The sequence below is a fragment of the Scyliorhinus canicula genome, chromosome 15 (assembly GCF_902713615.1).
Source record: "Scyliorhinus canicula chromosome 15, sScyCan1.1, whole genome shotgun sequence".
NCBI lineage: Eukaryota > Metazoa > Chordata > Chondrichthyes > Carcharhiniformes > Scyliorhinidae > Scyliorhinus > Scyliorhinus canicula.
In genome coordinates, this window is record NC_052160.1 from 112,508,026 (window position 1) to 112,652,204 (window position 144,179).

Here is a 144,179-nt window from a genome sequence, read left to right on the forward strand (position 1 = left end):
GACACAGGCAGAAAATTGCTGCCTCTGTCTCTGAAAGTTGCTTGACAGGTGGCAATCACTTACCATTTTAAAAGGCTTGATTAGATTCCCACTCAACCCTCTGAACCACGATAAAAATAAACCAGATTGAAGCAAACATTTCTCACAATTTAACCCTTTAAGCTCTGGTACAATTCTGGTGAATCTGTGCTCCAGCCCCTTAAAGGCTGATATAACTTTCCTTGGGGGAAGTTTTGCTGGATTTGTACGTAAGGGACTCATAACATTCCCCAGTTTTCACTGCTTTCCTGCCTGTCCCTGACCTGTCCACAAATCTTTGGGAGAACAGATGAGGCCTAGGGAAGCCCACCTACCATCACCCCAGTTGAAGCTCTTAAGTGTCCATATAATGGATGGCTAAAACATTTTTGTTGGTAGGAGGCCTTCATGGATGAGTTGTGGGAGGGGGTCATTCCATCAGGTTACCTTGCTTGGCTTCCGGCAGGGCGGGGATGGTGGTGCCAATAGTATACAAGCCCTCTTTACAATAAGGTGCTTTCACCACAAGGTATGGGTCTTCAAATCCCACCTGCCCTCCAAATCATGAGCCTGTCCCTTTAACTCCTGGATCTCACCTCCCATCCCAACCTTGCCAACCCTTACCTGCATTCTGGCTCCAGCCTGCTGACAAACGGTGATGGCGCGGGGACTGTAGAGCAGCCAACCAGATTCCATGGAGCTCTAAATGGCTGTAGGGTAGTAGTGGACTGCAGGAATGAGACCTGCACCAACATCTCCCATAATGGGATGTGAAACTGCCATCGGAAATTTTTTTCCCTGAGGTTCAGTGTGCAAAAATACATCTAATGGGATGGGATATGACCAAGACTCTGTACATTACATTCTCATGTTTGTATTACAGCTCTTGTGCGATAATGGCCAACTTCCCATTAGCCTTTCTTGATTACCTTTTGATCATGTGCACTAGCTTTGAATGGATTTGTGTGCATAGGAGCCTAAATTCCTTAGCACCTAGACAGCTCCTAGTCTCATTATTAAGAAGCCATTTTGATTTGTCTTTATCCTATCCAAAGTGTATGATCTCATTCTTAGTAATGTTGAATTCCATCTATTAAAGTTTTGATTGCATACTTCGCCTGCCTATGTCCTTTTGTAACTTTCTGCCTCCGTATACACAACTTACTGTACTTTGTGATTTATCGTAATCTGTAAACCTAGTTTATGCAACTTGGCGTTCTTTTATTCAAGTCATTTGTATATCTAGTGAAAAGTGAGGTTCCAGGACAGATCCTTGGACGCCAGTTGTCACATTCCATCAATCAAAGACGGTTTCCTTTATTCACGACGCCCTGCCTTTTATGTTCCAACCAATTACCAACTAGTGTCAATTCTGCTTTCCCAATGTTGCTGTTCTGTGGAGCTTCATGGAGAGATACTTCCTGGTCTCCAGCATAATTTTTATGGGACTGACTCTGCTCCTTGTTCTTACAAATAACACGTTTCCGTGTGTAAGGCAGACTTAGTTACTTACATATATTATAATATGAAATCCAGTGATAAACTTTGCTGAACTGTGGTTTATTTTTACATTTTTTTTTAATAAATGTTTTTTATTGGGTTTTTGAACAAAGTATATTTACCGTTATGTACACAGGATAAGAGAAATATATATATGTGAACACGTATATAGAAGAGAAGGGCACACCCAAACATACCAAAGAAAATAAAATAGTAAATAATTTTTAAAAATACAATAAAAAATAAAATAGAATAACTGGTAGGGTATTGTGCACCAGCTGAACAGCAGCAACTCTATACACCTGGCCAAATTATTTACAACACATAAGTGGGCGACTGTTTGTGGGGGGGGGGGAGACTGGGGAGGTAAATATACATTTGGGTGCCGGAGAAACAATTACTGTGGGCAATACTCGAATGGGTTTGGTGTTGGTGTTGTTGCTTGCTTCTCCCGGACGGATCTCGCTGCCGTCTCGCGCTCACCTCTGCTTCTGCCGTTCCTCCCATCTTTCGTCTTTATTCTCCTCCTTCCCTGCTCCTGGAGATGCCATGTTCGTTATTGTATCCCGTGCCTTCCTTCCGGCACTCATTTCCCTGCCTCCCCCCCAACTCCCTGGTTCTCCTCTCTTGTTCCCTGTCTCTTCCCTCTCTCCCCCTCCTCCTGTCTTTCAAACTGTGATTTATTAAAAAGCGCTGTATAATAACACCAGATCTAGAAACCACACTGAAAAGTGGACCTGTAGTTCTTTGGATGTAAATAGTTGGCATTCCCTTATTAAAAAGATGAATTATATTGATGTATAATAATACAAAAGAGTGTTACTATGACCAGTAGAGAAGTTTACTTGTATATTAGCAGAAACATGTCTATTGGAGCCAGCTGAACCACATTTCATATGAAATTATTTCCATATTTTAAAACATTTTCGTACAAACGCAATACAACTCTTACTTTGTTAGCATTTAAAATAAATCTGAAATATTTAATGTTGCATATACAATATTAAAAATTAATTTGTAAAATTAATGTAATGCAACAATGTAATTCATACACTGCTGTCACACACATTTTTGTGTTGGAGCCTCAGTCTCAGCTGCATTTACACAGGATTGTGGCAAAGAGTAACTTATTACTACTTAAAATCTCAAATCCCACCCACAGATGATTTCCAGCAGATTTACAAATGCCTGTTTAATCTATTTGAAACTCAAATTGTTAAAAAGACATTTAAATAGGTGTTTCCTGTCAGTTCTTTCAGGAAAATTGGCGTGATCACTATTAAGACAGCCCACAGTTTAAAGGGTCAGGTTAACTTGCCTGGTGATGTTACTCAAAATGGTGATGGCTTCATTATTTTCGCTAGATTTTTCTTTGGACAGTCAAGCAGTTCCTGGGCTTGAGCATTTTATTTTTCCTGCTGTACCAGAATATAAAACTTTTCTCCCTTATCGCTGGTTGCACGTGGGAAGCTCGCATCAATGGATAAAATTGGATGCAGAATGGGTGAAGGGAGTGGGACGATTGGGGTATGAATTACCAGCCATGTCGCACCTGACTTGGTGTCATGATGAGGTCGTTGAATCTCGCGAGAAGCCTCTTGTGAGATTCTTGATGCTCGAGAAGTTTTGCGTGATTTGACCAAACCAACGTCGCAATCTGGATCTTACCCATGCTGTGTGAGATCCAGATCAGCATATTTAAATGAGCCATTAGGTTCATTTAAATATGCGCCTCCTGGTGCCCAGATTCACCAGGCATGCTTTGGGACCTTGTTAGGACGCCGTTTAGTACTAGTCCACACAAACGTAGACCAGTTGTAATGGCATCTGGGGGAGAAGGTCTTCCAGGCCATTGGAAACCCCCGGACCGTGAGGGACAGGGTGGCACCCTGGCATTCCCATTGGTACATGGGCACCTTGGCACTGCCAGGCTGGCAGGGGCACTGTCATGATGCCAGCTTGGCAGTGACAAGGTGTCGGGTGCCAGTTTGGCCATGCCAGGAGTCAGGCCCTGGAGTGCCTTACCCATAAAAGGTGGGGTGAGGGAGGGCTTGAGGATGCCAGAAGAGGTAAGGTGGGTGAAGTGGGCTGGGGGGAATGGGGGCTCCGGAGACCCCAGTGGGGTCACTGAAAGGTCGAAAGATCATTAAAAATGGTGCCTGATTCTGATTCCTGCACATGAAATGACTAAAGTGCGACCTTGACGGCAAATTCCTCGCTGAAAAAACCTGGCAAAGTGCTGTTGAATAGCTGGGTTGTTCTCGGCACTGCAGGCCCTGAGAACCACCCTGCTAAACGTGCCCAAAGACGGACATGGAAATCTTTCCATTGAATCCGCACCCTTGGCCTCTCTTCTGATTTTCGTTCTTTAAGTATTTGTGAAAAGACTGCCACCTTAGTCAGGCAATCATTAATTTTCCCTTTTTAAGAAAAGGATCCTGCAATCGTTTGCTAACTTATAGGGAATGGAGGAGAGCTACACACAAGTATCAGGTTCAATTTAATTGGTGTCAGCTGACACACCACGACCAGACCTGGTATCCTCAAACCCGGGGGGAAAAATTGGTAGTGTTCCTCCTCCAGAGCACTGGTGGGATCCGTTGGAAAATAGACATTGTTTGCAGTTGGGATAGGACCAGCAGTAATGGTAAAAACCCAATTAACACAGTGAAAAGCAGTTATTTTGATACAGTTCAGGAAAGGTCTGCAATGGCCTGTGATGCCGTGCCCCAGTCGGTTGCAGTTCAGGAGAGAAGGTGCGAGGTGAGAAAATTCAAAGATACGATAAAAATCCTCTCGGCCGGAGTTCTGTTTTAAACAAAGCCTCTGGTCCTGCGTTCCAAGCAGGCAGTACAAAAATTATTTCAGCTGTTACTTGTTGGGCCCCATTTACCACTGGAATAAACATTCAACTCATTCATCACCAAGAGCAACAGTAGCTAGAAACGTCACCCTGCGGACAATGACATAATTTAATTTGTTAGCTGAAAACAGTCATGGGAACCCATAAAAGCACAAGACAGAGAACAGGGTCACAGCTCATAGAATAGTTACACCTCCAAAGGTGGTCATTCAGCCCATAGTATCTGTGCTGGCTGTCCAGAGGAGCAAACCACCTTCTGCCTCTTACTGCCACCATCAAAGGTAAGCCTAGGCCAATGTTTTTGCTATTTGGCACCTGGTCTTTATAACTGTGGAAAACATTGTGAAATTATGGCAGTTGCCTATGTCATTTCCCCATCATCAATTTCAGAATTCTCTTGTTTAAATCCTTCAATGACATCACACTTCCCTATCTCTGTGACCTCTTCCATCCATCTCAATAACCTGCCCCAAACTCTCCATTCCTCCGTATACTTCCAATCCCATCTCAATCTCCTCGCTCATTGACTCATCATGCTTTCAAACAACTAGGCATCATACTTTGGAAATCAGCCCCCACCGTCCTCCCATTTACATTTCAATGTCTCGTTGGCTTTAAATTCTCCTGGAAGCCCACTGCTATGACAAAGCTTTAAGACAACCTTCCTAATATTTCCATCTTCGACATGATGCCCATTTTAAAAACTATTTCACTATGAAGCACTATGGGTTTGATTGCTCCATTTTGGCGTGCTTTTACTTTTTATTACTGTCAACATAATGGGACAATCAGTCTGACCCTCAGCTTCACAACAAGAACAACTTTCATCAAGTGAAAAGATTTTGAATGTAGGGAGACTGAATATCCATTGTGGGTTTAATGGCAGTTCTCAATCGAAAATACTTATTCTTTGGCAATATCTTAATCCGATGATCAGGACTCAGACCCTTGGATGGAATATTATTTCTGAACTGATACATCCATTTATTTTTTATTTTATTTTTTGAATAAATTTAGAGCATCCAATTTTTTTTCCCAATTAAGGGGCAGTTTAGCGTGGCCAATTCACCTACCCTGCACATCTTGTTAGGTTGTAGGGCTGAGACCCATGCAGACAAACTCCACACAGACAGTGACCCAGGGCCGGGTCGAACCCAGGTCCTCAGTGTCGTGCTAACCACTGTGCACTGTGCCGCCCTGATACATCCATTTATAATAATATATGTAGGTCCAGCATTGTAGGTCTATTGATAATATTTTATTGGTCAGCTTACTATTGTTAAACCGGTCTGCATCACTCTCAGTAAAACATATCACTTTTTAATATATTTGGCTCTTTTCCCGTAACATGACTAGTAACTTTATGAAAATACTGTGACATTAATTAGGCTTTGTACTTTTATAAATAGGATCTTTAAAAAAGAAAATATAAATAAGAATAATTGTTAAGAAGCAACAATAAGTACTGAGTCTGAATTACAGAAGGTGTGTAGATGGCCAATAGGTGCCACCCTTTACTTGTTGAGTATACCAGAGCTCTGTACAGTATTTAGCACCATGAGTACAGGAGGATTAACATAAACAGTCCAATGGATGGGAAAAAGAGCCCATTCAACAACAAAAAATGAATATTAATATTTAGCGTATATTTCAGTTACGATCTTCAGTTTTATTCCAGAAACCCAAAGTAAACATATCTCTGGGAATGGAAATAGGTAAGCATTGAAAGTTTGGACGAATTTTGCTGTGTGCCTTTTCCTCCCCAATGTGTACGATTGCTCCAGTAATTGTTGTAGATCAGTCAGCTCATTCAGATGATCAGGAATTTTCACTTGCAGAAATGAGTCCTTAAAACTGGCTTGCAACTTCTGACTCTTCTGACATGTACCATTGGTTTTGAGGACATTCTTTGACCCAATGCGGCATGTGTCTCTGTTGAATCAAGAAAAAAATGATAAATGCATGACATTTCCCATGGAACCTTGGACCCTCCCCATGGCGCGTTTGGTGGCAGGGGCCATATATCAAAAGGGAGGAGGGTGAGTGGGGAATTATTGATACTTAAATAAAACGGTTTATCTCTATTTTCACACCAATTGTGCATTGAACAAGCCTGTTTTGATTGGGTAATCATCTTCCAAAGAAAAGTGAAGTGGCACCAAACACATGTGCAATAAGATCCAAGGATTTAAAAGCGAGAAACACTTGACCTTCAGTCATGTTAACATCTGTGAAGCCGCTTTATAAGATGAAGTAAGTTTGGTGTGTATATATATCTTAGGCATGGGACATGAAACAAGGGTAGTTAAAACAAGGTAAAAACTTTATGGGAAATATAATAGCCCTCACTGGGCGGGAGTGATTATCTTCTCCGTGGTCCTTGCAGAGTGTCACCTCCCTTGCTAGGGGAGGGGAATCGCCATGAAAGCTCAGCCAATAATGCACTGATCAGTAACAGGAACACAGTAGGGGTTTACTGGGCAGTGTGTATATCATGTTGTAAATAAAACTACATTTCTTTATTTTACTCAGTGTGAAGTCCCTGTGTCCTTATTAAATGGGGAAAATGCAATAGGAAAGCATGCATAGGTCCAAGAAAAGATTATTTTCGGAGACTTTTGGAAGCAGCTGCTGACGGATCTATGGAGGAAGTTCTGGAGTGATCGGACATTGTTCTGAAAGAACAATCATCAGAGTTGGACAATAAGGAGCAATCTGCTGTCAATGAAGCCAAGGTTGCATGCAGGGACATACCTGGAGCAGATCACTAAGGCAGGTTGTAGAGGGATTTTAAAGCAAAAAAAAATTGGAAATGAAAACAGAACAACATCAGGGTAGTGTTCAGCCTTAGCTGCATGCCTGAACAATATGGAATTACAAAGTAAAGATGAACTCAGATGACCCTTGAAATGGAATGTGACCTTTGGACTGGTATAGCTATAGACATTTGCATGCACATTTAACCCTTTATTTTACATAGTTTCCTTTATCTGGAGTAAATAGCATGCCATTTTGTGTATTAGCAGAATGTATTATTATTTATCAAAGCTTTTGTTCTTTCAACTCTGAACCTTTTTCTTTTGAAGTCAGTATGTTTTACTCCCTCCTTCTGAAGCCTTGTTCGACTACGGCTTCACTTGAATCCAGCAACCCCCCCTCCAGTACCTTATACGTGGGACCATTTCTCATGTGTCTGCCTGGCCATTGTGTGTTGCTAGGCCATGCAAACAACTGGTTTCTCATGCTTTCAACTGATTCTCACTACCAATTGTAGCTGCCTACCTTCTTTCCCACCAATCATCTCCTTCAGCTTTTTGTCCAAAGGCAGCTCTGACCCACTGCGCCAAAATCTCCACCGTGAGTTAGGCAAGGAGGCATGTTCCAAATCCACTTCAACCAGAACGGGATCGAACCCTGTGCTGTTGCCACCAATCTGATCCACACTGGCTGTCCAGCCGTGAGCCAACTGGCTCCCCAAGGAGCCATTGCAACATGCAGTTTTACATGCATGTTGCAGTCTTGGAACTACAAATAGTGATCTTTTCATTACATGGCTGGCCAGGAATCTCTCCCACTCTTGCTGCCCGTCATTGCCATGTTTTGAATGGATTTACAAGCTGACACTCAACCTGTTTGGTTGCTTAATGAACCTGCCTTCTTTGGCCAGTGGGATTTGAACCCAGAGTTTGTAACTCAGTGGCTGAGGTGCTATCCAGAGCTCCCCAATACCTCCTTTGCCCCAGAAACATTTCTTACAATTCCAGTCAAAACTTGCTTGTTGTTATTAATCTTTTGACAACTGCACATGAATTTATACAATTGGGGCGGGATTTACCGGTTGTTCACGCCAGCGGGTTTCCCAGCGAGAGGTCCAGTCAACGGAAAATCCTGTTGACAACGACGGGACAGTAAATCCTGCTGACAGGCTGCCTCCGCCACTGAGAAACACGCAACAGATTGGTTGGTAAATCCCGCCCTTGGTTTCTGCCATGCTATGCAGGCTGGAAACTTTTATGTTTGGATGCGGTTTTATGCATCGAAGAACGATCTGCTCAAAATGATGGGAAGTAATATGACAGCCGCAGAAAGTTCCAGCACCCAGAAAGATCGCTTTTAATTTCCATAGGACTGCTATTTGTTCTAACTTGCTTTGTATGCTACCAGTAGAGGTTGCTAAGTAACACTACAACCTTTAAGCATGCATTAAAACCCACATCAGTTGAGAAGGGGTGATAAACTTGCCTGAACACAAGTCTACTTTGAACTAAATTGAATTGCTCAATTAAAACGTTTGAAGCTGGAAACTGTAGCGCTAAGAAAAATTCTGAAAATAAACCGTAAAATTGTATAGTAAGTAGATTGATAAACTTTGATACGCGGCATGATTTTGCTTGCGATTTTGATTGCAAGTAATCATTTTTTTGCTTGCGTTTACGTTCAACTCAGTCCTTGGATCGACTCGTTAAACTGAGTGGTTTATCTTATTCCCTTTTAAACAAAATTGTGTTGTGATTTACTGATAAGATCAATGGTTATGGTTTAACCAGGTTGCGGTCATTTATGTTCACAGACCAAAAAGACAGATAAGGAGTTAGGAATGAACAGGACTTTGTGGAAAAAAAGCAGAATGCTCAGCCACAATAAAAGAAAAGCAGATTGCATTAAGATGAAACACTTCACCGTTTTCTCAAATAAAGTAACTATTGCTTTTTGTTTTAAGGAGTTCAGGTTATTTCTGCTGGTTGGTTTGCTTTAACAAACATTCATTTTATGCTTGTTATTAATCTCCTTTTATTTTTTCTTTCAGCATGCACATTATAATTTTCAGCACAGTGGTTAGCACTGCTGACTCACAGAGCCAGGGACCTGGGTTCAATTCTGGCCTCGGGTGACTGTCTGTGTGGAGTTTGCACTTTCTCCCCGTGTCTGCCTATGTTTTCTCCCAGTCTTCCGGTTTCCTCCCACAGTCGAAAGATGTGCAGGTTAAGTGGATTGGCCATGTAAAATTGCGCCTTAGTGTTCAAAGATGTGCAGGTTAGGTGGGGTTATGGCATTACGGGGGTAGGGCGGAGCAGTGGGCTGTGGGAGGATGCTCTTTCAGAGGGTCAATGCAAACTCAATGGGCCGAAGGGCCTCCTTCTGCACTGTACGAATTCTATGGTTCTATAAGCCCGGAATTTTGCGGCTGTTCACGCCGGAGGGATCTTCCTGCCGACGGTGCACACCCACCATGGGTTTCACAGTGGTGAGGGGTTCATTCAGTGAGAAATCTCATTGACGACAGTGGGGCCAGAAGATCCCACCACTGTCTAATGGTGGGCTGCCTTCACTGCCACGTGTTGTGTAGAAATTCCTGTCCATGGGTTCTGAATTGGGGTCGGCATGGTGGCACAGTGGTTAGCACTGCTGCTTCACAGTGTCAAGGACCCAGGTTCAATTGTGACCTTTTGTGACTGTCTGTGGGGAGTTTGTACTTTCTCCCCGTGTCTGCATGGGATTCCTCTGGCTGCTCCGATTTCCTCCCACAGTCCAAAAGTTGTGCAGGTTAGGTGGATTGCCCGTGCAGGAATTGTCCTTTAGTGTCCAAAGATGTGTGGATTAAGTCTGACTACGGGGATAGGGTGGGTGATTGGGCCTAGGTAGGGTGCTCTTTCAAAGGGTCGGTGCAGACTCGATGGGCTGCATGGCTTCCTTCTGTACTATAGGGATTCTATGGATTTTAATAGGATAAGACAGGATCTGGCCAAAGTGGACTAGGAGCAGCTACTTGTAGGAAGAGCAACATCAAAGCAGTGGGAATCATTCAAAAAGGAAAGAGAGAGAGTAGAAAGCCAACATGTTTCTGGGAAGGTAAAAGGGTAGGACCAAAAAGTCCAGATGTCAAGGGTAAAACAGAATTGGATAAGGGATAAAAAGGGAGGATTATAGCAGATATAGGGGGTTCAAAACAGTGGATGCTGTAGAGGAGTCTAGAAAGTGCAGTGGGGTAGTTAAAAAGAAATTAGGAGATCATAGAGGGTGCATGAAAAAACACTGGAGGGCAAAATAAGGGAAAATTCCAAGGTGTTTTATAAGTATATTAAGGGCAAGAGTCTGACCGATTAGGGACCAAAGTGGCAACCCGTGTGTGAATCCAGAAAACATAGGCGAGGTATTAGAGGAATATTTTGCATCTGTGTTCATTATGGAGCAGGATGATGTTGATATAGAAAGCAGGGAGAGGAACTGTGATATCACTGAACAGATTAGCATTGAAAGGGAGGAGATGTTAACGTTTTTAGTGGTCTTAAAAGTGGATAAATCCCCAGGCCCAGGTGAGATGTATTCTTGACTGCTGTATAAGGCAAGGGAGGAGATTGCAGGGGATCGGACGCTAATTTTCAAATCCTCGTTTGAAGAGGTGCCAGGGTTCTGGAGGACAGCTAACGTGGTACCATTATTCAAAGAGGGAAGTAGGGAAAATGCGGTAAGTGAGTCTAACATCAGAGGTAGGAATGTTCTGAGGGACAGAATGGATCTCAACTTGAAGAGGCAAGAATTAATCAAGGATATCAACATGGCTTTATCAGAGGGAGATCAAGTCACAAATTTGATTAAATTTTGCAAGGAGGTGACTAATCTATGAAGAGAGGCTGGTTAGGCTGGAGTTGTTTTCCTTAGAGAGAAGGCTGAGTGGGGACCTGATTGAGGTGTACAAAATTATGAGGGACATGGATAGAGTAGATAGGAAGAAACATTTCCACTTAGTAGAGGGATCAATAACCAGGGAGCATATATTTAAGAAAAAAGAACGAAGGACAAAGAAATGTACAGCACAGGAACAGGCCCTTTGGCCCTCCAAGCCTGCGCCAACCATGCCGCCCATCTAACCTAAAACCTTCTACACTTCTAGGGCCCATAACCTTCCATTCAAGTATGTGTCAAGAGGGCAGCACGGTGGCGCAGTGGTTAGTGCTGCTGCCTCACAGTGCCGAGGTCCCAGGTTTGATCCCGGCTCTGGGTCACTGTCCGTGTGGAGTTTGCACATTCTCCCCGTGTTTGCATGGGATTCGCCCTCACAACCCAAAAGATGTGCAGGGTAGGTGAATTGGCCACATTAAATTGCCCCTTAATTTAAAAAAAAATGAATTGGGTACTCGAAATTTATAAAAAACAAAAGTATGTGTCAAGATGCCCTTAAATGTCACTATCGTATCTGTTTCCAACACCTCCTCCGGCAGTAAGTTCTAGGCACCAACTAACAGCACTCTGGGTGTACCTATATCACATAGATGGCAGCAGTTCAAGAATGCAGTTCCTCCCACCTGCTCAAGGGAACTTAGGGATGGGCAGTGAATGCTGGCCCAACCAGCAAAACCCCATTTTTTGAATGAATGAAAATAAGTAATTTAAGGCCATTGGGGTATGAAGCAAACTTTCTACAGACACCCCCTCTTCCCCCCCCCCCCCCCCCCCCCCCCAATCCCAGGAGGCCTCATGTTCCAGCAGCAACACCAGCTACAGCCACCAGCAAGTAGCACCCAGTGGCGATCATTGATGGAGCTGGATGCAAATGTAAGCTGGAGGGGGATATCACCAGGATTAGGCAGTCAGATTTGGTGAAAGGACCAAGAAGAGTGGGGTGCTGAGGTGCTGAGATGGACAGGGTGGCGTGGAGAGGAAATGGTATTGGTGGGAATACATGGCGGGGGCCTCCAATGAGCTCAGGGTTCCATAATGGAGGTACCCCCCCCCCCTCCTCCTCCCATCCCCCTGACCTGGCCACCAGTCCAGGCAGTGAAAGCTTCTGGGCTTTGCTCTTGACACTAGTTTCCACCCAACATGGGTCAAACCCCAGGAGCAAGTGTGAGGTTATCTATCTTGGACCAAAAAAGGATAGAGCAGTATACTTTCTAAATGGGAAGAGGTTAAGTACAGGAGATATCCAAAGAGACTTTGGGGTTCAGGTGCATAGATCTTTGAAATTCCATGAACAAGTGCAGAAAATAATTTAAAAGGCTAATGGACAGGCAGCACGGCGGTGTAGTGGTTAGCACTGCTGCGTATGGCACTGAAGACCCAGGTTCGATCCCAGCCCTGGGTCACTGTGTGGAGTTTGCATATTCTCCCTGTGTCTGCGTGGGTTTTACCCCCACAACCAAAGATGTGCAGTTAGGTGGATTGGCCATCCTAAATTGGCTCTGGAATGGAAAAAACATAATTGGGTGCTCTAAATCTAAATAAAAGCCTAATGGGATGCTAGCCTTTATATCTAGAGGATTGGAGTATAAAGACACAAGAGGTTATGCTGCAGCTATACAAAACCCTGGTAAGACCCCACATGGAATACTGTGAGCAGTTCTGGGCACCACACCTTAGGAAGGATGTTTTGGCTTTGGAGGAAGTGCAACGTAAATTTACAAAAATGATACCTGGATTACAGGGGTTGAGTTACGAGGGGAGAGTACACATAATCGGCATGTTTTTGCTAGAATTTAGCAGGTTAAGGGATGATCTGATCAAAGTCTTCAGATATTAACAGGAAAAGACAGTGTAGATAAAGATGAACTATTTCCACTGGTTGGAGATTCTAAAACTAGGGAGCATAGTCTAAGATTAGAGCCAGACCGTTCAGCAGAGATGTTAGAAAACACTTCTTCACGCAAAGGTTTGAAACCCTCTCCCACAAGCAGCAGTTGAAGCTAAAACAGTTGTTAATTTTAAATCTGAGACAGACAGATTTTTGTTAAGATATTAAGGGATATGGGCCAAATGCAGGTATATGGAGTTAGGCCATGATCTCATTAAATGGTGAGTCAGGCTCGAGGGGCTGAACGACCTACTCCTGTTCCTATGTTTCTATGAGGAGGGCCTTTGGCAACTTGATAGCCTCAGTGGTGGTTAGGATAGCCAGTGTCTCCCGACTGCAGGTAATATTGTGGCAAGGGCAGATAGGTAGGTGCTTAGAATGGTGCTCATGGCGTGGTGCCCAATTTTACACCCACTGCTCTACCCCCTCCCTCTCCCAACCTGCGCCACACCTGGGCCGGTGGTGGTGGGGGGAGGGGGCCAGAGGGTGGGGAGGGGGAGGTGGGTGAGGAGTAACATTTCATCAATAATCTCACACTGTTCAGCATTTGTCAGTTTGCTCAAACTGTTCAATTGGGTCCAGTTTCACGTGCACCACTTTAGAGATTACCCTAAACACCTCCTTCCAGTAATCCTCCACCTGGATTTATTTTAATGGGGCAAATGCTGAACAGTTTGAGGTGCAGTTTTGGATTCTGTGGCTCTATGCAAAGATGAAGAGATAAGTTCTCCTGGTCTCCTGGCCAATATGTATCCTTCAACCAACATTACCAAAGTGGATTATCTAGTTTTTAACTCATTTGAGTTTGTGGTATGTTACTGTGGCTGCCATCTTCTCCTCCAATACTATAGTGCCAACACTTCAAAAGCGCTTTATTGTCTGTGCATTGCTTTGGAGCATTTGGAGATTACGAAAGGCTCTAAAGCAGTGTTTCCCTTTCATAACACAAAGCTCTGTACAGGGGGCATTACATTATAATATTTATCTATCTTTCAGAAGAGGAGGAAAAGATTAGGAGATAGAGAAAAATAATATGTAAATACTAATCAGCCATAAGGGATTTCTCTGACAGGATACAATCTGTGAGATGTGATAAGAATTCATAATTTAAAACAGAAAACTCTAAACCTGTAACAATAGTCAGTCATTGCATTTTTAGGCATTATGGGGAGTCCAGACCTCTTTTTATTTTCAGTTCCTCGCCCTCATACTTCTTTTTGCTGTGTGCCATTCTTAATTAATACAGCGTGTATATTCGGAAAAGAATTATTCATGAGTAAAATAGTTCAAATGGCTGGATTTTTCATTTCCTCCATGTGTTGCCTCAAATTGTCTCAAAATCCTTTTAGATTCACAGCCATTAAAATAAGTCCAGATGGAGGATTTCTGGAAGGAGGTGTCTAGGGTAATTTCTAAATTGGATCACATCGAGCATTAGGGGGCTTGGGGGCTAGGAGGGTTGGGGGAAGGGGGGGAACTGTATGTGTTAATGGTGACTATGGGTGATTCCTGATTCCTCTTTGTCATTTGTTTATGTTAACATGCGGGCTAATGTTTGGGGGTTTGGTGGGAGGATGGGATCGTTGTTATTGACATGGGGATTGACATTACATTCATTACTGATTATTGTTTATTGTTGGGTGTACATTTGGGAGAAAATGTGATCTATAGTTCTGCCCAGTTCATTACAGGTATGAAATATTTGTTTTGTATAGGAACAGGAGGTGGCCATTCAGCCCGTCGAGCCTGTTCTGTTATTCAATACTATCATGGCTGATTTTAATGCCTTTTGCACTATCCCCATAACCCTTTTCGTATTGTTAATCAGAAATCTGTCAATGTCTGCTTTAAATATACTCAATGACTGAGCTTCCACTGCCCTCTGGGGTAGAGAATTCCAAACATTTACAATCCCCTTTGTAAGGACATTTCTTCTCATCTCTATCCTAAGTCGAATCTCCTTTATTTTGAAATTGTGCTCCCTGGTTCTAGACTCCCAACCAAGGGAAACATCTTAGCTGCATCTACCCTGTCTATTACTTTAAATATTTTTAAATTTCAATTAGATCACCTCTCATTCTTGGAAACTCGAGTGAATACAGGCACAGTTTGCCCAATCTCTCTTCATAAGACAGTCCCGCCAACCCCGGAATAAATCCAGTGAATTTTTGTTGCCCTTCCTCTATGCCAATAATATCCTTTAAGAGATAAGGGGACCAAAACTGCAGACAGTCGCCCAGCTGAGGTCTAACCAAGTTCTTATATAACTGAAGCAAAACTTCTCGACTCCTGTAGTCAAATCCTCTTCCGATGAAGACTAACATTCCATTAGTGTTCCTAATAGCTTGCTGTACCTGCATGCTAGACCCATAGACAAGGACACCCAGGTCCATTTGTACATCGACACTTTCTAATTTCTAACTATTTAGGAAATACTCTGCACGTCTGTTTTTCCCACCAAAATGGATGACCTCACATTTTTCCACATTATATTCCTGATGTGCCATCAATTGTACGCGAGGCGAGTGATTTACCAAAGTCTGGCTTTAATTGACTAGAAAACAGCTCTGCGATCGTCTACAATGGAAAGGGACGATCGTCAGGCGTCTGACCATTTATACCTCGTTAATAGAGGCGTGGTTAACTCAGCCTCTCGGCCAATCGGTCGAGAGGCACATGACCGACCAGGGCCAATGGTAAGCTGACGTTCTGGCCCAATGGCAGACGAGTATGCAGATCATATCACCACAATTCCATTTGCCATGTCTGTCAAAATCCACCTGTAGCCACTTTACATCTTCCTCACAAGACACATCCCCGCCCAGCTTTGTATCATCCTCGAACTTGTAAATATTACATTTGGTCCCCACCTCCAAATTAGCATGCACAAAATGATAAGCTATTTCCACATGCAATCAGGAATAGCGCAAGCTTAAAATTCTACTTTATCGGAGCTTATTACTTAGTTTCACTTAGATTATATCCAACTATATCTATTTATTTTAGCTCATTTACCTGATCCACTCAATCTTCTAGAAATCTCTCCCTTTTTCATAGTCTCACCTGACCAGCGTAAGTTGGCCGACGCATGTACTGCTCTCGACCTCTGCCCTGTGTACGTGGACCACGAATGGCGCCCTGTCTGTCCAATGAGTGAGGACGCCCGTTCCTCTGCCTGCTTCGTTCATGCCATGACTGCAGCTCCTCTGATACAACTTCCCTTAGCAAACCCCTGTTCGGGTATTCTTTTAGAGAGGGAGTCCGTACGATCCTGCAGTGGGACGGTGTAATTCGCTGCACAGTCAGTGAATTCTTCTCATCAGTGAAATGGCACTCGCGGTACAGTGAAGGGTTTAAGTGTTGCACAGTGGTATATTGTCGATTTGGATCATTTTCCCACAGGTGGCCCGCTGTGTTTCCCTCCGTGCGCTCAACTGCTCTATAGTGGGAGAAAGAGTGGCTTGGATTATAGTGATAAAATCCACTGCCATGTAGCATGGGTGCTTCCATGGTTACAGGTGAGTTGTACATTTGCCAGTGCCTGGGTGCTGCTGCATTATGTTCATGTGATATTGGCATATATGTTGGAGTAGAGGTCCCGGAGCTATTAGACTCTGAGCTGGGGTATCCACTCAAAGAATATGGCGTTGTATGTAAATGATCACTGCTCTTACTCCCCACGGCACGATAATCCGGCACAATAACAGTATAATTTGTCGGTCTTCTCTGGGGGAGCAGGCTACGGCCTCTTTGATCAGGAGGTGCTGAGAAAGGGTTCACATCCAAGTATCTGTTTGGCATCAAAAAAGGTTGAATAAGTTAAATATAACTTTATATTGACTTTAATGAAATGCTCTAGTCATTTGTCCATTTATCTACAAACACAAAACAATTGACTCCAGTTTAAGGTCTCCATTGGAGTAAATAGTTAGTTCATACTTGGCTATTCCTGTGTTCTAATGCTGTAGCCCAGGGCTACTGTATATTCAAGATAATATCTATAACTCATGGTGATAATTCACTTTTTAGTCAAAACACAAGATCATTTTTATATTTAAACATAAACAACCTTAGAGCTTCATGGTGATGAATCCTCAGGTCATGCATTTACTCTATATTTAATTTTATGAGTGAAATGTTATTGCATAATTTCTTGGGGAAAATCGCTGGAGATTTTTGAAGAGGAAACAGAGAGGGTTGATGAGTGTAATGCTGTTGGTGTGGTATACATGGACTAGTACCAGATGACCATAGGCTGCTTTCCCCTTTGAGGAGAGCTGACTGGTGTTGGTTTAACTTGAGGGTCAACACACCTCAGGCGAGGGCAAGGTTGAGAAGGCGTGAACTTCATGAATAACCTCAGCTGGTAGGGGAATTGAACCCACGCTGTTGGCCTTTATGGCTACTTTGCATTTCCATGGGCTTTCAAAAGGCATTTGATACAGTGCCATACAACAGACTTGTGAGAAAAGTTCCAGTTTATGGAATAAAAGGGACAGGAGGACATTGATGTAGAATTGGCTGCGTAATAGGACCAGAGAGTAATGGTTATTTTTCAGTCTGGAGGAAGGGCCGGGATTCTCCGAGCCCACGCCAGCTCAGAGAATCGGAGATGACGCTGAGATGACCCGCAATGCCGATCCGACGGCGGGACTCGATTCTTCGGCGACCAGAGAATTGCCACCAGCCGCGTGCGCGCAGTCGATGCGGTGCCGTTTCTTCGGCCCCCGTGGCGATTCTCCGCAGTTGACCAGCCAAGTTCCCGCTGGCATGGTTCTAACATGATTCCACCCGGCGGGAGCTTGGACCTGCGGCCGCCGTGGCCGTCCTGGTGGGGGATCAGACCTCGCCGGGGGGGGGGGGGTCGCCACGACGATTAGGCCCGTGATCGGGGGCCACCGATCGGTGGCCGTGCACGATCCGGGGGGCCTACCTTCTTCCACGCCGGCCCGCTGTGTGGCTCCGCCATGTTGCGCGCCGCTGGCGAGCAAGCGGCCAGCACACGCATGCGCAGACCCGCGGCGAGCAGTGCAGGTCCACGTACAGCAGCGCAGAGCACTCGAGCGCTGTGCTGGTCCCCCTGTGGGCAACAGAATCGCTTTGCCAAGAGGCCTGTTGACGCCAGCGCGAAACAATCCGGTGTTTACGCCGGCGTCAACACGTGGCCACGTTTTCAGAGAATCCAAGCCAAGGTTTTCAGTGGAGCTTCTCATTGGGGCCTTTCCTTTTCCTGATATATGTTAATATTATCAACCTTAGTGTGCAGGGTGCAATTTTTGTTAATTTGTCAGTTTGCCAATGAGACAAAACACAAAAGCATTGTAAACGATGAGGAGAATAATGCAGTACTTCAAAAGGACATAGACCAAAAATGTACGGTGCTCGGGAGGGTGTGGAGCCACCCTGGATGCACATGAAATGGTGCAAGAAGTCGTCGGGCATGCGTATTATTTTGATAGAGGTTTCAAAATCATGAGGGGGCTGGTCAGAATACATAGGGAGAAACTTGCCGCTTGTAAAAGGATCAGAAATGAGAGGGCACAGATTTAAAGTGATTTGTAAAAGAAGCAAATGTGATGTGAGGAAAAAACTTTTCCACACGGGACTGGGATGTGCTGTCTGGAAGTGTAATGGAGGCAGGTTCAATTGAGGCATTTTAGAGGACATTCAATTGGCACGGTGTCACAGTGGTTAGCACTGGTGGCTCATAACGCCAGGGGCCCAGGTTCAATTCTAGCCTCGAGTGACTGTGTGGAGCTTGTACTTTCTCCCCGTGTCTGCGTGAGTTTCCTATGGGTGCTCCAGTTAGGTGGATTGGCCATGCTAAATTGCCCCTTAGTTTCCAAAGGTTGGTAGGGTTGCTGGGTATCCGAGCTTAGGGTGGGGTGTGGGCCATTGTAGGGTGCTCTTTCAGAGGTTCCGTGCAGATTTGATGGGCTGAACAGCCACCTTCTGTACTGTAGGGATTCTATGATTCGACGATTATTTGAATTGAGACAATATGCAGGGGGTACGGAGAAAAGGCAGGAGAATGGCACTGAGTGATAAAGCTCACTTGGAGGACAGGATGGGCTAAATGGTCTTTTTCTGCACCATAACACTTGTGATTCTGTCAAATTTTGATGCCACACTTTAAAAATAAAATAGAAAATTAACCATTTGATGGCCCAAAAGCTGTAGGCTCCTCTCAAATAGTCCAGGTGCTTTTCGCTTGCTAAGCTGTTGCCCTAGGTGTGACAGAGTTTAATAGTGCAATATTTTTATCCCTCTGCAAAGCTAAATCTTACATGTATATTAAAGTGTTGTGCCCATCATACTGCCATGGGGAAGAACCATGACCAACAAGCAACTTTGAAATGATTCATCACTGTCTAATTCTGGGAAGGAATAGTTACCACACCTTTCAGCTTTAAAATGTACAAAGCTGCACCATTAGCAGTAGGCTATTACATTAGGTTTTGCATAGTACATTGCTCTGATCTTTGTAAAACTGTTCAGCCACCTTGAACACCGTAAGAGCTTCACTAGTGTGTGTATGAGCGACATCAACTAACTATCAATCTGTCCTGTAAATATCACTGATTTAATAGCTATTTTCCTAAATTTATTTAAAGAAATCCATCATCCATTTTGTGCATTTTTAGCGTCCCTTCTCGACTGTGATATCAATTTTCCCACACACTTCCTATTGAGTGCAGACCAGCAGCTCTGAACAGGTTATAACTTGCACAAGTTAGCAATCCTATTCAGACATGACATAAGAATGGCTGACATAGAAAATTGGAAAAATAAAGGGGGCGATTCTCCAATGGAGCCCAAGTGTTCGCGCCATCATGAACGGCATCGCGTTTCATGACGGCGCGAACCGGGCCCAGGTATGACCGATTTTGGCCCCCATAGGGGGCCAGCACGGCGCTGGAGCGGTTCTTGCCGCTCCAACCACCTTTCGCGGCGCCAACCTGTGCATGCGCGGGGGATTTCTTTAGCGCGTCGGCCCCAACTCAACATGGCGTTGGTGTTCAGTGGCCGGCCGTGCCAGAAAGTAGGCCCCGGGGGGGGGGGGGGAAGGCTGGCCTGCCGATTGGTGGGCCCCGATCGTGGGCCAGACCCCATCGGAGGCACCCCGGGGACGGAGCCCCCCTCCCCCCACAGGCCAGACCCCACCCCTTCGCGCTGTGTTCCCGCCGACAGCGGGGTGAACGGTGCCAGCGGGACTCTGTCGTGTCAGAGCGGCCGCTCGGCCCATCCAGGCCGGAGAATCGGCGGCCCCGCCGATTTCAGCAGCCCACGACCGGCGCTGTGCCAAGCGCGCCGGAGCAAATGGCGCCGATTCTCCGCACCTCGGAGAATTTCACGCCAGCGTTAGGGCGTCGTGGTGCGGTTGCGCCAATTCTCCAGCTCGGCACAGGGCTCGGAGAATCGCCCCCAAAGTCACACCAACGAGTTGGGGGGAACATAATAGAGTATGCATGATTTTCATTTTGCTGCATTATGTCTGACCTGGAAGTATTTGATGACAAAGATGCTCGGGCTGCTTATGTGATGTCAGCAGCAACTCAAAGTATTTGCATTTCATTTTTGGCCAAGTCTTTATTCAGCATTTCTAACACCTGGACTTAGGAATATAGTTGAAGTCTGTTGCTTTGGAACATTTTATTTTTGATAGACAAAGAAGACAGATTTGCATCTACATAGCACCTTTTATGGCCCCAGGATGTCCCAAATTGCTTTACACACATTGAATTATTATTTCAAGTGGTAGGAAACATGGCAGTAAATTTGCACGCAGCCAACTCCCACAGACAGCAATCTGATAATGACTTTTTGTTTAGTTATAAAAGCAAGTTACTGTGGATGCTGGAATCTGAAACCAAAGAGAAAATGCTGAAAATCTCAGCAGGTCTGGCAGCATCTGTAGGGAGAGAAAAGAGCTCAGAGTCCAGATGACCCTTTGTCAAAGAGTCTGGACCTGTATCGTTAGCTCTTTTCTCTCCCTCCAGATGCTGTCAGACCTTCTGAGATTTTCCAGCATTTTCTCTTTGGTTTCAGATTCCAGCATCCACAGTAATTTGCTTTTATAACTATTTGTTGGGACACTGCGGATAAGCTATGCCCACCCCCACCCCACCCCCTACCTCCACACACACCACACACTCTTAAAAATATTTCCATGTTTTATTAGCTACCTAAGAGGAAGCAGCACTTTGTTTCACTGTTTCATCTGCAGGACTGTACATCCGGCATTGCAACCCTCCCTCAGCTCAGGGGCCAGAGTGCTACTAGCTGAACCACTGCTGACTCTGACCACTGCTGACTCTGTTTTGAGTATTTATCAATACTTGATGAACATGCTTTAAATTAGGGCCGGCGCAGTGGTTAGCACTGCCGCCTCACGGCGCTGAGGACCTGGGTTCGATCACGGCCCTGGGTCACTGTCCGTGTGGAGTTTGCTCATTCTCCCCCTGTCCGCGTGGGTCTCAGCCCCACAACCCAAGGATGTGCAGGGTAGGTTGATTGGCAATGCTCAATTGCCTCTTAATTGGAAAAAATGTAAAAAAAAAGAAAATTGAGAAAAAAAAAAAATGTTTTAAATTAATCCCCTAATTTACAGGTGATGGTGATTGATCCATTTTAAGGTTTGCTTGACGTTCTTTTGTATATTAATCTTTTGTTGTGGTGCAACTTGGAAGCCTAAGTCTGGTTAGTTTGATATTGCATATCTAAGGTAATGTGTAGGTACTCAGGGCATGTTAACAAGTTTCACACATAAACATTCAACATAACAGGACTTCAATACACACACAAGTGGAAATATATGGAGGGATTTGCTGGCAGATTATCTAATGTTTACCCCACAGACAAGCTAAATGGCTCTTTCATAGAGTTTTAGAATATACTTGCATCTAGTGCTGCGCTGGTTAAAACAGATTCCTGTTACGAGATCAATTATTTATCTTATTCCTTCTTACCTCATTTGATGGTGGATACGCCCTCGCAGTTCTGGGGTTGCTGGTGCACTTACTGAGTTTTGATTCTGATACAGATTGTTCCTCATTTCAAAATGTTGAATAGTTAAGAGATCACCCAGTACAGAATCTGATGGAGTCACCGCTGGACTGCTGAAAATTTTTAAAAGGAAAAAATGTCAATGTAAATACACAGGTATCACAAAAAGTATAATTATATGACTTGTTCCTCAGGTTTTGGTGAATTGTTTGTCAATGGACCAGCATGGGAACAAAGGGGAAAATATTCAATCATGCACAGCATCTGAATTATGAAAACTTCCACAAGTTTAGTAATACACTTAGCTTTTAAGGTAATGCTAAACACAGAGTACTATGTTTCACCAATAATATTTTTCTGCAAATAAAAACTGGAGTTTATTGTGCTAATATCATTTTTGAAGTTATTGCTAAGTTATATAAATATCACACATGTAACCCACGTAGATTCCAGACTGACAGCAAAATGGTTAACTCTCAGTTGGACTCTGAAATAGCCCAGCAATTCCCTTAGTCATCTCAAAATTGTTCCAAAAATCTATAATAATAACATCAGGCAGACCACCTTGGCACCAGGTTTGGACGCAGCAAAGACACATCCTGCCTAGTTAGCCCGGCAAAGTTCTCCTCACTAACATTTGGCGATTTTTGCCTAAACTGGGAGAGCTGTCCCACCCATAGACTAGTCAAATAAATGTCTGGCATAGTCATACTCACAAAATCATATATTTTAGTTAATGTCCCAGACTCCTCAATCACCAAATGGTATGTCCTGTCTCACTGGCAAATGAACCCACGAGAGGTGGTGGCACAGTGGAATACAGTCGGAATGGGCATCTTCAATATTTAATGGACTCCATGAGGTCTCAAGCATCAGGTCCAAAATGAGAAAGGAAATCACTTACTAAATACCACTTATTGTTCTTCCTCAGCTGACAAATTAGTCCTTCTCCAAATTGCTTGGAAGAAGCAAAGATGCGAGTAGGGGCACGGAATGTACAATAGGTGGGGAAATTCAATGTACATCACCCAGTGAGTCAGTAGCACTCATTATTATTGACCAAGCTAGCTGAGTCCTGAAGGGGTATCTGTCAAACTGGCCTGTGGTAGGTGCTGAGAAAAGATAAGGAGCTGAATGGCCTACTTCTGCTCTTATTTTGTTTGTTTGTATGTATTTGACCTTGTCCTCACCAAACTGAAAATGAAAATCGCTTATTGTCACAAGTAGGCTTCAAATGAAGTTACTGTGGAAAGTCCGTAGTCGCCACATTCCGACGCCTGTTCAGGGAGGCTGGTATGGGAATTGAACTGTGCTGCTGGCCTGCCTTGGTCTGCTTTAAAAGCCAGTGATTTAGCCCAGTGTGCTAAACCAGCCCCTGTCATAGATACATCTGTCAATGACAGTATTGGTAGAAGTCACCACAGCAGAGCCCTTCTGTGAAGGAAGTCCTGTCCTGTCCCTACTGGACATACTTTCGATCATGATTGTGAGACACTACCGCAATGCTAAAACTAGACATCAATGAGGTGTTGTGGGACATCAGCAGCAAAAAAATTGTTTTCCCCCACATTCCATAGCCTCATATTCCTCATTTTACCATTATCATCAAGCCAAGGGACCAATTGTGGTTCAGTGAGGACGAGTGTAGGAGACCAGGTTGGAACATCACCAAGCATACCTACAAATGAAATGCCAACTTGGTAAAGGACTACATGCATGCTAAACAGCAGAAGCAGCATGCAATATACAGAGCTATGCAAATCCACAATCAGTGATTAGAGAAATCTCTGCAACCTGCCACAACCAGTCATGAATTGTGGCGGACAATTGAAAAACTTATTGAAGGAAGAGGTTCCACAAATAACATCTTCAATTGGTGAAGGTCAGCATATATGTACAAAAGGCAAAGCTGAAGTGTTTCCAAACATGTAGAGTGAACGATCCAACTTGGCCTCCTGCTGAGATCCCCACTATCATAGAAACTAGTGGTCAGTCAATGCAGTTCACTCCATGTGATATCAGAAAATAGCTGATTGCATTCACAAAGCAAAGTCTGTGAGCCATGACAAATATCCCTGCTGTAGTGCTTGTTATGGGTCAGGGTTTAGAGAACCCCAAAGTGTATCATGGAGTTCATCTGACCCACAACTTTTACTAGATTGTGGTATGGGGTGCACACGGCCCACTCTACAGGTGTGGTAGAGCAGAAATGGAAAAGTATTGATTAAAGCAAAACAATGTTTATTCTATGAATTCAAGTTAACCTTTTTGAAACATACAGTGAACATCTTAGCAACCATCAATTCAAATACAACCCACAAACTATACAACACCAAGTAATCCTTAATAAATTCCCAAACAACATGCAGAAGACAAAATAAACACCTTTTACCAGAAGCACATCAGGTTTACATTCACTACTGAAAACATTTGTAATTCTGAATTCACCAAATGATCAAGAGATAGTATTTTCATGGCAGAGAGAACAACAGTACATCTGCTTTGTCTGGCTTCAGCTCCAACACTGAAAATGAAACTAAAACACACCCTGCAGCAAACAGCTGAAAATGAAAGTAAAAAGCTGACAGACAGCCCAGCTCCACCCACTCTCTGACATCACTGCAGTAATAAACACCCATTCCTTAAAGGTACTCTCACTACAGATACTTATATACACACCCATTTATAAACACCCATTTCTTAAAGGTACTCTCACATGACATGCTAAAGACCTGTGCCCCTAGCCACCTGTTCGAGTATAGCTGTAACACAAAGTTGCAAATTGCCCATATACATCCTGTCCATAAAAAGCAGGACAAATCCAATCCAGCTAAGTACTGCTTCATTAGTCTAGTCACCAGTCAAGTGATGGAAGATGTCTTTGACAGTCCTATCAAGTGACAGCTACTCATAGCTGGCTTACCTGGCACTCAGTTTGGATTCTGCCAGGATCACTCAGCTCCAATGTTCACCTTCGCCTTGATCCAAATGTGGGCGAAGGAGTTGAACTCAAGAGGTGAGGTGACAATAGTGACTGCCCTTGACACCAAGGCAGCATTTCACCAAGTGTGGCATCAAGGATCCCGTTATAACGAAGTCAATGGGTATTGGAAGGGAAACTCTCCAGTGGTTGAAAGCATACCAATCACATAGGTTGTGGTTGCTGGAGATCAATCGTTTCAACCCCAGGACATCACTATAGAAGTTTCACACGGCAGTATCCTCGGCCCAATCAGCTTCCGCTGCTTCATGATGACCTTCCTTCTGTGCTGATCAGATTAATTTCATTTCCTGTTTATTCCCTTATTTCCTCTTTCTTTTATTTGGCCGTTATTATTTTTGATCCTTGGGTGATTAATGGACATGTACCTTTAGGGCAAGCAGCAGAATTCAGCAGTTACAGGACAGAACACTCTGCTAGCCTTCGCTGGTTTAAACAGGAGCTGCAGACTTCTCAGCAACAGAGGGAGAGATCGGGTGGGACTTGGTTTGATTGATTGGCTGGGGGCCAATGAAGTGACTCAAAAGGCCATACTCTGCCCGGTTACAGGATGTGATTTTGTCCTAACCCAGTGGAATGATTTTTGGAGTCCCAAGGTGTTTCAGTTTGACTCATGGCAGCACAAAGACCTTCTCTCTCTTTCTCCAGAAAGGCTATATTTCTAGGCTGCAGGGACCTGAATGAAGGAATCTACAGGAAAAACATTACAGGCTGCAAAAAAAGACAAGACCCTGCTCTCTCTCTGTCCAGAAAGGCTGCTGGGTGCTGTATTTCTAAAACTACAGAGACTTGAATGAACCTACAATAAAGCCCACAAACTGAAAGCAAGGTTTGAAAAGGAGTAAGGTGCTGGAAACCACCATCTGAAACAAAGACTCTTTTTTCCCTTTTACCTATGATTTTTCTTACTCCTTTCTACCCCTATGTGTTTGTCTGTCATGTGTGTGTAGAATGTGACAATGGGTTAAAATGGGGAATAAGGAATTAGGAATTAAATAATAGTTAATCAGTTGTATTTATTTGCTGAATATTTCATTGCATTTCTTGCGATAAACAAACAGTAATTGTGTTTGCATTTACAAACCTGGTGACTGTAATTATTGGACAGCCAAGGGCCAAAGACTTTGGGTATTTTCTATGAATTATTGGTTAATTCATTTGTGTTGTGACTCTGGGTCAAATGGACTGGGAATGACCACACACTAGCCCATGGTGTTAAACTGACACTAGAGTTGAAAGCCATGGTCAACCCACTTTCCAGTTCATTACCCTCAAGAATTTCACATATCTTATTGTTTACACACAGATTCTATCAGAATATCTGATCACATGATAATGCAGTCACGCATGAAAAAACTGGTTCACAACTATAGAACAATCAGAAATTGGCAATTGAGACAGAAACTAACAATCTGTGCCTGTTTTTATTTTGGTTTTACCTGGTGTCAGACACATTTGATGTGGTTACAGGACACAACTTGATTTCTGATCACCAAGGTGAGGTCTAACTAAGTATCAGAGGGCATTAACACATTTAGGGTCTTGACACTGCAGCGAATAATTCACCTCTTGATTCCCTAAAACTGGTCCACCATCTACAAGGCACAAGTCAGGAGTGGGAAGGAATACTCTCCCTTTGCCTGCATGAGTGCAGCTCTGTAAACACTGCAAAGGTTTGGCCGAAGGGCTTCTTTCTGTGCTGTGAAACTCAGTGGCTCAATGACATCCAAGACAACAGCCCACTTGACTGGCACCCTGTCCACCATCCCCAACATCCACTCCCTCCAGCACACACATACTGTGGCAGCAGTGGGTATCATCTCCAAAATGCATTGCAGCAACTTGCCAAGGATTCTTTGACAGCACATTCCAAACCTATACCACCTAAAAGGACAACGGCAGCAGACTCATGGGAACACCACCAGCAGTAAGTTCCCCTCCAAGTCACGCATCATCATGACTTGAAACTATATCACCGCTTCCTCACTGTCGCTGCTCAAAATCATGGAACTCCCTCTCAAACAGCATAATGGATATACCTATACCACATGGACTGCATGGATAATAATAATAATCTTTATATTTGTCACAGTTAGGCTTACATTAATACTGCAATGAAGTTACTGTGAAAAGCCCCTAATCGCCACATTCCAGCGCCTGTTCGGGTACACTGAGGCAGAATTCAGAATGTCCAATTGCCTAACAAGCACGTCTTTCGGGGCTTGTGGAAGGAAACCGGAGCACCCGGAGGAAAACCACACAGACACAGGGAGAACGTGCAGGCTCCGCACAGACAGTGACCCAAGCTGGAATCATGCCGGCCCTGGCACAACATGGCGCAGGGCTACAGGGGCTGGCGCGGAAGAAAGGAAGCCCCCAGCCAGACCGGCAGACCCGCCAATCAGTGGGCCCTGGTTGCGGGCCAGGCCACATTAAAGGCACCCCCTGGGGTTGGACCCCCACCCCCCCTCCCCAAACAGGCTGCCCACCGACCATTCCACTCCGAGTTCCCGCTGGCTGAGAGCAGGTGTGGATGGCGGCGGTGGGACTGAGCTTTTTTATGATGGCTGCTCGCCCCATCCCGGCCCGAGAATCGGCGGGGGGGGGAGCGTAGAGCGCCCCCTGACCAGCGCCAACCACGCCGGCGCCAATGGCACCGATTCTCTGCACTGCGGAGAATCGCGTGCCGGCGTGGCATGATTCGCGTCGGTCGCGGGGATTCTCCGGCCTGTCCCCGGGCTGAGGGAATCCCACCCCCAATGTTCACTATTGTCAGGACTGTGTGTAATTTTAAAACAGACGATATACTGCCATCATGTTGACGTTTGTGCTTTCTGTACGTGTCTTACTTCCTTAATTTATGTGAATAAGTTAGTTTACTCGGCTTCAATACCCAGATTGAGTGTATGGTGCTGACATCTGCAAGAATGGTTTTCCGGGGAATAAAGTGTAGTTGGCACGGGAAGCGGTTTGTCCTCAAACCTGTCACAAAGGAGAAAAGCCGACAGAGCTGCAGCGTCTAGGTTTTCGGGGCCTGTGACCCATTTACAGGATTGTTGTAAGAGAGAGCCATTCATAAAAAGAAAAATATTACATTCAACCGATGACAACCATCTCCAGATATGCATTACACATTAAAAGAAAGAGAGTTTAGTGATTTTTTAATAAGTGTTTTAGTCATATTGTTAAATCTTTGACGTAAATTTTCAGTTTCCATTCCAACTTTTCTCTTGAATTATAAGAAAGTTATCTGTATGCCGGCGGGACTGAGCTTTTTTATGATGGCTGCTCGCCCCATCCCGGGCCGAGAATCGGCGGGGGGAGGGGGGGGGGGGGGGGGGGGGGGGAGAGGGGGGGGCCGCAGTGTAGAGCGTCCCCCGACCAGCGCCCTGGGGCACCCTGTCAACCTAGCTTAATAGTATTTGCATCGAGATGAAACTTGTTTAATGCTAAAAAGTGGTCAAAGCAGGAGTGCTCCCCCACATTTATAATGTAGTCATGCTGGTCAATTTCCCCTAATATGCCTCTCCTTCTGATAGCACCTCAGACAAAGGAGCTGTAACACCTGCCTTTTTGCCACCTCCTTTCTTTCTGTCCAAGGCACTCCTTCCAGCTGAAGTAGCCATTTACTTGTACTTCCGTCAATTGCATCTACTGTATTAGCTGCTCCTAATGAGGTTTCCTCCACATTCAAACCCTCCACCACTGATGAACAGTGACAGCAGCGTGTACCATCTACCATATGCACTGCAGGAACTCGCCACGGTTCCATAGACAGCACCTTCCAAACCCACCACCACTACCATCTGGAAGGACAACAGCGGTCGGTAAATGGGAACACCGCCCTCCAAGTCATTCACCACCCTAACTTGGAAATATATCGCCGTTCCTTCACTGCCGTTGGGGAAAAAAAAAATACAGGAACTCCCTCCCTAACCGCACTGTGGGCGTGCCTACACCTCAGGGATTGCAGCGGTTCGAGAAAGCACCTTACCGTCATATTCTGAAGGGCAACTAGAGATAGGCAATAAATGCTGGCCTAACCAGCGACGCCCACATCCCATAAATGAATTTCAAAAATACATTGGGGTGACCGAACACAGGCTGGCTGACCACATGGTGAAACGATTCTATTAATTCTGCAAACGTGACCCTGAGCTTCTTGATGCCTGTCATTGTAAATAAAATCCAAACTGTACCTTGAATTGCTGCTCAAAGAGGAGCTTCTTTTCACTTTCTCGTATGGTTCATCAAGATTAGACTCCATCCATGCTGTTTTCATGACAGGTGATTTTTCATAATCATTGTATTGATAACAGACTGGAGTAAGCCCTTCCAGAGTCTGGGGTGGGGTGGGCCTCCTGGGAAGAGTAGGCTGCGGCGAGTTACTCCTTTGCATCACATGCCCAGCTGTCAAAAACTCTGTTGATGAATTATGGCCGTGATGGCGCCCAGCATCTGTGGAAAGCAAACAATAACATGGATCAAAATTATTCAAAAATCATCAGTTTGATACTTAACAACATTTTTTCATTTTCGCCAACATTATATATAAAAGAATTTTACATTTGTGACGGAAGAAATTGTGGCGTCTTTTGGTCCTACAAGCTCATTGCTTTAAAAAGCATTTGTAAAAACTACTTTAAAAAGTCCAATAAGAAACAAATTTAACCATCAAGTTATTAGTTATGAATAAATATCAATAGTTTTACCAAATTTAACATTACAGAATGTTTTCTAATTCATGTTACGGGATGTGGGAATCACTGGCTAGGCCAGCATTTATTGCCCATTATCTCTCTTTCTACAGATCATCCTGCCTTGTGAAGTAGTTCCAGCATTTTCTGTTTGCATTAAAGTTTAATTTGAGGGCAGCATGGTGGCGCAGTGGTTAGCACTGCTGCCTCACGGCGCCGAGGACCCAGGTTCGATCCCGGCCCTGGATCATTGTCCATGTGGAGTTTGCACAATCTCCCTGTGTCTGCCTGAGTCTCACCCCCACAACCCAAAAGATGTTCAGGATACGTGGATTGGCCATGCTAAATTACCTCTTAATTGGAAGAAAAATGAATTGAGCACTTTAAATTTATTTTAAAAAATAAAGTTTAATTAGACTCGAATACTAAACAGAACCAAAACATCCCCAAATGACATCATACCCTTAATGGATATGTTTCCCATAGATTATAGTTATAGTAATACAGAATTAACATGTTGCACCAACTTTATAGGTGTAAAACAGGCACAAAAATGACCAATTTAGCAGAATGAAGGAATTTGGGCTGCTGCCAAATTTGTCTCAGCTCTTTTCAGGAGGTCCTGGTGCCTGTCTGAAATCAGGTTCTTGTGCACATTTGAGGAATTTGTTGCTAAACTTGTTTGAATTGTTCAGAGCAAGCGTGCTCCTCTTACTTCCATTTTAACCTCATTCTTATTTTCATCTTAATCTCGTAGCCACACCCTCCAGCAGTCATCTTGTTCCCACGGCACCTTTCCATGTAAATGTAGGAGATGCTTATCTTCCCTCTTCCCACTTCCCTTCTCACTGTCCAAGACTCCAAACACTGTTTTTGGGTGAAGCAGCAGGTTACATGTCCTTCTTTCAATTTAGTAGACCTGCGTTTCCTGCTCATGATGTGGTCTCCAATTTGGGGAGACCAAACTCAGATTGGGTGACTGGTTTGTTGAACACCACCTTTCATTCTGCAGGTGTAGTCCCGAGTTTCTTGCAACCTGTCATTTCAGTTCTCCACCTTGTTCGCACTCTGGCCTCACTGACCTCAGCCTCCTGCAGTGTTTCAATGAAGCTCAACATAAGTTCAAGGAACAGCACCTCATCTTTCAATCAGGTACCTTATTGTCTTCTGGACTCAACATTCGGTTCAACAATTTCAGACTGTAACCTCTGTCCCTTTTTTTGCCTTCTTTTTCTCTGCTGTTTTAGGTTTCTCTCATTTTTGCTTTGGGTGGCAGTTGTCATGAATCTGCCATTCACACCTCCTCGAGACACATTTTTTTGTTTCCTTACCATTCCCTTTGATGTCGTATCACCAACGCTTTTGACATTTAATCTCTTCTGTTTTACACTCTCTCACGCCTTCCCTCTTGTTTTTTTATACCACCCTCCACCCAAACTCACACCAGCTTAAAACATCTCGAGCTTTTTCCCACACTTGATGAAAGGTCACTCACTGAAACATTAACTCTGTTTCTCTCTTCAAAGATTCTGCCATACATGGTAGACACTTCCAGCATTTTCTGTTCCTATTTAATATTGTGGGTCACTGCTGGTTCTTACTTGTTGCCCTCCTGTTTGCCTCACTCCTCCATCCCTGGACCTTCCTACAGACTGCGCTGAAACTTGAGAGGCCTAGGCTGACAATTTATTTCTGGGGTGGTCAAATGGTGCCAGTAGATTTATTCTACTGAGATCCAAGGTGCACCTTGGTATTGTCCATGCTGGTGTGTCATCACTGCCATCATCAATATAATGTCCATAGAATCCATACAGTGCAGAAAAGGCCATTTAACCCATCGAGTCCATACCGGCCCTCTGTAAGAGCACTCTACCTAGGTCTACTCCCCTGCCTTATCTCCATAGCCCGTAACCTCCGCTAACCCACACATCTTTGAACATTAAAGGCAATTTATCAGCCAATCCACCTAACCTGCACGTCTTTAGGACTATGGGAGGAAACCGGAGCACCCGTAGAAAACCCATACAAACTCCACACAGACAGTCACCCAAGGCCGGAATTGAACCCGGGTCCCTGGCACTGTGAGGCAGCAGTGCTAACCACTATACTGCCAGGTGCCCACTGTGTCCAATGGGTACTAACAAAAGTTGGTCCCCAGGGAAGCATAGAGGCACAAGTGAAGACTATTTGAGTCATGCAACACGAGATTAAAGCCTAAATGAGCTAAAAGGACAGGCAAAAGATTGATCTTCACAAATTTAATTCTGCCCACAGAAAATCGATCTTTTTGACTTACGAGGTGAGAATAAACATTTGGGGTTTAAAGTTTATCTTGGACAGTTTTTAAAATGGATGATTGCCCATCAGCAGTTTATTTGACACCTCATCTGATTTCCAATTCGCCACTGTCTCTTGTTGAACCCAAGACCAATTGCAACCCCTTTGCACTCTACACATTGAGCACTTACCATCGTCTAGAGAACTGTCATCAGAAGCAATCAATTCTGAAAACAAAAAGGGTTTTGAGAAATGAGGATTTAATGCAGTCAAATCAACTGTTTACTCTTTATGTTTCTATTCAAGCAAAATATAATTTTGGAAACGCGCAAGTACCATATTTCAGTTTCAACTGATTTTTTATTACTATTTATTAGGCCCACAGTGCAAAATCTGATTAGGGTAGAAATCATGGTCAAGCGATTTGATCACGTCCTAAATGAGGCCTGTTGGGATGGTGCGCAATGCATCTGCCCGTTCTCTTGGTTGGAGGAACTGTGTTAATTTGGTGCTGTTAGCTCATTAAGATGAATCAGATATGCAGCAGTGACACTCAATCCACCATTGGCTGAATTCTCGTACAGGTGGAGAGGGGATATCAGATTTCACTGACACCACTTAAAGGAGAACTGCACTTTCGATGTAGACAGCAAAGAAATGTTGTCAAGGTTTACGATGGCTGGAAGATATTCAGAGAGGACACTCTGGTTCTCGGTCGCAACTTTGAAGGCCCGACTGTAAGCTGTCGCTGGGCTGGCAGACCAAATAGGTAGGGGCTTTACTTGGCTTACTGAAATTTAGTCTCCCACAGATCAGCGGGGATGTACAGGCCAGTAATGGGGCTGGCTGTGAAAGGTTGATGGGAAGTGGTACCGTCATGACGACAACAACTCTGTACCCTGTGCCCCCCCCCCCCCCCCCCCCCCCCCCCCGAACCAATACCCACCACACTAGTAGAAAGCAATCTAGACCCAACTGCCCTGGAAACTGGTATTTTCTTGTAATCTGCAATTGGGCCTTTTCGGTCCTGTCCTGGTGGTTCCTGACCATGGGTTTCTGTGATCCTTTGATTGAGATAGCGCAACCTCCCTCCCCCCATGCTGAAATTACTGAGCACCCACAGAGGGCTATCAGTATAACTAATGATTCCCTAGTTTTGGGGGGAGTTTCTAAATCACAGTGAATCCCAGCATGCTTTCCTATTACTTTTACACGTCCATGGGGAAAGTGATTAATCTGCTTGATGTAGGAGACAGGGTATCAGTCAAAGCATGAACTACAGACTGATTTTATTGTGGATAACCCTGTGGAAGCCTCGAAGGAGTTGGACCTCTTTATTTTTGTCCCAGCAACCCTCTTCCTCCCCACCCTCCAAAGGACCATGGTCACTTGTTCTTTAGTTTTGCTTTCACTGAGCACTAACCTTTGTTTTCCTTTTAATACATTCTGCTTTCTTACCTTTATGCCACCATCAGCACCTGCTTTAGTCTTTAATGCGCACTCCAGATTTATGGCCTCTTTGTCAATCTCTCCTTAGCTCCCACCCATCCTTGACTTTCTATTGTGCTGCACCTTCTCCATTCCCTCTCCAACTATATAATCCATCACATTTTTATCCCTTTTAATCTCTGAAGAAGACTCATATGGACTCAACACATTAACTCTGATTCTCTGTCCACAGATGCTGCCAGACCTGCTGAGTTTTTCCAGCATTTTCTGTTTTATTTCATGAAACTCTTGCTGGTTTCAAATTGGTGCATTGGCCACCAGGAATTATCTCCCACACCCTGAGAAAATCAGGGTAGTTCTGCAAACCAGAACTGAAACTCCATTGAAACTCCAGCCTGCTACTGTCCAGCTTGTCAGGATGCTTGGGGTGGTAAGGAGACCAAAATTGCTCCATTAAGTCTAAATTATAGAATCATTGAATCTTACAGCATAGAAGGAGGCCATTTGGCCTGTGGTGTTTGTGCTTGCTCTTTGACATACTCCTCTGTTTAATCCCACACTCCAATTTTCTCCATAACCAGCACATTAGTCTTCTTCAAATATGTTTGTTTTGCCTTTTGACAATTACCATGGAATCTGTTTCCAACATAATTCTTAAGTGGGCATTAAGAAGGGAAGCACGGTAGCTCAGTGGTTAGCACTGCTGCCTACAGCACTGAGGGCCCAGGTTCGAATCCCGGCCCTGGGTCACAGTCCGTGTGGGATTTGCACATTCAACCTGTGTCTGCGTCGGTTTCACCTCCACAACTCAAAAGATGTGCAAGGTAGGTCGATTGGCCTCACTAAATTGTGCCTTAATTGGATACTCAAAATAATTGGGTACTCTACATTTATTTTTTTTAAAGTTTTAAAAAGTGGGCATTAAGGGTCTCAATTGGTGGCAGTGCGGGACAGGACAGAGGTAGGAAGGCAGAGGAGGGCCCAATGTTTCTTTTTTCACAAATGACATGGGAAAGATGGATTATTTTTAGCGAAAAGGTACGGTCCACATTTATGAAGATGAAATGAAATGAAATGAAAATCGCTTATTGTCACGAGTAGGCTTCAATGAAGTTACTGTGAAAAGCCCCTAGTCGCCACATTCCGGCGCCTGTCCGGGGAGGCTGGTACGGGAATTTAAGATTGGTGATTGCGCCTGACATGAATTGCCATTGTATCTTTTGTCTTTGCCCATGTATTCCTGGATTTATAAGCTGCCTATTCAATAAACTTGACACCAAAGTCACATACCATATCATAGGCGGGATTCTCTAATAATGGGGCTATGCCCCACGCCCGCGAAAAAACGGGCGCAAATCACTCCGGACTTTTTTCTGGAAAGTCCGGGATGATTCTCCATTTTTAGGGGGACTTGCAGGGCCCCTGAGTGCTCTATGCAGCTCTGGCTGCCGATAGGGGACTCTGCACGTCCGGCCGTGGGTTCGCGCATGCCCTTGCGGCGCTGGCCCCGCGCGACATGGCAGACCCACACGAGAGACGGTGCCAAAGAAACCCCCCCCAAATCGCGTGCGTCTGCCGCTTGGTAGCCTCCGATCGCGGGCCTGGCCGTCGTGGAGGCCCACCCCCAGTGACAGATTCCCCCATCCCCACCAGGACGGCCATTGCAGGCGCGACTCTGAGCTCCCGCCAGGTGGAACCATACATGAACCACGCCAGCGGGAACTCTGCTGGCGGTGCGCGACTGCCGCCAATTCTCCGGTCGCTGGAGAATCGCGGGAAGGCGTCGTGGGTCTGACTCCCCATTCTCCGCCTCTGCACCGGCGCGATTGCGGCACGGAGTCGCGGAGAATCCCGGCCCATGCTTCTCAAAGCATTAATTGGTTCATTTTAATGAATGTGGCCCAGGATACTTGACTTTAGTCTATCTACTTCATGACTTCATGAAATTTGCTCAATGTGGTTAGCCTTAATGGAATGTGATGCTGATAACCTTATATTTTTATACTCCTTTAGAATTCTTAGATATTTAGTCAGTTACATAACATTGGGGCTGGTGTTGCACAAGGATTGGTGCTGGGCCTTTGCTATTCACCATTTGCGTCAAGAATTTGGCCTTGGAATCAAAGGTACAATTTCAAAATTTGCAAACAGCACCAAATTAAGGTACTACAGAGTAGGGCTGTGACAAAAGACAGGAGAACATTAATAAATTTTCAGAAAGGACATGGAACATTGAAATGATCTTCAATAGAGATAAGTGTGAGGCAGTACATTTCGACAGGATGAATATGGAGGCCACACACTCCTTGGAGTAGAAGAGCAAAGGAATCTAGGGATACAGAGATACAAATCACTTTAAGTAGATACATGGGTGAATGGGGCCTTGTAAGGTACAAAGGGCTCAGGTATATTTCGATAGGGATATAACTCGAAAGTATGTATAGAACCTTGATTAAACCACACTTGGAATACTGTGAACATATCTCTGTTATAGAAAGAACATAGGGGCATTGGAGAAGGTGCAAAACAATTAATAGAATTATACCAGAACTGAGATGTTATATCTACCAGGAAATATTGAACAAGTTGATCTCTTTCCTCCAGAGAAGACTGAGAGATGACCTGATGGAGGCCCTTCAGATTATGTGAGGGTTTGATAAGGTAGGCATGGAGAAAATGTTTCCACTTGTGAAGGAGATAACAACTAGGGCTTATTAATATAAGGTATTCACTAATAAATCTTTTAGGGAACTCAGGAGAAATTCCTTCATCCAGCGTATTACAATATTGAATTATCTGTACAACAAAGAGTTGTTGAGACTTTAGATGTATTTAAGAAGATACTCATGAGGGAGAAAAGCATAAAAAATATATGCTAAAACAGTTAAGTGAAGGGTGGGATGAAGCTCTTGTGGAGCATAAACACCAGCAGTGGCCTGCCAGGCCAAATAGCCTGTTTCTGTGTTTTGGAAATACGTTGTAATACTTTTCAGTATATTCCTTCACCACTACAAATTTGAATGTTTTTGCAGCTGTTCATTGCTTGAAGGATGGGCCTAAACCTCTCAGTGATCTCAACCATCAAAAGAATGCTTCAAGTGAGGTAACCTCCCTTTGTATTCTTCTCTAGGATTAGAAAGCTTGCATGAATTGCTACTAGTGATGTCCTCATATATTTATTAGATGTATGATCAAACACTGTGCCTCCAATAATTATGTACTTTAATATGTAATGAGAGATTCAATAATGTCATTAATGCCATGCGTCGTGTAAGTATTACTAAATGATTATTATTTTGACGCAGTAAATATAAAAATAACTAAACACATCTACAACATCAAAACATACACTACAAAGTAATACAAATGGTAAAGTGATGCTGTGTTTTGAAAGCATAGAAGGTACTTAGTTGTAAGGCAATCACTTTGATCATTGATATTGGCTCAGAGTTGTGACTTCTATCTGTAAAATAGATCTGTGGTTGAAGAACTTTATCTAAATGCTTTTGAAACAAAAATAATGCATCAGGCTACTATGGGGAACCTATCTGTTTACATGGTCAATGAATCGCTGATATGATTAATTAGTTAATTATAATGTTAATTATGCTCAATTTTGGTATGATTGTTTTGTCAACGCATAGTTGCACTGCCACTGAGTTTGATTCATATGGTTATTTGGATAAGGTATCAGAGAGATTCTGATGCTCACTGGGCCATATCCTCACCTAAATTCAATACTTCAAAGGGAGAAATTGAAACTAAATTGAGGTTCCGGGTGGCTAAACCAATATCCGACAAAATATGTTGCTTCACTACAGTAGAAGAAAATATGAAATAAATTATGTACAGAGCCCAGACACTCCAATCTCTGACCCTTGTTAAATGGATAATATAATAATAATAACCTTTTATTGTCACAAGTATGAAGTTACTGTGAAAAGCCCCTAGTTGCCACATTCCAGCAGTAAGCTGGTATGGGAATTGAACCCGCTCAACTGGCCTTGTTCTGTATTACAAGCCAGCTGTCTAGCCCACTGAGCTAATATGCATTTAAGCATTGTCTTTACCAGCAGAATTGCAGGATTGGCTGGCCGTTGCATGTTGTTTTTGGTCATCCTTCTGCACTGTAAATTCTATGATTCTATGATTCCCTGCCTTTAACCACAAACCAGCTCCTGTTACCAGAGCATGAAGAAAAAGTTGTTCTACTCCAAGAAAAAAAACTACCTCATAATAGTCTTGTGGTGACAAGTAATATTACATATCATACTGGAGCCAAGTTAAAAATGTAACATACCTTCCATGACATTACTTGTCTGCAGAGTCCTTCCACCAGCCATGTCTCTGTGCTCATTTATAGTTTTTTTTATATAGTTGAGTTTCTTTTGTTCTTTTACAAATGTGTGTTTTCTTTGTTTCTTTATGTGCCTGCTTAGATTTCCTTCTTGTGACAGGCGTTTCGCTGCCTCCACAAATTGTAATTGCAAGGCAAAGCCCCTCTCCAGACAGGCCAGTTCAGAGTCCTAGAAAACAATAACAGATTTGAAACAAACTACATGCTAGTCTTTCTTACATTTATGTCTATGGGATTAAATAGTGAAAACCTAGGGGACCTGCATTGTCTTCCTTTCAAGGCAACTGAATGTTCTGGTTTGTTAATAATCTGAATTTTGTGTCTGGAAGTCAAGTCAATTGATAAAAATAATTAAGTTTTATGTGAGATCTTGACTTTAGAACAATGAAGAAATAATGGAGTATTACAGGATTAGGTATAACATAAATCATGTCATGGCTGGGGTATTCTAGCATTGTTCCCAAATTACCTTAATTACTTCCCCCAGTAATAACTCTATTCTGTGTCATAAAATGACATATTGGCAAATCTGAGATTTGTTATGTCCTATAGATTACTGTTTAACTGGCTAATAAGGGATTTTGATTCTAAATTAATCTTCATCAAGGTCCAGTTTTATGTTCCAACATCCTGCACATCAAGGACGTCTGAAGAAATATCTGACCCAAAATATTTGGGCGGCATGGTGGCACAGTGGTTAGCACTGCTGCTTCACAGCTCCAGGGACCTGGGGCGAAATTCTCCGACCCAACGCAGGGTCGGAGAATCGCCTGGGGCCGGCAAAAATCCCGCCCCCACCGTGGCCGGAATTCTCCGCCACCCGAGAATTGGCGGGGGCATGAATCGCACCGCGCCGATCGGTGTGCCCTCCGCGCCAATCGGCGAGTCCCCTGCGGCGATTCTCCGTCCCGCGATGGGTCGATGTCCCGCCGCTGAGAGGCCTCTCCCGCCGCCATGGTTTCAACCACCTCTGGTGGCGGCGGGATTGGCGGCGCGAGCGGGCCCCCGGGGTCCTGGGGGAGGCGCGGGGCGATCGGACCCCGGGTGGTGCCCCCAGGTGGCTTGGCCCGCGATCGGGGCCCACCGATCGGCGGGCGGGCCTGTGCCGTGTGGGCACTCTTCTTCTTCCACCGCCACCACGGCCTCCACCATGGCGGAGGCAGAAGAGAACCTCCCTACCGCGCATGCGCCGGTGGCGACATCAGCTGCCACTGACGTCACCACCGGCGCATGCGCGAACCGGCGAAGGCCTTTCGGCCAGCCCCGATGCCGGTCAGCGGCCGTCAAAGGCTGTTGGCACCGGTTTTGACGCCAGTCGGCGTGGCGTCAACCACTCTGGCGCAGGCCTAGCCCCCAAAGGTGCGGAGAATTCCGCACCTTTGGGGAGGCCCGACGCTGGAGTGGTTGGCGCCACTCCGCTACACCGGGACCCCCCGCCTCGCCGGGTAGGGGAGAATCCCGGCCCTGGTTTCAATTCTGGCTTGGTGGCTGTGCGGAGTTTGCACTTTCTCCCCGTGTATGCTTGGGTTTCCTCCGGATGCTCCTGTTTCCACCCACAGTCCAAAAATGTGCAGGTCAGGTGGATTGGCCATACCAAATTGCCCCTTAATGTCCAAAGATGTGCAGTTTAGGTGGGGTTACGGGATTAGGGCACAGGAGTGGGCCTTGGTGGGGTGCTCTTTCGGAGGGTTGGTGCAGACTCGATAGGCTGCGTGGCCCCTTTCTGCGCTGCATGGATTCTATGATTCAAATGGATTTAACACATGCATCCTCCATTGTCCATGTTTCATCCTCTTTGTGCTTGTGTACCATCACATTTTGAAAATGGTTCAGGTATTTCTGAATCCAAAGTGTTTTAAGCGATCAACTATTGCCCTAATTTGGACTTTGAATTTAAATGGCCCTTATTGTCTTTGTTTTCTTATTCTATAACAAAATGACAACTGGCCATGAAATGAAAACCACTGCTCAAATAAAGCATGTATTTTTATTTAGACCAGAAGAATGTCATACTTATCATTAGCATCAGTGCTAAAGCACTGAAAAATATAACCAATTGTTTGTACATTTGTCATGCTTATGAGTGTAGAATCAGTCTCAGAATAACGGATAGGCCATTTAGGAATGGGGTGAGGAGGAATTTCTTCACTCAGAGGGTGGTGAATCTTTGAATTGCCTGAGGTTATTCATTATTCATGAGGTTATCCATGAAGGCCTCCCTTTCTCAAACTTTCCCCTCGCCCGAGAGGTGGTGACCCTCAGGTTTCCCTCAATGGGGAAAGCAGCCTATGACCACATGGGACGATGGCGACTTTACCTTAGCTTCACCTTTCCCCGAGGGCTGTGGAAGTTCAGTCATTGAACATGTTCAAGACAGAAATCGATATATTTCTGGATATTAATGACAGCAAGGGATATGGGGATAGTGAGATAGACGAGCAGCCAGGATCTGTCTAAATAGTGGAGCAGGCTCGATGGGCTGAATGGTCTGAGATGGACAGATTTTTTAATCAGTAAGAGAATCAAAGGTTATGGGGAAAGGCATAAGAGTGTAGTTAAAGATTATCTCACCAGATCAGTCATGATCTCATCGAATGGCAGAGCAGGCTCGATGGGCTGCATGGCCTACTTCTGCTCCTACGTTTTAAGATCTTACTCCCACACTTTTATCTTACATTGCTATGATGTAATGGAATCTTGTTGGGATTGAAATGTTAACCTAAAGTGGGATATAATTAAACATTGCGAATTACCTCTCCTTTAGCTATGATTGTCTCCTCATCCAACTGAAAGGTTGTTCCGATACGGCGACGGACAGTGGGTGGCTTTTCCCCTTCTGCTAATGGGTACTCTTTTGGCAAATTCCCTGTCAACTCCTAAATGTGAAAAACGTGGAAATATAAATAATTAAATTTGCATAGATAATAAAGATCTCCTTGTTTATCTAATTAAGTAATAAACTGAGAACATAAAAAACCCTCAATCAAAATGTTTAATTAAATGCGTTCTTGACCTGCAATAATAATATAAACAGCTTATGTTTTCATTCAGGAGTATATTATGCCACTTATTTTTGCTTTAATGCCCAATTCACAATGCAATTTATTACTGCAAAGCGTTAAAGAAAAATCCCTGCCGCATTAAATGCCAAGCAATGAACATCTCCAACAAGAGAAAATCTAACCATCTCCCTTTGATATTCAATGAAATTACCTTGCTGAATCCCCCACAACATCTGGCCAGAAATTTAAGTAGACCAGTCATGTAAGAGTAGCTCAAAAGGCTGGAAATTCTCATGGAAGTAACTCACTTCCTGACTCCCTAAAGCCTGTCCACCATCTACAAGGGAAAGGCAGCAGGGTAGTGGCATCCTCCTCAACTTGCCACGAGCAGGGCAACTCTACAAAAACCCAAGAAGCTCAAAACGTTGCAGGACAAAGTAATCAGCTTGATTGGCACCCCTTCCACCACCTTAAACTTTCTCTTCATCCACCACTGACATACCTTGGTGGCCGTATATACCATCTACCATGTGCAGTGCAGCACCTTCCAAGTCACACAATCTCTACCATCTAGAAAGTCAAGGCTAGCAGATGCCTGGGTATATTGCCACCTGCAAGTTGCCCTCCAAATCACAGCCCATCATGACTTTGAAATGTTGCTGCATCACAATCCTAGAAATCTCCCCCAAAATCGCGATGTAGGTGTACCTCTACCATGTAGATTGCATGATTGTTCGAAAGCTAGTGTCTGAAACAAACATGTTGGACTTTAACCTAGTGTTGTAAGACATCTTAATGTAGATTGAAGGGGTACAAGAGAGTGCCTCACCACCACCTCTGTAAGGCAATTAGGGGTGGGTAATAAATTTTGGAATTCGCCGTGACACTCCGGAACCCATGGAGGAATTTTAAAAACGGTTTGCCACAATTAACATAACCATAATTGCAAAACACTGAAATCAGCAGAACCCAAAGCCTTTCATATGCTGGTACTCACAGATTCGCGTAAACACAGTTTTTTCAGTTCATCCAAATAAATCTCAAGCGTTTCTTCCAGCATTTGCTTACGGGAAATGACAGACCGATACCTATCTTTCGTCGGTGACTGAGGACTGTCTGACCCTGTGAACAGAACACCAATTATGAACTAATGATGATGTGAGCTTGATAGCTTCAAGTTATTTTTGTCAGTTTTGGAACACAAGACATTTTTTTCTCATGGACCTATTTCTCCTCGCTCCCTCTCTTCCTGACCTAAGTTAAGCCACTTCTTAGCTTTCCCATTTCAGGCACATTATCCTCTCAGACCCATCCTCAACCTATAGCTACTCCTCGGCTCCTACCTACCCTCCTGTCACAGTGCCAAGCTTGAATCTCCTTTGAATAAGCCCACATCTTCCCTTTGTACATCTCGACCAATTCAGGAGAGCTCGGCGAGGCATTGATCGATGCTTTGCTCCTGCGCTACCCAATCCTGCCCTCTCTCAGTGACATTCCCACATAATACTGGCACTGGGGGATATCCTCATCATCCGTTTCTGTCTCCCCCACCCCAACTATCACCACCAAGATGAATGCCATATACAACTATAATCAGTGTCAGCACTTTCCTCCAAAGTGCGTGCCACCCATTATCTTATTGTGGATGATTTAATTGATGTCTTTTAAAACTTGCATCTTATTCAAGGTTCAGCACTTAACTCCATTATCTCACAATTGCCTCCCTAGCCACTGTGGTGGTATGGCTTTCATTATCAAACTACAATTGTTTTGATTCCCTGCCCCTCTGGCTCCTCTTTCTCCTTCAAAACCTTCACCTTATTCCACCCTCCCATCTCATTTTTAAAATTCGCATTCCCTCCCGTGCTTTTAGTTACTCCTCCTGATATCACCATCTTTAGCTTGCCATTTATTGATTATTTTCAAAAAGATCTCTGTGAAGCCCGTGGGGAATTTTTCCAACCATAATGCTGCCAGTTGTTTGCGCTCAATATGATTTGTTGGAAGCAATAGCCAGCTGTACTTTATGGAAGCAAGAGCAGGTGCCATCGAGGTGATCAACAAAGTTCACATTTCAAATATCTGCATATTTGCTTAAATAGTCTATTTCTATTGAAAATGTGTGCATTCCCCAGCTGTTGCAAACTTAGTTGAAATGAAAAATGAAATGAAAATCGCTTATTATCACGAGTAGGCTTCAATGAAGTTACTGTGAAAAGCCCCTAGTCGCCACATTCCGGCGCCTGTCCGGGGAGGCTGGTACGGGAATCGAACCGTGCTGCTGGCTTGCTTGGTCTGCTTTATAAGCCAGCGATTTAGCCTTGTGAGCTAAACCAGCCCCAGTTTCAAGTTTTGTTCCAATCTTGGGTCCATGAACTCAGCTAAGGGCCTAATGGCGGGTAATATAATTTGCTTTGATGCCCATAGATTAGGGAGGTATACAATTCTTCAGGCCACATTATTGCTGTTTAATGGCTCTTTTAGGAAACGCCCATTGAATGAGGACAAGGTCTGGCTTGTCTGTAATGCCTCCCACAATTAGCTATCCTGTTGACACCCTGTATTGTCTACTTTCTCCTGAGTTTGCATTTATAGGGTTTAGAACGCTACCACCCACATTCTACCTTGCCCTAAGTTCTGCTCATCCTGTTTGCCCAGTCCTCTGGTTTCCTGTCTATCATCCATACTGATTTTAAAATCCTTATCCCCACTTGAAAACCTATTCACTGCATCACTCTTACCCTATTTCTCCAATCTCTTTCAATCCGGATGTCTCAACTCCATCTATGGCATTTCCCTGGTCCCCAGGCAGCCCTTTACTTTCAGTCATCTCTCACCTGCACTTTGGAACTTTCCTCCCAACCCACTTGTGGTTTAGAAGCATACACTAATAGCGCCCCACCACGGCGTGTTTTTGGCGGGAGGGAGCTCGCCATTGGCCAGTGATGGAATCATCCACTCCCGCTGATGTCAACGGTGTTTTGCATTGTTCGCCAGCCTGGCCGGAAGGAAACCCATCGCAGAGGGTTGCCATTGGTGGGACCGGACAATCCCGCCAATGGGAAGGACTGGAAAATTCAGCCCTAAATCTACCTCTTCAAAGTCTTCCCTTAAAAACTCCCTGTGACTAATGGTACTCCATTATGAAGCACATTGTGAAAGTACTATACAAATGTGTCACTCTCAAAGTTTATAGGTGAGAAATAGCAATAAAAGCAATATGTTGGAAGGCTGCAAGTTTTTGGCAATCACATAGAATTCTAGAATTCCTACAGTGCAGGAGGAGGTCATTCGGCCCATCGAATCTGCATCAACCCTCCAAAACCCTCCAAACCCTCCAACCCTGCCCAGGCCCACTCCCCTCTTTATTCCCGCAACCTAACCTACACATCTTTGCGTAAGTAGAAATTTAGCATGGCCAATCCATCTAACCTCCACATCTTTGGACTGTGGGAGGAAACCAGAGCACCCGGGGGAAACCCACGCAGACACGGGGAAAAAGTGCAGACTTTTTCAAGGTTTCTCCAAGAACTGGAGTACTTGGCGCTGTGTGGCAGCAGTGCTAACCACCGTGCCACCCATTACCTTAGCATAATGTACTGCCTTCAGGAGCGGAGGGGAGAAAGTTCAAAGCAAGCAACTTTGAAACAAGCTCACCGACAAAGACAGTAGTGACATCCGTTATGTTGTAATGAGTTCTTACATGACTCATTGTTAAGTTGCCTATCCCATCTGTCTGTACATTTCGAGATACCATGTCTGAGCAATACTTAGATAGCTCCCTTTCATTGTGTTCAGTTAATAATTAACTCTGCAGCTGCAGAATTGAAGCCTTTTAATGACATCATAACTGCCACGATATTCATCTGTTTGTTTGTTGCTGTTACCAAGTGACTCAAGGACAGACCTAACATCCAAGAGCTTGGTTGGGCAAACAATAGTAGAATCAGGAAGTGGCCCTCTTTAGACAGACTTATGCCAGTTCATCCATCGTCTGTAGCAATTTTGTTATTGTCTCTGAATAAATTAGTTTAACATCTCCAGAATTAAAGTTTCTCTAACTTGTATTAGATACACCTACATTGTGTCAATCATTTCAAAGATGCAGTATAATTTTTAAGCAAGCGAATTCACGTCTAAGAATGCTTTTCTGGGATTGTTAAACGAATCAAGGTAGAGATGAAATTGCTGTTCAGCAATTATTCCTTACAGAACACAATCTGTATTGGGAGGATTGTGAAGATTGTAGTAATCTTTCACTGAAAATAATTGGCTGAGTGGAACAAATTAGGTTATTAAAGACATAATAACAAAACAAAACACTGTGGACGCTGAAGATCGGAAACATAAAAAGAGGATGTGCTGGAAAAACTCAGCAGGTCTGGCAGCATCTGTGGAGAGAAACAGAGTTAGCATTTCGAGTCCAAGATGACTCTTCATCAGAACTCCGAGGAGGGGATTTCTGAAGAAAGGATCATATTGGACTCTAAACATTCAGCCTGCTTCGCTCTCCACAGATGCTGCCAGACCTGCTGAGCTTTTTCAGCACTTTGTCTTTTTATTATAGTCTGTGGTCACTTTGTGAAGGACCCTATCAGAACAGGAAAATGTTCTTCAATGCATTTGATAACGGTGACATTGCCAAAGATCATTCAATTCAGCAAGAACATCCCTGGTTTTGTTTTTAACCATTTTATTGTAGCAGGTGTTGTCACTGCTCTGGCAGAATCTGTTTTGGTAGCCAATATGAAAGGGTACAGTCACCAAACATTCTTATTCATTACTTTGTCTTATCCCTTTGTTTAAATTATTCTCATTCACTGGCAACTATCCAATATATGCTGTTTATCATAAGTTACCATCTACTACTGGTAATGAACATACTTCATGCAAGGTATCATGCAAGAATTCACAGCAAACCTTTGGTCTGGTGAAATCAAAATTACAAAGATAAATATAAAATAGTCAAATAAATGCTACTGACTCTGGTACATATGCTGAAGCAGACAAGTTCTAATAATGGGTATAATGTTTTGTAGAAGAGTGGAACCATGATGATGGTGGACCAGAAATGGAAATGCATCACTGTTCTCATTGCCAGCATGATTGCTGCCATCTTTACTGGGTCTTTACATGGACGCTCCAGGTAGGAACCTACTTTCAATATGCTAATCAAGGTCCCATGAAATTGGCAAGAACTTAATGCAGTCTTGAGATATCAATAGATAGGGCGTGCACCAAAGATGCACTGCCGATTGATACCAGATGTACAGCGACCTAACTATGTTCTTTAAAAGTTTTAAAAGGTAGGCTGCTCAATGTAGACCATTTAGAAATGTGAGGTACAAGTTGCTTTTTTAAATAGATTTTTACGGGACATAAATGTTCCTCACTGCTCCAAAAAATCTTTCAGTTTGACTGCATCCAAACCATTCCCTGTGGAGTTCTGAGAGGTCATCTGACTGAAACATGTAAGATTCTGAAAGGGCTTGACAGGGTACACACAGAGATTCTAGAAAACAGGGTCACAGTCTGAGGATAAAGGCCAATCTTTCAGACTGATGTTAGGAGAAATGTCTTCATTCAAAGGACTATGAATCTTTGGAATTCTCTATCTGAGGGGGTTATTTTGTTCCATTACTGAACACAGTTAAGCCTGAAATCGATTTTGTTCTTGGTTTCTCAGGGAATCAAAGGATGAGGAAAGTGAGGATCAGCCTTGATCGTTTTGAAAGGTGGAGCAGGCTCAGGGGCCTGAATGGTACTCCTGCTCCTGTTTCTTATATTCTTATGCAACTTAATACTTCTTTTCTACCTCTGGGGAAGATACTAGATTTTCCACTGTTCATCGAGCTGTGAGTGTTGATTCAGAATTTGAAGATCAAATGTTAATGAGGCATGGACCTCCAAAGGGCTCAGGCTCCATGCCAAGCACATCAGGCAAGTTGGCACAATCCCACAGTTAAAAGCCCTGCAAAGCCCAAGGCCATTAAATTGTGCGGCATAAATGTTTGTTCACAAGTGATTAATATTTTCATACAAAATTCTTGTTGTCCCCCATTTGAACTGATGTTATGATTTGAATTGGATTAACACCTCTGCTAAGATAACAGGGGTGGGATTCTCAAAACCTGCGGCAGTGTCCACGCCATCGTAAACGCCATCACGTTTAACGACGGCGTGAACGGGCCGCTCCCACGACTAATTCTGGCCCCTATAGTTCACACCGCTCCAGCTGCAGATCCCGGCGCAAACTGTGAGCCACGGGATCTGCGCCTACGCAATTGCGTCAGCACCAACGAGGACATGCGCAGTGGCACCGGCACCAATGCGTGCATGCGCAGTGGCCTCCTTTAATGTGCCGGCCCCAATGCAACATGGCGCAGGACTACAGGGGCCGGCGCGTAGGAAAGGGGGCCCCCAGCTACAGAGGCCGGCCCGACGATTGGTGTGCCCTGATCGCATGCCAGGCCACATCGGAGGCCCCCCTGGCATCAGGTCCCCCCCCCCCCCCCCCCAAAGGCTGCCACCCGACCCTTATATGCCAAGGTCCCACCGGCCCAGAGCAGGTTAGAACGGAGCCGGCGGGACTCGGCTCTTTTCTTACGGCTGCTCGGCCCATCCGGGCCAGAGAATCATGGGGGGGGGGGCGCGTAGAGCGGCCCGCAACCAGCGCCGCACCAATCGCGCCGGTGCCAATTCTCCACTGAATTGCGTGCCACCGTCGGGGCGGCGTGGCGCGATTCGTGTGGCCCGCAGGCGATTCTCCGACCTGGCGCAGGGTTGGAGAATCCCGCCCCAGACATTTTAGCATTCTTACATTAATATGATGCTGTTAAGGAAGAGACAAACAAGTTAAGTGTGATTTCAAATGAAGGTTTGTGGCTCACAATGGGAAAGTGATTATTATGCAACCTGAAATACAGTTGGTGCAAATCATCACATATTTCCCTGGCTTCTACAAGTCACAGCACAGCACAGTGTTGAAGTAATCAAACCTGACTGAGGAAGTGAGAGTTAATGCTGCTTTTCAAAATACATATGATTGCAACAGCTAAAGACAGGTTGTGACTTGTTTTCTCAAACATGTTAAAATGGCTAGAGGTTTGCGAAAAGACAAATGGCTTGATTAATGAAAGATTGTGTGACATTTGAAGTATGGAAATTAATATGTGACTGTGTTCCAAATTTCACTTGTGCACCAGAATACATCGACTATTTGGAAGCCTTAATACAGAGCCTTAAATTTCAAAATTAGATATACATGTTTTCACATGCAATGTGTTCTTCTATCTGACTTGGACAGTCTAATTGAAACAAAATGCCTTATGCGTGCGATATTTGGCTGTGCTGTGTGCTGCAATCACCCGTCCTTCCCGGACGGGTCTCGCTGCTGTCCCACGCTCGCCCCCGCTTCTGCCGCTCCTCCCGTCCTCCATCTCCAGTTTCCTTGGTCCCCGCTCCTGGAGATGTCATGCACGTTTTGGCATCCCGTGTCCTCCCTCCGGCTCCTGCTTCCCTGCCCCCCCCCTCCACGGTTCGCCTCCCTCTCCCCAGGTTTAGCTGTCTTCCCCCCCCTCCCCCCCCCCCCCCCCGTGGTTCACCCCTCCCTCCTCAGGTTTAGCTGTCCCCCCCCCCCCCCCCCCCTCCCTCCCAGTCCATCTCTCCCCTCCATGCCCCGGCTACCTGGCCTCGACTCCCGACCATTTTCCCCTGATTCTTGGCCACCCGGCTATTCTTCCTCTTGTTCGTTGGCCACAAACAGGTCCCGGAACAGTTGCATGAATGGCTCCCACGTTCTGTGGAAGCCGTCGTCTGACCCTCGGATGGCGAATTTAATTTTCTCCATTTGGAGAGGTTCCGAGAGGTCGGACAGCCAGTCTGCAGCTCTGGGTGGTGCTGCTGACCGCCAGCCAAACAGGATTCTATGGTGGGCGATCAGGGAGGCAAAGGCAAGGGCGTCCACCCTCCTCCCCAGGAATAGATCTGGCTAGTCTGAAGCCCCGAAGACCGCCACTATCGGGCATGGCTCCACCCTCACCCCCACCACTTTGGACATAGCCTCGAAGAAGGCTGTCCAGTACTCCACAAGTCTGGGGCAAGACCAGAACATGTGGGCGTGGTTGGCCGGGCCTCTTTGGCACCGTTCACATCTGTCCTCCACCTCCGGGAAGAACCTACTCATACGGGTTCTTGTTAAGTGGGCTCTATGTACCACTTTTAGTTGCGTCAGGCTGAGCCTTGCGCACATGGTGGTGGAGTTGACCCTATGCAGTGCCTCGCTCCAGAGTCCCCACCCTATCTCAATCCCCAGGTCCTCCTCCCATTTCTTTCTTGTTGCGTCCAGTACGGTGTCGGCTCTTTCTACCAGTCGGTCATACATGTCGCTACAGTTCCCTTTATCTAGGATGCTTGTGTCCAGTAGGTCTTCCAGTAGTGTCTGTCGTGGCGGTTGTGGGTACGTCCTTGTCTTTAATAGAAATGTTAATAGAATCTCTCGTGTAAACACATTTCCTTATACTTACAACCTCCCACCAGTGGGAGAGCTGTACTGGCTCAATTTTGTGTTTTATCGAGGAACTCTACGCCGCAGCCTCAATTTTTCTGCTTTCCAATTTGCTACACGTTTTTCGAATTAACTATAAATATTAATGTAAAATCAAAGTATAAACAAAATTCTGGTTATACAGCTGTATCAGAGTTGCCTAAATAAATACGACAGAGGTATAGCTTGGAAATATTTTTGAAATGGTGCAGATATCATAATACCACCAGCATATAGTTATCACAAGATGATAGCTATTGCCAAAGCATTCACCCACTGAGGCAGACTCCTATCTCATTCCCTAGAACTAGATCCAGCACTATTTCCTCGTGGAGTTAGAAATGTTAAGATTATGAAAATGCCTGTGTGTAAATTTTTGGAATTCTTCACCTTCCTTGCACTTTGTTGATCAATAAATCGGTCACTGTCTAACAAACCAATATCAACCATGCCATCAGATGTAAATAAGGAACTATTCTCGCCAATGGATCTGACTCTTAATGGAAGAAATGCACCCCTCAGTATATCAGCCTGAAATTTCCATTTTCTCAAGTTCAATAATTAATACCGGTTTAATGAACTAAAAGATAGGACATGCCACAATCAAATTGCTGTTGGCAAAATGATTAATTCAACAATGTTCTGCTAAAAGCTGGAAAACTGAAGAGCCTTCCATTGAAACAAAATATCTTTTATAACAGAGCTGGAGGAGTGATTCAGAATATTGCCAAATATGCCATCTTCAAGCCATACTAATCTAAAAGACTGCAGCTACAGATTCCGAGTACTCTCCAACCTACCCTATTATCATGACATGTGCAATACAGACACAATCAAAGCACTGTTACTACTGTCCTTGACAGAGATGAATTGAGGTTTCACTCGCTCCAATATATTTTAAAATATTCTTTGTTTCCATTTTTTTAAACAAAAGTAACCCTTTGAAGAAATTATATTAGGAATGGAAATTTTCTTTTATACTAATGCATCCAGTGTAGATGCATTGCTAACCTAAAATAACGCGGGTGGGATTCCCTCAGCCCACGCCGGGCTGGAGAATCACCGGTCCGGGCGCGAATCGCGCAAATCAGGTCTGCCGATTCTCAGGAGAGCAGAGAATCAGTGCCATTGGCGCTGGCACGGTCGGTGCGGTGTCGGTGGGGGACCACTCTACGCACACCCCCCCCCCCCCCCCCCACACGGCGATTCAACACCCAGGATGGTCCGAGCGGCGGCAAACAAAATCCTAGTCCTGTCGGCGCCGTCCACATGTGGTCTTACCCGGCAGGACCTCGGCATGCAGCCATCCGGGGGCGGCCTGGCCCGTGATCGGGGTCTGCCGATCGGCAGGCCGGCCTCTCGGGCTGGGGGCCTCTTGTGATCAGCGGCGGTCCCTGTAGCCCTACACCATGTTGCGTCGGGGCTGGAGTGGAGAAAGGAGCCACCGCGCATGCGCGCAACTGCACGGTCGCGGCCTGCATGCGCAGACCCGTGGCGCCCATTTGACGGTGGCATCACCAGCTGGAGTGGCATAGGTCGCTCCAGTGCCGTGCTGGCTTACTGAGGGGCTCGGAATCGCTGATCCTGAGGGCCAGTTGACGCTGTCGTGAAGCGCGACAGAGAATCCCGCCCCATGTTCTGCTGCAATTTATTAAAAAAGACATTGAAATTACACTGGGGGCTCCTAGTGTATGAATGAAGAGCATTTTATCTGAAATTCCTCACTCTACTGTTTGGTGGAGGATTATCCTTATTATCTTAAGGAGGTTGGGACCTTCACTGGAATAGTGGAGGGTGGAAATTGAGGTAACTGTGTTAAACAGTCATACCCCAATGTTAACAATAATGATGTTAAATCGGATACAGAGCATGGCCATATAATGGAAAAATATGTTCATTAAGCTTTCTCATTGATGAACATTTGCTTAATGAGACTGTTTCCAATTCTCTTCCCGCACCAATGAGTCTGTTTACTCAGACACTAATTTTTGTATTCAATTCATAGAATCATAGAATCCTTACTGTACTGATGGAGGGCTATTCAGCCCCTTAAGTCTGCAGCGACCATCTGGAAGAATACCCCACCGAGGCTCACTCCCCCTGCCCTATCCTCATAACCTCACCTAACATACACATCTTTGGACAATAAGGGGAAATCTTTTAGCTTGGCCAGTCTACCTGACCTGAACATCTTTCGACTGTGGGAGAAAACCCACGCAGACATGGGGAGAATGTGCAAACTCCACACAGACAGTCACCCAAGGCCGGAATTTGACCTGGTTCCTTGGTGCTGTGAAGCAGCAGTGCGAACCACTGTACAGCTGTAATTCGGTAATGTTTGCTTAAAAAAATGATTGGTTGAAGCTAAAGTTTGCATTTTTCAGCTATTTCAACAACGATGGCTCCTCTACTGTACACATATAACAAGAGAACCTTTTTTAAAAAAGTTCTCTGTAATATCATTGCACAAAGGCTAAAGAATCGACTTACATACTGAAATTTAGCTTCAAATAACCAGAGCTCATGAAGTCTTAGTTTTGACTGTTCAACAATTCTCACTGACTATCGTAGTATTGTCATTTGCAAAGTATAAGAAAATCCTATGATGCCCACTTCACATTTTTATATTTGTGTGAAAATGGTCAAACCATGCAACTAAAACTTTACTAAGCAGGTAAACAAGAGGACTTTACAACAACTCTGCAGACAAATGACAAGTTGTATTACAGCGTTATGTATCTGGGAACACATTGCTGGTTCTGCATTACATGATGTACAGTGACATCAGCAGAGCGTTTGCGTGAGCTTTGGAGCAGATCACTATCTTGACTGTATGAGCAAATACTTTAATAAGCCTGTCATTGTGTTTTTGCAAGAATCCAGAGTGTTGCCACCTTCATACCTTGTCTCTTTGCGGCAACAAAGAAACATAATAGGAGAGATAACTGGCGACAAGGATTGAGGCAGAAAGATTGCTGGAAAGAAGATTTTTGTCGCCTAATAATGAGGCGGCATCGGGAGTAAAGTTAGATACCTGGGATCGAACCCACGCTCACAGACATCAGGCGAATCAGTACCGCTGATGTGAAGGTTTAAAAAAGATTTTTGACAGAAAGTGTGTAAGAAGACCGACAGTCGGAGAAGACTTGCTTGTGTTGAAGTGAGTAGGGTCTGGGCTGCAAGGACTGTGCACGTGGCGAAGCTGGGCTGTGGGGAACGGGTATTTTGAAGTCTGCCGACTCTGCCACTACTCAGAAGAAAAGTTAAAATACTCAGGCAAAAAGGGGAAAGATTTACTTGTTGCTTGTTCAAGGGATTGTTGTGTATATTTTACATCACAGTCGGAAAGGAGGAAGTGTAGACTCTAGGAGCCTGGATCCAAGAAGACTTCACCTACACCAAGAAGGTGCAAAAAAAGCAACACAAATAAACAATCTAGTCATGTCTACAAATTAGTAGATGAAGCTCGTGATCGCTCATAGGACAGCGAAACTGAGATACTGCAAGAGCTTAAGCTTGGTGTTTTGTCAATACAGGGCGATCAACAATATTTTGGGGAATATCCAAAACTTGAAGGTTATGAAATTAAAATGGAAGTTGATATGAGTGCAGCGGTATTGCTAATACCACAATTTGTCATCAAAAGCTTAAGTATCTGCCTTTAATCTGTCAAATATGATTCTAAGGACGTACAGTGAAGAGGTCAATCAATTAAAAGCATGCATTATGGTGAAAGTTGAAGCAACTGGACAGACGGCAAATTTGCCTCTTCATGTAGTCCATGGAAAGTTTCCTGCTCTATTTGACAGAGCATGGTTGGCTAAGATTAGGCTGAACTGGGAAAGAGTCAATTAATGGATTCAAAGAGCAACTTGCACCAACTTCTGAAGAAGTATAAGAAGGTGTGCAAAGATTCATAAGACTCCAAACAGATTAATAAGGAAAGGAGTCATTGACCCTGTTGCTGCAAGTGACTGGGCAACAACAATTGCTCCTGTATTAAAACGGGATGGCTGAATGAGAATTTGTGGAGATTTTAAAACTATTATTAACCCAGTTTTGTGCGTAGTTCATTACCCACTGCCGTGATTGAAGACTTGTTTGCTGGATATTCTGGAGGATAAAAATTCAGTAAAATCGTTTTTTCACAGGCATATCTGCAGATGAATGTGGTTGCAGAATCATAGCCACTACTGACCATCTGTCTGTTTTGTTACAGAAGACTTCCTTTTTGAATAGCATATGCACCTGTTCTTTGTAAAAGACCCATGGATCACATTCTAAGTGGGTTGCAATGTATTTAGATTACATACTCATCGCCTGTTCAAGTGAACAGGAACACTTAGAGAATTTGGAAGTTACCCTGAAGTGATTACAGAGCCACAACCTGAGAGTTAAGAAGAAAAATTATCAAGTCATCCATAAATTACTGTGGCCATATCGTTGACAAAGATGGCGTACACAAAGAAACAAAAACAATTTGGCGGGACGGGAATCGCGCCGCGCCGTCGGCGGGCCCCCCCCGGCAATTCTCCGGCCCGTAATGAGTCGAAGTCCGGCCGCTGACAGGCCTCTCCCGCCGGCGTGGATTAAACCACCTACCTGACCAGCGGGATTGGCGGCGCAGGCGGGCTCTGGGTCCTTGGGGGGGCGCGGGCCGATCTGACCCCGGGGGATGCCCCCACGGTGGCCTGGCCCGCGATCGGGACCCACCGATCGGCCGGCGGGCCTGTGCCTTGGGGACACTCTTTTTCTTCTGCCTTCGCCATGGTCTTCACCATGGCAGAGGCAGAAGAGACCCCCTCCCCTGCGCATGTGTCGGTATGACGTCAGCAGCCGCAATGCTCCTGCGCATGCCCGGACTTACGCCGGTCGGCGAAGTCCTTTCGGCCCTGCTGAAGAACATTTTGTCAATGTTTTGTATTTTTTGCTTGTGGATAGTGTACCTGTGACTTTATCTCAAGTTCGAAGATATCCACAAACCAATCCAGTGATGGGGAAGGTGATGGACTTGGTTCACAAAGGAACGCTGTCAGATTTCCATCGGAAAAATACAGATCTCAAGTCCTACATCATACAAAGCCTTGGTTGACAGTACAGAATGAATTTCTATTGTGGGGAATCCGTTTGATTATTCCTCTGTGCTTATGTAGTAGAATCATTGACCAACTCATGAGGAACCGGTGTGGTGAGAATGAGGTCACTGGCATGCAGTTATTTTCCATGGCTAGGATTAGATGTTCAAATTGAAGAGAAAGTTGGGCAATGCCAATCTTGTGCAAAACTAAGGAACACGCCACCATTGCAACCATTACATCGATGGGAATGGCCAACTCTACCACCGTGGCAGAGAATGCACATCGATAATGCTGGTGCACTGGAGGGACTCATGTTCTTAGTGATTGTGGACGCACACTCGAAAGGGCTAGAAGTCGCAATAATAAAGTCAATGACAGAGCTGACCATTGAAAAACTATATATTCGCAAGGTTTGGAAAACCGGAGCAGATTGTCAGTGATAATGGTATACAATTTACTTCAAAGAAGTTTGAAAGGGAATGGTATACACCATTTCAAGTCAGCTCTATATCATCCAGGAACAAACGGACTGGCTGAACATTTTGCGCAACCATTAAAGCATTCTATCAAAGCATCGAAGGATCAGGGTCATTATCAAGAAGAGGAAATGAATTTCTAATGTCTTATTGGAACCATGTAGTTCCCCAGCAATGCTGTTGTTTAAGAGGGAACTACGAACACAGTTTGATTTGTTATCTCCACCTGATAAATTAGAGATTGTCAAACGACAACAAGAAGGACAAACTGCTAGAAGGGAGAAAATCTCTAAAAGGTGAGCATTCAACCAGGGAGAGCGAGTGATAGCTAGATGTTACACCACCAACGATAAATGGGTACCAGCTATGATCCTAGCAAAGACTCCAATATCATACACCGTACAGATGGATGATGAAAGAGTTCAGTGATGTCATGCTGATCAGTTACTTGCTGCATCAAAAAGTTCTCCTTCAGAAGATCTAGACAGCTATACTTTGGAATGGAGACTAGAAATAGTGACGAGTTCAGATTCTGTTTCTGCGGACTTTTCAATGCCTTTAGTGACAGATATTGAAATAACTACTCAAGAAATACCATTAAAAAAAAGGAATGAGGGCACTTCTGAAATCACAAGTAGCTGAGTTCAAGAGTGCTAAATTCTACCAAAAAGGAATAGACGTCCACCACAGAGACTGTCTTATTGAATTGTAAATATGTCCAGGGTCCCAGGTTCAATTCCCCGCTGGGTCACTGTCTGTGCGGAGTCTGCACGTTCTCCCCGTGTCTGCATGGGTTTCCTCCGGGTGCTCCGGTTTCCTACCACAATCCAAAGAGGTGAAGATTAGGTGCATTGGCCATGATGAATTGCCCTTAGTGACCCAAAATGTTAGGAGAGCTTATTGGGCAACGGGGATAGGGTGGAAGTGAGGGCTGAAGTGGGTCGGTGGGGACTCGATGGGCCAAGTGGCCTCCCTCTGCGCTGTATGTTCTATGTGTTCACAGCTCCAGGGTCCCAGGCTCGGCTCCTGGCTTGGATGATGGTGTGCGGAGTCTGCACATTCTCCCCATGTCTGGGTTTCTTCTGGGTACTCTTGTTTCCTCCCACAGTCTGAAGAGATGTGCAGGTTAGGCGTATTGGCCCTGCTAAATTGTCCTTAGTGTCCAAAAATGTTAGTGGGGTGAAAGAGAAAATGCTGGAAAATCTCAGCAAGTCTGGCAACATCTGTAGGGAGAGAAATTATTGCGACTTCTGGCCGTTTCGAGTCCAATGACTCTTTCTCAATGTTAGTGGGGTTATGGGGACTGTTGCAGTGCTGGTGCAAATTCTGCATTGTAAATTCTATGCTTCTATGATTCTATGAAAATCAGAGAGGCTAATGCTTGCAGGTGGTGAATCACAGCTTGAACGCTGCTTTCAAAATACATAAAGTTGATATAAAATTCCCAAACTGAAATTCGAGGAAGTTACACAAAGAAAGAGAGACTGAGATGGACAACTAAAATACCTAAAGTCTTTGGATTGGTTAAGAATATTATTTTGGAACAACATTCAATATTTAAATGCAGGCCATCCTTCTAGTGAGATAATACCCAGAACCATAAATGTAGAGGAAATTAAAGTGTAAATCAATCTTATGGGCTCAAGTTAGCAACAAGGACAATAAGAAAATGGATTGATCCATTCAAGAATAAATGATACTATAAAACAAAACAGAAATAAAAAGGTTACCTGACTGGAGAATGACTCCACTGTCAGAATCACTGGTTTCATCTTTGTTTTCCATCTCGTGGAAGAGTATATTGTCCACTCTCCCTTTGGTCCAGAAATAATTTATCACGAGAAGGCTGGAGGTATTCACCTGATAATTAGAATAACAATAAAAAACAGATTGAAGGCACATTATTGTGTTTAAATTGTTTTGAAATAAAATACACAAGGATTGGGGAGTTGAAAATATGCTTTCAAAGATAATTTTTCCTGTTTTTTTAACTATTTGGATTCTGCCTATGTTGACCCAATTACTAACCTCAGTGACTGCAAATGAACTTTTGTTCAAATATAAAATCAGAGGCCCGTGCCTTACTAATCCTGGATACCTTTCATCTCGTGCCTAAATCAGGGATTATCTCAGTACCTAAAAAAACCATTGTAAAAATAAACACACAAATGCAAAGTCCAAATCATGTACATTGGTTCACATTATGAGATATGGTAGTGTTCCCAAATGTGCACCTGCACAAATGTGGACATGTACACTGTTGCTATCTTTAACTGTGCCTGGCAGTGCTTGGTCAGAAAGAAAACAACGTGCTTGGCAGCAGTGTTTATTTCTATTTTTTTTTCTTAGAATTCATAGAATTTACAGTGCAGAAGGAGGCCATTCGGCCCATCGAGTCTGCATTGGCTCTTGGAAAGAGCACCCGACCCAACCCCACACCTCCACCCTATCCCCATAACCCAGTAATCCCACCCAACACTAAGGGCAATTTGGACACTAACTGCTATTGAGCATGGCCAATCCGCACAACTTGCACATCTTTGGACTGCGGGAGGAAACCAGAGCACCCGGAGGAAACCCACGCACACACGGGGAGAAGGTGCAGACTCCACACAGATAGTGACCTAAGCTGGGAATCAAACCTGGGACCCTGGAGCTGTGAAACAATTGTGCTAACCACAATGCTACCATGTTGCCCTAAACAAAAATGACAAAGCAGGTGCAAAATTCTGTTTACAATGAAGCAGTTAACACGCTTATGGGTTGTGCTTTACATTCATTTGTACCAAAGGGTCACCCTGTTGGGAGTTTTCTATAGGCCACCTAATAGTTCTAGGGATGTAGAGGAAAGGATGGCGAAGATGATTCTGGAAAAGAGCGAAAGTAACAGGGTAGTTGTTATGGGAGACTTTAACTTTCCAAATATTGACTGGAAAAGATATAGTTCGAGTACATTAGATGGGTCGTTCTTTGTACAATGTGTGCAGGAGGGTTTCCTGACACAATATGTTGACAGGCCAACAAGAGGCGAGGCCACATTGGATTTGGTTTTGGGTAATGAACCAGGCCAGGTGTTAGATCTGGAGGTAGGTGAGCACTTTGGAAACAGTGACCACAATTCGGTGACCTTTACGTTAGTGATGGAAAGGGATAAGTATACCCCGCAGGGCAAGAGTTATAGCTGGGGGAAGGGAAATTATGATGCCATTAGACATGACTTAGGATGTGTTGGTTGGAGAAGTAGGCTGCAAGGGTTGGGCACACTGGATATGTGGAGCTTGTTCAAGGAACAGCTATTGCATGTTCTTGATAAGTACGTACCAGTCAGGCAGGGAGGAAGGGGTCGAGCGAGGGAACCGTGGTTTACCAAAGAAGTGGAATCTCTTGTTAAGAGGAAGAAGGAGGCCTATGTGAAGATGAGGCATGAAGTTTCAGTTGGGGCGCTTGATAGTTACAAGGAAGCGAGGAAGGATCTAAAGAGAGAGCTGAGACGAGCAAGGAGGGGACATGAGAAGTCTTTGGCAGGTAGGATCAAGGAAAACCCAAAAGCTTTCTATAGGTATGTCAGGAATAAAAGAATGACTAGGGTAAGAGTAGGGCCAGTCAAGGACAGTGGTGGGAAGTTGTGTGTGGAGGCTGAGGAGATAAGCGAGATACTAAATGAATACTTTTTGTCAGTATTCACTCAAGAAAAAGATAATATTGTGGAGGAGAATGCTGAGACCCAGGCTATTAGAATAGATGGCATTGAGGTGCGTAGAGAAGAAGTGTTGGCAATTCTGGACAAGGTGAAAATAGATAAGTCCCCGGGGCCGGATGGGATTTATCCTAGGATTCTCTGGGAAGCCAGGGAAGAGATTGCTGAGCCTTTGGCTTTGATTTTTAGGTCATCATTGGCTACAGGAATAGTGCCAGAGGACTGGAGGATAGCAAATGTGGTCCCTTTGTTCAAGAAGGGGAGTAGAGATAACCCCGGTAACTATAGACCGGTGAGCCTAACGTCTGTGGTGGGTAAGGTCTTGGAGAGGATTATAAAAGATACGATTTATAATCATCTAGATAGGAATAATATGATTAGGGATAGTCAGCATGGTTTTGTGAAGGGTAGGTCATGCGTCACAAACCTTATCGAGTTCTTTGAGAAGGTGACTGAACAGGTAGACGAGGGTAGAGCAGTTGATGTGGTGTATATGGATTTCAGTAAAGCGTTTGATAAGGTTCCCCACGGTCGGCTATTGCAGAAAATACGGAGGCTGGGGATTGAGGGTGATTTAGAGATGTGAATCAGAAATTGGCTAGTTGAAAGAAGACAGAGAGTGGTAGTTGATGGGAAATGTTCAGAATGGAGTTCAGTTACGAGTGGCGTACCACAAGGATCTGTTCTGGGGCCGTTGCTGTTTGTCATTTTTATAAATGACCTAGAGGAGGGCGCAGAAGGATGGGTGAGTAAATTTGCAGACGACACTAAAGTCGGTGGAGTTGTAGACAGTGCAGAAGGATGTTGCAGGTTACAGAGGGACATAGATAAGCTGCAGAGCTGGGCTGAGAGGTGGCAAATGGAGTTTAATGTGGAGAAGTGTGAGGTGATTCACTTTGGAAAGAATAACAGGAATGCGGAATATTTGGCTAATGGTAAAATTCTTGGTAGTGTGGATGAGCAGAGGGATCTCGGTGTCCATGTACATAGATCCCTGAAAGTTGCCACCCAGGTTGATAGGGTTGTGAAGAAGGCCTATGGTGTGTTGGCCTTTATTGGTAGAGGGATTGAGTTCCGGAGCCATGAGGTCATGTTGCAGTTGTACAAAACTCTAGTACGGCCGCATTTGGAGTATTGCGTACAGTTCTGGTCGCCTCATTATAGGAAGGACGTGGAAGCTTTGGAACGGGTGCAGAGGAGATTTACCAGGATGTTGCCTGGTATGGAGGGAAAATCTTATGAGGAAAGGCTGATGGACTTGAGGTTGTTTTCGTTAGAGAGAAGAAGGTTAAGAGGTGACTTAATAGAGGCATACAAAATGATCAGAGGGTTAGATAGGGTGGACAGCGAGAGCCTTCTCCCGCGGATGGGGGTGGCTAGCACGAGGGGACATAGCCTTAAATTGAGGGGTAATAGATATAGGACAGAGGTCAGAGGTGGTTTTTTTACGCAAAGAGTGGTGAGGCCGTGGAATGCCCTACCTGCAACAGTAGTGAACTCGCCAACATTGAGGGCATTTAAAAGTTTATTGGATAAGCATATGGATGATAAGGGCATAGTGTAGGTTAGATGGCCTTTAGTTTTTTTTTCCATGTCGGTGCAACATCGAGGGCCGAAGGGCCTGTACTGCGCTGTATCGTTCTATGTTCTATGTTCTAAATTAGCCAACTACAAAACAATTCTTCTTGATTTTAATAAATGACGGTCATTGTCTTAATTAACTTCTTATCACCTCGTCCTGTTGTTATCTGATTGCAGATCAATTTTCAGTCATGCCCGATCTTTTTCTATAGCATATTTTGCATGGTTACTGTTCTCCTGATATGTTTTGTCACTAATTCCTGTTCATATCAAAATTCAGCAATATGGAAATATTTATTCCGAGAAATCATCCCCGACTTTTAAATGTAACCCAAATTTGGCCGCCAAGATTTGTCGTTGGAAACAGCTATTACTACAATCTAAAAATGGCTTGCATTGAAAACCTGCTCAATCCCAGAAATCTTACACTTAGATATCACTCCTCTTAATACTGGTGCATCAAATATGGAGTGAGAAAAATGGGTTGGGGATGGTGGGGGTGGCAATGAAGGGAAATGGGACAGAAGAGACCAAGAGATAAGATACTTAGAAGACTTTTGAAGTCAAGGCAAGTTTGTTTTGAGGACGGGTCCCGAATGACACTGGTAGGATAGATGAACAGTACTCTGGAATCAGTGATTGGAGGACGCAAGTTCAAACATATAGGGCGGGATTCTCCCCTACCCAGTGGGCGGGGGGTCCCGGCAGGATGGAGTGGCGTGAACCACTCCGGCGTCAGGCCGCCCCAAAGGTGCGAAGTCCTCCGCACCTTTAGGGGGCAAGCCCTCATCTTTAGGGGCTAGGCCCGCGCCGGAGTGGTTTGCGCCCCGCCTGCCGGCGTGGAAGGCCTTTGGCACCACGCCAGCCGGGGCCGAAGGAACTCCGCCGGCCGACGGAAGTCCGCGCATGCGCGGGAGCGTCAGCGGCTGCCAAACGTCATATCCGCACATGCGCAGGAGGGGGTCATCTCCGCGTCAGCCATCGCGGAGGCTGACACGGCCGACGCGGAGGGGAAAGAGTGCCCCCCACGGCACAGACCCTCCCGCGGATCGGTGGGCCCCGATCGCGGGCCAGGCCACCGTGGGGGCACCCCCCCCGGGGCCCGATCGGCCCGCGCCCCCCCTGGACCCCAGAGCCCGCCCGCGCCACCTGGTCCCACCGGTAAGGGAGGTGGTTTAATTCACGGCGGCGGGACCTGCATTACAGCAGCAGGACTTTGGCCCATTGCGGGCCGAAGAATCGCCGGGGGGGGGGGGGGGGGGGGGGACCGGCGCAGCACGATTCCCGCCCCTGCTGAATCTTCGGTGCCGGAGATTTCGCCGGCCGGTGGGGGCGGGATCCACGCCGCCCCCCGCCGATCCTCCAACCCGGCGAGGGGTCGGAGAATCCTGCGCCTTGATGGAGAAGATTTCCCAAATAGGCTTTCATGTACCATCGGTAGATAATCAAGACACACTCTGCATCATAACAGCAGCAAAAATATAAGAACGTTAACAAATTCCAAAATGTTCAATTGTTGGGGGTAATTTTGTTGAACACAAGCTTGTTGGGCGGAATTCTCTGGTCTTGCCCGCCCGCCGTCTTGCTCGAGGTCAATGGACTCTTACATGGTCCACGTCCCGCCCATGGCGATCATGTGGCAGCGGAAGAATCTGGCCCATTGTTTCCTTCTCCACCAAGCTTGGCCAACAATCATCTGAGTTGCTTTAGAATTCTGGTGCGGGATTCTCCGACCCCCCCCGCCGGGTCGGAGAATCGCTGGGGGCCGCGTTAATCCCGCCCCCGCCGTGTCCCGAATTCTCCGCCACCAGAGATTCGGCAGGGGCGGGAATCGCGCCGTGCCAGTCGGCGGGGCCTCCGTGCCAGTCGGCGGGCCTCCCCGGCGATTCTGCGGCCTGCGATGGGCCAAAGTCCCGCCGCTGTCAACCCTCTCCCGCCGGCGTGGATCAAACCACCTACCTTACCGGCAGGAGCAGGCGGCGCGGGCGGGCTCCGAGGTCCTGGGGGGGGCGCGGGGCGATATTGCCCAGGGGGTGCCCCCAAGGTGGCCTGGCCCGCGATCGGGGCCCACCGATCAGCGGGAGGGCCTGTGTAAGGGCACTCTTTTCCTTCCGCCTTCGCCATGGTCTCGCCAATGGCAGAGGCGGAAGTGAACCCCTTCCCTGCGCATGCACAGGGATGACGTCAGCAGCCGCTGATGCTCCGGCGCATGCGTGGACTTACGCCAGCTGGCGAAGTCCCATCGGCCCCGACAGGCGTGGCGCCAAAGGTTCATGCCACTCCATCACGCCGGGACCCCCCGCCCCGCCGGGTAGGGGAGAATCCCGGCCCTGGTTACCCAAAAAGCTGAAACTAAAACATGACCATATTCTGAGTGAATTAATCCCAAGCAATTACATTAGTCGACAGCTGGGGATGGAGAGGTGAAGACAAAAACACATAGGTTAAACATTAGAGCACACATGTCATTCACTATGCACTCTTTTATTGAAATTATATATTATAAAATAAAGAATATTTCCACTTTCGTTTCTGACTGTCCTACCAAAAACTACCTAAACATTCTGTGGATTAAAACGTCTGGACTAACTTGGCATGTGCCCAAGAAATCACTTAAACCTCCTTCCCACATAACAAATCTAATGTCGAGCATGAGAGCAAAGCTATAAGCAAACCACAAGTTGAGGTTTTTCAGATTAATGATATAATGTTAAGTCAGTGGACATGTTCCATCACATTTAAACCTGTCTGACTGAAATGCCTGGGGTAGTAACAACTATTTCTTTTTGAAACAATGATTATATGTCAATCTGTGAATCTGATCAACTGACACTGTTACTGAAAAAAATAACCCTCGAGTGTGTTAAATGTGACAATACATGCTGTGGAAAATAATTAGGCTATCTTTTCTAAATTGTATGGTGCACCCATTCTCCTCCATCTTGTCCGTATGTGCTTTTATTCTGCAATCTCTTTGAGGTTTCCCTGCAAATGTTTGCTGTAAACTAGAGTGTAAAAGAATGTAAGATTGGGACGGTACATAAGAAATACAGACTTGTTGTAGTTAGGTATTTCTTTTAAGTGGCACAATTTTACAAAGTGATAGAATAAAATGATAAAGCTTAAATGGTCAGTATGTAACTTAAACGCCCACTGGCATCATGGACCTGAATTTCTTACCAGGAAGGTTAGTGGGGAACACATCCCTGCCAACTCCAACATGCCTGCTACCATTGTAGGCTCTAACGATTGGCAACAGATAGGAGGTCCGACCGTCATGAGGAGGAAATCCCACCTTGGAGAGCTGCCACCTATCAGTTTGGCTGACAGCTCTCCAGGCACAGCGCTGCAGTGGCTGGAAGAGGCACTGCAGCAATATGCCTGGAACATAGGGCAGATCTCTTCCAATCCCCTGCTGGCAGGTTCAATGGTGGGCGGGAGGTGGTGGGGGAGAATTGGACGGGAGGCCCAAATATCAGTTTTACTGGCATGAATTTACAACGGGACCATCCATTGGTGCCCACCATGGTGGATCGGGAAACCCGCTGGAGACTGGGTTGAAACTCATTTGTATGCCGCTAATGGATGCAGATGAAGGCCCGACCTTCAGCGCCCAATTCTTGGTGGCACCAGCAGGAAACGATGCTGTAGCAAAACATATTTGGAAGAATGTGGCATGCAGATGTTGGGACTCACCCAAACAATCCCTGAGGCTACCTCCAGAGTTCTGGATGAAGGTCGAATGCAAGTCTAGACTGCAGAATGCCACAGGAATGGATGGGAGAGCATCAACTGGTGGACCTTCCAGATTCGGTGTCCTGGAGGAGGCTCATCTTCCAATCTCAGAATGTTCCTGGAGATCTATCTTCTTTCTCAGAAGGTCCATCCCCTGCCTCAGAGTGCTCACAGAGATCCATCTTCATTTCCAGGAGGTCAATTACCTTTCTTCAATAGTTGGTCAGTGATGTTGGGCATCATTTAAATTTTGTGCCTGGATTGGAAAGCGGACTACTAGCCATCAGGCCTGCTCCGCCACCTAATACAGCACAAAATATTAATTGCATAATTAATGAGGTCAGGGCCAGAAGGTTTTGCGTGTTTTTCAGCCAGCCTCTGCAGCGGGAAATGCTCTACTTTCCTGTCCCTGTCACGGCATTTAAAAATGGCATCCCGATCGCTCGCCACAACGGGGAGCTCCGGCGAGCAGAGCTCCCCGTTGTAAAAAGCGGGGCTATGGGCGGCCTCGGCCGCGCATTCCCTGTTCATGCCCCTTATTCAACACGAGTCGCGTTGAATAGCCATGTGTTTTTTGGCACTGCGAGTGCCAGGAAACACGTGGCTTAAAGCGCTCGTTTGGGGACTTCGTTCCCTTTTGGAAGATCATGGTTTAGCTGGTTTAGCTCACTGGAGGGGCTGGTTTAGCTCACTGGGCTAAATCGCTGGCTTTTAAAGCAGACCAAGCAGGCCAGCAGCACGGTTCGATTCCCGTACCAGCCTCCCTGGACAGGATTCGGAATGTGGCGACTAGGGACTTTTCACAGTAACTTCATTGAAGCCTACTCGTGACAATAAGTGATTTTCATTTCATGGCAGGGATTCTCCGAACCTCCGTGCCAAAATCATGCTCGGTGCAGAGGGCGGAGAATGGGGTCTCAGACCCGCGATGCCAGGTCGTGATTCTGCACAGACCGGAGAATTGCCGCCAGCAGCGTGTGCGGTCGATGCAGCGTCGGTCGGGGGACGTTGAAAGAGGCCCCCGCGGCGATTCTCTGCGATCGACTGGCTGAGTTCCCGGCGAGTTCCACCGGCATGGATCCAACCTGGTTCCACCCTGCAGGAGCTCAAACTTGTGAGAGCGCTGGCCCTTCTGGTTGGGGGGGGGCTGGGGGGATCAGACTCCAGGTGGGGCCTCCACGATGGACTGGCCCGCGACCAGGGGCTAACAATCGGCGGGCGCGTGCGATCGGGGGGGGGGGGGGGGGGGGGGCTATCTTCTTCCGCGCTGGCACCACCATGTTGCACGGGGGCCGGCGCAAAATTGGAAGTGCAGGGCTCCGTATCGGCAGCCGGAGCTGTGGGGCGCATGCCGGGGCCCTGCTGGCCCTCTTTAAACCGGAGAATCACTCCGGAATTTTTGAAAAACATCTGGCGTGATTCGCGCCCGTCTTCCGGCGGGCGTGGGGCATAGCCCCATTTTCGAAGAATTATGGTCCAAGCCTTTGGACAAAAGAATTAGATTTTAAAAAGGGGTCAACTGGAAGGAGAGAGTTCATGGTTTGAATTGGGACTGAATGGCAGGTGGGGGGATTCTTTTGGTGTCCTTGGAGATCAGGAGACTATTTAAAAATGGTGTCCCAATTTTTTGCCAGAATGGGGAGTTCCGGGGAGCAGAGCTCCCCATTGTAAAAAGCGGGGCTATGTGCAGCCTCAGCTGTGCATTCCCCGTTCAGGCCCCTTATTAAAAGTGAGTTATGTTGAATGGCCATGTGTTTCTCGGCACTGTGAGTGCCGGGAAACACGTGGCTAAATGCCGTCGCTAGGGGAATTTGTTCCCTTTTGGGAAGATCGTGCCCTATGTGCCGGCTAAATAGTTAGAAACTCCCCAGGGCCTACAAAAGTGTGACTAATTGTCATTGAATCGCGGTGGGGTATTTGATTTCAGATTGCCAAGCAGTGAAGGATAGACTGTAGCCTAATCTTTACAAATGGACGAGGTTTCATGTACAGAAACATGCATTACAAACATACGTCTCCTTTTTTGAAAATAAATTTAGAGTACCCAAGTATTATTTTTTCCAATTAAGGGGCAATTTAGCATGGCCAATCCACCTAGCCTGCACATCTTCGGTTTGTGGGGGTGAGGCCCATGCAGACATGGGGAGAATGTGAAAACTCCACACCGGCAGTAACCCGGGGCCAGGATCGAACCCTGGTCCTCGGCGCCATGATGAGTCAGTGCTAACTACTGCGCCATCGTGCCACCCCTACAAACATACATCTCCTGACCCAACAACCACAGATTGCTCCTGCAGGTCCAAGAGAATCCCCAGTTAATTCCCACCTTCTGAATACAATTAAAGACTCAATATCTGTACAATTAAATACCTAACTACTATAAAATTAACAGTTGCGGCCTTGGTTCAATGTTTCATTTGAAAAGATGACAGCCCAGAAGATGTACAGTGCTGGCATGGACCCCACTACCACCTGATTCAGTGGTGAGAGAGCAGTCATTGAGCAAAGCCCCCATTATTCAAGTTGTATAGATGTGGATTTAAAACCAAAGTCTGAAAAATACATTGTTAGTTGGATAAATCGAGACGTCGTCTGAAACAAGATGAGAAAAAGGTCACCTCAGACACACTGAACTCACTTCACCACCAGTAAAATAGATGCCTCATTCATGACTACCACTTTCAGCTGGGTTTGGGGTCCCCGTGTACAATTGCTTAAATCCACCAGACAAATAGATATATTGGACAGTTACTCATGGAAACTGAAGAAATTCAGAGTGTCGCACAAAAAATAAATTCTTGGAATTAATTGTAAAATGACAGCTTCCTTGAGGGTTTGGATGATGTCATAAAGCAGGATCAAGTTGGAGCAGTTTGTGAGAAGCTTTTAACCTCAAAGACTAAACTGCAGTCTTTAATCATTCATTCTTTTAAAACAAGAAATTCATTGAGTGATTTATTCCTATCTATATTCAGTTTGTCACTCCTAATTAATGTGACTATCAACGTTGTGATTGGAGAACGTAATACCTAGAGTTCCAATAGTAGTGTCCAACCTGAAGGTAAATCTGGATTGGCTGATGGGTATTACAACTGCTAATCAATTGCTCCCTGTATCCACCAAAGCCCTGCACAATGTTGACCCCCTACTTCAAAGGTCTGGTTTGGTAGCCACAAAATAACCCGGGAGGCAACAAATATACCAATTTCTTGAAGTGCAGACCCTTCCAAGGCTTTCTCACCTGACTGAACAAATTCAGATTCATGCAAACTTCCAATGATGGTATAATGATGTGGAGCTCACCGTTACCCCTCAAACCAGCAGCATTTTTCACGTTTTAGTAAAACTCAAACAAAAACCTGCAGATGTTAGAGGAGTGAGCAAAAAGAAAATATTAAAAATATCAGCAGGACACTCTGCACCTGCGTCAATGCTGACTGTGCTTCATGTTTTAGTTGGGTTTGAAATTATGTATTTCACAAAATCAGAGAATACCAATGCAGAAGAGGCCCTTTGGTCCATCGAGTCTGCACCGACGCATGAAAGACCCTGACCCGCCCACCTCTTCCCACTTGCTAGCACTTGGCATAGCATTGAATGTTATGGCGTGCCAAGTGCTCATCCAGGTACCTTTTAAAGGATGTGAGGCATCCCGCCTCTACCACCCTCCCAGGCAGTACATCCCAGACTGCCACCACTCTCTGGGTAAAAAAGCTTTTCCTCAAATCCCCCCTGAAAATTAATAGCGTTGTGACTCTGGCTTTGGATGGCACAAACCCAACTACAAAAAGTGATAGGCAAATGGTGATAATGAAAGGGCACTGCAACAAAGACAAGCAAGGGTTTAGACTCTTCTGCTGGTTTCAAACACTTCAAAACAACCCCGATGGCAGACTTCACAACACTTGAATCTTCAAGCAGCCATATCACCAGAAGGTTTGTGGGAGATCAAGTTGAGGTATTCTATTACAAGTAAGGGACATATAATTACTAGCTAGCAATCCAACAAAATACATTTGAGTTCTCATGTTGTTACATTGCAAAGTAAATGCTTAGTTAAGTAATTAACCATAGTCCACAAAGAACCATAAGCATTGGATAAAAGCAAATTACTGCGGATGCTGGAATCTGAAACGAAAGGGAAAATGCTGGAAAATCTCAGCAAGTCTGGCAGCACCTGTAGGAACCATAAGCATCTCCCCCATTAGAGAGAGCTAATTTGTTCCGTTACCACGGTTGAATAAATGGCAGACAATTGTATTTGGTTTATCATTTGGGTGCCCTGAATATAATTTCACACTGTGACTGACCTAAGAATGTGTAATGACATGTGGAGTTTTAAAAATACCCATAAAACGTGGCTTGCATGATATGTCAGCTGTATATCTATCAATTTTGCTATAAATGCCAAAATGTTGGCCAAAATGTTGGCTGGTGGTTTGAGGGGTAACACAAAATGTTATTATGGGAATAACAGATTCTCATCCATAATAAATTCAACCAGATTTCATTCATGTTGCTTTAGCTCCAGTTATTTTACTGAATTTGGTAATGCGCAGCCAAATATTGATACCAGTAGAATCAATACAACCTTTGTTCGCAATTTGATGCTGTATTCCTCTCAAAACTAAACTAAATTTATTTCCAATTCTGAGTCTAATTGCAGCATAAGGGCAGTACAGTACCGCAGTGGTTAATGCTGCTGTCTCACAATGCCTAGGACCGGTTCAATTCCAACCGTGGGTTACTGTCTGTGTAGAGTTCTGCACATTCTCCAATGTGCCAAAAGGTTAGGTGGGGTTATGGGGGTGGGGTGGTGATGTGGGCCAAGGTAAAGTGCTCTTTCGGAGGGTTGGCACAGACTTGATGGGCTGAATAGCCTCCTTCTGCACTGTCGGGATTCTATGTCACAGCTAGGTGCTGTGCTGTTCCAAAGTACACTTGAGCAACACAAATATGGTGAAGATATAAAATGTCCTACATCATGGTAACCACAGGAGCAGCTAGCAATAAATCAATAGATTGTGGAAATACACGAGTACACGTCTTATTACCACTTCAAAAGAAGTAGATGATTTTGAAAAGCATAATTCTTACTTTTTTAAACAGCTGTGGGATTGGACCATCCCCCACCTTTAAATGGTATGAGTGTTTTCTTGCTAATATGTTTCAAACTTCCTGAAAACTGTTGTATGGAGGCCCGAGAAAGAATTCCTGTAAAATGATATTGACAGCCAAAAAAACCCGCCTGGAATGCATCTGTTGAGCATTTCCCTGGCATGATGATCAAGGAGTGGCACTTACAGGACCTGCAGAGCCGAGTTGAGTCACTCAGCCTTCCAATCCAGAAATATAAGTCCAAAGAGAAACCCGTAGGAATAAATAATTACAACAAGGTAAAAGAGTCTAAAAAGCTCTCAGAAAATATTATTTAAAAATTCCCCAAAAATTGAGGCGTTTATTAACAAGTCAAAATTTGGTCTCTCTCCCTCCTCTTCTGGTACCTACTAGTTTGAGAATCTATCCTTGTTCCACCATTCTCACTTATCATTTAAAGTCCCTGGGCGGGACTCTCCCCCTACCCCCCCCCCTCCCCGAAACCAGCGCCGCGCGAATCACGCTGGGCCGCTCGGAGAATCGCTGCAAATGCCGAGTTGCTGCGCATAAACGGCCTAGTCCCGCTGGCACCATCCACACCTGGTCGCTGCCGGCGAGTACTCGTCATGAAGGCTTGGGGAGGCAGCCTGTGAGGAGGGGGGAGGGGTGAGAGGAAGGCTCCTTTCCGGGAGGGGGGCCTCCGATTGGGTCTGGCCCGCGATCGGGGCTCACCGAGCGGTGTCCCAGCCTCTCCCCCCTCGGGCCTACTTCCTTGCGTGGCCGTCCCCAGAACCCCGGAGGCCATGTTGGTGAGGGGCCAGTGGGCTCCGCGAGGTTACGGCGCATGTGCTAGTTGGCGCCGGCCCAACTGCGCATGCGCTAGTTGGCGCCGGCCCAACTGCGCATGCGCTAGTTGGCGCCGGCCCAACTGCGCATGCGCGGGACCCAAGGCGACGCGTCTTTTACGCAGCGATGCCCCTGCAAGCCCCACAGAGGGGGGAGAATAGGGGTCTGGGAACGGGCGCCGACGCAGGAGTAAAACACTCCGGTTTTTACTCCGGCGTCAGCACTTAGGCTCCCGTTGGGAGAATCCCGCCCCCTGTTTCCATGAATCTAACCCCAGTTCAAGTTTCTACCTGAGAGAATCTCCATCCTTTCTTTCCTTAGCCTCTGTACTGGTCAATTCCTTATCCTACCTACATCATGTCCTACTCACTCATCACCTCTATCCTCACTGACTTCTGTCACCTTGCCACCTCAAACTTAAATCTTTTCGTGGCCTTAACCCACCCCTTCCAACCTCATCCAACGTTGCATTTCTTACCCTCAAGTTTTGTATTTATCTAATTCTTGTCAGGAAAGTAAAGATAGTTTTAAGGGATTTATATTTGTATTGGTAAACATTAGAAGTAAGGTATAGTTTTAAGTGAGTTTAATTTAATGTTTCTATGCCTGGAAGGATAAAATCTATAGTTAGATTATTGCTGGATAAACCTGTCTGTATGTGCGGGGGTTGGCTAAGTTCCAACTGTGTCTCCACTGTGCTTAAAGAGGGCTGTGGTGTGAAGAATAAATAAAAGGCAGAAGCATGTGGATGCTGCTTACCAACTGGAGCCTTGTAAGGTATAGAAGGTTTTAAGTTTTAGTTTTAGCTAAATTTGTGGGCAGTTGCCGGCACGGCATTGGGGTGCGAACAGCTCTCAACTATGCCAGGAGACGTTGGACAGGACAAGGGAGCTGCAAAAATGCAAGCTTCCCAAGTAACAAGATACAATCCAGATAACCAGGGAATTGGAACAGAAAGAATGTTTAAGACACCTGAAGTTAAGAGAACAGAGAACAAGTTATTGTTCAGAAGAATTCAAGGAAAAGTAAACAAAGCATTCTGGGTTCAAGGGCCAATTGCAGTAACTAGATTTCAAGTGAAACAGCAGAATTCAGAGGTAGATGAAACATTTAATGTCATTTTAATACATTCCGGGAATCGGAAGTTAAAGTGATTGTGAGCAGTTTGCGCTGCAAACAAGACAAAGAAATCCTAAAGGGGTTGGTGTGAATCCCTGAACTGAATTCATTGTTAAAAGTGGAGTAGAAACTTTGTTCAAAAGTATCATTTGTAAAACCTGGACTGGATTTCGGAAAGCAAACCATGAAGGGAAAGCATACTTATGAGAGATGATTATAAAGTAGGAGTGGAGTTGGGAAATTCTCACATGACAATCGTCTGGGGAGATTCCAAGGAGACATCCACAAACATTCACTTGGCATTCAGAGTGGAGAATGTGTTTGCCCAAAGTTATCTTGCATGCTTGAAAGGAACTTTGTGTTAATGAGACCCTTGTAGCTTTAGATGTACTTTGCAATCTGTGTTAATCCTAAAACCTGGGTGTAATTGTTAAGCTTAGGGGGGAGTAAAGATGTATTGTATCATAATACATTTCTTGCATGTTTAATAAATGATTTTATCCTGTTGTTAAAACTAATTGGCAGCCCTGTGAATCTGTTCCTCTACAAAAAAATGTTATGGGCTTTTGAACCAGAATTGCATTCTGGGATCATCCCATCCAGTTGTAACATCAACTGGGATCATAACATTCTGAACTTTTGAGCTTCCTTGCTTCCTTTGCCTTATCGTTGTCTTCAAACATCTTGGTCCCACTGCCAGAAAATTCTTCTTTAAACCATTCCACCTCCCTTTCAGAGTTTACGTGAAACTTTGACTAAAATTTTGGTGACCCATCCTAATTATTCTTTCTTTGGCTTGAGTGTTCCATTCTCTGATTATGTAAAGAGTGATGGAGCATTTATATAAATGCAAATATATGGCGTGATCTACCGGTCGCGTGCGTCCGAACGGGGATGCAATGGAGCCAGTATGTGCTGGGAGAGACCTCCCCAGGCTTCTGATGGCCATTGAGCCTTGCAAGTTCTAATGGGAGGACCCAATTTACAAACCCACCTAACCGTGCCAACACTCGATCTAACCGTCTCCCGGCATCTATCGGCCTTCACAGGGAGACCCTAGCTGGGTGCCAAGTAGTATTGGTCCACGCAAATGTGGACCAGGTGGAATGGCAACTGGGGGGTCTCCCAGGCCATTGGGTGGTCAAGGACAGGGCGGGGTGGCCCCTTTGCTCTTCCCTGGAATCAGGCACCTTGGCACTGCCAGGATGGCAACTTGGCACTGCAACCCTGGCACTACCAAGGTACCTGGGTTGCACTGTCAGGCTGACAGGAACACTGCCAGGATTCCAGGGTGGCACTGCCAAGGCTCAAAGCCTGAGGGGGGCCATGCCCATGAAAAGAGAGATGATGGGGGTATGAAGGGTGGGGGGATTGAAGAGCAAGTATGATAGGGCCTCCGGAAAGTTAGGGGATGAAGAGTGAGGGTCCTGGAATTGTGGGGGCACAAAAGGAGGGGTGGGAAGGCATGAAAGGGGGCCCCTCAGCAACCCGATAGCAGGGTGTCCTCACTTTGGGGGGGGATAAAGTCCACGTGTGTAGGCAGTAACATTTCCAATGGGTGGGGGGTGTAGGGATGTGGGGAACCCTCAAACTAACTCAAAGATGGAGCCACACTTTCAAAATGGTGGCCTGATCTCTGAGGATCCTGTCTGGCTAATGGGTTCAGCTCCAAGTGATGAAAATTATTCTAAGGGCACGATCAAACAAAAACTTTTCTGGACGAGATCTACCACCCATATTGCACTCGAAAAGCATCTTGGCACGGCCGGTAGATGTTGGGAGAACCCTCTTCCGGGATCTACCCGGCTTGCCACGCCTCGTAAGATCTGATGCGATCTCGCGAGACGTCGCAATGTGAATCCTGCCCATTGTGGGCAGGATCACTTACTGGCAAATCTCCATATTAGAGTGGGACTGTTAGGGAGGTGCAGGGATGGGGTGAGCGAGCCCCCCTTATAGGTACATTGGGGCTTGGGGGGTGTTGGGGCATCACATCACAAATGGCATCTCAAATGACATCTCAATCTCTCCCTGTACTGAGGGGGTTTAGTGAGTGGAGCTCCTCAGTGCAGAAAACGGGACTATGTTCGGCCTCAGTCGCCTATTCCACGCTGAGGCCCCCAATCTACATGAGTGGCCGTTCAATAGCATGGTGTTTTACGACGCTTCGAGTGCTGGGAAACACCTGGCAAACACGCACGCAATGGGACTCTGTTCCCATTCAGGTAGATCACACTATACAAGTCTCATTCGTGGCGGGTTTTTCTGGGAATTTCTCCCCGACTCTGTCAGCGAGTTCCCCACCACTATCTAGCCACACATAGTCACTTTTTCAGGCCCTATGGAGTTTTCGCCCTGGTCAAGCCCACACTTAAAATGATTTTCAACACTGGGAGCTGAACTCGCTGGTCAAATTGGCTCCTCAGAGATCGGGCCAGCGTTTTGAAAGGGTGCCCTGATCTCTAAGTGTGCTTGAGGATCCCCACTACCCCCACCCATGGGCAATGTCACTCCAACACATATGGGCATCCTAGAATGATGACACCCCTCAATGGAGTCACTGAGGTCCCCCCTTTTCAGGTCCTCCCACACCCCCTTTGTTCCCCCCCGCCCCTGTTTCAGGAGCCCCACCCTTCACTCCCCCAGCCTTCCAGAGGCCCTTCATACCCGCAATGAACCCTCCTTTTGTGGGCATGGCTCCCCTCAGGCCCTGACCCTGGCAATGCTCCTGCCTGCTTTGCAGTGCCACCCGAGCACTTTGGCAGTGCCAGGGTGTTAGTGCCAAGGTGCCATCCTGGCAGTGCCAAGTTATCTATGTTCTTGGTGAGGGTCAGTGGGCCACACTCCCCTGTCCCAGATCACCCCGGGGCATCCGATAGCCCGGGAGACATTCCACCTAGCCCACGTACTGAACGGTGTCTGGCTGGGGACTCCCTGGGAATGCCGTTAGATGCCGGGAGGCTGGTAGATCCTGGGGTGAGAGCACCTAAGCAAGTTTAAAACCTACCTAGAAGTGTGCGGCTGTGCCCCCCCCCCCCCCCCCCATTGTGGGGAGTGTGGTGAATGTGATTCACACAGGATTATAATCTGTATATATATGTGCCTATATTGTAAGTGCAGTTGCACTACCTGACCACCACGGGGAGTAGCTCTGGGAATACTCGAGAGTTGTACTGGGCTTCTCCCTTGGCTCCGCCCAGAACTCCTCCCCCGGGAGCTACTGTATAAAGATCAGTGCCACAGGGTCAGCCGGCCAGTTCACCGAAAGTTCAACGGCTAACAGGCTGGCTCTGTTGTAAGTATATTAAAACCGCTATTCTAATCCTACAAGCACGTGTCTGTAGAATTGTTGGTTCCAACAATTTAATATACTTGGGAAACAGTCGAAGAAAATCATGGAAGCAGCCCTCAAGCCCGGACGCCTAGGACTCGACCCGCAGGATGCAGAGGCTAAGGAAATTTTTTCCCACTGGCTGAAATGTTTTAAATCCTACCTGGCAGAAGCCAGCACCGCCGGAACAACGGAGGAACAAAAACTCAGCCTACTGCATGCGAGGGTAAACCACAGAATCTCCGCACAGCTAAATCCGGCCGGTTCTTACACCGCAGCGCTGGCGATATTGGACAAAATGTACGTTAGGCCCATTAACGAGGTTTATGCACGCCACGTGTTTACGACTCGCCGTCAGCGGCCTACAGAAACACTTGCTGAGTTTGTACGGGAACTGAACAATCTTTCCAATGACTGTAATTATCAAGCCGTTACCGCGGCTGAACATAGGGAGCTTGCTGTGCGGGACGTTTTCGTAGCAGGCCTTAGATCTAACTATGTGCACCAAAGACTGCTAGAAAAGGGGGCCCAAGACTTAGACACTACTGTGGAGGCTGATACCACTATGGAAGTCTCCTTCCGCAGCCTCACCCTGTTTCCCGCGGACTCCGCGACCTCATCGTGGGCCCCCGACCAACAATCCCCCCAAGCCTGTGCCGCACGGCCCCCCAGCTACCGCGCTGCCAAAGCCAGTTACTCTGCTGCCCCAGCCAACTACTCAGCTGCTCCAGCCAGCTACTCAGCTGCCCCAGCCTGCCATTTCTGTGGCCAAAGCCAGCACCAGTGGCAGCACTGCCCAGCCCGATCCGCGACCTGCAGCAGCTGCGGGAAGAAAGGCCACTATGGCAGAGTGTGCCTCGCGAAAAGGGCCCCAGTTTTTAACTCCCCTACAGAGAGAACAAATCGCTCCCAACACCAGCGGGCCCATGGGGCCCGAAATGCTGCGGCCTACTCCCCAACTCCGCCCCCTCCCGCTATGTGCAATCCATGGGGGCCGCCATCTTGGTAAACCCCCACCATGCAGCCGGCCACGTGTGACTCATGGGGGCCGCCATCTTCCTCGCCGCTCACCACGTGCGATCCACGTGCCCCATCTGCATCGGCATGCTCAGAAAGCTCATCTGAAGAATACGACTTCCCCGGGCACTCACCACGCGGCCCGCAACTCAACGCGGTCACACTAGATCAATCCCGCCCCAAGCACCTACGAAGTTCGATGGCGGAGGCCCAGATCAACGGGTACAGCACACCATGCCTCTTTGACTCCGGGAGCATCCAGAGCTGGGGCACTACCACGGGAGTCTCACTTCTGGCGTGGCTGAGGACACCAGGCCCGGTCCTCCTGAGGAAGCACGTCAGGGGGCACAAAACTGACCCCCTTGTTGAAAAGGTGCGCCTCCTCCATTCCAACCCCCAGTACGCATTCGTGGAGTTCCCGGACAGTCGCCAGGACACAGTATCCCTTCGGGACCTGGCACCCGCTGGATCCAGCCCCCCTCTTCCCCCACTGAGGAACCCCTTACCCCGTTCCCTATGCTGCTGCCCGCTCGCGCCCCCGATTCCGCAAGCTCACCCCACCGGTTCCACGCGCCAGAACCAGCCCCCCCCCCCAGTACCCCCAGTCTCCGGACGAGCCAGAGGTGTATAAAGTTCGGACGTGACCCGCCCCGGAGTCTGGCATCGTGCCCCTGCTCTCAACACCCACCTAGCCACCGCAAGAGGCTGCAACCCCAGTGCTCCGCAGATCGAAAAGAACAATTCATCCACCGGACAGACTAACTCTGTGAGCCACCACCCCCGCTGGACTCGATTTTTTTCACAGGGGGTGAATGTGGTGAATGTGATTCACACGGGATTATAATCTGTATATATATGTGTCTATATTGTAAATGCAGTTGCACTACCTGACCACCAGGGGGAGTAGCTCTGGGAATACTCAAGAGTTAACATAGACATAGAACATAGAACAGTACAGCACAGAACAGGCCCTTCGGCCCTCAATGTTGTGCCGAGCCATGATCACCCTACTCAAACCCACGTATCCACCCTATACCCATAACCCAACAACCCCCCCCCCTTAACCTTACTTTTATTAGGACACTACGGGCAATTTAGCATGGCCAATCCACCTAACCCGCACATCTTTGGACTGTGGGAGGAAACCGGAGCACCCGGAGGAAACCCACGCACACAGGGGGAGGACGTGCAGACTCCACACAGACAGTGACCCAGCCAGGAATTGTTGTACTGGGCTTCTCCCTTGGCTCCGCCCAGGACTCCTCCCCGGGAGCTGCTGTATAAAGATCAGTGCCACAGGGTCAGCCAGCCAGTTCACCGAAAGTTCAACGGCTAACAGGCTGGCTCTGTTGTAAGTATATTAAAGCCGCTATTCTAATCCTACAAGCACGTGTCTGTAGAATTGTTGGTTCCAACAGGGAGCATCGTGATCGCACCGCCTTGCGAGGTCCGGGTAGATCCCGCAATGTATACTGGCTGCCGGGAAGCCCACAGGAGGTCGGTAGATCACGTCCTTAGTGTGGGCTAGCCCAGAGAGAAACACCCTAGGGCCTGAAAAAGTGACTGTCTATGGTTTGATAGTGATGGGGAACTCGCTGACAGAGTCGGGGTGAAACTCCCAGCAAAGCCCACCTGAAATGACACTTAGAAACCTTTCCGATAGATCGTGGCCATAAAGTTCTTGCTGTGAAGGTTTATCACAAATTGTACATCGGACATCATTTCAAATATCTCACAGTGCCGAAGCACAAAGAATACACATCCACAGATGCACAATCAGGACTCAGATATCATGGGTGGGACTCATATGTTTAGAACCCTTCCTATTAATTCCCAAAGCTATCCTAAGAGATCATATAGCAAACTTCACCCTGGAGCTCCCCTCCCCCACCAGCGCCCACGAAAAAGAGCAAACAGATGTGATGATTTAACACTTCTAATTCGCATTGAGGCCTCTATTTGACATATGCCGAACACAAGATTGTTCCCTACAAGCTTTCTGCTATCAAGTACTGTTGCAGAAACAGCAAGAAGTAAGTCATCACAAAGAGTAGTAGTGGCAGGAAGCATGATTGTGCTGTGGTGCTGCAGGAAGCAGACAATCTCAACAGCAAGAAACCCCTTCCCCATAAAAAAAAGTTTGTTCACTGCCATCTCATGAATTTGGGAAGCTGACCCTTGCTGTGTCTGTAACAAACTCCTGCTGGCAATGGACTTTTGAAAAACACAATATATTATGTGATACACATACTCAAGCCATAATGCCATGTGGCAAGCACTTATAACTAATCAGTCGTAAAATGTATCAATGTCACCTATTGATTCCTGCTGTTTATTTTGTTAAGCAGTCTTTGTAAAAATAGTAAATCACCAGATACTAGCCACATTAATTAACTGTGCAATTTACAAGCCCTGTTCTTGTGGCTTTCAATTTTCACTGCTGAGATATATCTCTCGTCTGACTTTTTAAAAATTCAATTAGCGTTAGTAACAGGGTCATTACTTTTCAAATAGTTCAGTGTCAACTCTTAGCTACGTGGTTATCAGTGATTGCAACATGACCTATCCCAAGAATTGTTAAGTTTGATTGTATCAGTATTTAGTCATTCACCTGAATCATTGTTTAGTCAGATGTCTCGGTCTGATTTCACAATTTAGAGCAGCTTTTTTAAATGGTCATCTCCACATTAATAATCGTATAAAATTTTCCCATCACAGAAAATAGTACAAAATGCAACTTAAGATGAAGATAAGCAATTATTCTGGAGAAAGAAAACCTGCGATTTATCTTTTCCTGAAAGAGTCTCCAACTCACAGAGATATAAAACCAAATGCTGTATAATATAAGAATATATCTTTTATGCTCTCCTTTCCTGAATGCAGTGGCTCAAGTTGGGCCACAATCGATGGTCTATGGGAGCACCTCAGTCAAGAGAACATTACTGTGGTGAGAGCTTGGACGTTATGTGCTGTCAGGTGAATCTCTCTTGGAGATTTTTCATTCAAGTGTATTAATAATTAAAACATCATTGAAGCAAATGCAAATAATGAAGAAATTAAAATACAGGAACAAAGCCAACAGGGTGTTGGCTATACCAAAGCTCCAACGAAGGAATCTCAATGTTTAAGATTTGTTTACCGCGTTTCAGTTGACATACATTCGTCATAAAAACAGGCGTACCGAAAGCTCAAGTGTTGTTCTGACAATGCTTATTGTTTTTGAATACTGATTCTTTGTTTCTCCTTCAATTTATGCCAATCTCCAGAATACAAAAGCAATTCAAACATTCAAATGTTCCTCGGTTCACACAAAATAACACGCTTATCCTTAAATGTTGTCGTTGCTTTGTGATAAAGCAGAATTATAATAATTTCAGGACAATTTTGCTTATGTTTTAACACAGCCCCAGTATGTACTGGGACCACTACCAACTGCTGACCTTGCAAACTGCCTGCACATTAAAATATCTAATGTTATTTTATCAGATTCACTTTGAAGCAGTGATGTGAACTGGCGGAGACATGGTAAAACTACACCCGAAAGGTGCGCCCGGTCTGTGAAGCAAACAGTCTTTAAGATGCCAGAGAGAACTTGTGCTCGGAATCTAAATATCCTTACCTGCTTATGTCAAACGTGCCTGGAACACAATTCTAAACCACCACGAAAGAACTTTCCAGCAGGAGAAATCTAGAAGGCACAACAAAAACGTCTGTTCAATCCCTCAAATAAACAGCTGAGTCGACCTAATTCACTGTCTCCACTGTGTACACTCCTGAAAATCACTAACCTGTTGCAACTTGAGTGTGAGGGAGGAGCAAAATGTAAAACCTTATCAGCAGTAAATCGTCGAACTGAAACGGCAGGATTAAACAAACACCAACAGTGGAGGCTTAATGAAGAACTCCCTTCCACGACGTGTTTCATTCGCTGAATAGATGAGTGAGACGTAAACCAACAAGTCCTTTGTTGTTTAATTTAGATCATTTCACAAATGTAACTTTAAGGTGCAAAGTATGCACTGAATTGGTTCTGTACGATGTAGTGTGTCATACATTCCAAGCACTACATTAATTCTCTCCCACTCAAACCAGGACAAAGCAGCCTTTGCACAATTTCACAAAGTGACTGCTGTCAGCAAGGCTGGAGACTCGGGACTTGTATATTCTCATTCTTTCCCAAGCTTCAAGCCAATGGAGCATATGTAATGGCTGGTGTTTTCAGCTTTGTACATGCACAACTGGACACCACTTCTTATCAAAAACTACACTGCGGGTTGTACCTTTGAACATCAATTGTCACGGAGGATCATCGACTAAGTGAAAGACTCTCTTTGATCTGCCTTCTAGTGCAACGGACTGACCGGGTGTTTCAGACTGGCACACCCCAAGGTCCAGAGCTATGTTCTGAGACTTGCACTAAAATATGGGGGAGCTATACAGGCTCAATGGGGGAAGCCACTAAAGCCCTCCCATCATATAGCACACAAAGGGTGGGATTTTCCGTCCCATCCCCAACCCCACAGCGTGCTTTGCGGCAGTGCAGGTGGTGGTCCGGCATTGGCAACGGATTTTCCCGTTGTTTGCACCCTCCGCCGCCAAAGAACGCATGGCGGGGGCTGGCCATCAACAGGACTGGAAGAAATTGAGCTGCATTGCACTTTGTGTCACATTTGAACTGTTATGTCATGTGCGCATCAAAATTTTATGAGTGAAGCAATTTTTCGAAAAAAAAAAGACTTTCCCAAACCTAAGACCCAGCCGAGACGAAAAGGACAAAGGTTGGGATTATGGTTTGAATTCTGACACTGGGAGAAGTGTTTAATGTGTGAATTATTCAAGGCTCCTGACCAATGCTGAGAGGCAATTGCAAAAGCAGATAGGATGTAATGTCAGGACAATTAAATATTAAACAAGAATAAGACCTTGGTCAGGTCACATCCAGAATACCATTTTTAGTTTGATCTCTATGGCTGTGATAGAGGACATTGAAGGTCTGGAAAACATTCAAAATGTGGCTATCAGATTGGTTAATAGTTCCCAGGTTTAATAAGAGGAGTCTGCACCTTCTCCATGTGTTTGCGTGGATTTCCTTCCGGTGCTCCGGTTTCCTCCCATAGTCCAAAGATGTGCAGGTTAGGTGGATTCACCATGATAAATTGCCCTTAGTGTCCAAAAAGGTTGGGTTGGGTTACTGGGTTATGGGGTTATGGGGATAGGTTGGAGGCATGGGCTTAAGTGGGGCGCTCTTTCCAAGTGCCAATGCAGACTCGATGGGCCAAATGGCCTCCTTCTGCGTTGTAAATTCCATGATTATATTCAATCTGTATCGATTAAAACTGGATAGATTAGTGAGGGGCAGGGGACATAAACATGAATTGTCATAGAATTTACAGTGCAGAAGGAGGCCATTCGGCCCATCGCGTCTGCACCGGCTCTTGGAAAGAGCACCCTACCCGAGGTCAACTCCTCCACCCTATCCCCATAACCCAGTAACCCCACTCAACACTAAGGGCAATTTTGGACACTAAGGGCAATTTATCATGGCCAATCCACCTAACCTGCACATCTTTGGACTGTGGGAGGAAACCGGAGCACCCGGAGGAAACCTACGCACACATGGGGAGGATGTGCAGACTCTGCACAGTTATGTAAGCATTGAGATAAGCTACAAGCTTGGAGTTGATTTATCTTGAAAGTCATTGATCTTATGAATCATTGCTGGCCCAGGCAGTAACTATGGAACCATTGTAAGCATTAATAAGGGAGCAGGCTGAGTTCCTGAGAATGGCCTCCATAAACTACACACAGTAAGTAGGTAGGCCATTGAGGGCTGATTCACTCAGTGATCATGAGGTTCTGAAGCCCTCATGATTGCAATAGGATATCAAAAAAAAAATCTTGAGCCCTTTCCTAAATTGGCCTGAGTTTTCACTTTCTTTATGTCCTTCCCTGGATGTTGTTTGACTGTGTTGATGCAGTGAGGGTGATGGAGGGTAGAAGGAACTCCATATACCAGGTTGAGGCAGGTAAGGTCAAACGTGTTTCGCAGCTGACAAAAAGTATTTGTGAATTTTAATATAGATGTGAGATGCCTTGAAACGTACAACCCAGAAGCAAAATGTCAAAGTGGCCATCTATTTTGTAAAATAACTTTTGACATTACATTTGGCACGGCTTTCATTTGATCACTTCATATTTTCTACACCTTCGAATGAGATGTTTAAATGATATCTCTCATGATATGACATATCTTGTGTCATTATTTTAAAGAAGGGGGAGGTCTCCCTGGCCAATATTTATCCCTTGACTAAAATCACCAAAACAAGTGAATCAGTAGTTAACTTCACTACTAAATGCTGGACTCTGCTGAGCGCAAAACCGGCTGCCAACTTTTCATACGTAACAGTGAGTGCATTTCAAAAGTAATTTGTTGATTGGATTGGATTGGATTGGATTTTTTTATTGTCACGTGTACCGAGGTACAGTGAAAAGTATTTTTCTGCAAGCAGCTCAACAGATCATTCATTACATGGGAAGAAAAGGGAATTAAACAGAATTCAAGAAAATACAAGAAAATACATAATAGGGCAACACAAGATATACAATGTAACTACATAAGCATTGGCATCGGATGAAGCATACAGGGTGTAGTGTTAATAAGGTCAGTCAATAAGAGGGTCATTTAGGAGTCTGGTGACAGTGGGGAAAAAGCTGTTTTTGAGTCTGTTTGTGAGTGTTCTCAGACTTCTGTATTTCCTGCCCGATGGAAGAAGTTGGAGAAGTGAGTAAGCCGGGTGGGAGGGATCCTTGATTATGCTACCCGCTTTCCCCAGGCAGCGGGAGGTGTAGATGGAGTCCATGGATGGGAGGCAGGTTTGTGTGATGGACTGGGTGGTATTCACGACTCTCTGAAGTTCCTTGTGGTCCTGGGCTGAGCAGTTGCCATACCAGGCTGTGATGCAGCCCAATAGGATGCTTTCTATGATGCATCTGTAAAAGTTGGTAAGGGTTAATGTGGACATGCCGAATTTCCTTTGGTTCCCTGAGGAAGTATAGGTGCTGTTGTGCTTTCTTGGTGATAGCGTCGACGTGAGTGGTCCAGGACAGATTTTTTGTGATGTGCACCCCAAGGAATTTGAAACTGCTAACCATCTCCACCTCGGCCCCATTGATGCTGACAGGGGTGTGTACAGTACTTTGCTTCCTGAAGTCAATGACCAGCTCTTTAGTTTTGCTGGCATTGAGGGAGAGATTGTTGTCGTGACACCACTCCACTAGGTTCTCTATCTCCCTCCTGTATTCGGACTCGTCGTTATTCGAGATCCAGCCCACTATGGTCGTATCATCAGCAAACTTGTAGATGGAGTTGGAACCAAGTTATGCCACACAGTTGTGTGTGTACAGGGAGTAGAGCAGGGGGCTAAGTACGCAGCCTTGCGGGGCACTGGTATTGAGGACCATTGTGGAGGAGGTGTTGGTGTTCATTCTTACTGATTGCGGTCTGTTGGTCAGAAAATCGAGGATCCAGTTGCAGAGTGGAGAGCCAAGTCCTAGGTTTTGCAGCTTTGATATGAGCTTGGCTGGGATTATGGTGTTGAAGGCGGAGCTGAAGTCAATAAATAGGAGTCTGATGTAGGAGTCCTTATTTTCGAGATGCTCTAGGGATGAGTGTAGGGCCAGGGAAATGGCGTCTGATGTGGACCGGTTGCGACGGTATGCGAATTGAAGTGGGTCAAGGCGTTCTGGGAGTGTGGAGGTGATGCGCTTCATGATCAGCCTCTTAAAGCACTTCATTACAACTGACGTCAGGGCCACCGGATGGTAGTCATTGAGGCACGTTGCCTGGTTCTTCTTTGGTACCGGTATGATGGTGGTCTTCTTGAAGCAGGTGGGGACCTCGGAGTGGAGTAGGGACAGGTTAAAGGTGTCTGTGAATACCTCTGTCAGCTGGTCTGCGCAGGCTCTGAGTGCACGACCAGGGATCCCGTCCGGGCCCGTCGCCTTCCACGGGTTCACTTTCAGGAAGGCCGATCTGACTTTGGAAGCTGTGATGGTGGGAATGGGTGAATTATGGGCTGCTGGGGCACTCGACAGCGGATTGTTGGTTATCTGCTCGAACTGAGCATAGAATGCATTAAATTGTAAAATGTTTTGGGGCATCCTGAGAATGTAAATTGCATAACAATGCATGTTTCCAATACAACGCTGGCTTGGCTGCTCTCCCACATTCTACTCTCCAGAAACTTGAGGAACTCTGCAGCCTTGGTCTTAATTCACAGCAAATTCCATCCTCCTATCCCCCCTGTGTTCACTAACCTATACTGGCTTTCAGTCAAGCAACATCTTGAGCTCAACATTCCCATCCTTGTTTTCAAATCCCCCATGGTCTATAGCCCTCCCTAACTCAATAATCTTCTCCAGCCCCACAAACTTCCGCGATATCTGTACTCATCTAATTCCAGCATCCCGTGTATCCCCAATTTTAAATGTGCCACCATTGGCAATCACGCCTTCAACTACCTGAGCTCTGGATTAACCTCCCTACAACTTTCTGTCTCACTTTCACCCTATTGGAACCACTCTTTAAAACCTACTCTTTGACCAAGCTTTCAGTCATCTGGCCTAATAGCTCCTTATGTGGCTCGGTATCATACTTTGTTTTACAGTAGAACATAGAAAACCTTTTAGTGCATAATGAGGCCATTCAGCCCATTGAGTCTGCACCGACCCTCTGAAAGAGGATCCTACCTAGGCCCAGTCCCCCACCCTCTCCCCGTAGCTCCATAACCCTACCTAACCTGTACATCTTTGGACACCAAGGGATAATTCAGCATGGTCAATCCACCTAACCTGCACATCTTTGGATTGTGGGAGGAAACCAGAGCACCTGGAGGAAACCCACGCAGACACGGCGAGAAAGTGCAAACTCCTGCATTAAGGCTAGAATTGAACACGGGTCCCTGGCGCTGTGAGGCAGTACTGCTAACGACTCTGCCACTGTGCTGCCCTCATGCACATGTGAAGCACTGTGGGTCATTTATTACATTGAAGACATTATATATAAAAACTGTACTATCCAGTCCAGGAAGGCAACAGTAAACATTCAAATTTTCTTCTGTACAAGTGGTACATGCTTAGGGACAGAGATAACTCAATGTCCTTAATGATGGAACTAAATATGCGACAATGTCCAAACCACACTAGGGTATAAATAACATCAGCTAACATGTTACAACGTCCTCCAAGCAAAATCTCAGATGTGACTACATTTTTTCCTGATCTTAAAAAGACAGGGGTTTAAGTAAATTATACTTTTAAAATATGTATAAACAATAAACACAGACTGCCTTGGTAAATATTCCTCTTTTTTGTTATTATGTGAGAGCGTTTCATTTTTCTCCCCTTCCCTTTTTTAAGGTATTTCAGCATTTTTTTTCATAATTTCTCTGCCTGATGACAGGCCCGGCCCACAGCACCTTCACCTCCAACACAGGTAGGGTAAGGAGGAATGCCCTGAATCCACCTCAGTCAGAACGGGGATCAAACCCAATGCTGTTGGCACAAATCTGATCCACAACAGCCAGTCACAAAACTGGGACAACCAATCCTCCAAAGAGTCTGGATTGCTGTGTCAACATGCACTTCTACATGTATGTTACAGTCTGGAGCTATGAGGTCGCAGCTCCAATTTTCTTTCCATCACATGGCTGACCAGGAATTTCTCCCACTCCCACTGCCTGCCATTGGCGTACGTTCAAAAGATTAACGTTTAGATATTCAGCCTGTTTAGCTGTGTAAAGAACGCACCTGGGTGATTAAGTCTTGGAAATTGAATTGAACCCGGATCTTTGGTTGAGCAGACCTCCTTATTATCATAGAATCCCCGCAGTGCAGAAGGAGGCCATTCAGCCGATCGAGTCTGCACCGACTCTCCGAAAGAACACTCCACCCCGCCCTATTCCAATAACTTTTTAACCTAACCTACTCATCTCTGGACACAAAGCAGCAATTTAGCAAGGTCAATCCACCTAACCGAAGCACCCAGGAGGAAACCCAGGCAGACACAGGGAGATCATGCAAACTCTGCACAGTCACCCAAGGCCAAAATTGAACCTGGGCCCATGGAGCTGTGAGGTAGCAGTTCTAACCACTGTACCTGTGGTAGGCTATATTAGGGGTATCGCGGTACCTAGGTGGGATGTACCTTTACTGTAGTATGAGTGGTAGAACCTGCCTGGGGTGGGAGATTTTGGATGCTGTGCAGAGGCTGCGGATAAAAGCTTGCTTTAAAAGCTGTTCCCCTTTGGGACCCAGACCATGATGCCAGGCCCACCACCGGTGAGAGCTCCTGATATAATGAGCTCCTCCAATGCCTCATCTGACAATAGCTTGTCAGTGTGTCTGATATCCCAGCCTAATTTAAAGTGGGGGTACGTTAAAATCCTGGGTGATTCGGTAGATCAGACCTCCCCTCAAAAATTTCCAAAAGCATGGCCCACCTGGGGGTTTAAGCTGTGATGGCAAAATCAGTTTTTACATTTATGTGCCACAATTAGAGTGTTCTCTGTGGATTTTTATGGCCATTCTATCTCCACAGATGCTGTCAGACCTGCTATGATTGTCCAGTATTTTCTGTTTTTGTTGTTAAGTAATGTATGCTTGTGTATGGGTATGTGGGCTCCTTGTTTTTTTTCCCCCTGAAAACTGCTCTTACAGCATTTGGTTGCACATTGCCGACTTCTACCTCAAATCATTCAAAAGATCATCAGAAATACACGTTGTTGTCTGATATCAGGTTGTGTATTGAAATCTTTTGTTTGCCTCAAGAATCAAGGTGCAAGAATGGTAATTAACCGGAATTCTCTGAATGGATCATCTCCGTCTGTCATCTCGAGCTGACTCTATCTTGGAATAGATACTCTAAAATTTGAAGCTCATGATCGCCAGTTTTTCAGGAGATGGAGATAGGGGATTTTATCAAAATATGCAAATGATCACAGAGAAATTTGAGTTACAATGGTAGATTGATTGAAACTGCTTCAGTTAAAGTGTCAATTCCAATCAGGGAAAGAGGGAAATACTCAAAGCAGTACAATGGGCAATTTGATAGGTTGCATAGTGGTGGGATCTAGTGCTGAGAAGAGGGAATCAGTCAAAAAGATCCCTGAAATTAGTTTTATTTTAATTAGAAACAATTTAGCTTGTCTGTACATCATAAATCTACCTTCACAACCAACATGGCTGTGTCTAATCGAAATTATTCATGTGTAATGTTCTCGGGACCAAGTTTGATCTAAAACAACAGCAATGTCTTACTGTTACTGATGTTAATTGCTTTGCGTTACCTCTTTGTCGGTATGTGTACTACGATTTTCACACTTGCACTCATGTTTTAACAGTGAAAGGGCAGGGAACTGGTTTGAGCTCCCATCTTTTGGCATTAATGGAAATAAAATCACTAGCTTTATTCTATATTGGTTATGTTTATAAATACTATGAAAATGAACTGAGTGCAAACTTGGACTTTAACCCAGCTTTCGGAAGATCGGATCTCAGCAAAGGCCCAACCCCTAGTGAACATTACAAACCCTGTTATCCCCCCTAATGATATAGATGTTCTTCGTCTAATCAATAATGGCTGGTCATTCAAATAGTCTCAATAAGTGAGAAATACTAGTTACATGGCAATGGGACAGGTTTATCACTAACACCTGTAGGGATGGAAATCAGGGCCATTATGTTTATTGCTCATTGTTAGATATCAGGATGAATGACACAGTGACTGAGTAAGTAGATTATTTTAGGCGTAGTGATACTGAGTGTAATTGTAATTTTGGCTGGAAATTGCCTCTGAAAATCTACAGCACATTAGCTAAATTCTATTTACTATTATGCTTATTAATGCAATGTCACAAACTCAAAACATGACTTGAAAATCAGAGGCAACTCCAAGAATATTACAGGCTTACAGCAACATTCAGGAGTAGATTGGATAGGTCGCTAACGGAATGCGAGGAAGTAATTCAGGAAAAGGATACATTTTATTTAAATTTATTTATGAGATGTGAGCATCACTGACAAGCCCAGCATTTATTGCCCATCCCCTGATTTCCCTCGAGGTAGAACCGAATGGTTTGCTCGGCCATTTCAGAGTCAAGCACATTGCTGTGGGTTTGGAGTCACATTTAGTCCGGTCCAGGTAAAGATGGCGAATTTACAGAAAGACATTTGTGAACCAGATGGGTTTTTACTGATGCTCAGTTAGTTTCATGGGGCGCTGCCTCCCAAAAAATGACAGTGTCGTTTTGGACGTAGCATGGGGGTGAGTCAAAGAACAAAGAACAAAGGAAAGTGCAGCACAGGAACAGGCCTTTCAGCCCTCCAAGCCTGTGCCAATCACAATGCTCTAACTAAAAAAAAACCTTTGGCCCTTACTCGTTCCATATCCCTCTATTTCCTCCCTATTCATATATCTATCCAGATGCCTCTTAAATGTTGCCAATGTGCCTGCTTCCATCACATCCTCTGGCAGTGCATTCCAGGCTCTGCTGGATGGATCCAGATCGCAATCCATCCACACTTTAGTGCAAAAGGTGAATCACTGGAATCATGCTGAGCCAGAGTCCCAGGCATCTGATTCACCCAATTCGGGGCTCAGCTGTTCATTGCTAACAAGGGGAAGCTCCATTTCCATGGTCCCTCAACACTCACTCCCAGTTAAGTCAGGAGGATGGCAGCGCAGAGACCTGGTCCTTGCTTCCTGGATGCAGACCTGGGCAGTCTTCCGGATGCCATGGAGAAGAGACGAGGCACCCCGTATCCCCAAGGGGTAGGAGACCATAGCAATGTGACTAATCCCGCCTGGGATGCAGAGGTAGCTGCAGCTAGTGGCAGCAGCACGACAAGTACGACTGGCATCAAAATGTAGGAAGGAGATGAATGACTCCTACGAACTGCAAGTCTCTCTCCTTCTGGCATCAGTCCCGACTGCCACTCCTGGAATAGAACATAGAATTCCTGCAATGCAAAGGAAGCCATTTGGCCCATCAAGGCTGCATCGACCCTCTGAAAGAGCACCCTACCTAGTCCCACTCTCCCGCCCTATTCCTGTAACCCCACCTAACTTGCAAAGCTTTGCACACTAAGCAGGAATGTAGCATGTTCAATCCACCTAATCTGCACATCTTTAGATTGTGGGAAGAAACCGGAGCACCCAAACGAAATCCACGGAGACACGGGAAGAATGTGAAAGGTCCACATAGACAGTCATCTATGGCTGGAATTGAACCTGAGCTTTTAAAAATGTCATCACAACCGGCTTTCAAGAATGCTGGCCGTCCTGTGCGTGCGTGCCCCCCTCAGCCGGATCTAGCAGATAACAAGCTCGGAACCCAGCCTCCTCTTGGCCTTAGCACACTGTCACAAGATCAGATTTTTTTTTAAATCGATGTAGTCTTCCTGCCAGACATCTGGCAGAGAGCAGGTCATGCGCCCCATACACTGACTTCACCTGCTTTGGGCATGAAATCACAGAGGAGAGATTCCTCCATTTCTTAGCATCCAGCAAGTAAGTAACAGAACTATGTGAAGTACTTAGGATGGATGGATGGATGTAAGAAAGGAAGAGAGAGCCAGAGACACAAACACGTCAAGATCTCACAATTGAATCTGCTGGAGACAGCTTATCAGGAGAGTCCACGGCAGGACAAAGCAGTGCTGGTGTGAGCAATATGCAGAGCTCCAGAGCCTCTGGTGAACAAACAATTTAGAAGTAACTGAAATCGGGAACAAAGCAGGATAATGATGATTTCTTGAGGTATGACATTGTTAATTTTGCCATTGCAAATTAGGATGCAAAGTCCACGTATGTTATATGCAGGGAAGTACAGGCAAATAAAAGTTATCTATCCTCAAAACCTCAAAGGCATTTGAAGATTAAGCATGGCAAGTTCAAGGACGAACATCTTGATACTTTTCAAAAGATGCAGAGAGAACTTAAATTATAAGCTGAATTCTTTATCAGAAATGTAACATTGAATGACAAAGCAATTGAGATTGTGAGGACCAAGCAGGCTCACCTGTCGCATTAAAGTTAAACAAAAATGGTGTGTCGCGAAGGTTAGCTGTAGTGGGTCACGAAGGTTGGCTAGTGAGGATGGGGAAGGTCGGCCGCGTGGGTTGCAAAGTTTGGCATGCAAAGTAAGGAGCATGCCGAATCAGAATTGCTGCATGTGCTGTTAAATTGTGCACTCTTTTATTCTCCATCTGGCCTCCGTCTACTCATGGAGTATGCTGTATGCTGGTATGTATGGGTATGCTGGTCACCTAAATTGGCCAAAGTGCACCATGCGATTTTCAATATCCTCCAGGATATTGAGGGCGTGTGTTTGTTTTCTGTCGCCATAACGAGCTCTGAACATTTTTGTGTACAGAGAAAGGTCAAAGTCTGACCAAAATCCAAATTTAGCTACATTTTCTGATAAGAATACAAGTGCTGCAATCAACCGATACTGTACTTACAAGGTAATCCATCGACAAATACTTGAGACTTTGTTACAAGCCTCAGAAAGCCAAATAATTAATGTGTTACCATAACTGTTGGTAGCAATTCTAGAATAGTTTTAAGAACTTAATTTCAATCCCGAAATGTGTTTTGGTTCAAAATGTATGATTGTTAATTTAACAAATATATGGATTCGAAGAATTAGGTGCACTAGGTCCTGAGCTTAACAATGTTACTTTGTAAAATATACAAGGAAAAAAAACATGATTCAGCCTGCAATCCAATGCCTTCTACTCTTCATGTTAAATTTCCCCTCCTACGGGCTTCATCCAAACCATTCAATTTCCGAAAGGAGATAAGAATAATTCCTGTAAGGGCGGCATGTGGCGCAGTGGTTAGCACTGGGACTACGGCGCTGAGGACCCGGGTTTGAATCCCAGCTCTGGGTCACCGTCCGTGTGGAGTTGCACATTATCCACGTGTTTGCATGGGTTTCATCCCCACAACCCAAAGATATGCAGGGTAGGTGGATTGGCCATGCTAAATTGCCCCTTAATATGAACAAAATAAGTGGGTACTCTAAATTTATTTAAAAAAAGATTAATCCCTGTAGAAAGTTAAAGCTGAATGATATTGTTACCTGGCTTTGAATAGGTAATTGACTGAAACATCAATTTAAGCCAAACACCGTTCAACATCAATTAGTCACTTTTGCAGGATATGGTGACAGAGAGGGCGGAATTCTCCGCTCCCGCGATAAATCGGGAAGGCCGTCGTGAACTCGGCCGAGTTTCACGACGGCCTCGGAGGCCGCTCCTCTCACCTTATACACCCCCACCCGGGGGGCTAGGAGTGGCGCTCTGTAACTCTCGGCCGCGGGCCTTGACACTTGCGTCAAGGCGGCGCGCCGAGAATGACGCGACGACAGCGCCTAAGTGACGTCAGCCGCGCATGCGCAGGTTGGCCGGCTCCAACCCGCGCATGCGCAGCTGACCTCACGACGGCTGACGGCTCAAACCTGCGCATGCGCGGTTGCCGTCTTCCCCTCCGCTGCCCCGCAAGACGCGGCGGCTTGATCTTGCGGGGCGGCGGAGGGGAAAGAGTTCGTCCCTTTGAGACGCCGGCCCAACAATCGGTGGGCACCGATCGCGGGCCAGTCCCCTCCCGAGCACGGCCGTGGTGCTCACTCCCCTCTCCGCCCCCCACAAACTACAAACCAGCTTTTGGCGCCATGTTCACGACGACAGCGACCAGGTGTGGTTGCCGCCGTCGTGAACCTGTCGGGAACGGCATGTCACTCGGCCCATTCGAGTCGGAGAATCACCTGTCGCCGTGAAAAACGGCGAGCGGCGATTCTTCCGAGCGGGGGGTGGGAGAATCGGGGGGGCGCCGGGGGGCATGTCGTGAGTCGCCCAGCCCTCTCGCGATTCTCCCAGCCGACATGGGGAGCGGAGAATCGCGCCCAGAATTTACAGTGCAAAGGAGGCCATTTGGCCAATCGATTCTGCATCGGCCCTTGGAAAAAGCACTCTACTCAAGCCCATGCCTCCACCCTATCCCCATAACATCATGATCACAGAACGACTTAATGTACTTGGTAAAGTATACTTGATCATTGTCGTCCACACTCATCCTTACAGTTCTCAATTTCATCAAAATAGTGAAGTGTTTGGCTGAAAGAAAACCAATCAAAGTGATTAAGAGCAACAAATGTGTAATTGATGTTCATTGCTTGTTGCATTACTGTGGTTTGTGATGGTACATTTCTATTTTTAGATTATACTCTTGAAGAAACTGCAATCTAATTATTTGCATCAATGATTTGATTCTATCTTCATTTGTTAACTCAAGCTTGTGAAAAAGATATGTAACGATTTAGCCAGAAACACTTTTTAAAAAGCACCCTAATTATTCTTGGAAAATCACATGGCACATACTAGAATGTAAGCACCTTAATGGCATGTATGTTTTTCAAATAATTGACTAAAGTCAATTGTTAGCCTTTAGTTTCTCCCATGTCAAATGAACAATTAGCAGAAAGTGAATTGGACCTTTTATCATCCGTTCACTTGACAGAGAAAAAAAACATTTGTAAGTGTTTATTTAAATGGCATCAACTGTCGTTGGAATAATTATTCTTTAGCATGTTATCGGCGGGATGTTCCTTCCTCTCCGTGATGAGTTCTGCAGTGATGGAGAATGACTCCCCAGTGGCCGATGGCAGGATATTGTTCTCTCGGCTGTCAATGGGGTTTCCTATTGTGATGAATGTAGGAATTTCAGGTATATTGTAGTATAGATATTTGGTGCAGCAAGGGTTAGTATTTCACTGCTGCAACCATATTTTCAAAGAAATCCTAGGTTGAGAGACAACAAAGCTTTTGGGAGCCAGGGTGAAATTAAACCATCGTCAAAAGCTTGGGCTAATGCAGTTTTGTTTGGATTAAAGGGATTCCCTGTGGAATTAATTCAATTTCAGCTTGGTGAGATGATGTAATTACTGTGTGGAGCGAAGTTATCAGGCATTTCGCAGAAAAAGCAGGTTCAGTTGTGAGTTAGATGAAGCTGTGAACAGAAGTCAAGCAGTTTGCTCTCTGCAGTTCAGTTAATGATATGCCTACAGAAATATTAGCTGTCTTTCAAAGCAATTCAGACCTGTCTGATTAGAAGGTGAGCAGAAGCAGCTTCTGAAGAAATACAGCTAGAATTTCTGCATGGTTCTGACAGGATTCAGGTATTTTCTTTAATGCAGTGTCAATAAAAAGCTCTTTCTCAAAGAACATCTCTGTGTAGCAGGAAATCCTATGTGCTAATGATAAATAAAATGGATTGACAGCAGATATTTTTAAAAATAAATTTAGTGTATCCAATTCTTTTTTTTTCAATTAAGGGACAATTTAACGTGGCCATTTCACCTACCCTGCACATCTTTTGGGTTGTGGGGATGAGACCCATGTTGACATGGGGATAATGTGCAAACTCCATACGGACAGTGACCCGGGGCCGGGATCGAACCCGAGTCCTCAGCGCCGTGAGGCAGCAGTGATAACCACTGCGCCACCGTGCTGCCCTTTATTCTTGTTATCTGAGTGGGAATCAACATAGCAGTTAAGGGTATTGTATTCACTGTATTGAGTAACATTGTTTAAGGAGTAATCGGAAGCATTGTTTCTTTGTGCGATGTTGAAGATATTTTAATTCTGTGTTAGTAATAAAGCTTGTTTTAATTTATCATATCCCTATTTATTGGATATTAGTAGCTTAAATTTCCTTTCAGCAGTGAAGGAAAAGCTTTCACATTCACCTTGGGTGCAGTTGCCCATTGACCTTTCATGTACCTGTCAGTGGAGCATTCCACTAACCTGGTGCTATTTCAATGAGGTGCCATCTACAATGGGTTTAACTTTCATTTTGGCCATTTGTTATGTGGTGCAAGTGGGCAATTAGCCAGGTTCACACCATTCCATCGATTATGAGCAATTGTCCCTGTTGAAGCTGCAACAGCACAGCCTGTTGAGGACCGGGTACAGTATCACTGTCAGCTACTTCCAGATATCTGCATTTAACTTTGCACTTGGCAGATTCCAGATGTTGCTATCCGGTTTACTATGTAAATGTAAAAACAGCAAATGTTGATAGCCTCACCTTTAATGTTACAGCAAAACGCAGACCAATACAATCTGTGTTTTTGGTTCCTATAAACAGCTCTGACTGGAATTCATGACTGAAACATATATAACAGCATGACACAAGGGCAACTTTGTACCGAATCCTCATTTATCTCAGTTGAAGGTCAGATGGATTCTGCATCATCCGAGATAAGCAGCACAATCTGTGTTTCTGTGTTCCCTGAGCACAAGATCCCTTTGTTCAGTAACTGAGACAGTTACATTTTACTTTTCTAAGACACATGCCAACATTTACATGAGTGACTCTTATGCAGACGACCCTTCCTAGATTTCATGTGAATAGATAGTGTGACAACCTCCATTCGGTTAATAGCAAACATTCAAAACACCAAAGAAAATTAATTCTCCGACCTTTAAAAAACAATACCACAAACGAATTTGAATCCAATTTGTTCTTTTCGACAGTCTAACGCCAGCTCCCATAATTGAGGAATGTCTGTGAGATAACAAATCGATGCTTCAAAAGCTGCAGTGCATTGCTCATTATAGTCCTGTAGTAAGGGGCCTTCTCAAGAACGTCATTGTAATAACCCTCAAGAGGTTCACGGGGTGACCCAATTGATCTCCCCGTCGAGCTCGTGGAGTACAAAGCCCCCATCTAATGGGATGAGGCCCATCAGCTGGGGGCTCTAGAACCACCGTTTAGACGTTGGCCAGAATTGGGACCGGCGTGATCAGTAGTCCCGGTTGGGTCCTTTGTGCCGTATGTTGCTTTGTGGCCTTTTCTTTTGGCTAAAAATAAATTGCCATTTGGATTTACTTTCTCAGGTCTACTGAGCTTTTATTGTCATTGAGGGGCTATACAATGTAACTGAACATGGTATTAAAAATAGCTTATATTTCAGACATGCTGTCTAATTTTACCATTCCAAATATGTACATAGAATACCTACAGTGCAGAATGAGGCCATTTGGCCCATTGGGTCTGCACCCTCTGAAAGAGCACCCCGCCCAAGCCCACTCCCCCACTCTATGTCCGTAACCTCACCTAATCTTTGGACACTAAGGGGCAATTTAGTATGGCCTATCCACCTAAACTGTGCATCTTTGGACTGTGGGAGGAAACCGGAGCACCCTGAGGAAACCCACGCAGACAGGGACAGAATGTGTAAACACCACACAGACAGTCACCCGAGGTCAGAATCAAACCCGGGTCCCTGGCGCAGTGAGGCAGAAGTGCTAACCACTGTGCCACTGTGCCGCCCATTGGGGATGCCCATTCCAAATGGGGATGGAATGCGGGCGAGATTACAAAGATTATTGCATCAGGGGTCTGTTGCCTCCGACTCTGCTGACTTTCTCGAGGATGGAGGATGAGCGAGTGGCCGGCAGGAAAGTGTAGTTCGGCTTCTCGCTAGTGGGCATATTGAGGTCCAAAGTCCGACTTCCTGAGACTTATTTGTTAGTGGGCCACCAATAGAAGATGTGTGAAGCTGACCACCATCAACCTGGTGCAAACATAGGCAGCAGCGTTGAAAGAGTTTTATTTGATGGAAAATAGTGCAAAGTTGAGTAAAAAGAAACTGCTGAGTAGCAACAGATTTTTAGGAACCAATCTTTCTCTACCCAGTCTTGGGTCCCAGCTCTCCATTTGCCCTGACACTCCTTGACAACAGCCACAGCAATGACTGTCAATTTGGGCCAGAAAGTGTCCCACTTCACTGGTGCCCTAGCACCATTCCCCCCACCCCCCACATCCCCACAGCTGCTAATTGGGAGGCAGGCTAGTGTTATTAAAACCCCAACCTCACAACAAAAACCATTTCCCAGCAGGCTGGAGGCAGAGGCAGGAATGCAATGCAGGATCAGTCCCGCCTCCCGATTCCTGCTTCCTGGACATGGGAGTCCACACTGCATAAAATAGGATACAAAGTTTTATTTACATGAACGATATGTACACTACCCATTCGTCCCTACCGGGTTTCTATTCTGGTCGGTGACTTACTGGCCGACCTTTTAAACATTGGCTAACGGAGATACCCCACCCTTAGTGAGTGAGCTCGTACACTGCAAGGAGTATGGGGCAGATAAGCATTCCCACTCTGTAGGTTGCGTGTGGGATATTACACTCGCAGCCCTTGGGCCTCAGCACGATCGCTACCCAAGGTGAATGTCACCAATCTTTTTTTTAATAAATTTAGAGTACCCAATTATTTTTTTCCAATTAAGGGGCAATTTAGCGTGGCCAATCCACCTATCCTGCACATCTTTTTGGGTTGTGGGGGCGAAACCCACGCAGACACGGGGAGAATGTGCAAACTCCTCACGGACAGTGACCCAGGGCCGGGATTCGAACCCGGGTCCTCAGCGCCGTAGGCAGCAATGCTAACCACTGTGCCACCGTGCTGCCCCGAATGTCACCAATCTAATGACTGAAGTATAAGATGTTGATCTGAATGTCTTGCCGATTAGTTGGTCCCTCTGTTAATGATCAACCCCTTAATACATTACAACAATGCAAAACCTGCATACATCTGATACTTTAAAACTAAACTTTTTCAGTGTGTGAGATGTTTGCAAGATTAACTGTTCTGACTGAGGCAGGTTCATTGATCAGGAAGACTGTATAGCAAAAAGGTGCGTACGTTTGAAATACATTTCTTTTTTTTTCATAAATTTAGCGTACCCAATTATTTTTTTCCAATTAAGGGGCAATTTAACATGGCCAATCCACCTAACCTGCACATCTTTTTGGTTGTGGGGGTGAAACCCACGCAGGCACGGGGAGAATATGCAAACTCCACACAGATAGTGATCCAGGGCCGGGATTCGAACCCGGTTCCTCAGCGCCGTAGGCAGCAATGCTAACCACTATGCCACCGTGCTGCCCTCTGAAATACATTTCTTAGTTGTAAGTTAAATGTTATTAATTTGTGCATGTATATATAACCCAGTAACGGTATGTACTTTCTGTGGCAAAGTGGAGCCTGTGTTCCACGTTTATGTGGATTTCTTGAAGATGTAGCCCCTTTTTAGTTATTTGAAAGGCTTGCACTTCAATCTTTCACTGCACTTCAGCCTGACACTCCTGGCGCAAAATTCTCCAACCCCCCGCAGGGTCGGAGAATCGCCCGGGACCGGCGAAAATCCTGCCCCCGCCGTGGCGGAGAATTCCGCACCTTTGGGGAGGCCTGACGCCGGAGTGGTTGGCGCCACTCTGCTACACTGGGATCCCCCCCCCCCGCCCCACCGGGTAGGATAGAATCCCGGCCCTGACCTTTGGTCACCCTATACGAAAGTTAGATGGGGAGGGAGGGTGATCTCCTCGTAAGCCCATTCTTGGGCCTGGCCTAGATGGCTGACAATAGGTGTAGGTGGCGATTGGTTGAGGTGCATCATCTGTCCCACTCGTCTGCCCTCTACCACCACTATGTTCACGGCAGGTGGCCCATGACAGTGTCCATCGGTACATTTCTGGACCTTAACAAGTGTTGGGGAACATGGGGCATGGGGTGCTTCAGCACTCCCGGAAATTACATTTTGGTTCAGTTCGTAAAGTTTTCTTTCAGCATGGTGGCACAGTGGTTGGCACTGCTGCCTCACAACGCCAGGGACCCAGGTTCGATTCTGACTGCGTGTGACTGTGTGTGGGGTTTGCACATTCTTTCCTGTGTCTGCGTGGGTTTCCTCCAGGTGCTCTGGTTTCCTCCCACAAGATGTGCAGGTAAGGTGGATTGGCCATGTTAAGTTGCCCCTTAGTGTCCCAAGGTTGGGTGTGGGAATGGGTGGAGAATTAGGCCTGGGTAGGTTGCTCTTTCAAAGGGTTGATGCAGACTCAAAAGGGCCAAATGGCCTCCTTCTGGACTGTAGGGATTCTATGATTCTTCTTAGTTGATGAGGGTGTCACCGGTTGGGCCAGCATTTATTGCATTTATTGCTGTGGATCTGGAGTCACATGAAGGCCTGACCAGGTAAGGATGGTAGATTTCCTTCCTTAAAGGACATTTGATGTTTTGCTTTGGTTCCAGTGACACTTCAGGCACTGTCACTCCCTTTTATCTTTGTTTAATTTATTAATTTTTGTTTTATAAAAAAAGAGTATAGCCCAGCAGAACAACAATGTCGTGGTGAACAGGACTGTTATATCAGAAAGTTTTGCATTAAAGAGGAAGTAATTAATTAATGAATATTTATATAGCAAAATACTTTACAGCCACTTTTGTATTTATCTCTGCTTCAACGTAGGGAAACATTTCAGCAAGTATACACACAGCAAGGTACTACAACCAGCAATGAGATAAATGAATAGATCATGGAGTAGGAATTGGGTCTGGTCCATTTTTGTGTGCTTAACCAATGGTGTGAATGCCTGAGGCCCACCGGAAATTAAACCTTACTCTCCTTTTGCTTAATTTGGACTCGCTTCAGCACCGGTCACATGTACACAATGCAGCTCACCCACTCTGATTGGACAAACGTCGGGCTCTTTGCCTCGCTAGCAGCCACCCGAAGGTAAATCCCAGGATAGTGTAAGGGAGGAGAGGAGGGTTCAGCAGCAGCAAACACTGTGCAGCTGGAGTCAGCACTGGTGTGTGAAACAGAGTGAACATTTCCGGTCGGCAACCTTCCATCAGAACCGGAAGAGACAAACAGAAATTCCATTGTAAGAATTGCCACCTGGATTCCCCGAGGATATGAATATCATGGTTACTTCCTGCAAAAGGTGTCATGCCAAGCAGAGGCCATAGGTAATGGTCACACATCCTGTGGCTGACCATAGGGTGGTAGCTGTAATTTTCCCCTAAAGTCATGGAAAGTTACACCTCAGTAGTCAAAGGGCAACAGACTACGATTGCTCTGCAGAGTGCAACATCTTTCAAAAGATTCTTGTGTACCTATTCCTGCTGTGTCCAAATGATGAACTGGGCAGCACGGTAGCATAGTGGTTAGCACTGTGGCTTCACAGCTCCAGGATCCCAGGTTCGATTCCCTGCTGGGTCACTGTCTGTGCGGAGTCTGCACGTTCTCCCCGTGTCTGCGTGTGTTTCCTCCGGGTGCTCCTGTTTCCTCCCACAGTCCAAAGACATGCAGGTTAGGTGGATTGGCCATGATAAATTGCCCTTAGTGTCCAAAAAAGGTTAGGGAGGGTTATTCGGTTACGGGGAAAGGGTGGAAGTGAGGGCTTTAGTGGGTCGGTACAGACTCGATGGGCCAAATGGCCTTTCTGCACTGTATGTTCCATGTTCTATGGACTGAATCTAATAATAATAATCTTTATTAATGTCACAAGTAGGCTTGCATTAACACTGCAATGTAATTACTCTGAAAATCCCCTAGTCGCCACACTCCGCTGCCTGTTCGGGTACACTGAGGGAGAATTCGGAATGTCCAATATTGGAGCAGGGAATCTGGGGTCTCTGTTGCCAGTCGTGGGTCAACCTTGGCAAACTGTTTGTGCCTCGCAGCTGCTTCTGCATCTGCTCATCCCACTCCAAAATGTCAAAAACTGAGACTACCTGAGATATCTATGCTGCTGACTGCACCGGACCCATTGAACCAGTCTTCATAATGTCTCCTGCTCTGCTTTGCCCTGGACCTCTGCCAACTCCCTTCCTGTTTCAATGCCACCATTAAGATGGGAATCATGAACGCAATGTGAGCTTGAAGGAAAGCAGGAGCAATGCTTTTCATTGATGCCAAACAAGCTGTTGACGAGCCAAAAAGCATTAACAATTGTCCTGTATGTTCGGATGCATGAAACCAAATTCTCCAGATGACAGCGAGGAGACTGGGCAAAAAAAATTCACTTCTGTCACAAAGGAATTTCCATCTAGTTAAACAACTGGATCTCCTATTTCTCTCTCACCAAAATATATGAAACCTGAAGCTCAATTAAGAACTGAGCCAAGAGATTCTGTTTGGGATACAACTGAGATACAGTGCAAATTTCATTTAAAATTGTGCTCATTTTAAACAGTGTTCTTTTTTAACTAACTTTCCACTCAAATATGCATTGCATATCACCAAACATTAAATATTCCATGAACTAATGCAATTGGATAGCATTTTAGAAAGCAATTTTAAAAAACATTAAAACAAATATTTTCAGAGTATTGATCTGGTGTGGCTTTATTAAGACTGCTGATAATTTAATTATTGAATAAATAACAATTTTAATTAGTGCCGTGAGTTGTCTGAATTTAAATAACTGAAAATGGCTTTTAAAAATTATACGAAACAATTTACTCATTACATTGGTGTACAGTTAGAGTTTTGTTTTAATTAAAAACTTTTTAAAAAGTGCATGTTCATGCACTTTGCCAATTCATCCTAAAGTCAGTTTGTGATGGAGGAAACCAGATGCCAATCTTTTACTTAACTCTAGGCTTGTTTACAGAATGTAACATTGCAAATGTCTGCCGACTTCCTAACCAACACCATTGTCACAGGAGTTTCCCTTTATACTCCTTTGAAGCCCCAAAAAAACCAAATGAAATAAACAAATGATCAAGCCCGTGGAAAGGGTAAAGTCTCTCTTTGTACTCGTGTTCTCTGGCAGTGCAGGCAGCTCACTCTTGGCCATTACTGGGATATCACAGTCCTGCCTATGTCTCAGGCGTTTTGCGTGACTCACCCACCCCGTCACTGGGGAACCAGCAGCGAATGGCCAGAAAATCCCACTCTATGCCGACATTTATATAACGTTCTTCAAAAACGCATGTGATTCCGCATTGTAAACACTAGGTGAAATTGTGTTCTTTTTCCCAAAGGTGGGTCAAAATGCTGTGTGAAAATCTATTTTCTGAAAATGTTTGATCACTTTCTCCAGTAGGTAAAATTACCAGTCTTCCAACAAAGTCAGGGTGGTAGCAGAACAAGATTACAGAGCCCTGAATGTCAGGGTGTGATGGAACCATCAATTCACCAGACACGTGTTTCCGATATGAATCTCGGCTTTAATCGACTTACTTCAGAGCCAGCCTGTTACCCGTTGATGAACTCGTAGTGAACTCAGGCTGACTCTGGACAAGGGTATTTATACAGCTGCACTAGGGGGAGGAGTCATGGGCGGAGCCAAGGGTGGAGCCCAGTACAAGTTCCTGAGTGCTCCCAGCGCTACTCCCCCTAGTGGTAGGATAGCGCTACTGCATTTACAAAGACAGTGTGAATTAACATATATACATCTATATATTACATTCACCACAGGGTGGAAGGTGCCAGGTGTGAGAACACAGACAGAAAGTGGGAAAGATTTCAACTTTTACCCCTGTACATAACGCATGGTGGCACAAAGGTGCAAACCACAGATGTTCCTTCTTGGTCATTAACAGCTGTTCCTGGGAGTTCAGTCTTTCTCTCTTTCAGACAATCTGGCCTTGGAACCCTCATGTTTATATGAGCAACAATTATGCCCCTGGTCTTCCTGTTCCGCCTCCCCACCCTCAACCCCACCACCCGCTCAGGGAGGCTAGTTCCATGCCGGAGTATGGGTATTTGATCGGGAGGATGCTGGATAGGGACCCCACTAACTCCTCCCCACCTTCCCCGTCCTGAGTAAGTCTAGGTGGGGAAAGCTTGTGGCTTTTGAGGCCATTAAGTGGACAATTAATGCCCACTTAAACGGCCTCATCCCACAGCTGTTGGCATGTAACCAATGACAGACAGGGGACTCACCAGAAAGCAGACTCGACAAGCACTCCGTGCCTAATCAAGGGACCCAGTACTGGGAAAAGGGAGCCCAGCAAAAAATCACCCCCTTGGTCTTTCCACCACTCCCTCATCTTTGAGACCCTCCCTGTGACCCCCTTCCCACCTTCACTTACTTTTCTCCAGGGATCTAATGATGAACTTAGGTGAAAGCCGCAGTGTATTCTTGACAGCACTAACCACTCGAGATAGTTCTGCCAGTAATGAAGAGCAGTCAGCCTCTGCTTGGCTGCCAGGTCTCAATGATGGCGGGCGAGGGGGGAGCGTGAACGTGTATGGAGCTGGGAGTCCAGGCAGCCGGGTTCTGCTGCCGATTAGGGAATTAATTCCCTCGGAGCTCCCAGCTATTGGGTCGGCCAGAGTGCCAGTTTCAGTGGCAGACGTCAGCCCCCTTCCGCTGCCCTCATTAAATTCCATCTCTTATGTCTGTGTAAGGAAGGCAGCTGGTGAGCGAACAAGAAAAAAGTGGCATTGAACTGATTACATAATTCTGTCTTATAAATGTCAGAAACATGCTGGGCGGGATTCTCTGGTCTGCCTGCCATGTTTTCTGGCGCAGCGCGCCCCCGCCGGCAGATGGATTCTCCGTACCCACAGCCGGCCAATGGGGTTTCCCAATTGTGGCCACCTCAGGTCATTGGGAAACGCGTGGGTGTGGGTATGATGTCGTCAGACCGGAGGGTCCTGCCGACAGAGAACTTCCTCATTCTAATATTAACTTACTTGTCTGAAAAAGCACCAGTGTAATCTTGAAGTCCATGAAATCATTAACTCATCTATATTTTGCTGACAGTTATAAAAGGTAAATGCTCTAATGGTTTGCACATGGGACAAATATTCTCATTCCTAAACTTTTGTCAGTCACATATAAAGACAGATTTTTGTGTTGATACCCTATTGTAGAGCCAATGTTATGGATCAACCACCTCAAACAGATATCAGGTGACAAAATTACGTCTTTCCTCATCCTAACTTGATGTCTTTTTAGAAAAATAATTAATTTGAATTTTGAAAACTGACAGAAATGCTAGCAAAATAGATGGGAATGTAGGGTAACAGAGATGGAGGAAGAAAATAGATGGAAAATGAGGGAGCTTCTGGCATTCTGGTCACTTGCCACACAACATTGCAGGGAGGGAATAGGGTACCAAATGATTTTTAGAGGATTGGAAAGAGATTTAAAGGTGCAGTGAGTGACAGAAAAACAAAAGAGATGACAATACAGGAGCTGAGTGAGTTGCTCGAAGAAGATGAGGTATGATTAATGTTGAGTGTGATGGGTAGGCAAAATCATGAGTAACAGATGGAAGGGATGAGGCCAGAGCTGTTTAGGCCACAATTTCCATTCAATTCACAACCCAAATGCAACCTGCAGCTATTGGTGCCTACTTTCCTGAGCATGCCATCTCATACCAGAGGATAAAACAGAAAGAGGTGAAAAGAATTTAGAGAAAAGTAAAGATTTGACCAAACGTATGCAGAAAAGCAGAGACATAATCATAACATTGAAACATTGACCACGCTCGATCAGCCCCGCCGGGTGGGCCACATCATCCGCATGCTTGACAGGGGACTCCGAAAACAAGCGCTCTACTCGGTGCTTCAAAATAGCAAGTGAGCCCCAGGAGGGCAGAAGAAACACTTCAAGGACACCCTCAAGGCCTCCTTGAAAAAGTATAACATCCCGGCCGACAGCTGGGGATCCCTGGACCAAGACGGCCCGAGAAGTGTAAGAACAGCATTTGGGAAGAAGCTGAACACCTCGAGTTTCATCGCTGAGAACACGTTGAAGCCAAGCATCAACAGCAAAAGGAGTGCAGGGTAACACGGGCACTCCACCCACCTGCCCCTTCAACCACCATCTGCCCACCTGTGACAGGGACTTTTTTTAAAAAAATGTTTTTTATTGAGTTTTCATATTTTATATTGAACAAATAACAAATCATTAGAGAGAAAAAAAAAACACGCAAAAATTAACATGTATATTTACAGGTAAGCATCTTCGTAATAACAACTGTAGTCGTCCCCTTTAGCCGGCTTACATATTTTACATTCGTGACAGGGACTTTAGGGTACTCACTGGACTTCTCAGTCACCTGCGTGGAAACTTAAATTTAGTGAGAAAACAAGTAATCCTCGATCCCGAGGGACTGCCTAAGAAAGAGAATGATAGAGGGAGGTGAGATAAAGGAAGCCAGTTTCTCAGACCCACTATTTGGAATGCCACAAGAGAGTAACTAGAATATAAAGAAAATGTAGAAACTCACTCCTCTAAATGGCTCAGTCAGGAAGCACAATGTTCTGGTGGACCGTGCATATCAGCAATGCACGGTTGCGTTCACTTGTCTGGGTTAAGTTACCTTATCTTTAGCTGAGTCAGGGAGGATACAGCGTAGTTCAGAATGCCCAGGCTAGCGGGAAAACCATCAGCTCAATGTTCTCACACTTAGTCACTGTCCAGTGGCTCCTGCTGGGAACAGCTTGTACTTGGACATCATGTCAGGATGCATTTGAACAGTCTGCTGATACTGACCCTCAAGGCTCACATGGAGAATGGCCACTTGGGCAAGGCACAGCCAGATACGAGATGAACTCTGGCAAAAAGAAGTTCCTATGGAAGTGGGAGGGGAGAAGTGGGGGAAAGAGGGGAGAAAGCCGGAAGGGATTCAGAATGGGAAACCACCCATAAATATACATATAAGAAACAAGTAATAATAATCATTATTGTCGCATTTACACTACAACGAAGATACTGTGAAAAGCAAGTATCAAGTCCTGTGGGTTAACAATCAGAAAACAGAGGAGTTTAATCCAGCAGTAAGGAAAAATGATGAACTAGCAATCTTATAGTTAATGTCCTGACCTTACTTCACTACCTAGTTGCAGGTTTAACCACCAAATGCATACAATATCAATATTAGAAAAATGTTTTTGTCAGTAGATGGAATAATGATAGGAAGCACTGTATTGCACCTAATAGGTGCTGAGCATTTCACCTGGGGCGAAGGAAAATTTGGCATTGTTCACCTTTCCCCACTGTGCGCATGGATTTTATCAAGTGATCAGAGAGCAGGGCCCAAGGCAATGTTACTTGAGTAACTACTTTATGATGATCACCATCAACTGATATCATAGTTGATACACAAGCCATGCATGATGTGACATATCTTCAGGGCTTTCCTAAGGTCAGGTTTGCTGACATTTTTCTAGTTCCATTAGAGCTCTGTGAAACCAAATTGCACCCAGCCCATCATCCATAATAAGCAGTCACTGAAAAAGACAAAAGGCTATTGTACTTGCAGCGAAACTTCAACAGCTATCTGGCAATTTTCAAGAATTTCATATCTATTTTAAGAAACTGCAAGAGTATTGCCATAACGTTTCATGCAGAAATGTACACTGGAGCCTTACTGCGTTCAAATATATATTCGATGTTTACATAAGACTAAATACCTAAAATAAAATCCACTCTTATACTGTCATCATGGGTTCAGTTTTATTTTCAGATTCTCAGCAAAAGACACCTTGTTTATATGAAAGCACACCGTACTGTGAAAAGACTTCTGTCAGCACACATTTGGCAGCGCTTACCTGCTGCACCTCTGGATTAAGTTGAAGTTTTCTGCCAACTTGTCTAAGTTTTTTTTGAACAGGAGCAAAGCAGTCACATCACCGAATGAAGGCGTATGTAACACACAGTTGTTCATGTGCTGCATCTTAACTTGTCTGCTACTGAGGACATCTGTCTCTGGAATGTACTGTGTCTGTGAAGAGGGAGAAGGGGGTTCTCATTATGCCGTCCGGTGCCTTCAAAATGCTGCATACATACTTTGGAAGAACAACAAATCGAGTGTAAAATGTACTGAATAATGTCATTAAAGTTCTACGACACTAGCCAGAATTGTATTCTTGCGCAAAACATTACCTTCAAAATTGTCCCTCTCCTTGCCAGCAAATCTGCTGCTCCAAAGGATCAAGAGTTTTGTGATTGAATGAGATCCTTCAAGCAGTGCTTAAGTCCCCCGGGGAGCATTTTCTTCTCCTTTCAAGTGCAAAGTGCAATAAAAAAAATAGAATGACATGTCGCACGATTAGTGAAGGTTTTCCATGCTCAAGTAGATTCTGCATGTATTGTGGGGCAGGGGAGGTGGGTGCACAAGTAATTATACTGGTCAGGGAATCAGCGTCAAAATCTGTAAAAATGTCTGTCCCCAGTATAAAACTTTCTCTGTAGATCCTTCACAAACTGTCGCTGTGTGCATTCCTACTGCAGAAATGGTGGAGGTGCCAATCTGCACAGACCCAAAGAGCAGTCCTTCAGAAAGCTGCTATTGGCACTTTGAATAGAGTCTGGTGTACTGTATTTTCACTGATATAAAAAAACAATGATCCAATTGGTCGAGAGTGTGGAGTGTGGCGTTGGGGGAGGGGGGGAGGATTGGAGGGGACGCCATTCCAGGACCTGAGCCAGCTGAATACCGCAGCTCTTCATTCACTGTGACACAAGTCATTGTCCCAACAACAATGAGGTTGGGCAATAATTAAAAACGTTTTTAAAAACTCCTCAATACTCTGAAATTCATCATTTTGTCACAATTGTTAATTTGGCTTTGTGGAGGATAACTGGGTACTAATAGTCTTATTGTGGGAAACTATTTGTCTCATTGTCAAAAGTAGCCTTCCAGCATGTTGTTTCTTCACATGGAACAAGGGAACTGAAGCTGATTAAGAAACTTGGCTGCACTTTGTGCCTTAATCAATTCTTGATTCCCTGGGCCAACAGAAAACATTGTGAAGCATTCATTGTATCCAACACAATTGTCAGTTATGAAATTGCATTCTAAAGACTCTCAGGCATTAAAATGGAAAGAGAATGACAAATTGATTTGAAATGAATACAGAATATTCATAAAATATATTTAAATGTCTAGTAAATCAGTGTAATTTCAGCAAAGTGGCCACTAACAAAGATCACTGCCTAAATGATTTTAAAAATACAATTTGACTTACACTTATTAGTAACACGGTAACTGAATGTAACAAGCGCCTTGGCTTAAAATAAAAAAACTGCACTTTCAGTTGGCTAGATTTTGGCTTTTGGGAGGCCCTTTCTGTGGGCAAACTTGGACTCAACAAACTTGACAGGTTGCAGGATGTCCAGGAACATGTTAAATAAAAACTTGCTGATGTGGGAGCTTTGGGCTTGAATTTCTGATACCAGCTCCGAATACATGTCAGAAAGCGGTTTGGGCATTGTCATAACCCCCACGGAGGACCACCGGGAAACCATTGTCGATCTTCCCATGGGACTCGTGGAATACGAGCTTCCCAGGTAGGGGAAGTCCACCTAGCTGGAGCTCGCCAGACCTACATAGAAAAGCCGGCCCAAGCAGGGCTCAGAGCTGTTGGATGTCCGATCAGGAACCGGATTGGGAGAGAGTTACTGCCGTGGGCAGAGTATTGTACACAGTTCAAAATAAATCCTTGTTCCACTACCGCTGGCTTCCTAAATTGTTACTACACTAATTGTTACTAAACTGCAATGAGGACAAAGGACACTCTGGGCTCGCTTTTGGAACCGCCCAGCTGCACCAGATGATTACTATCCCAGAACATGTGGACAGAAAGTTTGAGATGCCACTGTGAGGTAAGCTAGAAGCCTTTGATGCAGGCCTGGAAGACTGGTGCCAGTATGCTGAGCATGAGGTACTTCTTCCAGGATAACATATTTTGGGGGAAGACCGTCAGAAAGTCATCCACTTGACCACCTGCAGGGCCCCGAATTTTGGAATTATAAACAGTCTTACTTACCCGGCTGCACCAGACTCTAAATCATTTGACAAGCTGGTCACGTTGGTAGCCGAACATATCCATTATCACGCAACAGTGTAGGTTTAACATGACGATGAGGTCTCCAGGTGAATCGGTCATTGGCCTTCGGCAACAGGCAGAGCATTGCGAATTCGAGCAGACCCTCTCGGAAAAAGTGAGGGGTAAGCTGGTTTGTGGAATAAACAACACGGCCACACAGAGGGAGCCCACCTTAGATTTAAAACAGGCCATTGAGCTGTCACTATCCCGTGAGCATGCAGAGAACGGGGTCAAGAGCTATAGGAGTCCATGGACTGTAGCATCCATAGTTTTTCCCACCCTCTGTTTGAACTCCTGCTGTGTCATGGGCAATGCTAGCCAGGCCAGATCACCTCCTAAAGGGCAACCCCAGAGGCAATTACACAGCCGGGCAAAGTGCTCGGGAGCCACTCCTGACCTGCGAGATACCTCCCTCCAGGACGAAGGGGTGATCTGGCCATATTGCCAAATGTGTACTTGGAGGACATGGGATGGCTAGAACCGCCAGATTTGGCGTAGAGAACGCAGTTTAAAGTAGCCGCCAAGATCACTACAAGTCGGGGCCTTGCACATGCACCCCCCCCCCCCCCCCCCCCCCCGCCCCCCTCCACACCCTCCGGATGAGAAGGACTGCTTGTTGAAGCTGAACTGCATCACGGCCCTGAAGATCCGAGTCACGTTGCAAGTAAATGGTCACCCTGTAGTGATGGAAATAGACACTGGAGCTGCTGTCTCCATCCTGGACCATCAGACGTTCAACGACTTTGTGCAGGAAATATGCTGCTAACGTTGCACAATACCAAGGCAAGGTTAGTGTCCTACATCGGTAAACCATTGAGCATCATGGGGACCACTATAACTCTGGTAACATATGGAAAACAGTAAGTCCCACTTCCTTGGGTTGCGGTACAGGGACTGGTGCCCATTTTGTTGAGGCGTGACATGTTTTTCAGAAGAGCACTGAGAACCTGTCTGACATACTGGGCAAATACCCTGGTGTTCCAGGAGGGTCTGGGCAGGATAAAAGGGGCTAAGGCCCGTATCTATGTGGATTCAGATGCTCAACTCCAGTACTTTAGGGTGAGACCTATCCCCTAAGCGTTGCTTGCCAAGGTTGATGTGGAGCTACAGTGCCTGAAGGATCTGGGATTATACGCCCTTTATGATTTGTGGAGTGGGCCACACCCATGGCCAGTAATGAATCCTGACAAATTTGTCCAGCTCTGCAGGGCTTACAAGCTCACAGGAAACAGAGCTTCACACCTGGACTGGTGATCAATGCCTCAAGTGGAAGATTTGTATGCAAAGCTGGCTAGAGGGTGTTCCTTTATGAAATTTGACATGTGCCACACCTGTTACTGGTGGAGCTAGATCCAGGGTCCAGAAAATTTGCCACCATAAACACCCATAGAGGATTATTTGAATACAGCCGCCACCCATTTGGGGTCTCATCTGCCCCAGCGTTTCTCGAGCGTGGAATGGAAAGTAGCCTGCAGGATCTGCAGGTGACCATATATCGCGATGATGTCCTCATCATGGGCACCATGGAGAAAGAGCATTGGACAACCTACAAGAAGTGTTCAGACTTCAGGCAGCTTTCCCAAGTGGGTGCCTGGCTAAAGAGGATCACCCCATGTAACATTTATTAACTGACAACTGATTCTGATGCAGAAAAGTCTCGATTTCCCAACCCAGTATCTGTGTTGGCCGCTCATCGTGATATAGCTGCACACCCTTGTCAATACAGGGTTCCTGCAAGTACAGAGGGGAGGCACCCTGATGACCATGATAGAACATAGAACATACAGTGCAGAAGAAGGCCATTCGGCCCATCGAGTCTGCACCGACCCACTTAAGCCCTCACTTCCACCCTATCCCCATAATCCAATAATCCCTCCTAACCTTTTTGGTCACTAAGGGCAATTTATCATGGCCAATCTACCTAACCTGCACTTCTTTGGACTGTGGGAGGAAACCGGCGCACCAGGAGGAAACCCACGCAGACACGGGGAGAACGTGCAGACTCCGCACAGACAGTGAACCAGTGGGGGATCAAACCTGGGACCCCGGCGCTGTGAAGCCACAGTGCTATCCATTTGTGCTACCGTGCTGCCCCTAAATTATGTCCTCTTGACTCTAATGACTTTGGCGGGTACCCTCTGGAGGCCTGTTCTGGTGAGTTCCAGCATTCATTGGATATTCCCCTCTAGATCTGGTGCACCCTCAGTGGTCTCAAAGGCTGGAACTGATGGGGTCATGGCCAGAGGGGACTCAGAACACATGGATGCCCTTGGAGTGTCCTGAAAGCCTCAGAGATGTCTGCCTGATGCTCCTCCTCCTTTTAGGTGTCCAAGAGCCACCCCGGCTCCTTAAGAAAGGGTACCTTGATGGAGCTTAAGGTGTCCCATTCCGCTCTCATCAGCAATTGCACAATATTACCCGTGGCTAGAGCAATGGAGTTCAGGACAGAGTGCATATCCGGCAGGAAGTCTGCATTCTGTTGGACCAGGGTCTCCATAGTGTATGCCATCCTCCCCATGGAGATCACCATGCACTCGCATGTCAGAGGCACAATATCAGAGAGAACCCGGATGCACCCCTGTATCACTCTACTGTGGGTCTCTAACGCTTTTGCCTCATGTTCCACTGCATCTCTTTGATACGCCAGCATCTTTTCTATGACAACTCCCAGACACTCGTCATTTGATTCAGACTTAGCAGGGGCCTCTTTCTCCAGCAATCTTCTGAGAGCCAGAGACCTTGGCTGGCACTGCCTCCTCCTGCCGTGGGCACATGTCTTTGTGGTGACCACCAACGTGAGCCTGAGCCGAAATAGATCCAAGAGTCACTGAGCTGTGTGGCTCTGGGCTTGGAGGGGGTACTGGTGAATGCTGTGATGGCTCTGCAGGAGAAAAATCATTTTCTTCCAAGGTCTCCTGTGAGCTGGGCCTGACTTCAGGAGTGGGGACTGGCTTCAACCTCTTCCTGCTGCCACCCAGAATGGAGAGACAAGAGAATGAGTAACTGCCTGGGCTAACTCAAACTTGCATTCATCAATCACCTTGGTGTTCCGAGGTTGTCTGGATTATGGATGCTTCCTCAAAAGATGGCTGGAAGAGGCTAACCTCAATGTCACCACAGGTACAGTCTCTGTCCTCTCCAGTCAGCCCTACAGCCTGCTGCTCAAACTATGTGAGAGACCCGAGCTTAGGCATTCCACCTCTTGTTTTCTCTCTCTCTTTCTCCGGTTGTGTGCTATCTTCTCCTGCATAAAGGATTGAGTATAAGAACATTGGATGAAACAGCCGGTCAGAAGTTGGGATTTCTGTGGCTACTAACTCACCTGCTGACTCTTCAAAGCCTAAGCATTGCCGAGAAGATATCAATCAGGGGTGTGATGGAACACTTTCCACTTGCCTGGATGAGTGCAGCTCCAGAAATGCTGAAGAAGTTCAACACCATCTACGACTTCATTGGCACCCCATCCACCACCTTCAACATCCACTCCCTCCACCACCAACACACAGTGGCAGCTGTGTGCACCCAACAACTCACAAGGATGTCTGGTAGAAATTTGCAGGGCATCCTGGTCCGAATAGCATTGAATGGAACTTTAGTAAATGTGCAGGTCTGCATGGGTGATTCAATGCTCATCCCAAATTGCCTTTGAGAATGTGGTGGTGAGCCGCTTCTTCATAAACCATAGAATTTACAGTGCAGAAGGAAGCCATTCGGCCCATCGAGTCTGCACCGGCTCTTGGAAAGAGCACCCTACCCAAGGTCAACACCTCCACCCTATCCCAATAACCCAGTAACCCCACCCAACACTAAGGGAAATTTTGGACACTAAGGGCAATTTATCATGGCCAATCCACCTAACCTGCACATCTTTGGACTGTGGGAGGAAACCGGAGCACCCGGAGGAAACCCACGCACACACGGGGAGGATGTGCGTGTTCTTGAACCACTGCAGTCCATGTGGTGAATGTGAAACCTATCAGTTATCTTGGTGCAACATGATAAATCTGTACATGGGGAGGCACAGCTAAACAGGTATATCACAAAGCTTAATATAAATCCCATCATTGCACCGGGGCTATTAACATCTTCTTAAGAGGACTGTCAAAATGTACCACACATGTTGACACTCAACCCTCTACTAGCATGTGACACGATTACATTTTTCTTATGCAATACAGACATTAACATTGTGGAGTTGAACGGGCCATCCTCAGCAACAGATGCATTTTTGGATTGTGATGTAAACAAGAAGAGTTGATGACTAACATTGCAGTTCACTCTTCTTGTGTTCCTTGTTCACTATGTTTTCTTCAGTTGGATAAAGCTCATTTCATTTTCATTGCAAGGGTGACAGCCGTCTCCATTTCTTAATATACACGCACTTAGATCATTATTGTGTTTGTTGGCACATGTTTATTTTGGATCAAACAAAGTAAATGAACGGCTTGTAACAACTGATGACTTAATGCAGCTCCTGAATTCCTGCCTAATTTGGCTGCACCCATCTTCAGTACTTAAATAATCGTCACCCTCACTAAATATTCCTTCAGTTTGAAGCTATGGGTTGCCGTGTAAAATAATAACAATTATCAGCCTCAGTGTGGAAAGCTCTGCTCAATTGCTTTTTTTTGTCAAACAAAGAATAGACAATAGACAATAGAACATTACAGCGCAGTACAGGCCCCGACCTGTGAAACCACTGTAAAGCCCATCTACACTATTCCATTATCATCCATATGTTTATCCAATGACCATTTAAATGCCCTTAATATTGGTGGGTCCACTACTGTTGCAGGCAGGGCACTCCACGCCCTTACTACTCTCTGAATAAAGAAGCTACCTCTGACATCTGTTCTATATCTATCGCCCCTCAATTTAAAGCTATGTCTCCTCGTGCTAGCCATCACCATCCGAGGAAAAAGGCTCTCACTGTCCACCCTATTTAATCCTCTGATCATCTTGTATGCCTCTATTAAGACACCTCTCAACCTTCTTCTCTCTAACGAAAACAGCCTCAAGTCCCTCAGCCTTTCCTCATAAGATCTGCCCTCCATACCAGGCAACATCCTCGTAAATCTCCTCTGCACCCTTTCCAATGCTTCCACATCCTTCCTATAATGTGGCGACCAGAACTGCATGTAATACTCCAAAAGCGGCCGCACCAGAGTTTTGTACAGCTGCAACATGACCTCATGGCTCCGAAACTCAATCCCTCTACCAATGAAAGCTAACACACTGTACGCCTTCTTAACAACCCTAAGAACCTGGGTGGCAACTTTCAGGAATTTATTTACATGGACACCAAGATCTCTCTGCTCATCCACACTACCAAGAATCTTACCATTAGCCCAGTGCTCTGTATTCCTGTTATCCTTCCAAAATGAATCACCTCACACTTTTCTGCATTAAACTCCATTTGCCACTTCTTAGCCCAGCTCTGCAGCTTATCTATGTCCCTCTGTAACCTGCAACATCCTTCCGCACTGTCCACAACTCCACCGACTTTAGTGTTATCCGCAAATTTACTCACCCATCCTTCTACACCCTCCTCCAAGTCATTTATAAAAATAAGAAACAGCAATGGTCCCAAAACAGATCCTTGTGGTACACCACTAATAACTGAACTCCAGACTGAACATTTCCCATCAACCACCTGTCTTCTTACAGCGAGCCAATTTCTGATCCAAAACGCTAAATCACCCTCAATCCCATGCTTCCGTATTTTCTGCAATAGTCTACCATGGGGAACCTTATCAAACGCTTTACTGAAATCCATATACACCACATCAACTGCTTTACCCTCCTCCACCTGTTTGGTCACCTTCTCAAAGAACTCAATAAGGTTTGTGAGGCACGACCTACCCTTCACAAAACTGTGTTGACTATCCCTAATCAAACTATTCCTTTATATATGATTATTAGTCCTATTTCTTTTAATACTTTCCAAGACTTTGCCCACAACAGAAGTAAGGCTCACTGGTCTATAGTTACTGGGGTTGTCTCTACTCCCCTTCTTGAACAAGGGGACAACATTTGCTATCCGCCAGTCTTCTGCCACTATTCCTGTCGACAATGACGACACAAAGATCAAAGCCAAAGGCTCTGCAATCTCCGCCCTAGTTTCCCAGAGAATCCTCGGATAAATCCCATCTGGCCCAGGGGACTTATCTATTTTCACACTTTCCAGAATTGATAACATCTCCTCCTTATGAACCTCAATCCCGTCCAGTCTAATAGCCTGCATCTCAGTATTCGCCTCGACAACATTGTCTTTTTCTTGTGTGAATACTGACAAAAAATATTCATTTAGCGCCTCTCCTATCTCCTCAGACTCCACCCACAACTTCCCACTACTGTCCTTGACCTACTCTTACGCTAGTCATTCTTTTATTCCTGACATACCTATAGAAAGCACTAGGCTTTTTCTTGATTCTACCTGCCAAGGACTTCTCATGTCCCCTCCTGGCTCTTCTTAGCTCTCTCTTTAGGTCCTTCCTGGCTAACTTGTAACTCTCAAGCGCCCTAACTGAACCTTCACATCTCATCTTTACATCAGCCTCCTTCTTCCTCTTGGCAAGTGATTCAACTACTTTAGTAAACCACGGTTCCCTTGCTCGACCACTTCCTCCCTGCCTGACAGGCACATACTTATCAAGGAAACGCAGTAGCTGTTCCTTGAACAGCTCCACATTTCAATTGTGCCCATCCCTTGCAGTTTCCTTCCCCATCCTATACATCCTAAGTTTTGCCTAATCGCATCATAATTGCCTTTCCCCCAGCTATAACTCTTGCCCTGCGGTATATACCTACCTCTTACCATCGCTAAAGTAAAGGTAACCGAATTGTGGTCACTATCACCAAAGTGCTCACCTACCTCCAAATCTTTTTTTTTTCTTTTTTTTTATAAATGTTTTTTATTCAGTTTTCATGTTTTATATTGAACAAATTACAAATTGTTAGAGAGAGAGAGAAAAGAAAAAGAACACGCAAAAATTAACATATATATTTACAGGTAAGCATCTTCGTAATACTAACTGTGGCCTCCCCCCTTTAGCCGGCATACATATTTTACATTCCCCAATATGGCCGAGGCACATGTTTATTGGCAGTTATTTACAGTTTGGTTTTGGGCCTTAGCTAGCCATCAAACCCCCATAACGAACCCATAGCCCCCCCCCCCGCCCCTCCCCGGCAACCTTCCCCCGATTCCCATCCATTTTCCCCTGATTCTTGGCCGCCCGACTATTCTTCCTCTTGTTCGTTGGCCACAAACAGGTCCCGGAACAATTGCATGAATGGCTCCCACGTTCTGTGGAAGCCGTCGTCCGACCCTCGGATGGCGAATTTGATTTTCTCCATTTGGAGAGATTCCGAGAGGTCGGGCAGCCAGTCTGCAGCTCTGGGCGGTGCTGCTGACCGCCAGCCAAACAGGATTCTACGGCGGGCGATCAGGGAGGCAAAGGCAAGGGCGTCCGCCCGCCTCCCCAGGAATAGATCTGGCTGGTCTGAAACCCCGAAGACTGCCACAATCGGGCATGGCTCCACCCTTACCCCCACCACTTTGGACATAGCCTCGAAGAAGGCTGTCCAGTACTCCACAAGTCTGGGGCAAGACCAGAACATGTGGGCGTGGTTGGCCGGGCCTCTTTGGCACCGTTCACATCTGTCCTCCACCTCCGGGAAGAACCTACTCATACGGTTTCTCGTTAAGTGGGCTCTATGTACCACTTTTAGTTGCGTCAGGCTGAGCCTTGCGCACGTGGAGGTGGAGTTGACCCTATGCAGTGCTTCGCTCCAGAGTCCCCACCCTATCTCCATCCCCAGGTCGTCCTCCCATTTCCTCTTGTTGCGTTCAGTACGGTGTCGTCCCTTTCTACCAGTCGGTCATACATGTCGCTACAGGTCCCTTTCTCTAGGATACTTGCGTCCAGTAGGTCTTCCAGTAGTGTCTGTCGTGGCGGTTGTGGGTACGTCCTTGTCTCCTTTCGTAGGAATTTTTTGAGCTGCAGGTACCGTAGCTCGTTCCCCCCAGCTAGCTGAAATTTCTCTGTCAGTTCGTCCAGTGTTGCGATCCTGTCGTCCGTGTATAACCTACCTCCAAATCTAACACCTGGCCTGGTTCATTACTCAGTACCAAATCCAATGTGGCCTCGCCTCTTGTTGGCCTATCTACATACTGCGTCAGGAAACCCTCCTGCACACATTGGCAAAAAACTGACCCATCTAAAGTACTCGAACTGTAGCCTTTCCAGTCAATATTTGGAAAGTTAAAATCCCCCATAACAACTACCCTGTTACTTTCGCTCCTATCCAGAATCATCTTTGCAATCCTTTCCTCTCCATCTCTGGAACTTTTCAGAGGCCTATAGAAAACTCCCAACAGGGTGACCTTTCCTTTCCTGTTTCTAACCTCAGCCCATACTACCTCAGTAGACGAGTCCTCATCAAACGTCCTTTCTGCCACCGTAATACTGTCCTTGACTAACAATGCCACGCCTCCCCCTCTTTCACCACCTTCCCTGAGCTTACTGAAACATCTAAACCCTGGAACCTGCAACAACCATTCCTGCCCCTGCTCTATCCATGTCTCTGAAATGGCCACAACATCAAAATCCCAAGTACCAACCCATGCTGCAAGTTCACCCACCTTATTCCGGATGCTCCTGGTGTTGAAGTAGGCACACTTCAAACCACCTTCCTGCCTGCCGGTACACTCCTACGACCTTGAAACCTTACTCATGACCTCACTACTCTCAACCTCCTGTACACTGGAGCTACATTTCAGGTTCCCATCCCCATACTGAATTAGTTTAAACCCTCCCGAAGAGCATTAGCAAATTTCCCCCCCCAGGATATTGGTACCCCTCCTGTTCAGCTGTAGACCATCCCGTTTGTAGAGGTCCCACCTACCCCAGAATGAGCCCCAGGTATCTGAATCCCTCCCTCCTGCACCATCCCTGTAGCCACATGTTCAACTGTTCTCTCTCCCTATTCCTCGACTCGCTAGCGCGTGGCACGGGTAACAACCCAGAGATAATAACTCTGTTTGTTCTAGCTCTAAGATTCCACGCTAGCTCCCTGAATACCTGCCTTACATCCCCATCCCTTTTCCTACCAATGTTGTTGGTGCCTATGTGGACCACGACCGGGGGCTGCTCCCCTCCCCCTTAGGCGTCCCGAAAACACAATCCTAGACATCACTGACCCTGACACCTGGCAGGCAACACACCAACCGCGAGTCTCTCTCGTTCCCACAGAATCTCCTATCTGTCCCCCTAACTATGGCGTCCCCAATGACTAATGCTCTACTCCTCTCCCCCCTTCCCTTCTGAGCAACAGGGACAGACTCTGTGCCAGAGACCTGTACCCCATGGCTTACTCCTGATAAGTTCCCCCCCCGACCAGTATCCAAAGCGGTATACTTGTTACTAAGGGGAACGACCACAGGGGATCCCTGTGCTGACTGCTTCCTCCCAGCCCCTCTCACCGTCACCACCTATCCTCATTCTTCGGAGTGACTACATCCCTGAAGCTTCTATCTATGACCACCTCTGGTTCCCGAATGATCCGAAGTTCACCCACCTCCAGCTCCAGTTCGTTAACGGGGTTTTTGAGGAGCTGGAGATGGGTGCACTTCACACAGGTGAAATCAGCAGGGACACTGACAGTGTCCCTCACCTCAAACATTCTGCAGGAGGAACATTGCACTGCCTTCCCTGCCAGCCTCTCTAGATAATTTATGGATTAAAGAAGAAAAAGGAAGAAAGAAAGAAAGAAAGAGCTTACCTGATATTCACTCAACCCCTTAGTGTAGAGGAGGTGGCTCCTCTCCCGTGCTTTTAAATCTCTGGCTCCTCTCCCCCGCTTTTAAATCTCCGGCTTCTCTCCCGCTTTTAAATCTCCGGCTTCTCTCCCGCTATTAAATCTCCGGCTCCTCTCCCCCGCTTTTAAATCTCCGGCTTCTCTCCCGCTTTTAAATCTCCGGCTCCTCTCCCGTGCTGTTAAATCTCCGGCTTCTCTCCCGCTTTTAAATCTCCGGCTCCTCTCCCGCTTTTAAATCTCCGGCTCCTCTCCCGCTTTTAAATCTCCGGGTCATCTCCCGCATTATAGCACACTGTAGGCTCGGAGGAATTTTCAATACTTCTTCCAAGAACGAGGCCGAAGTTGGCAACATTGCCGCTCAAATCTTACCTCAGGAGATCCAAACCATTCTCAGGCTTAGGCTCAGTTGAAAGTAGCGAGTGAGCAATGAAATTCGAACTGGAGCCTTCAGGTCACTCATTGTGCTCAGCTCTCCCTGCTCCCACATATATGAAAGGAAGAAGGAGTTTGGTATATTTTGTGGAGTCCCTTTGAAGAAAGCTTGTTAGGCTGCGTACTGCCTTCAGTACAAGAGAATGCAACACATGTGGTGCATGAAACTCATTTACAAAATTATGTTTTGGGTACTGCACTATCCCAGGATGCCAGTTTGCATATTTTAATAATGTCCTGCCTGAAAGGGGTCATGTACCCTGTTCCTCTCTGCTTTGTATTATGCATCTGGCTAGAACTTGCATTGGGCTTCAAAAACATAATTACCTTCACAGTCGTAATTCTTTATAGTTTGATCAAAGAATACAATACAAGGTAGAAGATTTGACTTTATGTACTGTAATTAGATCATCTTATTTAATTCACTTAGAAAGCAGCACTGAGGGTGGAAAGGGTGCAAAATGTACTCTGGGTGGGGCATGTCGAGCACCAAGAGTGGCCCGGTAGCAGCATCACAGAACAAGCTGGCCCAGCCCGAGAGGACATAGCTACTAGACTGGGTCTATGGCAGGTGGTGAGGGGACCAACAAGAGGGAAAAGCAAACCTGACTTCATCTTCACCAGCCTGCCTGCTGCAGATGCAACAGTCCGCGACAGTATCGGTGGGAGTGACCACCGCATAGTCCCTGTGGAGACAAAGTCCCATCCTCACATTGAGGATACCTTACATCATGTTGTGCACTACTAGTCTGCTAAATGGGATAGATTTTCAACAAATCTAGCAGCTCAAGACTGGGCATCCATAAGGCGCTGTGGATCATCAGCAGCAGAAGAATTGTACTCAATTTGTAACTTCATAGCCTAGCATATCCCATACTCTACCATTAACCCCTAGCCAAGGGATCAACTCTGGTTCAATGAAGAGCAAGCCTGGAGCAGCACCAGGCACACCTCAAAATGAAGTATCAGCCTGGTGAATATACAACACAGACTACTTGCATGTCAAACAGCTTAAGCAGTAAGTAATGGACAGAGGTAAGCAATTCCATAACCAATGGATCATATCTAAGCTATGCAGTCCTGACACATACAATCCAATGAATGACGGTGGACAATTAAAAAACTGAGGAGCAGGATCCATAAACATCCCTATCCTCAATGATGGAGGAGCCCACCACATCAGGTCAAAAGATAAGGCTAAAATATTCGCATCAATCTTCAGCCAAACATGCCGAGTGGATGATCTGTCTCGACCCCCTCCGGAGGTCCCCAGCATTATAGATGTCAGTCTGAAGCCAATTCAATTCATTCCATGTGATTTCTCAGCTGTGTCCTGTACTCAATAAATAGGACAAATCCAACTCAGCCAATTACTGCCCCATCCTTCTACTCTCGAGCATCAGTAAAGTGATGGAAAACGATCATCAACAGTGCTGTCAAGTGGCACTTACTCAGCAATAACCTGCTCACCAACGCTCAGTTTTGGTTATGACAGGGTCACTCAAATCCTGACCTCATTATGGCATTGGTTCAAACATGACCAAACGAGCTGAATTCCTGAGGTGAGGTGAGAGTGACTACCCTAGACATCAAGGCAGTATTTGGCCAAGTGTGGCATTAAAGAGCCCTAGCAAAACTGAAGTCAATGGAATTCAGGGGGAAAAGTCTCTTCTGGTTGGAGCCATGCCTGGCACAAAGGAAGATGGTTGTGGTGGTTGAAGTTCAATCATCTCTGTTCCTTGACATCACTGCAGAAGATCCTCAGGGGAGTGCCCTAGGCCCAACCATCTTCAGCATCTTCATCAAGAACGTTCCATTCATCATAAGGTCAAAAGTTGCAATTTTTGCTAATCATTGCACAGTGTTTATTTTATATCCTCAATGTGCTCCAAAGAAAAAAGGTATGGAGATGTCACAAACTTGGGTTTCTTCCTCACATGATGCAATGTTAACTTTGGAGATGCAGCTCATACAATACTAAGATGGAGAACTAAAACTCTGGCAAACAATCTGCTGACATTACTACAGATCATGTGACGTTCCACCAACAGGGATGTATTACTAAAGTACATAACAACCCTCCCCTTTACTTCTTTAGTACAAATGACAAATTTTCTGAATGTTTAAACAACAGACCCAATTATACATTAGATAAATTACTTTGCACCATTATCTCTATTATTTTATTATGTCCAACTTAATAAGACAATCTCTCAGGTGGACATCTATTTCTTTTGGGTTGTATTTAATGTTCTGGAACCAAGATATTCAAGACCTTTGAAGTGTCTTATTTTTCTTCTGTTAGTAATACTTCCTATGAAGTTACTTCAGTGCCCATACCCATTGGTGTTGAAGGTTCCTCAGAAACAGAATCTAAATTTGTCCCTGTGTTTCGTTTCTGTTCCGAAGAATCACTGCTTAGATTTTCCGATGGAAATATTTCTTGGGAGGGTTTAGTAATTTCACTTTGCGAAGCTAGTAGTCGGTCAGCATGACATTGCCAAACTCTATCATCATCTGGGGCAGCAGGGTAGCATGGTGGTTAGCATAAATGCTTCACAGCTCCAGGGTCCCAGGTTCGATTCCCGGCTGGGTCACTGTCTGTGTGGAGTCTGCACGTCCTCCCCGTGTGTGCGTGGGTTTCCTCCGGGTGCTCCGGTTTCCTCCCACAGTCCAAAGATGTGCGGGTTAGGTGGATTGGCCATGCTAAATTGCCCGTAGTGTCCTAATAAATGTAAGGTTAAGGGGGGGGTTGTTGGGTTACGGGTATAGGGTGGATATGTGGGTTTGGGTAGGGTGATCATGGCTCGGCACAACATTGAGGGCCGAAGGGCCTGTTCTGTGCTGTACTGTTCTATGTTCTATGTTCTATCTGTACAGTGTATGATATTGGACCTGTTGTTTTGTGAGGATAACTGCAGGTACCCATTTCTTATTTGTAGTGTAGTTTCTTGCTAGCATTCATTCTCTTTTTAGAGTTTTTTTCCTCCTAGCAATCTGTGTTTATTGTTAAACAAAGATTTGACAATCTTTGAAGTATCATGTGGTATCAAAAGGTCAAACTTTGTTCTTAACTTTCTTTTGAAAAGCTGGTGAACTCTGTGTCGTTGCATGTGTGTTGTCTCAGTATGACATCAAGAAGCTATTCCCTCATCTTGACAATGTAACTTGGTCCTGTGATGTCCTGGTTGAATGTTTTAGTAACTGTATGAATCACTCAGCCATTTGTTGCAGGATGGTACGGAGTCGACTTTATGTGCTGTGTACCATTTCCTTTTAAGTAGTCTTCAAACTCCATGGCAATGATTTGAGTTCCATTGTTACTTATGACCTGCTCCAGTCTACCAAATCTTGCAGGTACTTCATCCAACTTATCAACAGTTTGTTCCATCATTGTGGATTTCAGGATCACTACTTCCAGGTATTTTGAATGTGCACCTACAATCACTAGGAGCATGTGTCCTTCAACTGGACCAACATAGTCTGTGTGTTTTCTATGCTATGGCTGTTTTAGCCACTCCCACGGATGTAAGAGTTGCAATGGTGGAGTGTTTCATAGTTTTACACAGGACTGACAGTATTCCACTTTCCCTTCGATTTGAGCGTCTAATGCTGGGCACTAAAAATAACTGAGTGCCAATTCCTTTGTCCTCACCATTTCAGAATGTCCGTCATGTCGCTGGTCAATTACGCAAGCACTATGGAGTACTCAATCGGATTCCCCATAATGAAACTCCACTGTCAACTCAAGTCATCTTGTGATGTAGGGCTTGAGGTCTGAAGTTTTACGATATACGTCTGTCATCGTTCCTATTAGGACCATGCCCATAACCTTCCCCATCACTGGACTGGTTCTTGTGTATCTTTGTACCTGAGATGAAGTCACTGATACATTATCCACATGTGAGGAATAGTGGGCGGGATTCTCCCAACCCTCGACCATGCCGGAGAATCCCCACGACCGAGCCATGCCACACCGACGCTGGTACGCAATTCTCTGCAGAGCGGAGAATCTGCACCATTGGTGCTGGCGTGGTTGGTGTGGTGTCAGTCACAGGACGCTCCACCCCCCCCCCCGTGATTCTCCGGTCTGGATGGGGCGAGCGGCCGTAAGAAAAAACTGAGTCCCGCCGGAGCCATTCTAACCTGTTCTGAGCCGGCGGAACCTCGGCATTGAAGGGTGGGGTGGTGGCCTGTGGGAGGGGGAGGAAGGGTCACCTCGTGGGGTGCCTCCGATGTGGCCTGGCCCACGATCGGGGCCCACCATTCGGTGGGCTGGCCTCTCTGGCCAGTTGTGTCAAGTTTTGAGGATGTGGTGCTTCTAAGATTTCTAGCATCTTCTTTGACTCCTTACGCATCCATCTTTTCAATGATGCAACCCAGGATGTCTTGAAAAAGTGAATATTTTTCCTTTTTAACTCAGAGATTATGGTTTTGTAGACGTTCCCGTGTAGCTTCCAATGGTCTTCAAATGTTCTTGTTCACTTGAGCCGGGGATGAGGATGTCATCTGGATAACATTGCACACCATTTAGCCCACTCAGGATTTGATCCATGGATCTCTGGAAAGAGAGCAAGAGCAGATGGTATCACAAATGGAAATCTCCAGTATCGGAACAGACCTTTCTGCATCACGATATTGAGAGCAGCTGTGATTTTGTAGCCACATTCATTTATAAATATGCCAGTTTTATCTATTTTACAAAACTTCTGACTTCCAGAAAGTCCATCAAACAAGTCTTCAATCTTAGCAATGAAGAGAGATTGGATAAATGGGGGTTGTTTTCCTTGGAGCAGAGGAGACGAAGGGGGACATGATTGAGATGTATAAAATTATCAGGTGCATAGATACAGTAGACTGGAAGAAACCTTTCCCCCTGGTGGTGGGATCAATGACCGGGTGCATAGATGTAAGGTAAGGGGCGGGTGGTTCAGAGGGGATGTAAGGAAAAGTGGTGGGAGTCTGGAACTTGCTGCCTGAAAGGTGAAGGCAGAGATGCTCATAACATTTAAGAAATATTTAGATGTGCACCTGCAATGCCAAAGCATGTAAGGCTATGGGCGAAGTGCTGGAAAATGGGATCAGAATAGTTAGGTGGCTGTTTTTGACCAACGCAGATGGAGTACGCCAAAGGGCCTTTTATGTGCTGTAGACATCTATGACTAATCAGCGGCAGTGGATAGCGATCAGTGCACAGTAGGGGGTTTATAGTAGTCTTAAAATCTCACCATATCCTCACCGAACCAACTCATTTTAGTACAGGAACTATTTGATTGATTGATTTGATTTATTGTCACATATACCGAAGTACAGTGCAAAGTATTTTTCTGTGGCCAAGGGAACGTACACAGTACGAACATAGCATACAAAAGAAGAAGAATCGACAGAGTACACTGACAAATGGTACATCGACAAACTGATTGGTTACAGTGCGGCACAACGGGCCAAACAAAGCAAATACATGAGCAAGAGCAGCATAGGGCATGAATAGTGTTCTTATGGGGAACAGATCAGTCCGAGGGAGAGTCGTTGAGGAGCCTAGTAGCTGTGGGGAAGAAGCTGTTCCTATGTCTGGATGTGCGGGTCTTCAGATTTCTGTATCTTCGGCCTGATGGAAGGGTCTGGAAGAAGGCAAAGCCTGGGTGGGAGGGATCTCTGATAATGCTGTCTGCCTTCCTGAGGCAGAGGGAGGTGTATACAGAATCAATGTGGGGGTGACAAGCTTCTGTAATGCGTTGGGCTGAGTTCACCACACTCTGCAGTTTCTTGCAATCTTGGGTCAAGCAGTTGCCATACCAAGCTGTGATGCAGCCGGATAGTATACTCTGTATGGCACATATGCAGAAGTTTGTGAGAGTCGATGCAGCCATGCTGAATTTATTAGCTTCTGTAGGAAGTAGTGATGTTGTTGGGCTTTCTTGACTGTTGCATCAGCGTGAATGGACCCGGACAGACTGTTGGTGATGGTGACCCCCCAGGAACTTAAAGCTATCGACCATCTCAACTTTGGAGCCATTGATGCAACGGGAGTGGGGGGGGGGGGGGAGGAGGCGGGTGGTGGTGGGGGTGGGGGGGGGGGGGGGGGGGGGGGGGGGGTTGTTGTGCCACCACTTCCTGAAGTCAACGATCAGTTCCTTGGTCTTTCCGACATTTTTTCGGTACACCATGCAACCAAGTGATTATCTCCCTTCTGTAGTCTGATTCATCGTTGTTTCAGATACGACCCACCACAGTCACATCATTCACAAACTGATAGATTGAATTGGAGTCAAATCTTGCCACACGATCATGTGTATATAGGGAGTACAGTAGAGGACTGAGCACACATCCTTGCGGGGCCCCGGTGTTGAGGACAATTGTGGAGGAGGTGTTGTTACCTATCCTGACAGATTATGGTCTGTTGGTGAGGAAGTCATGGATCCAGCTGCACAGGGAGGGGTCAAGTCCAAGATTACAGAGTTTGGTTATAAGTCTTGTTGGGATAATGGTGTTGGAGGCGGAGCTGTAGTCTATGAACAGCAGTCTCACGTAGGTGTCCTTGTTGTTGAGATATTCGAGTGTTGTTTGTATAGCCGAATCATTTGTCGCAACTGATTCAATGACTTCTGTTTGGTTTTCCTAGTTCTTTGACTTTTGGCTGATGGAGTATGGTATGGTTCTAGCTTTGAGCCATTTTGATGTGCTGTTTGGCTTAATTTTTAGTTTGACTTCAACTGTCATTGAGCCGAGTGAGTCCTCAAACACGTTTTAATACTTTTCCAGGAGTTGCTGTAGGTCATTCTTTGAATCAACCAATTGATTCACCACTCCCCAGTTGAGTTTAATGTTTCCCACCGTGCTGTACCAAACAAAGTGGGAAAGTTCCCGTGGACAACATGGAGAGGCAACTTGGTTGTTTGTCCATTTATTTCCACTTTTACCATAATGTATCCTTTTAGTGGTACAACCTCTTCTGTGTATGTCATGTGTTGGTTTTAATGCTTTAATTTATGGGTATATAGATTGCCTCCGGTATCAATATATAGCTGGACCCGTATCTACTTCCATTTTGACTTGGTTCCCGTCAAGTGTTGGGAATACCCCAAAATATTGCTGGTCGTCCCGCACCAACAAGATGCCTAGTTTCAGCTCTTGAAGTTGTTCGGGTACATCGTCTACTGAGGGGTCTTGAACTTTGTCTATCATCTTGTAGACTCGAGTAATAGGCTTAAATGTTTTTGTCTTCTTACACTTCTTAGATGTTGGTGAAGCTTGCTGTGACAAGCATGCTTTGGCAAGATGGCCTTTTTTTCCACAGTTCTAGCACTTATTTTCTTTCATCCAGCATTTCCCTGCTGAGTGTCCAACTTGTGCATATCGATGAAATGGCTTCACCCTTGCTAACTCTAGGGGCTGGTTTAGCTCACTGGGCTAAATCGCTGGCTTTTAAAGCAGACCAAGCAGGCCAGCAGCACGGTTCAATTCCCGTACCAGCCTCCCCGGACAGGCGCCGGAATGTGGCGACTAGGGGCTTTTCACAGTAACTTCATTGAAATCTACTCGTGACAATAAGCGATTTTCATTTCATTTCATTTCAACTTGTTATTGGCGGCCACCACCTTGTGGATTTCCGCTCCAGCTCCTGTCTGTGAAGCCTCTTTTGCTGCTAACTCCATTGACATGGCAATTTCTACACCTGATTTAAGAGCAGTCATTCACAGTAAGCCTCATTCTCTGAATAGCTCAGTTCCAGAGTCCACATACCAGCCTATCACAAAGGGTGTCATCTCATGTTGCATCAAACTTGCAGTATTTTGCTGAGCTTTCTAAGGTCGGCATGAATTGTGAGATTCTTTCACCTTCTTCTCAAATGTGGTGGTGGAACCAAAACTCTTCTGCAATTGTAAGTGGTCTTGGTGAAAAATGCCCTTCTAGAATCTTCATCAATTCATTATAGGTCTCATCTCCTCACTTTATTGGATGGATTAGGCTTTGCAGTAGTTTAACATTTTTCCGCCCTACCAAGCGAAGAAATGCTGCAACCATTAGGTCCTCCAGTGTTTGATTCGATCTGAGATAGGTTGAAATCTCTCTTCATACGGATTCCAAGTCTCACCATCTTCATCAAATGCATCCATGGCACCACCTTTGCCCATCATTTTGAATACCGGCTCCCAGGGTTTATATTTCTTTCGATCTTCCTCCCATTTATTTCTTTTTAATGTATGAAACAAGAGGTCTTCTAATCCACAATGTAAAATATAATTCTTTTTTCTTTTGCCTGGACTATGGTTTGTCTAATTTGAATAGTAGCTGGAACAGAATCAGAAAGACTTTTGAATCCCCATTCCTGCGGCATGTTTCCTTCACCACGTGTGCGGCCCCTGCTGCCTAGAGCCTACCTACTTCCAACGGCAAGCAAGTTTTAGAAACGTTTGTTCTGCTTACTCAGAGATGTGGGCCGGGATTCTCCCCTACCCGGCGGGGTGAGGGGTCCCGGCGGGATGGAGTGGCGTGAACCACTCCGGCGTCGGGCCACCCCAAAGGTGCAGAAGTCTCCGCACCTTTAGGGGCCAAGCCCTAATATTAAGGGGCTAGGCCCGTGCCGAAGAGGTTGGCGCTCCGCCGCCTGGCGGGAACGGCCTTTGGCGCATGCCAGCTGGGGCCGAAGGGACTTCGCCGGCCGGCGGAAGTCCATGCACGTGCTGGAGCGTCAGCGGCTGCTGACGTCATCTCCGCGCATGCGCAGGGGAGGGGGTCACTTCTGCCTCCGCCATCATGAAGACCATGGCGAAGGCGGAAGGAAAAGTGTGCCCCTACGGCACAGGCCCACCCGCCGATCTCTGGGCCCCAATCACAGGCCAGGCCACCGTGGGGGAACCCGCCGGGGCCAGATCGCCCCGCGCCCCCCCCAGGACCCTGGAGCCCGCCCGCGCTGCCTGGTCCCGCCGGTAAGGTAGGTGGTTTGATCCACGCTGGCGGGACCAGCATGACAGCAGCGGGACTTAGGCCCATCGCGGACCGGAGAATCGCCGGGGGGGTGCCCGCCGACTGGCACGATGCGATTCCCGCCCCCACCAAATCTCTGGTGCAGGAGACTTCGGGACACGGCGGGGGTGGGATTGACACCGGCCCCCACCCGTGCTTTGTTTCTTTGTGGTCGACAGCTTTAAGTTCCTCAGGATCACCATCACCAACGGTCTGTCTTGGTCCACTCATGCTGATGCAACAGTCAAGAAAGCCCAATAACGTCTCTACTTCCTACGGAAGATAAAGAAATTTGGCATGTCTGCATCGACTCTCACAAACTTCCACAGATGTGCGATAGAGAGCACCCAATCCGGCTGCATCACAGCCTGGTATGGCAACTGCTCGGTCCAAGATCACAAGAAACTGCAGACATAAGAACACCTTCTTCCCCACAGCTACAAGACTGCTCAATGTCTCCCCCTCAGACGGATCTGTTCCCTGTAAGAACATTATTCACGATGCCCTATGCTGCTCTTGCTCACGTATTTGCTTTATTTGGCCCCTTGTTCCGCACTGTAACCAATCACTGTTTTGTTGATGTACCATTTGTCAATGTTCTCTGTTGATTATTCTTGTGTCTACTATGAACGTACTGTATACGTTCCTCGGCAGCAGAAAAATACTTTTCACTGCATTTAAGTACACGTGACAATAAATCAAATCAATCAATCAATCAATCAAATCTTTCTACATTAACAGCTTTTACTTTGATCGACATTTGAGTCCATTCCAGAGAATCTTATCCTCCGCGCTAGTCTCCACTTTCACTTTGCTTATTGACCTCACCTATTTTCTCTTGCCTCAATCCTCATCGCCAATTTTTTTATTTTCTTATATTCTCAATGCACTGCAAAGAGACAAGGTATGGAGATGGCATACAGCTGCATTTCTTCCAAACCCAATGCAAGGTTAACTTAGAACATGTTGCTCATATGTTACTAAGATGGAGAACAAAAGCCTACGCAAACACTCTGCTGATGTTACTACAGATCATGTGACATTCCACCAGCAGAGATATATTAAATACAGAACAGTTGAACACCATTCGTGCCAACTCAGATACTGAAGCAGTCCATGTCCAAATACAAGAGGACCTGGACAATATCCAGGGCTTGGACTGACAGGTGGCAAATAACATTCATGCCACAAAAATGTCAGACCATGAACATTTCCAGCAAGAAAAAATCTAACCATCACCCCTTGATATTCAATGATATTAACATTACTGCATCCCCCACTATCAACATCCTGGGGGTAAGCATTGAGCATAAACTGAATTGGATTAGCCATATAAATACTATGGCTACCAGAGCAGGTTGGTGATTAGGAATCCTGTGGTTAGTAACTCACCTCCTGATTTCTTAAAGTATGTCCATCTACAAGTTACAAGTCAGGAGTGATGGAATATTTTGAATTTGCCTGGATGAATGCAGCTCCAACCACACTCAAGAAGTTCGACATCACCCAGGACAAAGCAACCTGTTTAATTGGCACCCCTTCCACAAACATTCACTCTCTCGAGGACCGGCGAACAGTGACAGCGATGTGTACCATCTACAAGATGTGCGGCAGGAACTCATTGAGTCTCTTTAGACAGTACTTTACAAATTCACGAATACTCCCATCTAGAAGGACGAGGGCAGCAGGCATCACATGGACGGGAATACCACCAACTGGATTTTCCCCTCCAAGTTACTCACCATCCTCGCTTGGAAATATCTTGCTGTTCCTTCACTGTCAAAATCCAGGGACGCCCTCCCTGATCGACACCACATGGACTTCAGCGGTTCAAGAAGGCAGCTCACCACCACCTTCTGAAGGGCAATTAGGGATGGGCAATGAACGGTGATCTAGCTAGCGATGCCCACATCCCGTAAATCAATTTAAAAAGTAGGCCCATGTTCACCACGATGAGAAAACTTGGGCTCAGCTGAAAATCTGCAGTGAACTACATGAGGAAACATATGGGGCATGATTCAACAGAAAAAGATCAATGTTGGGTTTTGAGCGTGTTTAGTGGGGTGTTCCTCTGCAGCTGCAGCACCGAGAAACACCCTGCTTACTCAATGGCACGTTGCCATATTTTTTGGCCTCGGGAGTTTCTCTCCTTTGAGGCCGCACTTGAGTTATTTCTTGCTGGCGAGTCCAGCAGGAAAGCCTCCTGGCAGATTGGGATGCCATTTTGGAAGGCTGCCCTGATCTTTCCCCTTTCAACACTGCCACACCCCGCCCCCCCCCATTTTCAGCCCCGCCTCCCCAACCTCGGTAAAGCCCTCAGGAACACCGCCTCACCCCCTTCCACCTGGTAAGGCCCCAGGCCTGATCCCTGGCAGTGCCACCTGGCATCTATGAAGCACCAGCCCGGCCCCCTGGAAGTGCTCCTGCAAGCCTGCCAATGCCACCTGGGCAACCTGGGTGGCACTGCCAGGGTGCCCAGGGTGCAACATTAGCTGTGCCAAGGTGCCCAGGTGCCAGATGGAGTGCTAGGGTGTCATGCTGCCCTATCCTTGGCCACCCAGGTGTCTCTAATGGCCTTGGAGATCCCCCAGGTGCCATTACAACTAGTCCACGTTTGTGGAAACCAGTACTAAACAGCAGCCTGGGTGAGGTCCACCCAGGGGTGGCCGTAAGGTCCCAGGTTCTGGGATAATCCCATCAATACATATTTAAATGAACTTTGAATATGCAGATCTAGATCACGGCCAATGAGGTCGAGATTTAAATCGCGATGTCTCATGATATTCTGTTACATCTTTCGAGGCGTTTTGATCATCACAAATCCTACAAGAGGCTTCTCATAAGATACAATGGCCTCATCCTGACAACTTGTTGGGTGTGACGAGGCCATTGAATTATTTCCTTGCAAATACCAAACTTAGTGCTCAGTGGCAGAGGTGTGTTCTGTCTAATTGTGACATACCTTCCCACCTGTAAGGAGGGAAAAATAATCTCTCCACAGATCTACCATGTTTTTATTCCATCCTTAATTTGGTAGCATAAAGATTATTTATATTTGTATCTTGAATCACAGCTCTAAAGATAGGTGTATCTATTTTACATTTGCTTTGGAAATGTGTACTCATTCTTTAACCTGTTGTGAGCACACCCAATTACTTAGGGCCTAGAAAGGGAATGAGGGGGTGGGGGGAGAGGGAGGCAGCTTTGGACCTACCTACTGCCTATCCATTTTCCTTGGCAGCCCAGTGCCGAGCTATGTTCTGATATCTATAACCGTGTCAGTTTTTCTGAGGGCCAGAATGGGGAGTGATGTGTTATGTACTCTGGGATAACATAGGCTGCAACTGGATGCTGTTTTAACCAAAAGATACTCCAGACCTTGAAGTTAGTTCAATCTGATTTATTGAACCAGTAACACAGTTAGCACAGTTCTCTATGAGTTTGACTCTCTGCTAACCTAAGTGTGGTTGCTCTGTCTGACTGAACCGGACTAGCTCTTAGCCACGTGCTGAAGGTGTGATATTGTACATACACCCTGACTCACTCTGTAGATGCTCATCAGTGGAAAGAGGCGGAGTGTGAGTGCCTCATGTCTTTTATAGTGAGATACCACCCCTGAGTGTCCTGCCTGCTCATTGGTCATGTCCTGTTCCCTGTGTTCATTAGCTGCCTGTCTGTGCATGTCTGCATATCATTATCTGCATGTCTGCATATCATGACAGGGAGGAGATAGGGTGATTCCTGGAGGTGCACAGGTAGCTTTTTTCACAGTGCTTAAAGTGAGGCAGAATGGTGTTGGCAGGCAGAAGAATGAGAGCAGACTAAAAGTAGACCAAATGTGCCTCTGGCGCACTGAACCTCAAATTATGCAAGATTACTGTCTGTGCATGCGGTGGTATGTTTGCCCAGGTGCATCCAGACAGGCTTGCTAACTCATGATTTATTTGATCACAAGACTGCTTCGAACTACATTTCTGGAATTATTGACATGTGCCATAATTCTATCATCTTTAGTTGGTGCTAAACACGGCAGTGTGCAGTGCGGCATAGGAGCTCAATGCTTGAGAGCCGGGATTACTTGTGCCATAATCAGAAAATTTCACCTGAAAGCAGCTGTTTACCTGATGTCACTTTGTGCCAACATGAAAACCAACTTCAGGAGTGGAAATTTGTTGGATCTTATGAAATTTCTGAGCTCACACTATGGGCAGGAATTTCCCTCTGGGCTTCAGAGCCACTGTCAGGCTCAGCTGGGGGTCAGAAGGCCGCATAGTGTGGGGAACAGTTACACATCTGTGATTTTCTCAGAATTGGCCAATTAATGGCCAGAGGGTGGACTCGCTGTCAAATTGAGGATGGTAGGAGGGCCTTTGAAGCTGGAGGGCCGATAGGAAGCCCTCCAGCTTGAGAGCAGCAGCAGGAAGGCCCTCTCACAGGTGAGTGAGAGAGAGGGCAGCCAAAGATCGAGGTGCTCTCTCTCTTCATTTTTCCAAAATCAATTATGGCAGCCGGGCCAATGTAATGGCGGGGAATTCCTGCAGTAACTTTCCCCAAATTGGCGAACTCGGGGCCCAGAGAGTGCACTTGCCATCAAATAAAAGACAGTGGGTGGGCTTTCAAAGCTGGAAGGCTAACAGGAGCCCCCACTCCCCTGAGCATGAAATAAGCAACAGCCTGCCTTTTGAGATGAAAGAGAGATAGACAGACAGGCAGGCAGTAGGAACCTTCCTCAACTTATTAAACTTGAAAATGCAAACTGTGGTAGTCACCACTAGTGGCATATTATATGTATTACGGCACTGCCGTATATTAGGAGTACAATGGTAAATCCCTGCCTGCTGGCTCCGCCCAGCAGGTGGCGTATAAAAATGTGTGCTCTCCGATGCTGCAGCCATTCTGGTTCCAGCTACAGGAGGCACAACATCTTGCTCAATAAAGCCTCGATTGTTCCACCATTCTCGCCTTGTGGTAATTGACGGTGCATCAATTTATCGAGCCAGATTTTTTAAAATGATGGATCTCCGCATCAAGCCCGATCGCCTGCAGCTGAGCCCTTAAGCAGCCAACGCGACGTCCACCTTTGACCACTGGCTAGCCTGCTTTGAAAGCTACCTCAGAACAGCCGCTGAAGAACCCTCGGACTCGCAGTAGCTCCAAGTCCTCTATTCACTGGTGAGCCCTGACATTTTTCCCCTCATCCGGGATGTGCCCACCTACTCCGAAGCGATGGAGCCCCTGAAGGAACATTATGTTCGGCCAGCGAATCAAGTATACGCCAGGCACCTCCTGGCCACGAGACAGCAACTCCCCGGGGAGTTTTTGGACGATTTCTGGTGTGCACACCCTAGGTAAGAACTGTGACTGCCAGGCACTTTCGCCAGTCTAACACACTGAACCTTTAATTAGAGACGCTTACGTCACGGGCATGAAGTGTGCGTACGTCCGCCAGTGGCTACTGGAAGGGGGTACGCTTGATCTTGCGGGAACGAGGCAGCTTGCTAATTTGTTAGAAGTGGCCTCCCGTAACGTTCAGTACTATGCCCCCGACCGCGCGGCACCCTCGTGGGCCCCACCAGCTGCCGACTCCAGTTCAACGCACGCCTGCGCCATGCGGCAGCAGCCAACTCTGGGGGGCCCAAGTGTTATTTTTGCGGGCAAAACAAACACCCCAGGCTGTGCTGCCCGGAGCGGAGCCCGACCTGCAACGGGTGTGGGGAGAAAGGACAGTTCGCTTCTGTTTGCCAGGCCCGGTTGGTCACCAGTGTTTCCAGGCCCGGCATTCCTACACCCCCCACATGCGACCCAGGGGGCGCCACCATTTTCCCCTTCACAAGCCACGTGTGGTCCGTGGGCGCCGCCATCTTTGATGCTGCCCACCATGTGTGCCCCGTGGGCACCGCCATCTTCGGCGCCATTTTGGACAGCGCCTCAGGACTCCTGCTCGTCTGGCCGTTCATCGCCTGTCTCTATCTCCGCCAACGCTGACCAGCCCGGGACCTCCCAACATCTGCCGCAGCTCGCCTCTATCACTCTGGATCAGTCCCCGCCCCGCAACCTCGCGACCGAGACGATGACGGTGAAGATCGATGGGCACGAGATGACGTGCCTCTTTGACTCCGGGAGCACAGAGAGTTTCATCCATCCCACTACGGTAAGGCGCTGCTCCCTCCCGGTACACCCCGTCACCCAGAATAGCTCCCTGGCCTCCGAATCCCATTCCGTGGAAATCCGGGGGTACTGCATCACTCACCGTCCAGGCGTAGAGTTCAGCAACTTCCGGCTCTATGTCCTCCCCCACCTCTGCGCTGCCCTGTTACTCGGCCTTGATTTTCAGTGCCATCTCCAAAGCCTAACCTTAAAATTCGGCGGACCCTTACACCCCCCTCACCGCTTGCGGCCTCACGACCCTTAAGGTCAATCCACCTTCCTTGTTTGCGAACCTCACCCTGGATTGCAAACCTGTTGCCACCAGGAGCAGGCGGTACAGTGCCCAGGACAGGACCTTCATCAGGTTGGAAGTCTAACGGCTCCTGCAGGAAGGAGTCATTGAGGCCAGCAACAGCCCCTGGAGAGCTCAAGTTATGGTTGTGAAGACTTGGGAGTAGCACAGGATGCTCATGACTATAGTCAGACCATCAATCGGTATACACAGCTCGACGCGTACCCCCTCCCATGCATATCTGACATGGTCAATCAGATTGCGCAGTATCGAGTCTTTTCCACAGTGGACTTGAAGTCCGCCTACCACCAGTTCCCCATCTGCCCGGAGGACCGCCAATACACTGCGTTCGAAGCAGATGGCCGCCTCTACCTCTTCCTTAGGGTTCTCTTCAGTGTCACTAATGGGGTCTCAGTCTTCCAGCGAGAGATGGTCCAAATGGTTGACCGGTACGGACTGCGGGCCACCTTCCCGTCCCTAGATAACATCACCATCTGCGGCCACGATCAGCAGGACCATGACACAAACCTCCAAAAATTCCTCCATACCGCCAAACTCCTCAATCTCACATGCAATAAGGAGAAATGTGTGTTCCGCACCAACTGCTTAGCCATCCTTGGCTATGTTGTGGAAAATGGAGTCCTAGGACCCGACCCCGACTGCATGCGCCCCCCCTCATGAAACTCCCCCTCCCCCATTGCCCCAAGGCCCTGAAAGATGCCTGGGGTTTTTCTCCTATTACGTCCAGAGGGTCCCTAATTATGCGGACAAGGCCCGCCCACACATTCTGTCCACAGTTTTCCCCTTGGTGGCTGAGGCCCGCCAGCCCTTCAACCGCATCAAGGCAGACATCGCCAAGGCCACGATGCACGCAGTCGACGAGTCCTTCCCCTTTCAGGTGGAGAGCGATGCACGGATGTAGCTCTGGCCGCCACCCTCAACTCGGCGGGCAGGCCCATGGCCTTCTTTTCCCGCACCTTCCATGCCTCCGAAACTCCTCTGTCGAAAAGAGGCCCAAGCCATTGTGGAAGCTGTGCGACATTGGAGGCATTATCTGGCCAGCAGGAGATTCACTCTCCTCAGTGACCAACAGTCGCTTGCCTTTATGTTTAATAATACAAAGAGGGGCAAGATCAAAAATGACTAGATCTTGAGGTGGAGGATCGAGCTCTTCACCTTTAATTATGAGATCTTGTATCGCCCGGGTAAGCTCAACGAGCCCCTGATGCCCTATCCTGTGGTACATGTGCCAGCGCACGAATGGACCGACTCCGGGTCCATTATGGCCTCTGCCACCCGGGGGTCACCCGGTTCTTCCATTTCATCAAGGCCCGCAACCTGCCCTACTCCATTCAGGAGGTCAGGACCATCACCAGAGACTGCCAAGTCTGCGCAGAGTGCAAGCCGCACTTATACCGGCCAGATCGAGCGCACCTGGTGAAGGCCTCCCGCCCCTTTGAACGCCTCAGTGTGGATTTCAAAGGGCCCATCCCCTCCACCGACCGCAACACGTACTTTCTGAACGTGATTGATGAGTACTCCCGGTTCCCCTTCGCCATCCCATGCCCCGATATGACCTCTGCCATGGTAATTAAAGCCCTGCACAGCATCTTCACCCACCTACATCCACAGCAATCGGGGGTCCTCTTTCATGAGCGATGAACTGCGTCAGATCCTGCTCAGCAAGGGCATCGCCTCGAGCAGGACGACCAGTTACAACCCCCAGGGAAACGGGCAGGTGGAGAGGGAGAACTGGACGGTCTGGAAGTCCGTCCTGCTGGCCCTGCGGTCTAAAAATCTCCCGGTCCCCCGCTGGCAGGAGGTCCTCCCGGAAGTGCTCCACTCCATCCGATCGCTCCTCTGCACCGCGACTAACGAGACCCCTCACGAACATGTGTTTGCCTTCCCCAGGAAGCCAACCTCCGGGGTTTCGCTCCCAACATTGCTGACAGGTCCTGGACCCGCCCTCCTCCGGAAGCATGTGCGGACCCATAAGTCGGACCCCTTGGTCGAAAATGTCCACCTCTTACATGCAAACCCGCAGTACGCCTTCGACCACCTACCTGACACTGCCCCCCCCCTCCCCCCGGTTGCCTCATTCACCCCTGCACCACTCATCCTCCCTCCAGCGAACCTCACCGCAGCCCCCACCCCAGCAGGATCCGTCCTCTCACTGGATCCACTCAGGGGTGACGAAGGTGAGGACAACACGCTCCCGGAGTCGCAGGTGACCAAGGCGGCGCCCACATCACCACCAGGTCTGAGGCGATCGCAGAGAAGGGTCAAGACCCCCGACAGACTTAATTTATAATGTTTTCCTCCACCCCCGCCGGACTGTTTTTTTTAACAGGGGGTGAATGTGGTAGTCGCCACAAGTGGCATATTATATGTATCACGGCACTGCCCGTATATTAAGGGTACAACGGTAAATCCCTGCCTGCTGGCACCGCCCAGCAGGCTGCGTATAAAAGTGTGTGCTCTCCGATGCTGCAGCCATTCTGGTTCCAACTACAGGAGGCACAAATCTTGCTCAATAAAGCCTCGATTGTTCCACCATTCTCGTCTTCTGATAGTTGACGGGGCATCACAAACGAGACTCAGCAGTCAGGCCATGGATGGAATGCTAACCCCCACCCCTGTCTGTTACGAGGAGGCCACATCCAGGCAGATGACTCAGTCACTGAAAATTCCAGTTGTTCTTTGACAATAGACCAGAGTGAATCTTCAATTCACCTACAATGGTGGCTCACTGCTTTTGGGTGAACAGCTTTGGCCTGCCACCCTCATCAAGCCTCCAGGAAAATGGCTCGGGGACAGGATGTGCTGGCAAACTGACAAACGCAGCAGGCAATGGGAATTTTATGCCCCCCCCCCCCCCCCCCCCCCCCCCCGCTCCATCCCTCCCCACATGACTCCAGTAACTTTCAATCCTATCCAGCTCCCTTTCCTTTGCTTGCATGCTGGATTCAGCATGAACAGTTACTGGAGACGCCAGGCATCATTTTGAAGCCAACCCCACCTCCCTGACTCTCCTCTCAATAAGGAAGAACAGGGATGCGGGTGGGCCTGAAATTCATTCTGCCGGCTGCGTGGGCCAGTTTGCCCGCGCCATCCTGCCCCTGAGCCAGTATAAATTGTTGAACGCATCCCCAGGGACACATTTCAGTTAGCTCCCTGAACTCCAGGGAATTATGATTCTTTTTCAGTGCAATTATAATTCGAGAATGTGGTGGCATTGATGGTAACGAGGTTGAAAGTTGGACAGGGTGTCAGATGATTGTCCATTCACCATTGCCTCTTTTGCATTATTGATAATGATATTCATTTTTTTTTTTAAATTAGTTTTTATACTTTTAAAGCAAGAAAATAAAATCTGAGTAATTCACCCCAGGTTTCTGCAACAATATATTTCGTGGAGGGCGCCGGAGTTTTGCTAAGGAGTAAAATTAGATAAAGCGAAAAGAACACTCTGTAACATTCCTGTTAGCATTGCTTCTTTATTTTTAAATTTTTTTCTGCTCTTTATACTAATGAAGTTTACTCAAAAGAAGCAGAGCATGTTCAAATATATGAGTGTTGAAAGAATTAGCTTTGTGTTGTCAAGGCTGCCTTGTTGAGGGGTTAGCCCAGGCACATATGCAGAACCAACATGAAACCATTTCCCAAGGGATGGGGAAACAAAAACAAGAGACTTTTCCTCAACTGCTCCAAAGCCATTAGATACACAGTATTAAGCAGAGGCCTACGTGCTTACTTGCCCTGGAAAGAAATGTAGAGTAGAAAGAAGTGTCAATTAATAAAAAAGACTGGGGTAGCACAGTGGCGCAGTGGCTAGCACTGCTCATGATGCTGAGGACCTGGGTTCATAAATGAAGCTGAGCTGAGATGGAGGGGTGGGGGGGAGGGGGGGGGGGTTGTAAAAGAAGAGCTGGTATTGCAACATTGATTAAGGAGTCCATTACTGCAATGAGGAGGGATTATACCTTAGCAGGCTCCTCAATTGAGGCCCCATGGGTGGAACACAAAAGTAAAAAGGGAGCAATCGCGTTACTGGGAATGTACTGTAGGCCCCAAGGAGAGATACAAGAGGAGATATTAAGGGAGAGATAGAAGAGCAGATATATAGGCAAATCTTAAGAGAGCTGTAAAAATAATAGGGTAATAGTAGTAGATGATTTCAACCTCCCCAATATTAATTGGGATAAGCAAAGTACGCAAGGCTTAAAAGGGGTGGAATTCTTTATGGACACCCAGGAGAGCTTTTTCAGCCAGCATTTGGAAAGTCCTACAAGAGAGGGAAGGAGGGGGGGGCTACTTGACCTAATTTTAGGGAACAAGGCCGGGCAGGAGGTAGAAGTGTCATTGGGGGAGTGTTTCGGTGATAGTGACCAGAACTCAGCAATATTTAAAGTAGTTATGGAAAAGGACAAAGATTGACCAGAAAAAAAATTTGCTGAACTGGAGGAAGACCGATTGTAATTGGATAAGACAAGATCTGGCCTAAACTGACTGGGAGCAGCTATTTGTAGGAAGATCCACATCAGAGCAGTGGGAATCATTCAAAAAGGAAATAAAGAGGGTACAAAGCCAATATGTTCCTTAAAGGTAAAGTGTGGGATCAACAAGTCCAGAGAACCCCGGATGTCAAAGGATATACAGAATTGGAGACGGAAAAGAAGGGAGGCTTATGGCAGATTCAGGAGGCTCAAAACAGTGGATGCCGTAGAGGATTATAGAGAGTGCAGGGTACTTAAAAAATAAATTAGGTGATCGAAGAGGGGCATGGAAAATCACTAGCGGGCAACCAGGGAAACAGTAGGGCCCATTCGAGACCAAAGTGGCAATCTGTGTGTGGGGCCGGACGATGTGGGTGAGGTATTAAATGAGTGGTTTGCATCTGTGTTCACTATGGAAAAGGATGATATAGGTATAGAAATCGGGGAGGGAGACTGTGATATAATTGAATAGATCAGCATCGAGAGGGAGGTGAATTGGGTGGTGTCATAATATACATCCAGGTATATGATGGTGCACAGACAGGCAGTGATCGACACACAGGATGACTAGTGAACATACAGAACACAGCAGCCAATCACCAGACAGGACACGACCACTATAAAGTCAGAGGTCACTAGTTTTCCCGCTCTCTCAGGATCCAGCCTCTGAGACAGTCAGAGCTCGTGAGCAGCAACTAGAACAAACACCATGTGGTAGTCAGATAGTCTGGTCAGGTTAGCCTCAGGTCTCCAGTCAAGTCAGCATAGTGTCAACCCACAGTTAATGCATGTATGATAGTTAAGAGTTCAAAAAAATCGAGTTGCATTTCTTCAAGTGTTGGAAGCCTGTCTCTCTCACCACTGCAGTAAACGCAGTCCTCGCAGACCCAGCTTACACAACACATCAGGTGGTATAATCAATACGTTCGCAGATGACACAGAAATTACTGGTGTGGTAAGTAGCGAGGAGAAAAGCCTTAGATTACAGGATGATATAAACAAGCTGGTCAGATCGGCAGAAAAGTGGCAAATTGAATTTAACCTAGAAAAGTGTGAGGTGATGCATTTTGGGAGGCCTCACACAGCAAGGAAATTCACAATAAATGGTGGGATGGTAGGAAGTACAGAGCACCAGAGGGATCTCCAAAGATCCTTGAAGACAGTAGGACCGGTAGTTAAAGTGATGAAGACGGCATATGAAATACTTGCCTTGTATAACCGAGGCATAGAATATAAGAGCAGGGAGATTGTGATGGAGCTGTAAAAAACGTTTGTTAGGTCACAGCTAGAGTACTGTGTGCAGTTCTGGTTGACGCGCTACAGGAAGGAAGTCATTCCACGAGAGAGGGTGCAGAGGAGATTCACCAGGATGTTGCCTGGGTTGGAATGTTTCAGCTATGAAGAGAGGTTGGATAGGCTGTGGTTGTTTTCCTTGGAGCAGAGAAGGCTGAGGGGGCACCTAGAACATAGAACATAGAACAGTACAGCACAGAACAGGCCCTTCGGCCCTCGATGTTGTGCCGAGCCATGATCACCCTACTCAAACCCACGTATCCACCCTATACCCGTAACCCAACAACCCCCCCCCCCCAACCTTACTTTTTAGGACACTATGGGCAATTTAGCATGGCCAATCCACCTAACCCGCACATCTTTGGACTGTGGGAGGAAACCGGAGCACCCGGAGGAAACCCACGCACACACGGGGAGGACGTGCAGACTCCGCACAGACAGTGACCCAGCCGGGAATCGAACCTGGGACCCTGGAGCTGTGAAGCATTTATGCTAACCACCATGCTACCGTGCTGCACCTCATCAAGGTGTAAAAAATTATGAGGGATATAGATATGGTAGATAGGAAGAATCTTTTCCTCTTAATAGAGGGGCCAATAACCAGGACATTGATTTAAGTTAAGAAGCAAGAGATTTAGAGTGGATTTGAGGAAAACGTTTTTCACCCAGAGGGCGGTCGGAATCTGGAGCTCACTGTCTGAAAGGGTGGCAGAGGCAGGAACCTTCACAACATTTAAGAAGCATTTTGATGAGCACTTGAAATGCCATAACATACAAGGCTCTGGACCAAGTGCTGCAAAATGGGATTAGAATAGATAGGTGCTTGATGGTCAACGCAGACATGATGGGCCGAAGGGCTTCTTTCTATGCTGTAAAACACGATGACTCAGATCATCGACGATCCTACTGCTCATTGTGAGACTTCTGTGTGCGGTTTGGCTGCTGAATTCCCAAATACTACACCATGCCTGCAATTTAAAAACACTAAATTGGTTGTGAAGAGTTCTGGGTTACCTTGAAGTTATAAGTTCTATATTAATACAAATTCTTTATTTTCTGAAGTTCTGCACATTCAAAAACAATATTTTCTGTGCAAATCTTCTTCTTATGCTGACATCTATGACTTTTGTGAATATAATTATGTGCAGATTAATTTAAATGGATGCACAACCCCCAACAGTTTATATTAAAAGTTTGGGATTAGAATATAGATTTGACTCCACCGAAGTCCACAATTTTCACCTTTGAAATATGAGATAACTCCAATTCTCACACATGCTGTATCCTTTAATCTCCAGAGTCACATGCACTAATGCAGCCTCATGCATTCATTAATTTGTGACCTTGGACAATAGGGAGCGCCCTGTAGAAGACCATCATTCTGGAATTAAATTCAAACTAGTTTCTTACAGGCAGGCGAAAGAACACCGTGAATTCAGTGTAAAGCGGGTACTAGTGAGGGTGTCTTTCTACACGACAAGAAACACGTATCAGAATAAACTGCTTTAATAATGTAATATCATTTGTTTATGGTGCTGGTTTAAGATGAGGAATTAAAATAGGAAACACATACAAATGACCAAAATCTTTTTTTTTTTTTTTTTTTTTTTATAAATTTAGATTACCCAATTATTTTTTCCAATTAAGGGGCAATTTAGCGTGGCCAATCCACCTACTCTGCACATTTTTAGGTTGTGGGGGCGAAACCCACGCAGACACGGGGAGAATGTGCAAACTCCACACGGACAGTGACCCAGAGCCGGGATCGAACCTGGGACCTCAGCGCCGTGAGGCGGTTGTGCTAACCACTAGGCCACCGTGCTGCCCGACCAAAATCTTTTTAATCAAGTTTATTAATATTCTACACTTTCCACATGCATTCATTTAAGCAATGCTGTAATTCGAAACAAAATCAGATTTGGATTTTGTTTTCAGTCAAGTTTGTGTGTTTGGCGATACACTGTGTTTCTCGTAGCAGGTTGGTATTCCGATCAGTGGATTCCCAAGTAGCTGGAAATGCCCCCATGCCTCATTAGCTGACTACCTTTAAGCTCCAAGAACAGATGGCTCTCTTTTCTCTCCTTTGTGCAGGTTTGCAAAGGCTTCAAATAATGTTTTCTCTTTGCTAAGCCTGCAACTGATGGCCTGTGAGAATTAGCATTTCAAGGAAGTTATTTATTCGCAGAGATCCCAAACATGTAAGCACTCCCCGCTCAGTCCCTGAATAAAATATCTCAAGAGAAAGTAGAAATGAGGAATTTGTAACTAGGCCTGTGCTTTTAAACAGAACAGAACTGTGACATACGAGGGAACCCCCAGAGTTTTAACATTGCTGTTCTGTTCTAACTGGCGTGTTTGTCTTATTGTGGCAGCTGCCATTCTGGTAAAAATCAATGGGCCGCAGGTCACACCTCGATCTGCCATTTGGATTATTGCAGGCTGATGCAACAGGTCACGTGAGGCCTTCATTTAACTCTGTTCAGGTGAAAAGTGTCAATCATACTTCAGAAGTATGTTTCACAATATGTTTCACAGTAGAGCAATAAAAAGCAGTTCGCAGCAAACCATTTTAGAACAATTTGTTATTTGGCATCCTTTTATGTTAAATTAAATTTGGCATAAGCTCTTCTTTGATTATCCCTTTAGTTGAATGTAATTTGCTGTTTAAACTCAAACATGAAGAAACGGAGAAGGATGAGGGGCGACTTGATAGAGGTTTATAAGATGATTAGGGGAATAGATAGAGTAGATAGTCAGAGACTTTTTCCCCGGGTGGAACACACCATTACAAGAGGACATAAATTTAAGATAAATGGTGGAAGATATAGAGGGGATGACAGAGGTAGGTTCTTTACCCAGAGAGTAGTGGGGGCATGGAATGCACTGCCTGTGGAAGTAGTTGAGTCGGAAATGTTAGGGACCTTCAAGCGGCTTTTGGATAGGTACATGGATTAGGGTAGAATAATGGAGTGTAGGTTAACTTCTTAAGGGCAGCACGGTAGCATTGTGGATAGCACAATTGCTTCACAGCTCCAGGGTCCCAAGTTCGATTTCGACTTGGGTCACTGTCTGTGTGGAGTCTGCACATCCTCCCCGTGACTGCGTGGGTTTCCTCCGGGTACTCTGGTTTCCTCCCACAGTCCAAAAATGTGCAGGTTGGGTGGATTGGCCATGAAAAATTGTCCAAAATTCTTTGATTAACCTAGGACAAAAGTTCGGCGCAACATCGTGGGCCGAAGGGCCTGTTCTGTGCTGTATTTCTCTATCTCTAAAGATGATGCGGAGATGCCGGCGTTGGACTGGGGTGAGCACAGTAAGAAGTCTTACAACACCAGGTTGAAGTCCAACAGGTTTGTTTCAAATCACGAGCTTTCATAGCACTGCTCCTTCCTCAGGTGAATGAAGAGGTAGGTTGCATGCAGTACATACTCGTGCGACTCGGCAAACGTTGTCTACCTCATACGCTGCAGGAAAGGATGTCCCTAAGCGTGGTACATTGGTGAGACCATGCAGACGCTGTGACAACGGATGAATGGACATCGTGCGACAATCGCCAGGCAGGAATGTTCCCTTCCAGTTGGGGAACTCTTCAGAGGTCGAGGGCATTCAGCCTCTGATCTCTGGATAAGCGTTCTCCAAGGCAGCCTTCAGGACCCGCGACAACGCAGAATGCTGAACAGAAACTTATAGCCAAGTTCTGCACACATGAGTATGGCCTCAACTGGGACCTGGGATTCATGTTGCATTATATTCACCCCCCCCACTATCTGGCCTGCGTTTGCAAAATCCTACCAACTGTCCTGGTTTGAGACAATTCACACCTCTTTAACCTGGGGTTACCCCTCTCTCTGGATCTGTAAAGACTTAATTACCTGCAAATGCTCGCATTCAAAGCATTGTCTTGCATCTTTGACTTTGTCTATATATATGTTTCTGGAACATACCTCTTCATTCACCTGAGGAAGGAGCAGTGCTCCGAAAGTTAGTGATTTGAAACAAGCCTGTTGGACTTTAACATGGTGTTGTAAGACTTCTTACGATGAAGAAAGATAGTTTCGATAAAATATTAGGCTGGAGGAAGGGCAATCGGCGTCAGATTGCCATTCATGCACAGTCTCGCCCCACCTTCCTACTCAGGCCAGGTGAGATCCAGACAGTGCAGCTCGACCGATTTTTAGTTAGTGGGGCCCTGCGCTCAACTTCATTTATGCCAACCCCATACCTCCAGGACCCGAATGCTGAGGTTAAGTAGGTAGACAAATTGATCAGTGCGGTTTCCACTTGTAAAAACATGCCTGTGTGAATAATTGTCTTGTTGAAATTCAAGCTTACATCTTGTCCAAATGATGAAAAGATGGTAAACATTGCGATTTGAGACGAGCAAACATGTAACTTGCCTTTACAGTATGCAATTAGCTGTCACAAATTCAGCATCTGCCTTTGTGTGTTTCCTGAATGTGATCCCCTCCAACCTACACACTCGCTAGGTGGGATTTTCCAATCTCGCTGAAGTTACCCCACCCCCACCGTGGGTTTGCCAGTAGTGGGGGAGGGTAGGACATGCAAACCGCTGTAGCCTTCACTGGCACTGGAAGATCCTGCCAGTGGCCAATGGTGAGCTGCCACCATCGCGGGAAAACCCACCGCACTTCCCTCAATCATCCGCTTAATGGGAACCCTTTAGACCCAAACACGCCAAGAACTACTCTTAGATCTGCTTTCGCAATAAGATTTCTGTGACTGACTCAATGAATGGAAACCCTCAGACCACTTTCTAAATGAGATCCCTCTCTCAGATCATTCTCACGTGAGATCCCTCAAACCAGTCCTCAACACGATCCCCTCTAAGCTGCTGCCTCTGAGACCCCCTCAGATTCCCTCTCTCAGAGATAGCTCTTCAGCCCCAGCGCCACACATTGGATTGTTTGCTTTTCAAAGAAAATGCTGACATAAGTGGTTTTCTAATGACACGATTTGAACAGTAACTTGTCTCAGAAGAATTGTTTTCCTCTGACAGCTCATGCTGGGCAAGAAATGTTTAAAACTTCCTCCCAGAATCATTACAGTGGATCTATTTATTATCACCTTCCACCTCGCAAGTCTCCATATTTGATTGATTATTCTTGGCCATTTCTGCTACCTTTACCGAAATTCCCACCATCTAACACCTCGGGTGGGATTCTCCCTTTCAGGGACTAATGTTGCTGCTGGGACTGAATCGGTGACTTCTACAACAACAAAATTGGCGCTGGTCCCTGATAGATTCATGAACCGTTAATGGGCTAGCACATGGGCGCCACGTGAAACACAAGAGATTCGAATGAAAAACGGTGGTGATTCGCCGGGGTCAAGATTGGCACTTGAGAGAGGCTGACAAGCTGCAGCTGCATATCAGCACTCCAACCCCAAACACACTCATCCCAGCCAAAAGATGGTAGCACAGAGAGTGGCACTCCATTTTGCAGATGCAGAGCATGAGACCCTGTTGGATGCCGAGGAGGAGAGTCGGGCTACCCTGTACTACGGGGTGAGAAGGAGGCTGCCACCCGCTGCCGTACACCGGGCCTGGGCGCAGGTGGCAAAGGCTGTGAACGCTGTGGGCCCCACCGCTAGGACCGGAAAGCAGTGTGGGAAGAAGCTGCACAAACTCCTCAGCCAGGGTGAGTAGGCAGCGCTGTGCCCCTGGCACTAACCCCCATCCTACACACTCGTAACACACCACCGTCCCGACCCCCAACCCGGAAAGCGACCGGGTCCAC

The 144,179-nt window shown here is 46.1% G+C and overlaps 1 protein-coding gene across 8 annotated transcripts; it reads right to left on the reverse strand.

The window, feature by feature from the left end:
* Window positions 1-5,619: 5,619 nt before the first annotated feature.
* On the reverse strand, window positions 5,620-105,434 carry inavab (innate immunity activator b). Of its 8 annotated transcripts, XM_038820226.1 has the most exons (13): window positions 105,026-105,434; window positions 104,692-104,864; window positions 103,461-103,711; window positions 78,881-78,949; window positions 56,569-56,698; window positions 41,737-41,861; window positions 40,491-40,613; window positions 37,681-37,906; window positions 32,123-32,158; window positions 29,157-29,415; window positions 21,920-22,069; window positions 16,014-16,740; window positions 5,620-6,313 (listed from the first exon to the last, which is right to left on the reverse strand). In XM_038820226.1, exons 5-13 carry the CDS (start codon window positions 56,621-56,623, stop codon window positions 6,230-6,232), a joined length of 1,785 nt encoding a protein of 594 aa, XP_038676154.1. In that variant the 5' UTR covers window positions 56,624-56,698; window positions 78,881-78,949; window positions 103,461-103,711; window positions 104,692-104,864; window positions 105,026-105,434; the 3' UTR covers window positions 5,620-6,229. The 8 variants fall into 8 exon arrangements, with proteins under 8 accessions (XP_038676154.1, XP_038676153.1, XP_038676156.1 ...); XM_038820225.1 differs by lacking the exon at window positions 103,461-103,711; XM_038820228.1 differs by lacking the exons at window positions 78,881-78,949; window positions 103,461-103,711.
* Between the last annotated feature and the right edge of the window lie 38,745 nt (window positions 105,435-144,179).

Bases quoted from the DNA above. Each gene is read 5' to 3' on its own strand.
- inavab (XM_038820223.1), bottom strand. From the start codon at position 63,350: ATGGTAGCAGGCATGTTGGAGTTGGCAGGGATGTGTTCCCCACTAACC. The intron at 56,699-63,296 runs GTAAGAAATTCA...TCTAATTATCAG, and splicing joins GTTCCCCACTAACCTTCCTG to GTGAATACCTCCAGCCTTCT. The intron at 16,741-21,919 runs GTAAGAAGGAAT...GATGCCAAACAG, and splicing joins CGTATCCACCATCAAATGAG to ATACTTGGATGTGAACCCTT.